We start from the raw sequence: 144,179 nt of genomic DNA on the forward strand, positions 1-144,179 counted from the left end.
GCCTGGCTGGAGCAACGTTTATCAGTCATAATGAGTGATTACTATAAATGTTCTCCGCGGTACCAATTCATCTGCTCCTAACCGTCATTCTATAAACACAACCTGTAACTTGGCAGTTAAGCCAGATACACACTAGACAATTTGCACCATCAGTGATATTGTCAACACTTTCCCCTGAACTGAGCAAACGATATACTACATACACGCTGAATGATATCGTTCAGTGACGTCACTCCCTCCGAACATGCAGTCATTCACGATGAACGTTCACATGACAGGGGGGGTGTTAATGTCCCGCAGGAGCGCGCATCGTTAATAATTCTCTAAGCTTCAAAAGTGATAAAATGGAGAGTGATAAACCACCAGCCAATCAGCTCCTGCCTGACATTTTTCACTCATGGCAGGCAGGAGCTGATTGGCTGGCTGTTTATCACTCTCCATTTTATCACTTTTGAAGCTTAGAGAATCTGGCCCTTAGTGAGTTATTCAGACCTGGTCACATGGCTGTGAATTCGCAGGCGATTATCAATAGACATCGCAGTATCACAGTTCGCATATGCAATGTTGTCCTGCGATAAAATACTGCTACTATATTCGCTGGGCGTACGGCGCAAGTTGATTGACAGGAAGCCGGCGTTTGTGGGCGAGTAACCATCCATAATCGTGTAGTGTGTATGGGGATTTAGGAGATGATTGGCTGGTACTTTATCTCTCTCCACTGTTTTTCTCTCTGAGGGTTAGTACATACAGGCTTACCAGAATTAAGATACTAGATCCCAGCTGCTCAGCCTGTGTAACCCCCCCCCCCCCCCCCCCCCCCCCCATACTCTGCACTGTACGGCCTGGTGGGAATGGCTATACGATACACAAAGCAGATGTTACTCCTGGCTCTCTCCTCCATCCCGGGATTTCTGCCCATTAGAAAATGAAAGTGAAAATAAGAAGACTCTGGACTCCATTTTCCAGGCTGCACCCTGCCCTTCCTCACAATGGCGAGGCTTGGACGTCTCCTGCTGCTGCTGCTGCTGTACCTGACATGTAAGCAGGGGAATCACAGGGGGAATGGGGTATCTGTGAGGAGACAGGGAGCTGGGGGAGGCAGGGGGAGAGGCAGGGGGTGAGGGAGGGGGGGTCTCATGTCTGCAGTCTCATTATGTCCTGTGTTCTCGCTCAGGATGGCTGTACATTGTACTTTGTATTATTAACCCTAGTGTGCTGCAGGTACTGTACCTCAGGTGTGCTGTACCTGTGTGCAGGTGCTGGCGTCTGTCTCAGGTGTTTGTTACAAACACTGCTCTGCGTGACGGACAATAAATCATTTCCCTGCTCCCTCAGGCTACAGTGATTTGTCAGTCAGAGAAAGGCAGGCAAAACTGAGGGGTAGATTTATTAAGCTCGGTGAAGTGATAAAGTGTCTGGTTTTTATCACCGGCCAATCAGCTCCTACCTGTCATTTTTGTCAAACCAAGCCAGTAACTTCACAGTTAGGAGCTGATTGGCCGGTGATAAAAACCAGACACTTTATCACTTCACCGAGCTTAATAAATCTGCCCCTGAATCCCTGTACACATGGGGGACCCGTCTTTTAGGCTGAGCGGCGTGCTGCAGCACACACACGCGGGTGTCCCCCGAAGCACACTACAATGCTTTGTGCTGATTTACAGGCAAAGCACCTTCAGTGCAAGCATTGGCTTTCACTGCGGGCGATAGCAACGCGCGGGACCGCGCATCGCCATCGCTGTAGGGCATACACACAGAGCAATCAGTGCGCCATTTCTAAGTCTAGTCAGATCTCTCAGAAAAGGGGCTAATAACGCATGTGTGTGTATGTGTGCCCCTTTTAAGGGGCCCACACACGGGGAGATTTTGCTGAGACAGATCAGTGAGATCAGTGCATGGTTCTGTCAAACTCTCCAGCCTGGAATTTTTTTTTTTTTGCGATTTTTTGGATATTTTTACAGTGCAATTTTGAAAAATGTCCCCCTATTACATTTGTGATTTTGATGGTTTCTATGAGAAAACACCTGGATGAGATTTTGAATGTGTAATTTTTTGGTCACGGCAAAACATGCGTACCTGTTTTTCAGTAAACGTATGATTTTGGCTGTTTTTGAGCAAACAATTGCACATTACTACAAATTGCACATTATTACATTTCACGGCAGGTGTCAGTGTGCCGTTGTTCTGCAATGCCAGGTGTCAGTGTGTCATTGTTCTGCCACGCCAGGTGTCAGTGTGTCATTGTTCTGCGATGCCAGGTGTCAGTGTGCCGTTGTTCTGCAATGCCAGGTGTCAGTGTGTCATTGTTCTGCCACGCCAGGTGTCAGTGTGTCATTGTTCTGCGATGCCAGGTGTCAGTGTGCCGTTGTTCTGCGATGCCAGGTGTCAGTGTGTAATTGTTCTGCAACGCCAGGTGTCAGTGTGTCATTGTTCTGCAACGCCAGGTGTCAGTTTGTCATTGTTCTGCAACGCCAGGTGTCAGTGTGTAATTGTTCTGCAACGCCAGGTGTCAGTGTGTCATTGTTCTGCCATGCCAGGTGTCAGTGTGTCATTGTTCTGCAACGCCAGGTGTCAGTGTGTCATTGTTCTGCAACGCCAGGTGTCAGTGTGTCATTGTTCTGCAACGCCAGGTGTCAGTGTGTCATTGTTCTGCAACGCCAGGTGTCAGTGTGTCATTGTTCTGCAACGCCAGGTGTCAGTGTGTCATTGTTCTGCAACGCCAGGTGTCAGTGTGTCATTGTTCTGCAACGCCAGGTGTCAGTGTGTCATTGTTCTGCAACGCCAGGTGTCAGTGTGTCATTGTTCTGCCACGCCAGGTGTCAGTGTACCATTGTTCTGCCACGCCAGGTGTCAGTGTACCATTGTTCTGTGGGCATACGGTCGTATTGTCGACCACACTTAGGTTGACAGTCATTAGGTCAACACCATTGGGTCGACAGGGTTCTAGGTCGACATGGGTCAAGGTCGACAGGTGTTTAGGTCGAAATGGGTTAGGTCGACAGGTCGTTAGGTCGACATGGGTTTTTTCACTGTTTTTTGAGCCAACATGTGCCGACAGGCGGTATTTCATGCCCTACCATCCACTAGGGCGCGGTGGGAGAATAACATAGTGTGCCGAGCACAGCGAGGGGCTGTGGTTCACCTCCAACTGTGTCCATGTCGACTGTGTCGACATTCGGGTAAAAAACACAGTGAAAAACCCATGTCGACCTAATGACTGTCGACCTTAGTATTGTTGACAAAACGATCCACACCCGTTCTGTGACCCCAGGTGTCAGTGTGTCATTGTTCTGTGACCCCAGGTGTCAGTGTGTCATTGTTCTGGGACCCCAGGTGTCAGTGTGTCATTGTTCTGTGACCTCAGTGTGTCATTGTTCTGTGACCCCAGGTGTCAGTGTGTCATTGTTCTGTGACCCCAGGTGTCAGTGTGTCATTGTTCTGTGACCTCAGTGTGTCATTGTTCTGTGACCCCAGGTGTCAGTGTGTCATTGTTCTGTGACCTCAGTGTGTCATTGTTCTGTGACCCCAGGTGTCAGTGTGTCATTGTTCTGTGACCTCAGTGTGTCATTGTTCTGGGACCCCAGGTGTCAGTGTGTCATTGTTCTGTGACCTCAGTGTGTCATTGTTCTGTGACCCCAGGTGTCAGTGTGTCATTGTTCTGTGACCTCAGTGTGTCATTGTTCTGTGACCCCAGGTGTCAGTGTGTCATTGTTCTGTGACCTCAGTGTGTCATTGTTCTGTGACCCCTGGTGTCAGTGTGTCATTGTTCTGTGACCTCAGTGTGTCATTGTTCTGTGACCCCAGGTGTCAGTGTGTCATTGTTCTGTGACCTCAGTGTGTCATTGTTCTGTGACCTCAGTGTGTCATTGTTCTGGGACCCCAGGTGTCAGTGTGTCATTGTTCTGTGACCTCAGTGTGTCATTGTTCTGTGACCCCAGGTGTCAGTGTGTCATTGTTCTGTGACCTCAGTGTGTCATTGTTCTGGGACCCCAGGTGTCAGTGTGTCATTGTTCTGGGACCCCAGGTGTCAGTGTGCCGTTGTTCTGCAACGCCAGGTGTCAGTGTGTCATTGTTCTGCAACGCCAGGTGTCAGTGTGTAATTGTTCTGCAACGCCAGGTGTCAGTGTGTCATTGTTCTGCCATGCCAGGTGTCAGTGTGTCATTGTTCTGCCACGCCAGGTGTCAGTGTGTCATTGTTCTGCAACCCCAGGTGTCAGTGTGTCATTGTTCTGCCACGCCAGGTGTCAGTGTGTCATTGTTCTGTGACCTCAGTGTGTCATTGTTCTGGGACCCCAGGTGTCAGTGTGTCATTGTTCTGTGACCTCAGTGTGTCATTGTTCTGTGACCCCAGGTGTCAGTGTGTCATTGTTCTGTGACCCCAGGTGTCAGTGTGTCATTGTTCTGCCACGCCAGGTGTCAGTGTGTCATTGTTCTGCCACGCCAGGTGTCAGTGTACCATTGTTCTGCCACGCCAGGTGTCAGTGTGTCATTGTTCTGCAACGCCAGGTGTCAGTGTGTCATTGTTCTGCAACGCCAGGTGTCAGTGTGTCATTGTTCTGCAACGCCAGGTGTCAGTGTGTCATTGTTCTGCAACGCCAGGTGTCAGTGTGTCATTGTTCTGCCATGCCAGGTGTCAGTGTGTCATTGTTCTGCCACGCCAGGTGTCAGTGTACCATTGTTCTGTGGGCATACGGTCGTATTGTCGACCACACTTAGGTTGACAGTCATTAGGTCAACACCATTGGGTCGACAGGGTTCTAGGTCGACATGGGTCAAGGTCGACAGGTTTTTAGGTCGAAATGGGTTAGGTCGACAGGTCGTTAGGTCGACATGGGTTTTTTCACTGTTTTTTGAGCCAACATGTGCCGACAGGCGGTATTTCATGCCCTACCATCCTCTAGGGCGTGGTGGGAGAATAACATAGTGTGCCGAGCGCAGCGAGGGGCTGTGGTTCACCTCCAACTGTGTCCATGTCGACTGTGTCGACATTCGGGTAAAAAAAAACAGTGAAAAACCCATGTCGACCTAATGACTGTCGACCTTAGTATTGTTGACAAAACGATCCACACCCGTTCTGTGACCCCAGGTGTCAGTGTGTCATTGTTCTGTGACCCCAGGTGTCAGTGTGTCATTGTTCTGGGACCCCAGGTGTCAGTGTGTCATTGTTCTGTGACCCCAGGTGTCAGTGTGTCATTGTTCTGTGACCCCAGGTGTCAGTGTGTCATTGTTCTGTGACCTCAGTGTGTCATTGTTCTGTGACCCCAGGTGTCAGTGTGTCATTGTTCTGTGACCCCAGGTGTCAGTGTGTCATTGTTCTGTGACCTCAGTGTGTCATTGTTCTGTGACCCCTGGTGTCAGTGTGTCATTGTTCTGTGACCCCAGGTGTCAGTGTGTCATTGTTCTGTGACCCCAGGTGTCAGTGTGTCATTGTTCTGTGACCTCAGTGTGTCATTGTTCTGTGACCCCTGGTGTCAGTGTGTCATTGTTCTGTGACCTCAGTGTGTCATTGTTCTGGGACCCCAGGTGTCAGTGTGTCATTGTTCTGGGACCTCAGTGTGTCATTGTTCTGGGACCCCAGGTGTCAGTGTGTCATTGTTCTGTGACCTCAGTGTGTCATTGTTCTGTGACCCCAGGTGTCAGTGTGTCATTGTTCTGTGACCTCAGTGTGTCATTGTTCTGGGACCCCAGGTGTCAGTGTGTCATTGTTCTGTGACCTCAGTGTGTCATTGTTCTGGGACCCCAGGTGTCAGTGTGTCATTGTTCTGGGACCCCAGGTGTCAGTGTGTCATTGTTCTGTGACCTCAGTGTGTCATTGTTCTGGGACCCCAGGTGTCAGTGTGTCATTGTTCTGTGACCTCAGTGTGTCATTGTTCTGTGACCCCAGGTGTCAGTGTGTCATTGTTCTGTGACCCCAGGTGTCAGTGTGTCAATGTTCTGTGACCCCAGGTGTCAGTGTGTCATTGTTCTGTGACCTCAGTGTGTCATTGTTCTGTAAACCCAGGTGTCAGTGTGTCATTGTTCTGTGACCCCAGGTGTCAGTGTGTCATTGTTCTGTGACCTCAGTGTGTCATTGTTCTGTGACCCCAGGTGTCAGTGTGTCATTGTTCTATGACCTCAGTGTGTCATTGTTCTGTGACCCCAGGTGTCAGTGTGTCATTGTTCTATGACCTCAGTGTGTCATTGTTCTGTGACCCCAGGTGTCAGTGTGTCATTGTTCTGTGACCCCAGGTGTCAGTGTGTCATTGTTCTGTGACCCCAGGTGTCAGCGTGTCATTGTTCTGTGACCTCAGTGTGTCATTGTTCTGTGACCCCTGGTGTCAGTGTGTCATTGTTCTGTGACCTCAGTGTGTCATTGTTCTGGGACCCCAGGTGTCAGTGTGTCATTGTTCTGTGACCTCAGTGTGTCATTGTTCTGGGACCCCAGGTGTCAGTGTGTCATTGTTCTGTGACCTCAGTGTATCATTGTTCTGTGACCCCAGGTGTCAGTGTGTCATTGTTCTGTGACCCCAGGTGTCAGTGTGTCATTGTTCTGGGACCCCAGGTGTCAGTGTGTCATTGTTCTGTGACCTCAGTGTGTCATTGTTCTGTGACCCCAGGTGTCAGTGTGTCATTGTTCTGTGACCCCAGGTGTCAGTGTGTCATTGTTCTGTGACCTCAGTGTGTCATTGTTCTGGGACCCCAGGTGTCAGTGTGTCATTGTTCTGTGACCTCAGTGTGTCATTGTTCTGTGACCCCAGGTGTCAGTGTGTCATTGTTCTGTGACCCCAGGTGTCAGTGTGTCATTGTTCTGTGACCTCAGTGTGTCATTGTTCTGCAACGCCAGGTGTCAGTGTGTCATTGTTCTGCAACGCCAGGTGTCAGTGTGTCATTGTTCTGCGATGCCAGGTGTCAGTGTGCCGTTGTTCTGCGACGCCAGGTGTCAGTGTGTAATTGTTCTGCAACGCCAGGTGTCAGTGTGTCATTGTTCTGCAACGCCAGGTGTCAGTGTGTCATTGTTCTGCAATGCCAGGTGTCAGTGTGTCATTGTTCTGCAACGCCAGGTGTCAGTGTGTCATTGTTCTGCAACGCCAGGTGTCAGTGTGTCATTGTTCTGCAACGCCAGGTGTCAGTGTGTCATTGTTCTGCAACGCCAGGTGTCAGTGTGTCATTGTTCTGCAACGCCAGGTGTCAGTGTGTCATTGTTCTGCAACGCCAGGTGTCAGTGTGTCATTGTTCTGCAACGCCAGGTGTCAGTGTGTCATTGTTCTGCCATGCCAGGTGTCAGTGTACCATTGTTCTGTGGGCATACGGTCGTATTGTCGACCACACTTAGGTTGACAGTCATTAGGTCAACACCATTGGGTCGACAGGGTTCTAGGTCGACATGGGTCAAGGTCGACAGGTGTTTAGGTCGAAATGGGTTAGGTCGACAGGTCGTTAGGTCAACATGGGTTTTTTCACTGTTTTTTAGCCAACATGTGCCGACAGGCGGTATTTCATGCCCTACCATCCACTAGGGCGCGGCGGGAGAATAACATAGTGTGCCGAGCGCAGCGAGGGGCTGTGGTTCACCTCCAACTGTGTCCATGTCGACTGTGTCGACATTCGGGTAAAAAAAAACAGTGAAAAACCCATGTCGACCTAATGACTGTCGACCTTAGTATTGTTGACAAAACGATCCACACCCGTTCTGTGACCCCAGGTGTCAGTGTGTCATTGTTCTGTGACCCCAGGTGTCAGTGTGTCATTGTTCTGTGACCTCAGTGTGTCATTGTTCTGTGACCCCTGGTGTCAGTGTGTCATTGTTCTGTGACCCCAGGTGTCAGTGTGTCATTGTTCTGTGACCTCAGTGTGTCATTGTTCTGGGACCCCAGGTGTCAGTGTGTCATTGTTCTGTGACTTCAGTGTGTCATTGTTCTGTGACCCCAGGTGTCAGTGTGTCATTGTTCTGTGACCTCAGTGTGTCATTGTTCTGGGACCCCTGGTGTCAGTGTGTCATTGTTCTGTGACCTCAGTGTGTCATTGTTCTGTGACCCCAGGTGTCAGTGTGTCATTGTTCTGTGACCTCAGTGTGTCATTGTTCTGGGACCCCAGGTGTCAGTGTGTCATTGTTCTGGGACCCCAGGTGTCAGTGTGTCATTGTTCTGGGACCCCAGGTGTCAGTGTGTCATTGTTCTGGGACCTCAGTGTGTCATTGTTCTGTGACCCCAGGTGTCAGTATGCCATTGTTCTGCGATGCCAGGTGTCAGTATGCCATTGTTCTGCGATGCCAGGTGTCAGTATGCCATTGTTCTGCAATGCCAGGTGTCAGTGTGCAATGGTTCTGTGACCTTTCTCACACTCTACAGTGGTTCTCAACCTTGGTCCTCAAGGACCCCACACAGTGCATGTTTTCCAGGTCTCCACACAGAATCACAGGTGAAATAATTAGCTCCACCTGAGGATCTTTTAGAATGTGTCAGTGAGTAATGAGTGCACCCGTGCACCTGCCAGGTGACCTGGAAAACATGCACTGTTGGGGGTCCTTGAGGACCGAGGTTGAGAACCACTGCCTTATTATGTTTGGCCCCAGGTGTCAGTGTGTCGTTGCCCAGGTGTCAGTGTTATATTGGGCCTGATTCAGCTCTGATGTCTAATTAAAGAATTTTCAAATTGAGCCATTACCGAACAACTGCGCATTGTGTACCTTGTGCATCTCCATGTCCGTGGGAAATTAGCAAAAGAAAATGTATTTGGTTTGTAAACACATTGTGGTCGGACTTTCACTGACAGGAAGCCAGTGTACAGGAAGCCGTTTTCGGGGAGTGTCACAAAAAAAAGCAGGTGCACCCAGGTGTTGGCACTTCTCAAACCACCTGGATGGTTTGGGAATCACGTATGGATTTGCGAGTCAATGCTGGTTCGCGATCCATTCGCAGATTTACACGGGGCCGGTTGTCTTTCTGTCTCGGTGGGTACTATCTACTTGCAGTCATCTGCGTATTCTCACATGAGCGATCCAAGCTGAATTATCCCCGTTGTCAGCGCCTGGCTGTCCTAGCTGTGTGCAGGCTCTGCGCTGTGTTCTTTACACATAATGCTGCAGCTCACAGTGATTTAATTCACCCAGTGTAAAATGATCTATCTAACACCCTTTTCAGGCAGAAAAATCCCCAAAACCCAGGTATTTCCCGGATACAAAAACCCGGGTAGAACTAGGCAGCAAGGGGCTGACCCCCTTTCACACAAGAGCAAAAATCCGGGTATTTCCCATGTCAACCCCTTTCACACAGAAGCCGGATTTTTCCTACAAAACTCTGTGTGTCATAAGAAAAGGACAGTTTTAAAGGCTCACAGAGATGAGGTCATCAAAAGTGGGTGGTGACTGCTCACTGCATTGCATTAAACATTAAACATTGCATTAAACGGATCTCCTCATCTTTGCAATGTGCCATGGCCATTTAGTGCTGCGCTGCATGCCACTGCCACGCCCGCTCAGCCAATCAGGGAAGCTGTAAAGATCAGCCAATCACGCAGCGCCATGCTGCACAGCCAATCAGCATGATTTTTCAGTATTCGGGAGAAAAACACGGGTCGGACCCTTTCACACAGCCGCAAACACGTGTCTGACACGGGAAAAAAACAGGTAAATACCTGTGTCGAAGTCCCGGAACTTTAGACCCGTGTTGACCCTTTCAGACAGAAGAAAAACCTGGGTCGACATGGCAAGAGCAGGGAAATTCCCGGGTCTTTTTTTCTGTCTGAAAGGGGTATAAGTAAGAGATGATCACATGACTGCATCGCTGCATGCTGATTGGAGGATCAGGGAGCGCAGGTAAGTCATGTTTTATTTTACTGACGGTATCTCACGGTATCTCACCCTTACTGTTTCTTCCAGGTGGAGCAGCCTTAGATGTATCAGCCCCAGCCTCGCACAGAGCACAGCTGGGGTCCAGCGCCATACTGCCCTGTACGTTCACTGTGCCGAACCCTCCAATAAAATTCAATTTCCTCGCTATTATGTGGCATTTCGAGGGGAACCTGATTGTCAATTTTGACACAAAAGGGATGACCCCGGACACTGGGAGGTATATAAATAGAGAGGACATCGGCAAAGGCATTGCGAGTCTACATATCAGGAATGTCACGGTTTTCATTAGCGGGACTTATAAGTGTACGGTCATTTACAGCCCAAACACCAAGCATAAGGAGGTACAATTCGCAGTCTATGGTAAGTGGTGTATGTAAGTAACACAAGTTTGGTAATATAGTATCTAAATGTACCAGAATGTGCGCCTGTCATGCATTCGTGTATTAAACTTCTTGATAGGCTTTTTTGGAACTTTCTTGAAGTATCCGGATACATTGTGTAATGTGTTTGGAAACTCCTTGGTATAGTCACAAGCCCACCCCTGTATCTTCTCAGAGTACCGGGTTCTGAATCCCATGTGGCCTTAAGAATCCTTCCCACAATTATAGATACAGAAACTGCATTGTGAGAAGTATGCTGACGCGTTTCATTATAATACGAGGGGGTACCCAAAAGAAACAGGAATTTGTTTATTAAAAAAAAGTGAATTTATTTGTACAATTTGAAACGTCCGTCACCTTCAAAGTTCTCTTGACTTTAATCCATACATTTATCCAAAATATTTTTCCATTGATAAAAAATATTTTTTAAACCCATCATCCTCGATGCCTTTTAGTATTTTTGTTTCACCTCCTCAATATCAGCAAAACATTTTTCTTTTTATGGTCTCTTTTCAGCTGTCGAAATTAAAATTTGAATGGGTGAGACCAGGTGAATATGGTGGGCGAGGCAAGGGTGTTATGTTGTGTTTGGTTAAAAAATGGTTACCACTGAGCGATGTGTGGGCTGGTGCGTTGTCAGGATGGAAGAACCAGTCACCTGTTTTCCACAAATTGGGATTTTTTTTTTCTCAACCTTTTTTAGAAACTTCCAAAAAGAAACAGTTTTACTCTGGGATACAAGTTCTGAGCGCACAATGACCTGACGGAAATCTTTCAGAGTGGTCTGAGAAATCTCAGCAGGTGTTCCGGTGGTCGAAGGACGTCTGGAACGAGGTTGATCGTCAATTGACCTTTCACCTCATTTGAAATGGGAGAACCTTTCTAAAATGTGTGTTTTGCTCATGGTAGCTTCCTCGTGAGCTGTCTGACATTTTCTTTCCTTTTGGGAAAATTTGCTACAAAGTGGCGTTTTGTTCATGCAAATCAGCCATCACAAAAATAGGCGAAAGATTGATTTAAAAATCACTGGAGTCAAGAGCTACCTTCCCCCTGCAACATCGGCGGGCATACTGAGGGTTCCACAAACATTCACCTAGCGGCAGAAGCCTATACTACAAGTGACTCACCTTCTAGAACACAATTATGGTTTCTTTTGGGTACCTCCTCATGTTTCTTTAGAGTTTGGTCCAATTGTGATAGGAATATTCCGAGCACTGCCACCAAACTCGGGCGGCATTACATTCTGCCCATAGTATGTAAGTGTCCTCGGTACTCTTTACCTAGAAGGGCGCCCACGATTTTGATCATGGGCATCGCAAGTAAAAAAATCGTGTGCGATGCGATCGACGCGATTACCGCGATTTTACATAGGGAACAATGTTAAATGGGTCAATTGACCCGATTTAACATTGGGAACAATGTTAAATGGCCCACAGACCCCAAATAGCCACCCTGTGCCCCCCCAATTGTTAACGGCACCCCACGATCAACGTGAACCCGAAGCGTGGCGAGCGGCGGCGGTACACGTCCTACGACCTTTTCATACCCCCACTATCCACGTCGGCGTGGAGTTGAGAATAGATAGTGTGGCGAGCGCAGCGAGCCACCGAGCCCGAAGCGTGGCGAGCGCAGCGGATACCTGTGAAGCCCGCGAAGGGACGCGTATACCTGTGAAGGTATCCGCGTCCCCTTGCGGGGCTCGCTGCGCTCGCCAAGCTTCGGGCTCGGTGGCTCGCTGCGCTCACCACACTATTCTATTCTCAACTCCACGCCGACGTGGATAGTGGGGGTATGTAAAGGTCGGAGGACGCGTACCGCCGCCCCTCGCGGGCTCGCTGCGCTCGCCACGCTTCGGGTTCACGTTGATCGTGGGGTGGCGTTAACAATTGGGGGGGCCCAGGGTGGCTATTTGGGGTCTGTGGGCCATTTAACATTGTTCCCAATGTTAAATCGGGTCAATTGACCCATTTAACATTGTTCCCTATGTAAAATCGCAGTAATCGCGTCGGTCGCATCGCATGCGATTTTTTTGGCCGCATGCGATGTGACCGACGCGTTTTACATTTTAACATGGTTTTCTATGTAAAATCGCGGGCATCGGTCGCATTGCATGCCATTATAATGGCATGCGATGTACATACGATGCCTGCGATGGGCGCCCTTCTAGGTAAAGAGTACCGTGTCCTCATTACCAATATACCTGTTGGAGAGACCACCAGTGCAGAACAATACTACAAATACAGTAATGGTGGCGGAATGGTGAGAAGGCTCCAGCGCCGTCCCAATGAATCCACACTTTTTTCCAGCCCCTTCTCTCCAAGGCCTGGTACACCTCCCCTTGTATGTGATACAGTAATTTGCCTCGGAGACCGTTATTTAGACCTCTGATGCTTGCTTGAGCAGCTGTTCTATGGTACTTTTCCCTACGCTGTTTATTCTTCCCTCGCAGCTCCACCATCGATCACACATCTGGAGAAGGTCAGCGGAGAGAACGAGGAGAACGGGTATTTGTGCTCCGTGTCCGGATTCTACCCCAGAGATATAACCGTGGAAATGCTGATGGACGGGAAAGTGATAAAGGGGTCTGTTCTGTCCAATCTTGAGGAGAACGCAGATGGCACGTTCTCCGTTGATAGCAAAGTGATAATTCCATCCGGGGAGAAGCCGAGGGACCTGTCCTGCAAAGTCCGCCATGGATCTCTCTCCAACGGTGACCTGGAGCAGAAGTTCCTGCTGGTGTATAATGGTGAGCTCAGCTGGGGCGACGGCCTAGTTCTGTCAGCGGACTGTGGGGCAGGTGGATTAAACACGATGAAGTGGAAAGTGATAAAGCAGCAGCCAATCAGCTCCCAACTGTCATATTTCAAACCCAGCATGTAACATGGCAGCTGGGAGCTGATTGGCTGCTGCATTTTCACCTTCCACTTTATCACTTCACCAGACTTAATAAATCTGCCCGTGTATTATTAGCGCCCCTCTCTTTCTTGAGGACTTTGCAGGGGGAGGGATATATTAAGTTGCCCTTGTAGAAGTTCAAAAAGCAAATGATCTATGTGGTACAGGGTAAAAAAAAAAAAAAAAAGTTTGTTGGAAGTTTGAGACTTTGGGGGAAACTTACTAAGATGGGACTTCTATTTCACATGTGATGTTGCTGAGGGCAACCAATCAGATACTGTCTATTATCTTCTAGAAGGTGCTAAATATATAAGTAGATTCTGATTGGTTGCCCAGAGCAACATCCCATGTGACATAGATGTTAGTAAATTTCCGCATTCCTGACATATCGCACAGAAGTTCCCAGCCCGTCAAAATGACAGGCTAACATGTCAGCCCTGGGGCGGTGCGCAGCCAAACAGAGCTACACTTCAATTGTTATGTTGGGCGCCGTCTAGTGGCCGCTGGCTCACACAGCACTTGAATTCCCCCCACAGAGATGAGGAGCATTGTTTATCCGTATATTATATAGGATTAGTACATAGGTTGTGTGAAGGAGAATAGCATTTACTGTCTGCCATCACCGGCAATGGAGTGTTACACAGGGTACAGTACACTCAAATGGATGATATATTAATGTACATCTCCAGTGGCTCTACTGATGGAGCGGAGATGTGTGCAGCAAATGTTGCACCGTATGCCCGAGGATTACATTGAGGACCTAATACGCCCTGATATAGTCCCTAGCGCCAAAGACATTTTCTCTTTGTCTTAAATCCCATATATCATATACACGTATTGTGCATATTGTATTCAGTACATGGGTGAATGGGGCATATTACCAGGCTTATTGGCGGGACCACACATACAAGCATTGGATTCTCCCTTATCATCCCTGAAAATAGTAATATATTGCAGGTTTGCAATTGTATGTAATATGATGTGCCTTAAAAACTGTGGGCGAAATTTAATAGGGTGAGTTTATTTTTGCGATATTTTTCACAAAATCAGCCGTTTTCGGACATTTTCCAAAAATCGCATATTATAGGATTCGGAAAAAAAAATCTCATTTTTTCCCAATATTTCGCACATTTTAAAGGTGCGATTTTTAGTTAAACTAAAAATCGCATCCAGATGTTTTCCCATTAAAAAGTATGAAAATCGGCTTTTTAATGGGATGTGCGATTTTTAGTAAAGGTTACTAAAAAATCACAAAATAAATAGACCAGGTTCTGACTGGCGAATTTGTCAGAAACATGCACAGATCATTGAGATCTGTGCATGGTTCTGGTGTAAAAAAAAGAGATAAAACAAAAAAGTGAAAAAATAAATGGAGAGGGGTCCCCCTTCCTGAGCATAACCAGCCCCGGTCTCAAAGAGCCGGTCCTGGTTTCATAAAATCACAGGGCAGAACAAATAAGGGTCCCTTGGATTTTACAAAACCAGCACCAGGCTCAAGGGCCGGTCCTGATTCCCAAAATACGGGGGACAAAATGAGTAGGGGTCCCCCGTATTTCAAGAACCAGCACCAGGCTCAAGGACCGGTCCTGGTTCCCAAAATACGGGGGACAAAATAAGTAGGGGTCCCCCGTATTTAAAGAACCAGCACCGGGCCCAACCAGCCAGCAGGGTAATGTCACAGCCGGGGGGAGACATTTTATACAAGTCTGCCCGGCCAAAGCATTCATCACCCTGACCGGTCAGCATGGGCAGAGGTCCTGGGGAAGTGGGGACACCCCCAAAGAAGGGTGTCCCCCCCCTCCAGAACTTACCTGCCCATGCTGAAGCCCGGGGCTGTCCTCGATGCCCCTGGGCTGTGGGCATCGAGCTGATTCTGTGTAAAAAATAGATGAAAAACTATTATCTTATACCGTGGAACTATGAGTCCCAGCAAGCCTCCCCCGCATACTGAGACTTGGAGAACCACAAGTCCCAGCATGCGGGGCATTAAAGGGCCCACTGGCACTTGTAGTTCCACAGTAAAAGAAATAGTTAAATAAACACACTGACACCCATTAAAAATAAAACTTTAATACATACAAAGCCCACACATACTGATACTTACCTATCTTGAGCCCGTAGGTCCCTGGGTCCGGTGCTCCTGGGTCCGAGGCTCCAGGGCTGTAGAGTCCGGGGTTGGTCCGGGGTCCTGGGCTCCAGGGATGAAGAGTCCGGGGTCCAGGATTGGAAGAAATCCATAGGGGTACCTGTGGAAGAAAATCCTACTCACCAAGATCCTCAGGAGAAGATCTGTCCTGTTGATCCGACGTAGTCCGGGTCTTCTTTAAAAAAAAAATTGCTTCTACTCCCGCTGGTACCAGTCTGACGAACTATTTGGAGAGACGCTGATGCTCCATCTTCAGCATCTCTCCTCCGAATGATTCTATTCTATTGGCCGCCCAGTGGCCAATCAGGAGCTGAGTTTGGCGGCCAATAGAATCATTGCGCTATTTTGCCGCAAATTTGCATCTCATTAAATATGCGAAAATCGGCCAAATAATGCGATATTAAAAAGTGCAATTTTGTGCGATTTTTAAACATGCCTAAAAATCGCCCCCTATTAAATTTCACCCCAAAGTGTCTGTGTCGTGTGCGCCGGCGGCACAGAGAGTCTAAGATGACGTGCGTTTCGCCTCAGCAGAGGCATGATCACATGTGTCCCACAACTGCGCTGGGAACACAGTATCCTCACATCCTCAGGTAACTGGCGGCTCTCTCATCAGCGGGCGGCACCCAGCACTCCTGCAATACACTTGTGTAACACTACAATGAGTACCTCCATAAACTGAAAGTAGAACCCGCCTACTCCTTTCTTCTGCCCGATAGCACTTACCGATACCCCTCTTATCCCGAGTCCGCTGCCTTGTGTCATGACTTATGGACAGCAGAAGGCTGAGTACAGTTGCTTCAGGCACACTTTATTTTCAATGTATCTGTCTGTGCGCAACACTGAGTAGATGGCTCAACCCTTTAAACCACTTACACCTTACAACCTTGTGCGGAATTCCAATCTCTGTTTATCTTAATATTGGGAGGTATAATGGAGAATATGGATACCTGTGCTGCGGCGCACTGCTCACTGCACTATACCCTACTCCATCTGCATGCATTCTTTAGCTTATAGGGGGCTATACATGTTATATACACCCCACAAGTGTTTTCCCCTAATTATTCTCCATCTCTTATTATTTCCAGAAGACAATAATAGCAACGTTGGGCTGGTGGTCGGCATTGTCGTGGCAGGTATTGTGGGGATACTGCTGGTCACTGCTGCGGTTCTGTATAAGAAGAGGAAATTCGGTAAGTTGTGGACTTCTTACATTCGTTCTCCAATGAAAGTGACTCTGGAACGAGATTCCCTTGTGTTGTAGCCAGGGAGGGACAGTTCAGTCTTACGCTGCCTTCAGCCTGGATTACTAAGGAACTGGTTTCCTCTGCCCATATACCTGATCACTGAGTTACAGAGGGTGAGAGATGGGAACACACAGGTAGCGTGCACCAGGCAACCAAGCCTTTACTTGCATGTTTAGGAGTGGTACACACAGACACGGGACATTTATTTCTATTCCCAATGTCTTTTAGTTTGCTTTACTAGAAAAGCTTGTACAGTCCATTATCTATATGCCTGGTTAGCGCCCATGCCAGTTATTTTGACACCCTAGGCAAAACTGCAGCTTACTGCTCCACCACCCACACACCAATACCCTCAGGGGAACGAATGGAGGTGGTATCTTAGAAGTTAAACTGCAGCTTGCACTAAGTTCAACAAGGATGTCTCTATTTATTTATTATTTAGTTACAGTTTCTTATATAGCGCAGCAGATTACGTTACAGTGTCTTATATAGCGCAGCAGATTCCGTTACAGCGTCTTATATAGCGCAGCAGATTCCATAACAGCGTCTTATATAGCACAGCCGATTCCGTTACAGCGTCTTATATAGCGCAGCCGATTCCGTTACAGCGTCTTATGTAGCGCAGCAGAGTCCGTTGCAGCGTCTTATATAGCGCAGCAGATTCCGTAAGTGTCTTATATAGCGCAGCAGATTCCGTTACAGTGTCTTATATAGCGCAGCAGATTCCGTTTCAGTGTCTTATATAGCGCATCAGATTCCGTTACAGTGTCTTATATAGCGCAGCAGATTCCGTTACAGTGTCTTATATAGCGCAGCAGATTCCGTTAGTGTCTTATATAGAGCAGCAGATTCCGTTACAGTGTCTTATATAGCGCAGAAGATTCCGTTACAGTGTCTTATATAGCGCAGCAGATTCCGTTACTGTGTCTTATATAGCGCAGCAGATTCCGTTAGTGTCTTATATAGAGCAGCAGATTCCGTTATAGTGTCTTATATAGCGCAGCAGATTCCGTTACAGTGTCTTATATAGCGCAGCAGATTCCGTTACAGTTTCTTATATAGAGCAGCAGATTCCGTTACAGCGTCTTATATAGCGCAGCAGATTCCGTTACAGCGTCTTATATAGCGCAGCAGATTCAGTTACAGGGTCTTATATAGCAGCAGATTCCGTTACAGTGTCTTATATAGTGCAGCAGATTCCGTTACAGTGTTATATAGCGCAGCAGATTCCGTTACAGTGTCTTATATAGCGCAGCAGATTCCGTTACAGTGTCTTATATAGAGCAGCAGATTCCATTACTGTGTCTTATATAGCGCAGCAGATTCCGTTAGTGTCTTATATAGCGCAGCAGATTCCGTTAGTGTCTTATATAGTGCAGCAGATTCCGTTACAGTGTCTTATATAGCGCAGCAGATTCCGTTACAGTGTCTTATATAGCGTAGCAGATTCCGTTAGTTTCTCATATAGCGCAGCAGATTCCGTTACAGCTTCTTATATAGCGCATCAGATTCTGTTACAGCTTCTTATATAGCGCATCAGATTCTGTTACAGCTTCTTATATAGCGCAGCAGATTCCGTTACAGTTACTGATATAGCGCAGCAGATTCCGTTACAGCGTCTTCTATAGTGCAGCAGATTCCGTTACAGTTACTGATACAGCGCAGCAGATTCCGTTACAGTGTCTTATATAGCGCAGCAGATTCCGTTACAGTTTCTTATATAGCGCAGCAGATTCCGTTACAGTTTCTTATATAGCGCAGCAGATTCCGTTGCGCTTTACAATAGTAGACAGTGATAAAACAAACTGGATAACAGACAGACTTGTAGGTAAGAGGGCCCTGCTGCAAGCTTAGAATCTATAGGGATATAGGAGGGAAACACAAGGACAGGCACCAGTAATAGCATAGCAGTCCCACCAAGTTACAAGTCCAGAAGGAAAGCTATATAATACATAAGTGCCTCAGAGGGTTATGCGTGTTGTATATAAATATGATAGGCTGCCTGAAGAGGTGAGTTTTCAGGGAACGCTTTAAAGGTTGGAGGCTAGTGGAGAGTCTTATTGTGCGTGGAAGGACATTCCATAGTGCATACGGTCGTTTTGTAGACCACACGTTGGGTCGACAGGGGGGAAGGTCGACAGGGTTTTAGGTTGACATGGGTCAAGGTCGACAGGTGTTTAGGTCGACATGGGACAAGGTCGACATGGGTTAGGTTGACAGGTTTTAGGTCGACATGGGTTTTTCACTGTTTTTTGAGCCGACATGTGCTGACAGGGGGTATTTCATGCCCTAGGATAGATGTGAATGAGTCCGCACACAAACGATGCTCGTAAGCGTTTTATTTTTATCCGTCAAAAAACCAACATATGTTTCATGAGGGCTATCGAATGCCTAGTCACAGGGTTGGTGGTGCTCCCAGTATAAGTTCAGGAAAACTTAGTCACAGGGGATGTAGGGGCCTTGCAGCAAGACTGCAAGAAAAGACTGATTTAATCTTTTTGGGGCACTTTTTTATTATCAAATTTGTGTATATGTTTTAATTAAGAATTGAAGAACATGTAATCTATTATAGATATGACTCAGTATGAACTGGGTAAACATGGTTTTATGTATTTGTATCGTTTAAAACAAAGATTGATCTTTGTGTTCCTTTTGTACTAATTAAAACAAAGAATAGTCTTATGTTAAAAAGCACGTTATATTTTAAGGTATACCAAATAAAAGTTAATTCTTAATTATAACATATACACAAATTTGATAATAAAAGAGTGCCCCAAAAAGATTAAATCAGTCTTTTCTTGCAGTCTAGCTGCAAGGCCCCCACATCCCCTGTGACTAGGTATTTCATGCCCTACCATCCACTAGGGCGTGGTGGGAGAATAAAATAGTGTGCCGAGCGCAGCGAGGCATCGTGCCCGAAGCACTGCGAGCGAAGCGAGCGATGAAAGGGTCTGCGGTTCACCTCCAACTGTGTCCATGTCGACATTCGGGTAAAAAAACAGTGAAAAACCCATGTCGACCTAACACATGTCAACCTTGTCCCATGTCGACCTAAACACCTGTCGACCTTGACCCATGTCGACCTAGAACCCTGTCGACCTTCCCCCCTGTCGACCCAAAGTGGTTGACCTAATGACTGTCGACCTAAGTGTGGTCTACAAAACGATCCACACCCTTCCATAGGGTGGGAGCAGACCGATGAAAGTCCTGTTATAGTGAATGGGGGCTGGTGATCCGCGCAGAAGAGAGACGCAGATCTTGTGCAGAGCGGAGTGGTCGAGATGGGAGATATTTGTGATAAGTAGAGAGATATATGCTGGTGCAATATGGTTAATAGCTTTATATGCTAGTAGAAGTGTTTTATATTGAATACAGTAAGATACAGGTAACCAATGGAGGGACTGGCGGAGCGTATCAACAGACGATGAGCGTCTTGCTAGGAAGATCAGCCTCGCAGCAGCATTTACATTGTATTGTAGTGGCGAGAGTCTGTTCTTGGGAAGACCGGTTAGGAGACTATTGCAATAGTGATAGTCAGAGGGTCAGGCACGGCATAAGGACTCAGCAGAGAATATATACCGAACCACCTAGGTGGGGCGGTATATACAGGCGCTTTGGGGTGAGTTGTTTGGCAAGCTGCTCACACCGTGGGGAGGTCAACCCCCAAAAAATAGGGAACAAGAAAACAAACAGATGGTGGAGCGCTAACACAAAATTGCATATGACCAATTGGGTATCACAAATATTTTATTTAATACTAGCTAAAAGATTGATACGTTTTGGTATAAAAAAGCAATTGCAATTTACAAATAAAAAGTGTACAGCCTATTGAGGGATATATGGATGTGACAATGATAACAATGGGGGGTATCTCACTTGTTCCTAGAAATGCTCTCCAGAAATAGAGTTGGATAATCTCCCACAAATGATTGGGAAACTGGGATGGCGGGTGTCCATATACCTGCTGGAGTGTTCTTGGGACTTGATCCTGATTTTTATGGGACCATAGAATTCAGTCCTTGATATAATGTCTCCAGGTATATTAGCAGGTGATGGTTTCCCTTGAATTTTCCAGTAGGTGTCCAACAGTGGGAAAAGATGGAAGTATGGAGGGCTGGTTCAAGTGAGAGTCCTTTTGTAATCCCAGGTAGATAGGCTGTAAGCACTAGACCTGACACGTTTCGTCGTCCACAGACAACTTTTTCAAAGGTATACTGATGTGTCTCTGGTCAGGGTTTATATACCTGTATACAGGAAGTGAAACCTTTCACCCTATGGTTCATTACCCAATTGGTCAGAACATAAAATGTAAAAAATACACATATAAAACATAATTTTGCTATTGCACAGTTTCCTATACATTGTTCCTCAATAGAGGGCAGTCAATGGAACATAAATAATCAAATAAACACAGTAAAAAAGCTTAAAAAAGCCTTCTAAAGCTATTAACATTGTTACTTCCGGCAGTTGGAACGCACGCTGCGTCCAACTTCCGGTTCTGGTGGAACGCACATCGTAATGTGCATTTAGTGCTATGTAATAGCTTTTTGGTGCTTGATGGCAAATTCATAATACATCGTGTGGCTTTGCGCTAATCGGCGCTATCGTTCAGCCACTTTGTTGGTTCAGGGGGCTTTAATACCTTCTCCGGTATTTTAAATGTAACTACCGGGACTTCCGGTTTCGGGCTGAACAATGCGTGCAACTTTGAAATGGGGGCTTCCGGCTATGTCGAGTCTTGTCATAGCGGGCATGTTTTCAGAGCCCGCTTAGTGCTTCCTGTTGTTGGAACGCAACTTGTATATCATCTGTATCCGGGTATCGTCGGGTTACATTATATATACAGTACAAACAATTATTAACTATGTGTAAAAAAAACTCTTATACATGATTTTAAGTTAGGATCATAGAGGTTAATTTCAATAAGTACCATTTCTTTTTATTTATTTAATTAAAAGCACAATGCCGGTTGTCATGGTAACGCTAGACTCAGTGTTTTAGTTTCAGTGAAAATAGAGCGTTGTGTGGCTGTTACTTTTTGTTTTCTGGTCAGAAAAACGTATATGTCTGACTCTAATATATAATATATTGTTGGTACAATAGTCGGTTGCCATAGTAACACCGAATTTTGACTAATGAAGGCAAGGAGAGAGGACAGGAATATATTGCTGTTTTTTTCTTTATATATATCAGAAATAAACCCATGGAAAGGGACCATAATGCAGAGCTGTGGGGTTCATAAAGGATTGGAGATAGTACAATGCAAAAAAATCAAAAAATAAATTAAAAAATATATAGTATTAAATAATAAAAAATATACAATATAAAAATAATCAAAAAATAATAATAGAAAATAATAAATTAATGTTCAGATGAAACAAATAAGATTATTATGTCTAATCATGGATTTATAGGATTTAATACCAATTATAACTATCTATTGGACAATTGAAGTATGGGGATTGTCTATATACAGATGGCGCCGGCCTTATTATTGCCGCCTGGACGCCATGGCGGAGGTTCTGGCGCATCGATATTTTTATGGCGCTGGCGTCCGCCAAGCGACATGGTTGCTCGCCATGTAATACAATCTGCCACCACTGGGTGGCTAATGCTCCATCAAGATACAGTCGGAGTGATTCCTCCATTCGCCGTATTACTATACTGTATGAGAAGCTCGTGCGCGATTAGACGCTCATGCACGATGAGGTGCTCGTGGGAAATGATAAAGTACAGTACAGTACAGTAAAGTAAATTAAAATGAGACACTAGTGAACGTACAATACAGTACAAGTGAGCAAATGGAGGAGGCGCTGAAGTCAAAGTGCCTCCTGCCTTTCCAGAGTTGGACGGTATCGACTTGCGCTAAAATAAAGTACAGTACTACAGTACATGACAGCACTAATCTATGAAAGGACAAACTCAGACAATCCATGAAAGAACTACAGGTATCAGACGCTGGCGGGCCGTCCTCGGGGTTCTCGCAAGGGGGGCGTCTCAGAGGCTGCAGGGGTACTGGTTTTGCCATCACATCCTGCCACGGATTACATGACAGTACAGTAGTCTAGTGGTTAGCTGCGCGGCAAACCAAGCAGGAGGCCCGAGTTCGATTACGGAGGGGAGGGGGTTGTAAGATAATTTTGATGTTTATTTATTTATTTATTCATTTATTCATTCATTTATTTATTTATTTATTTATTTATTTATTTATTTATAAATGCACAGTAATCAATAAAGCTAGCGTAGACCACTAAATGTGTACTGAAGGATTCACAAGCCGAGTCCTGACAGACCAGACTTCACGGAGGTTCAGGCGCATCTGCGGCCGAATCTAGATAGTACACTCGGGAGATTTAGCCGCTAATGCGACTGAACCTCCGCGAGGACCAAGAGTTACAGTATGAGTTGAAGCGTCCAGTGCGAGGTTTGCCGGGGGTGACTGGTTTAAGAAAGCCCTATTTCACACGCTGCAATACTGTATTGTCTCTTGCAAGGAGTAATGAAGTCAAGCGCCTCCTCCCCTCCCCCCAGGGGTGGAGGGGGTCGGCTAATACAGGTCATTACACTTCAACATCTCCTGCAGAGCAAAGAATCCACGAAGGGGCGGGCCGTGCCGTCCTCGGGGTTCTCGCCAGGGGGGCGTCTCAGAGGCTGCAGGGGTACTGGTTTTGCCATCACAACTGCTGCTCCTCCTCCTCCTGCCACGGTTTACATGACCGTGCAGTAGTCTAGTGGTTAGCTGCGCGGCAATCCAAGCAGGAGGCCCGAGTTCGATTACGGAGGGGAGGGGGTTGTAAGATAATTTTGATGTTTATTTATTTATTCATTCATTCATTTATTTATTTATAAATGCACAGTAATCAATAAAGCTAGCGTAGACCACTAAATGTGTACTGAAGGATTCACAAGCCGAGTCCTGACAGACCAGACTTCACGGAGGTTCAGGCGCATCTTCGGCCGAATCTAGATAGTACACTCGGGAGATTTAGCCGCTAATGCGACTGAACCTCCGCGAGGACCAAGAGTTACAGTATGAGTTGAAGCGTCCAGTGCGAGGTTTGCCGGGGGTGACTGGTTTAAGAAAGCCCTATTTCACACGCTGCAATACTGTATTGTCTCTTGCAAGGAGTAATGAAGTCAAGCGCCTCCTCCCCTCCCCCCAGGGGTGGAGGGGGTCGGCTAATACAGGTCATTACACTTCAACATCTCCTGCAGAGCAAAGAATCCACGAAGGGGCGGGCCGTGCCGTCCTCGGGGTTCTCGCCAGGGGGGCGTCTCAGAGGCTGCAGGGGTACTGGTTTTGCCATCACAACTGCTGCTCCTCCTCCTCCTGCCACGGTTTACATGACCGTGCAGTAGTCTAGTGGTTAGCTGCGCGGCAATCCAAGCAGGAGGCCCGAGTTCGATTACGGAGGGGAGGGGGTTGTAAGATAATTTTGATGTTTATTTATTTATTCATTCATTCATTTATTTATTTATAAATGCACAGTAATCAATAAAGCTAGCGTAGACCACTAAATGTGTACTGAAGGATTCACAAGCCGAGTCCTGACAGACCAGACTTCACGGAGGTTCAGGCGCATCTGCGGCCGAATCTAGATAGTACACTCGGGAGATTTAGCCGCTAATGCGACTGAACCTCCGCGAGGACCAAGAGTTACAGTATGAGTTGAAGCGTCCAGTGCGAGGTTTGCCGGGGGTGACTGGTTTAAGAAAGCCCTATTTCACACGCTGCAATACTGTATTGTCTCTTGCAAGGAGTAATGAAGTCAAGCGCTCCTCCCCTCCCCCCAGGGGTGGAGGGGGTCGGCTAATACAGGTCATTACACTTCAACATCTCCTGCAGAGCAAAGAATCCACGAAGGGGCGGGCCGTGCCGTCCTCGGGGTTCTCGCCAGGGGGGCGTCTCAGAGGCTGCAGGGGTACTGGTTTTGCCATCACAACTGCTGCTCCTCCTCCTCCTGCCACGGTTTACATGACCGTGCAGTAGTCTAGTGGTTAGCTGCGCGGCAATCCAAGCAGGAGGCCCGAGTTCGATTACGGAGGGGAGGGGGTTGTAAGATAATTTTGATGTTTATTTATTTATTCATTCATTCATTTATTTATTTATAAATGCACAGTAATCAATAAAGCTAGCGTAGACCACTAAATGTGTACTGAAGGATTCACAAGCCGAGTCCTGACAGACCAGACTTCACGGAGGTTCAGGCGCATCTGCGGCCGAATCTAGATAGTACACTCGGGAGATTTAGCCGCTAATGCGACTGAACCTCCGCGAGGACCAAGAGTTACAGTATGAGTTGAAGCGTCCAGTGCGAGGTTTGCCGGGGGTGACTGGTTTAAGAAAGCCCTATTTCACACGCTGCAATACTGTATTGTCTCTTGCAAGGAGTAATGAAGTCAAGCGCCTCCTCCCCTCCCCCCAGGGGTGGAGGGGGTCGGCTAATACAGGTCATTACACTTCAACATCTCCTGCAGAGCAAAGAATCCACGAAGGGGCGGGCCGTGCCAGACGTGCTTCCAGAGCTGGCGGGCCATCCTCAGGGTTTTTTCTATTGGAATACAGTGTGTACAGTATTTTGTAGAATGATATTTAATAAAACTATACAGTACAGTATGTCCTAGCGATTTAGTATCTCCAAACTCTTTTAAATAAAGTTTTGGGCGCATGATGAAAGTCATGTGTCTAGGACCCCCGCGCCGAAATTTTGCGTCACCTGTGCTTTATTGTACTGTATGCTGTGCACCACTGCATTGTACAGTACAATGGCGGAGCGCAGAGAGGGCCCGTACAGCACCCGGGAGCTGAGGATTTTGTCAGAGAGTGAAGAAGAACAAGGGCCTCAGTACATGCTGGAGCCTGTTCAAAAATACTTTTCCGGTACAGATGGTGAGAGCCCTGGTGTTATACTGTACAATACTTACCAACCGCGCTCAGAGAATCCTCCTCGAGCTGGGTGGGGGCAGAGGTGGCCCTCTCCTCCTGGGTGGCGGCAGGGAGGCTTTCTGGAGCTGCAAATGTCAAAAAAAAAAGGACAAAATAAAGAGGGTGTATCGTGCAAGCAGGGGTATTTTTGAACAGGCTCCAGCAGGAACTGATGCCCTTACTCTGCTTCACTCTCTGACAAAATCCTCCCCACAGTAGATGGACAAACCCATGTGCACAGCAGGCGAGGCAGTGCAAAATGACACACCCAAATCTACTGTACAGTAGATACTGTAATTCTCTCTGCGCAAGTCCAGTAACACCTGCCTCACCTGCAGTGCACATGGGTTTGTCCATCCAAGAAGGATTTTGTCAGAGAGTGAAGAAGAACAAGGGCCTCAGTACATGCTGGAGCCTGTTCAAAAATACTTTTCCGGTACAGATGGTGAGAGCCCTGGTGTTATACTGTACAATACTTACCAACCGCGCTCAGAGAATCCTCCTCGAGCTGGGTGGGGGCAGAGGTGGCCCTCTCCTCCTGGGTGGCGGCAGGGAGGCTTTCTGGAGCTGCGACATCCACTGGGACTGCGGAAAAGCACACAAAAAAACGACTGTGCTGTACAGTACTGTATATTCTCTAACACGAACATACTGTACTATAAAGTACAATGTGTTAAGGTACTGTATCAACACTACAGTACATACTGTACTGTGCAGTACATAACAGTACAGTACAGTACAGTACCTGCCAAAATGACCCATTCCAGGAGGGATGAAATGCTGTGGTCCTGTACAGTATCCCACATGTTTGAAAGTCAATATGCAATGTTCCGCTCTGTACTGTATACAGTATACTGTACTGTACTTACAGTGGCGGTGCTGTCTCTCCCGCAGCGTCATCCTGCTGATACCTGGAAAAATAAGAAATACAGTGCGTAAGGCATACTGTAATTACTGCAGATACAGTATTTGTAGGCCCCATATCAAAAGTTTGTAAGGGCCCACAATTTACTGTACAGTACTGTACAGTATGTCATGAAAACCAATGCTGTAGGAAATCACCCATGGCAACAAGCATGTACTGTACAGCATACAGTAGTTGCCTTCCCTCTTCAGCAGGAGACTCCCTGAAATACTGCACAGTACTGTAGCAGCAATCTCCATCTCTCTCTCATTAGTCCTACACATTATGCCATACTGTACACCAAAATACTGTACAGTACCTACTGTATTACAGTACAGTATGTACAGTATTTTACCACATTCCATAATGTCCATTACCCATTACTACACACACTATAATGCTCATTGCATATTAGGGGGTTAACATGCTCGTTGCCATGGGATGAACCTGGTCTTCCAGGTGTTGCACACTCTGGAAGGGATTAACATGCTCATTGCAAAGAATTTACTGTACAGTACATGATCTGCCATGGATTCCGGGGGTTAACATGTTGACATCACCCCAACCATGGGCTGGAAACCAGGTCTGGTGGCTGCAGGAATGGGAATGTAAGAAGTGGGGTCCAGGCCCTGGAGTTGGAGAGCGGAACAATGCTCAGAAGGACCTGTCTAATACTGCTCCCCCCAAATCTGTATCAATACCACTGCTGAACAGCTGACTCTGGCGCTCTCAGACCCGGTCCAAAAAACCTCTCTGTCCAGGTCAGCGCCCCCCCCCCCCACACACAATACAGTATCTCCATGTACAGTACAGTAGTGTACTGTATGGAAGTACTGTAGACACACCCTTCAGGTGGAGAATGACACACCCCCTAATTCTAAATTCTAATTCTAATAGCAAGTTCTGTAAAATCTACCTGAACAGTTGTACAGCAATCAGCACATTAAAAAAAAATACAGGTACAGTATACTGTAAAATCCCCCATGGCAACAAGTAAAAAAATACTGTATACAATAGCACTCAACATTGTACAGGTACAGTATGTACAGTACTTACTTTGCCTGAGGGAGTCCAGCAGTTGAGGGTCCCGACGGACCAGGTCGGACCATCTCCTCTGGAGGCTCCTAACTGGCCTGTCTCTATGGAACCTCACCCTGATGGCTTGACGGGCCCCCTGGTAGGCCTCCACAATCTCCTGATTAGAGACCAGGAGCCTGTCCCGCCAAGCCACCAGGGTGAGGAGCTCCCCTCTGCCAAAGGGCCTTGCCCTCCTGACTCTGCCAGTGTCCGACATACTGAACAGGTCCAGGTACAGTACTAGCGATACTGATAATGGCGCCTACAGTATACTGCATTAGCGTGTGCGCCGTGCGTCCTATGCGCCGTGCGTGCTATGCGCCGTGCGTCCTATGCGCCGTGCGTCCTGTGCGGAACAACGTCCCATTCTGTGCGCCCGCCGCTGAGTAGTGGGTACAGTAGTTTATCAGTAGTTTATCAGTAGTTTTTATATACTGTAATAAATTACTTATACAATATACTGTAAAATGTAATACTATACTGTAAATATAAATAATTATATTTTAATCACACAGTATATTGTCAATAATCATATCTTAGTTAAAACTGTAAAATTTGATACTATAATATTAAAGGTTTAACGCCGTAATCGAACACGGGTCTCCGGCGTGAAACACCATGCAGATAACCACTACACTACAGCCAAGAACTGTACAGTGTAATGACTACTATACTACCATGACTGATTCTACACCCAGCCTGTAGCTTAACAGTCAGGAGCTGACGGGGAAAGCAGGGCCTAGCGACGGGGAGCGGATACCGTCGTTGCTGCTCGAGCGTCTCATTAGCTCGAGCGTCCCGTTAGCTCGAGCGTCTCATTAGCTCGAGCGTCCCGTTAGCTCGAGCGTCATGCGTAATGCTGCAAAACCATATTGTGACCAAGTTTCCAATATTGTGACCGCCTTTAGAACAATACTGTACTGTATACTGAGACGCATAGCGTCCGTGTCGTACAACCTTTAGAACTACAGTACGGTGTTTGATGTTACGGTGTTTGATGTTACGCATTAGCGTCTGTGCGGCTACATCTCCTAACTGTCACTGCGTCTATAGACGCAGTGACAGTTAGAAGCCATGACGTACATGTACGTCATGTGTCGGGAAGTACCTCCCGGCCATGACGTACATGTACGACACTCTCTGTCCGCATCAGCATGATGCACTCTCGGCTGAAGAGACTGGATCACGCTCGTGCCAGCGGCATTAGAGAGGTGCTCATCGTATAATAAAGTTCATGTAATTCCTGCGCATCATGCACGCGCTGAAGCACAAATCTTACGCATGCGCAAATGAGGTTTTTAAAAGTGACATCTGGTGGTTGGTCTGTGATATTGCACTCGTCGTGAAGCGCCACGGCGATTCGCTACATGTATGCGCCATGGCGTGTGTCGGAAACATCGCCATAGGCGGCAATAATAAGGCCGGCGCCATCTGTAGATTTTGTAGGAAATTCCATGAAGGTATCAGCTTCTGCATAGGTCCTAGTGTAAAAGCGGCGGATAGGGTTCCAGATGATTCTTTGTTTTTCGACAGGATAATATATAGAAAGATTTATAACACAGTTCTTAGTTCGTATATAAGTGTACAGAGTTAGGGGGAAGGGTTAAATATAAGGGATAAATTCTTGGAACATCAGCAGTAGTAGTAGGTTGTTTTCGGTTACAGACATACATTAAGTTCCACCTGATCATTCAATCCTTCCGGATGAATGGAATTCATTTTGTGCATCCAATATATTTCTTGGCTGCATAAGGTGGTGAAGCGATCTCCCCCTCGTTTGGTGTTAGGTATATGCTCCAACCCTACGATTTTTAGACATTTAGGGTCACTGTTATGATGAATGAGGTAGTGCTTAGAGACACTATGATTTATTTTTTTGTTTATGATATTTCGTCTGTGTTCTAGAAATCTAGGGCCTTATTTTGGTTCATTCTTTCTGACAAAATCCTTCTTAGATGGGCAAAACCATGTGCACTGCAGGTGGGACAGATGTAACTTGTGCAGAGAGAATTAGATTTGGGTGGGGTTTTACTTCAAAGTGAGATCTATATTGCAGTGTAAAAATAAAGCAGTCGGTATTTTCCCTGCACAGAAACAAAATTACTCACCCAAATCTAATTCTCTCTGCACATGTTACATCTGCCCCCCTGCAGTGCACATAGGCCCTTATTCTGGTCGGTGCGGAAATATCCGCGTGCGTTCGGGCCGGCGATGTTTTGTGTCTGCGCATGTGCGAGCGGGGCGTACGGCCAAATCCCGCATGATATGTGAACACTCCGAACAGGGGGTGGAGAGGGGCGTGAAGGGCTATTTGGGCTCATTACCATATGCATACACCCCGCGTTTCATGGGCGTTCCCATGCAAACGCTGGGCGTACGTATGGTAATGCGGCCGTGACGCGCGTGTAGGGGGAGGACATATGACATCGCCGGATGTCAGTTGGCCGCCCAGATCTCTGCTTTTGCACGGAAAAATGTCCGTGTGGTCTGAGGTTGCGGGAGCTGGTGGAGCACTCGGTCCTGCATTCGATGGTCTGCGACCATCGAATGATGGGGGAGGTTCCCTTAGATGGAGGAGGCGTATTCCGTGTAAACTACACTTGCGGTCCGTTCGGCCAGCTTCTTACCGCGTACGGACGGAGTTGGCGATCCGTATGGAAGGCGGGGTTTCGCACGGTCCTGGCCGCATATTCGGATCCGGCCGCACCGATCAGAATAAGGGCCATAGTTTTGTCCATCTAAGAAGGATTTTGTCAGAAAGAATGAACCAAAATAAGGCCCCTAGTATTTAGGGCCCTAGTGGTCCGTCCTATGTAATTTACCTCGCAGGAACATGTTAATATATAAATAACGAATATTGTTTCACAGTTGATGAATGATTTGATTCTGTATGATTTTTTATCCGCCATAATTATGCACTGCTGCTTGTTTTGAATATGTTGACAGGTTATGCACCTAGTCTTGTTACACCTAAAACAACCCTGAATTGATTTAGATAAGGTGTTTAACCAATTTGTGCCTGTATTTTCTTCACCTTTAAAGAAACTTGGTGCTAGCATATTTTTTATTGTTTTGTTTTTCTTGAAAATGAATTTGGGGCCTTTAGGGAGTTGATCTCTCAGTATAGGGTCACACTTAAGTAAATTATAGTTTTTGTTAATAATATGTTGGATTTGAATTGATTCCCTATTGAACGTTGAGATAAAGGAAATCTCATTGTTCTCCTGTTTGTCTCTTGTGCAATTTGAGACGGCATAAGGACTCTTTAAAGTGCTACACACATCATAGACTCCCATCCACTTCATCAGGGGGGAAGCCTCTTGTTATACTGTACAGGAGAAGGGACAGAAACACTGTATACAGTACCAGAGCAGTGTCTGTGTAGTATATATATGTCTCCTGTGCCTGCTACTGGGCACCTGGGAATTCAGCCGCTTGCAGTGACACGCCCCCGTCACTCCCATAACACGCCTACTGATTGGGATATATTTGCATGCGCTACTAGCCACCTCCCAGTCACATCAATTTTCTGCGTTGTTTCTGATACCGTCTATTCCGATTGCAACATCGGAGTGATGCACAAAAACGCTAAAATCTTCATGCATTAATAATGGCCGATATTCATATGTGGGGGATACATTGTGCGCAAAATGCGATGCTTGATGCATCCCTCCCTTTTTTTCTGTCCACTATATCTCTCTCCAAGATTTAGGGGGTGATTCAGGTTGGCTCATAAAGAGCCAAATTCGGTCCAGGGAATATACGTGCAGGGCGACTGACAGTGCCCACCCCCTGTTCAGCCATCTTCAGCGCTGATAAATGTTAGTTCACACTGGGAATGTGCAAACAATTTATGGAGCAGGGAAGTAGGCCTTTCTGTAGCATGGAAGTAGGCCTTTCTGGAGGGGGGAAGTAGGCCTTTCTGGAGCGGGGAAGTAGGCCTTTCTGGAGCGGGGAAGTAGGCCTTTCTGGAGCGGGGAAGTAGGCACTTCTAGAGCGGAGAAGTAGGCACTTTCTGGAGCGTGGAAGTAGGCCTTTCTGGAGCGGGGAAGTAGGCCTTTCTGGAGCGGAGAGGTAGGCCTTTCTGGAGCGGGGAAGTAGGCCTTTCTGGAGCAGGGAAGTAGGCCTTTTTGGAGCGGGGAAGTAGGCCTTTCTGGAGCGGGGAAGTAGGCCTTTCTGGAGCGGAGAAGTAGGCACTTCTGGAGCGGGGAAGTAGGCCATTATCGAGCGGAGAGGTAGGCCTTTCTGGAGGGGGGAAGTAGGCCTTCTGGAGCGGGGAAGTAGGCCTTTCTGGAGCGGGGAAGTAGGCCTTTCTGGAGCGGGGAAGTAGGCCTTTCTGGAGCGGAGAAGTAGGCACTTCTGGAGCGGGGAAGTAGGCCTTTCTGGAGCGGAGAAGTAGGCACTTCTGGAGCGGGGAAGTAGGCCTTTCTGGAGCGGAGAAGTAGGCCTTTCTGGAGCGGAGAAGTAGGCCTTTCTGGAGCGTGGAAGTAGGCCTTTCTGGAGGAGAAGTAGGCCTTTCTGGAGCGTGGAAGTAGGCCTTTCTGGAGCGGGGAAGTAGGCCTTTCTGGAGCGGAGAAGTAGGCACTTCTGGAACGGAGAAGTAGGCACTTCTGGAGCGGAGAAGTAGGCACTTCTGGAGCGGAGAAGTAGGCACTTCTGGAGCGGGGAAGTAGGCATTTCTGGATGTCAGCAGGGCTGTAAGTATTAAGACCCATGGAATGCAGACTTGCCTACTTTTAAAGAAGCCCGGACAGGCAACACGTCAGGGGGGCGGGAGCAAGTCTGACATCAGTTGGCCCCGCCCCCACATGGCGGAAAACTCTGTGATTTGCCGGCCGCGGAGAGGGGGTGGGGCTTAAATGCAGCGATTGCGTCATTTTAGCCCTGCGATTTCTGGTAATTACACCAGCGGGCAAGGGGGGAGCGGGGGCAATTGGCAGAATGCGGGAGACTTGCCCACCTTCCCGGGGGGGCCGGGAGAAGGACCCGAATTTCCGGGAGGCTCCCGGCCATTCCGGGAGGGTAGGCAAGCCCGATGGAATGTGATTGTTCTAGGAGTGCGCTGGGAATGTAGCCCAACTTCCATGCTAGTATTAGGTCTTCAGTTGGGGTGGCAGCTTCAGATGAATCTTTTACAGCCAGCATGGGGCGGGATCAAGTCCAGACACTAATGATGACCACTACAGCACGGACACAATGGGTGGTTCAATCAGGATGCATGAAACCCTAAAAATGAGCACATAGTTTTACAGATAGATTATCTCTTATATATTTAGTCAGATCTGTCACTCATCCCGTGTGTATATATAACGCTGGGCGGGGTTACAAGAGTGATTGATAGCATTATGCACACATAGTTTCTGCCTTAGGACCCCCCCAGCCCAGCGTTTTACACAAACCCGCCCCCCCTAGGGATAGACCAGCGTTATACACACCCCCTTGAAAAACACTGCCCCCCGCCCAGCCAGGGCTACAGCACCACCCACCATTATACACCACAGCCAACAGGTGAGCAGCGGATCTCCCCGAAGACCCCCCCCTCCCCCCGCACGGGTCTGAGCGCACAACCCCCCACCCAGATCAGCGGGTCTGCCCGCACCCCCCCGGATCAGCGGGTCTTCCCGCAACCCCCGCCCCTATCAGCATGTATGCACCCCCCACATCGGCAGGTCTGCACCGCCCCAGCCCCAGGATCAGCGGGTCTGCTCGCACAACTCCCCCTCCACGGGAACAGTGGGTCTGAGCGCACAACCCCCCGCCACGGGAACAGCGGGTCTGAGCGCACAACCCTCCCACCCCCGCCCAGATCAGCGGGTCTGCCCGCGCCCACCCGGATCAGTGGGTCTGCCCGCACAACCCCCCGCCACGGGAACAGCGGGTCTGAGTGCACAACATCCCGCGAGCAGCGGGTCTGAGCGCACAACCCACCCGGATCAGCGGGACTGCCCGCAAACCCCCCCTATCAGCGGGTCTGCACCCCTCCATCGGCGGGTCTGCATGCACCCCTCCCCAGCAATGTTCCCTCTAATTTTACGAAGGCTGTGTGTGGCAAAAGATATTGGCTGTGCAACTTTTGAAGGAAATTAAAATTTTTGTGCGTCACATAACATATAAAGGCCTAGGTTTCGAGTTCTGTTGAGTTAATAAAGCAATTTGAATGTTTACAGACTTTACACACCACACATATACGCTATAGCAGTGATTTTTACCTTATTAAACTCGTGGCACACTAAACAAGATTTTAACCTTTGTGCGCTCAGTTGTAATGTCTTTGCGTGGGCTTGGCGAGTTGTGTGCGCGCGCACACGCGCACAGCTTAGAGGGAACACTGCTCCCCAGGCAGTGGGTCTGCATGCACACACACACACACACACACACCCCCCCCCCACCCGATCAGCAGGTCTGCACCGGCCCAACCCCAGGATCAGCGGGTCTGCCCGCACCCCCCCCCCCAAGATAAGGGGGTATGCATGCACCACCCCCCCCCCCCAAGGATCAGCTGGGGTCTGAGCCCAACCCCCCCGCGCGAGCAGCAGGTTTGCCTGCACCGCCCCCCCCCCTGGATTGGCGGGTCTGCCTGCACCCCCCCCCACCAGAGCCGCAGGTCTGCCAACAACGCTGCCAGCCTCCCTTCCCTCCCCCAGGGCAGCGGGTCTGCGAGCACTCCTTCCCCCCCTCCCCCCCCACCCACTGCATCAGTGGGTATGCCCGCCAGGAGTGGCGGGTCAGAACGCACCCCCCCTTCTTGCTGGAGCAGCGGATATGCACGCACCCCCCTTCTCGCTGGAGCAGTCTGCCGACGCTGCCGATCCAGCGGAGGGGGGGTGCGGGCATACCCGCTGCTCCGGGGAGTTGCAGGCATACCGGCTGCTCCAGCGAGGGGGGGGGGTGCGTGCAGACCCGCCGCTCTGGGGGAGGGCGGGCATACCAGCTGCTCCGGGGGGGTGTGTGTTGTGGGCAGACCCGCTACTCCAGGGGGGGGGGGGTGCAGGCATAGCCCCTTACAACAGTGTGAAGAACGCAGAGGGCGCGATGAATCACCTAGTTTAGAATATATATGTGCATGCCCATACACTTGTGAGATATTGTATACACCTCTTCGATTTCGACCACATTGGAGCGATAAATCTCATTATTGTATGCACATCAAATGTGTCATGCGATGCGCGACCACGTAGGTCAAATCTCGCATCTCAAGATATTGGGCCTTATTTTGGTTCATTCTTTCTGACAAAATCCTTCTTAGATGGCCAAAACCATGTGCACTGCAGGTGGGGCAGATGTAACATGTGCAGAGAGAATTAGATTTGGGTGGGGTTTTACTTCAAAGTGAGATCTATATTGCAGTGTAGATATAAAGCAGTCAGTATTTTCCCTGCACAGAAACAAAATTACTCACCCAAATCTAATTCTCTCTGCACATGTTACATCTGCCCCCCTGCAGTGCACATGGTTTTGTCCATCTAAGAAGGATTTTGACAGAAAGAATGAACCAAAATAAGGCCCATTATGTGCTGTTTTTAATATTTATCGCAGCGGCCGTATGATCGCATGCTGTTTTTAATACATTTGATTTATCGCACTGCAATGTGCGATCTGAGTTGTTTTGAGCTCACTTCCGAGTCACTCCTCCTCCACCCGCTGTGCACGTGATACAGCAAGAGAGGAAGCATGCTGCTCTGCTCTGTGGATCCAAACAAGGTACGCAGGCGACACCACTGGCCATCAACATTATGCTGCCCCACTGTCCACCATTATGCTGGCCCACTGTCCACCTTTATGAGGTGCCCACTGCTCACCATTATGCTGACGCACTGACCACCTAATGCTGCCCCACTGTCCACCATTATGCTGGCCCACTGTCCACCTTTATGAGGTGCCCACTGCTCACCATTATGCTGACGCACTGACCACCTAATGCTGCCCCACTGCCCACCTTTATGCTGGCCCACTGCCCACCATTATGCTGGCCCACTGCCCACCTTTATGAGGCACCCACTGCCCACCATTATGCTGATGCGCTGCCCATCTATAAAGAGGACAGGTGGCTTGGAGAAATTGCCCATAGCGACCAATTACCTAGATTTTTATAGACTGTACCTGTACTAGATAAATGATGGCTAGAAGCTGGTTGGTTGTAATTGGCACCCTCTCTGCTTTTCCTCTTGAGATCTTTGGACACATCTCTTCCAATGTTCCCAATCAATCCGGTCACTCCCACCAACCAGGCGATGACTTCCGTTTCCTTTTGCACAAAAGATTGTGTTCTTCTGAGTGAATGATGTGATAATGTAGTACCATTTCTGTTCACCATTGTATTACACATGTCATCATGTTTCCCTTGTCTTGTACAGGTTTGCCAGATATAGCAGTGGGTAACATTCAGGGTGCCACGTTGGTCAATGGTGAGAAAACCACCTTGTACTGTACGGCTTCTACCTGTGCTCAGGACGTCCTGGTGACCTGGGTCATCAGAAATAAAGATGGGACAACATGTGAGGTCTCAGAGGCACCAGCAGGAGATAAAGAGGAGGAACAGCCCCTAATGTCCAGGGAGTACAAGGTGACAACGGAGAAGATGTCCAACCAGAAAAGAAAGGGGCTGTATGATATTAACACAAAGCTGATCTTCATTCCAACAATCTCCAGACATCTTGGGGCCAATGTGTCCTGCAAGATTGTTTCGAATAAGAAAGAGGAGGAGAAAACTTATGAGTTAAAAACCATTCATGGTAAGACACCATTGAGTCTATGTTTTGGATCTTAGACATTAGGGTGAAGTCTTTATCCTCTTCCTTTCCACCTACTCTCCTACCTGTCCACTCCACCCCATCCCCTCACACATCACTCATTTGCTGTCTCCAGTGCTCTTCTCAGGCTTAACGACCACCCGTGATCTTAAAAAGGTATTTGATATGGTCTTTAAGGTTCTGGTCCCCTTTCAGATTTCTTTAAGAGAAAACGGTCACCTCTCCCCAAAATGAAGGACAGTTAACCTATTGATCAGTTACAATGCATGCATGGTTGTGGACCATTGATGGTCACGCCCTCCACCCCAATGGACTGAAACCAATGGCCATCCATGGTTGAAAACTCCATGGAGGACGAAACACATGGCTACTCTCCACTACTTTTACTCTGCATTATTCTCCGCTCAAAATGACGCAGTATAACACCTTTTGGGTGCTGATATTTTACATTATGACATGTGGCTGATATATTCACTCTCATTCTGCAGCTAAACCAACATTCCTTGAGCCAGTCCAGTTCTCCCTTTGTAACCAAGACGATGTACAGCTCTCCGCCACGGTACAGAGATTCTATCCCCAAATACTGCAGATCTCCTGGGTGTGTACGGACGCTAAATACCAGGAGAAAATCCCATCTCAGGAACAGTTATTAAACAACACAGACGCAACGTATACTATGAAGAGTCAGTGTACGGTGCCCGGAGCTCTCTTCAATGACCCCACGAGTAAAGTCATTGTGACGTGGAAACATGAGTCGATGGACGTCAGTCAGTCCAAGGAACTGTCTGCGAGAGGTACAGTCTCAGGAGTGTAACAGTAACATCTCAGGGTGACAATATTAATGACCTACAGGTTAGATGGGACTTATTAAGAATTACTTGTCTCTGTGTGCTGAATGCAGGTGTATACAATGTAGTGCTCTCCCTGCCCGCTGCATATTCTGGTACACTGTTAGGGAACAATGCTTAGTGAAGACATAAACGCCCCATACACACTTGGAGACCCAGCGGGGAGGGTTACCGCCATCAGCAAGTGCCATGGGCAGCAACGGCAGTGAGGAGAGTGACGGCCGTGCTGCCGTTGCAGCATTGCCGCCCTTAACAAGGACCTCCCTCGTTCTTACATGCTGGATGAGGAAGGGGGTCATTAACGACGCGCGGGGGCGCACATTGTTAACGACCTCAAGCGTAGAAACTAGAAGACAAAGTCAAATATATTTTTTAGAATGGGCTTTCTGAAAAATATCTTGGTACTTGTTTCCTAGCACGGCGCCCACGATTTCCATTAAATTTGAGCGCATCGCATGGCATGCGATATAGCCGCATGCGATGCGATTCGATTTTTTTATTGTATAACAAGCATATACGATTTTTAACAGTCCCTTATGGGTACTTAAAATGTAAAATGACCCACCAATATCAACGTAACCCCCAATATGAACGTCAACCTAAAGCGTAGTGAGCCCGCGAGGGGCAGCGGTACGCGCCCTTTGAGCTTTTCATACCTCCACTATCCACGTCGGAACGGAGTAGATTTTATATAGTATAGCGAGCCACCGAGCCCGAAGCGTGGCGAGGGGACGTGGAGAAGAGGTTAAGTAATATAAGTCCGCTCGCCACGCTTTGGACTCGGACTATATAGAGTCAACTCCACGCCGACGTGGATAGTGGGGGTATGAAAAGGTAGGAGGACGCGTACCGCCGCCCCTCGCCGTGCTAGGAAACAAGTACCTATATCTTTCACTTTATCTTTTAGTATGTATGGGGCTTTAGATGTGGTGGTGTTTGGGGGAAGGGGGTGTCCTATCTCAAATCTAAACTGCACTGTTAAAATAAGCAATAAACCTGTCCAGATTGTGTTGGCTACATGCAAAAGCAGCCGGGTCATTCCATGGCAACAAACGTTACATTTTGACCACTTTAAGTATGTGAAATATATATTTTCTCAGAATACGTTTCTTTATATTTTGTGCAAAGTAAATGTTGTTTGCTTGGTACATGATATGCTTTAATTTTGATGCAAAGCTTGTCATGAAACAGGTAACAAACGTTACATAAAAAAATAACTTTTCATGGAATGACCCACCCAGTATTTACCCTACATGCAAATGTAAATGGGTAACCTTTGCATTACACCATTATTTTTCCGGATATAAAATGTATATTCTTTTTTAATGCAATATTAGCGCCCAAAACCACAATGAAATATTCCAGTGGCATGTATCAAAGAGCACCTGCAGGGACAGGTTCCCTGAAAGGAACCCTTCCCTGCAATATGCTGGGTGCGGAAGTGGGGCTTTTGTGCATGTACGGTCTGCCGCCCAAACATTTACGGTGGCCATCCTAAGGGGGCTCCCAGAGGAACCTTCTGATGGCTTATTATTGCTAGTGTAGGGGACAGCCAGCTAGCAGCATCCCCCGATGGCGTTAGCTGCTGGGGCAGAGCTTGGGATGCTTTCTCATTCTGGATCTTACTTGATCTGGCAGCATTGCATCCTCCAAAGAAATCTGTGGGTGTTGTGGCTGCAGGCAGGTATCAGAGATCCACGCTGTGGTCCCTCAGTCATTCACTTGTGTAATACTTAATATTTGAGGTCCCCCCCAAATAGGTGTTTTTGTGGAATAAGCTACAAATATTTAATAATACATGGGCCCTTTAACCCTTGTTACCAAATACCTGGCTTAAGTTGTATGCACCTGCCAGCCAGCCTGAACTATTGGCAGATCTCCTGAGCTGGCACAGGCCGGTGTACAGGCGCTCCACCTGACGGGGGTGCGAGAGTGTCTCACACACTCGCGCGTTCCCATCAGCACGGCGGCGGGGAGCGGATTCCATGCCCATCTCCGCTTCAGGAAGACGGGCAGGGTGACTAGGGGGCGTGGGCAGCTACGGGCGAGGATGGGGGAGTAGCAGGGAGCCGGCGGAGGGTTTCGGTGGGCTCCGTCAGAATGGAGAGTGCGATCGTCTTGTGCGCGCGACCCCTTGTGGTGGCAGCTGGCGATAGAATGTGATCAATGTGAACTGCTCCATCTGTATTCTATTCTTTACTAAGATATATTTTACTGTAACACGGTTCTACTATCTGCCTTGGACACAGTTGTATCTGTAGGCCAGATCTGTGTTCTTGTAATAAGTGCGAATAGAAGAAAATTAGGATTTTGGTACTAAGGGCCTGATTCAATATACACTGCCTAGTGAGCAGGTACCGCCACCCGCCCGCCCGCCCCCCCCCCCCCCCCCCCGATGAACATCTGATCATCACGCCGACCATCAAATGATTTCTCTCCCCTTCAGAAATAAAAGTCAGTGAAAACTGACTTTTATTCCAGTCGGATATGGACAAAAACAGGGCGGGGAGCTGGCATCATGTGACTTCAGCCGCCGGCCATCGGCCCACCTGCGTACCCAAGGAATTGACAAGCGTTTTGATGGGGATGCCCATATAAAGCTGGGTGTACTCCTGCGCCAGCCCAGTGTCCGCCCCCGCCCATAACCTCCGGGATCTGCACATGCGCAAATACAACGGCAATCAGTATGTCGGCAAATTGTGGGGGTTTTTTGTGTTCAAGCTGTAACATAACCTAAACCATAACCTAAACTACATCACATCAAACACTCCGAAACAACCTTTGTGTCTCTTTAATACATTCTCAGATGTATGCCCGTACGCACTGAAACAAAGTCTGCTCCATCTGTATTTCCAAATTGCAGCAAACTTGATTACAGCTCAGCTGACAATGAATTTGACCCGTTGTCTCTGTCGGCAACATGTACTAAGCTTTGAAAAGTGGTAAAATGGAGAATGATAAACCACCAAGAAACCAGCCCCTAACTGTCATTTTTTTTTTTCAAATATCCTGTGATATAGCTTTTAGGAAATGATTGACTGGTGGTTTATCACTCTCCATTTTATCACTTTTCAAGCTTAGCACATCTCGATACCACAACATGATCACCATTTTCCACAAATGTCTTTGTTCCCACTTATGTAATCCATTACTTAGATCTGCCTTGGCAGCCGAAGATGCAAGACTGTCCAATAGAGTGCGTTCACCAGGGTAATGAGATCCATTTGAGGTGCACGGTGTCAAATTATTTCCCCGACGCATTGACTGTGAAGTGGTTTGAGAAGAAGAAAGGGAGCCAGGATATAGCCGATGTTTCACAATCTGGGAAATACACGATTCCAAAGATCACATCAAAGAGGACGGACAACAAAACCTTCACCTCTACAGCGGTTCTTTCTCTCAGGAAATCCCAGGAGTTGGAGAAAGACGTAGAGCTTTTCTGCAGAGTGGAACATCCCAGCCTGGAGACACCAATCCAGTCCAATACACTGAACCCTTGGGAGACAGGTAAATAATTGTAATATTCATCGTATTATTTATGCGTACATTCACTGTATTTTGCTTTATAAATTCAAATAGAAGTTCTGCATAGAAAACCTTAATGATGAAGAAATCGGTCATAATTGTACTACTTTCCCTCCACTGTTCAATTTTTTTTTAACCTTTTGTGTAACTATTTCATAGGTTAACCTAAGGTTCAAATTGTTTACATTGAGGAGGTAAAGTCCACAAACTTAGCCTTGGGCCATCCCAACGTATGATAAGGTCATTTCATGCAAACTAGAATATGTTGGTTTTATCTTTATTGATCTCATGAAATATTATGGTCTCTTCCCACTACCAGAAACACATTTTAGTCTAGGTTGGGGCACAAGTCGCACCCATTGCTGTGCCGCTAATTTGCAGAATTTGCAGATGAACTGTCATTAAAGAAAAAGATATTTTTGGTCATCTTCTAAAGGGAATATCCTTCTGATTTAAAAATGACTGTATGTTATGTTTAGTGCTCGTGATTAGTACAACTACTGATATTGGTATATCACCTCTACTCCCCTGACATTATGGTGTTCCCGCACATCTTGTGTATGTGGCTATACCTTAGTGTCTGTCTATAGTAGACCAGATATCAGTGAGTCTTTAGACTGAGCTGCAGTATACTAATGGTTTTTTTTCTTTCTTTCGCAAATCATAACTATTGTACAGATGTGCAGGATTTCCTTGTTAACAACATTCATGGACCCCAGATGTGGCATAATGGGGAAAAGGTCACTTTGTACTGTGCAGCCTTGTACTGTACTGAGGACTCCAGGGTGGTGTGGACTGTGAGGAAGAAAGATGGAAGTGTTCGGGAAATATCTGAGAGCCCAACGGGAGAGGACTTGACAAGAGATGGTCCTCAGTCATCCGGATATCAGGCTATCAGAGAGAGGACTGATGTGTCAGACAAAGAGGGTCTCCTGGACCTCACCTCCTCCCTGAGCTTCATAACTTCTATTTCGAAACACAAGAAAATAACCATAGGCTGCAAAGTTATCACCAAGGGGAGATCCAAAGAAAAAACATTTCAGCCTAAGAATCTTTTTGGTGAGAAAACTTTTTTTTTTTAAAATAAGTCATTGTTGATGTTGTATAAATGATGCAAACTACTGTCAAACAAAAAAAGGTCACATTATCAACCAAAACTATATATATATATATATATATATATATATATATATATATATATATATATATACATATATATATATATATATATATTACACAAATTTGGGTACTTGTGTAATATCTGGGTGCCCGGTTATGTGATTGTATGCCTTAACTTAAGGCATACAATTGGATGCGATGCGACACGATTTTTGGCAAAATCGCATCGAATCGCATCACGCCCAAATCGCATGCGATGCGATCGACGCGATTTTCCATAGGATTCAATGTTAAAAGGGTCCTGTTCATTTCCCCACTATCCAAGTGGGCATAGAGTTGATTTTATGAAGCGTGGCAAGCGCAGCGAGCCACTGAGCCCGAAGCGTGGCAAGCGGATGCGGATTACTTAAAATGTGTTCCGTGTCCGCTCACCACACTTCGGCCTCGGTGGCTCGCTGCGCTCGCCACGCTATATAAAATCAACTCTATGCCCACTTGGATAGTGGGGAAATGAACAGAACCCTTTTAACATTGAATCCTATGGAAAATTGCGTCCATCGCATCGCATGCGATTTGATTGCGATGCGATTTTTCTGACCCAATCTCAAAATGGGGCGCCCAGTTATTACACAAGTACCAACTGTTTGCACAATCGGGGACAGAGAGAGGTGGTAAATGGCATACATTCCAGCTGGAGTAAGGTCCAAAGTGGAGTCCTGTAAGGTTCAATATAGGGACCCACCTTGTTTAATAGTTGCAATATTGGTGGACGACACGAAATTAAGTAATTAAATTTACTCAGGAGAGGATGTGGAAACACTACAAAGTGACTTAATTAAACTGGAAAGGTGGTCGGAAAGGTGGAAAATGCAGTTTAACATTGAGAAAAGTAAAGTAATTCATTATGGGAACAAAAATGAACAAGCTACTTATAGGCTAAATGGAGTTATTATAGGGAATGCTGCTGTAGAGAAGGACTTGGGGGTCATCATAGATGAGAAATTGGGTAATAGTGCACACTGCTCAAGTGCAGCAGCAAAAGCAGGCTGAATATGTTATCACTGGAGAAACGGAGGTTGAGAGGTGATATTATTGGTATGTTCAAATACAGGATTGGGAATCATATGGAACTGGGAGATGATTGGTCACTAACAGGCCTATACTTAGGACACGCGGGCATGTACTGAGGCTCCAGGAAAATAAATTCCGTACTGAATTAAGAAGAGGATTCTTCACCATTAGAGCAGTAACATTCTGGAACTCATTGCCGGTGGGGTGGTTACAGCAACTGCTGTTAATGAATTTAAATCAAAACTGGATAATTTTTTCAGCCTTAATTACTATGTTACTATGTAACCCCCAAGGTTTATGTTCCCACCTTCTGACATATGGAACATACACACTTCTCACTTCTGCATTTATGTCTGCTAAACCTATCCTCACTGTCTCCTCCAGCAAAGCCCAAAGTGGGGAACCCTATAAGACTGTCTCTGACTGATTTGGGAGAGGTGCTCTGTTCATTGGACATAGAGGGATTTTACCCTAAAGACATCCAGATCAGGTGGAACAACGCTGATACACCGATTCAGTACAAAGTCCTAAAAAACAGCGACAGCATGTACAGCGTCCACAGCGAGTATAGAATACCCGGACGTTTCTTCAAAGATTCCAAGTCGGCCGCGACCGTCTCTTGGAAACACGAGTCTACGGAGGGCTGGGAATCCAGATGTGTGTCTATGCTGGATAAAGGTACAAGGCTCTAACCTCTGCTGACTGTAACTTTTTACAAACTGTTTTTTTTTTCAGGCTTTCACCTAAATTCTAACAAAAGGAAAAAACCACTAGGTGCCGTATGTACACACAAAAATACGATTTAATAACAACTTAATAATAAATCACAATAAAATAAATTAATTGCATTCATGCAAGCTAAAACTGGAGGTACATTTGTTACCAATCAATATCCGTTTGAATTTAAATGTTCATAATTACCAGTACTGGTCCCAGGAATGCAAAAAATTCAAAAAGTTGTTTTGCATATAGCACAGCAACTTGCTGTCAATCCCTGCTGTGGGATAAATGTCCCATCAATTAGCGGGGAGATGGTTTGAAACTCACAGTGAGATTTATTGAGTGTAAATTTTATATTTACACCTGTGCGCCCCTATGGAAACTGGTGGGGCAACTGTGGCACTCCGTTTGTAAGTGGGGTCCAGAATATGGGGGGTTAGAGGTGTGCACAAATGCAGTACTCACTGATTGTCCGCAGGTAGTGTCAGTCTGTCACCATTGGTAATGTCCAGCGGGGCGACCTCTGCGTGTACACAGTCTCCTGGCACCTCACAGCTCCTGTCTGTCTCACGCTAGATCACTAGTCAGCGGGAGGGATGCGAGCTGGAGTACGCTGGTCACAGCGGCTGCGTCCTCTCCAATCTCAGGGATGATTGCGGGGCTGAGCTGTGTTGGCACTCCGCCTGTGCTGTAGGAACCGTGATAGCTGACAGGTTGAAAAGTTGAAATTTCAAAGTCAGAATGCGGCTTGCATATCTCTCCGGTCCTCAGCTTCAGGTGGTACAGGGTCCTAAAAAACGCGTTTCGCCGCGCTCAGGGCAGCTTTTTAAATTCTGTCTGTACAAACATGTGCAGAGGGAAGACACAGAAATGGTCAACATGAAAATGTGACATGAAGTTTTCTTTTTTTTTTTGGGTGTCAGTTTGTAGACTTGGCCTTAAAGAGACAGGGTTCATACTGACAGTTCCGGTCTCCATCATAAAACACAGAACTAATGTGCCCCAAGGAATCATTGATACAAAACATTTGTTTTTTGAATGGTCCAAACAATTCACGAGGGAAACAAATGATGTCATAGTTACTGTAAATGTATATTTTAATTTTTCTTTGTCCTGATTGAATTATATTTACCTTTCAGAGTTTCCCTGGAAGCCGGAAGTTCAGGACATTCTGGTCCCCAATCTTCTCAATGGCAGCACAGCTACACTGAGGTGCGAGGTGTCCAATGTGTTCCCCGATGTGCTGAACGTCAGGTGGCTGAAGAAGGAGAGGCACAGCCAGGAATTATTCCCGCTGGGTCCTAGTGATAGATACAGCATTTCAGAGATCAAGCTGGAAAAGCAGAAGGATAACACATTTACGTGCAAGACGATTATAAAGCTTAAACCGTCCATCGTCTCAGAGGAGGGAGCAGAGTTTATCTGCAGAGTGGAGCATCCCAGTTTAGAGAGGCCTACAGAGAAAACCACCAGAGTGCTCTGTATAAAAGGTGATTGTTACAGAACGGGGAACATGTTCTCCTGTGTACTGGATGGGTCGTACTCACTGCTAATGTCTTGTGTTTCTATATAACCAGGGACGGTGCAAGGATTTTAGGCACTATAGGTAAAACTTAAGCTTACTGCTCCCACCACAACCCACCGACCAATACTCCCTTTCCAGTACCTCATGCGAAAGTCTGAGATAGTCAGAGGTGCCCCCAATTGTAGACCTGGCCCTGTATATAACACCACAATAAATTATTCAGAACGAGAGAAATGTATTGACCAGACTTGCAAATTTTACCTTCTGGTACAAGTTATTATATATAACCACCGTCATACAACCAGTGCTTGAATTAATACAGATTGGCCAATTTCCATGACTGTTGCCATTTTCAGGGGACATGTCTCAGCTACCCCTGTTTAGAGACATTGTGGATTCCCAGAAGAGTATGTTGGAGGGTGTTGAAGGACAGGTATCATTATTTGCCTGGGGTTCAGTTCTACTTCAGACACATTGGATGAGAGAAACTGTACATTCATTATAAACCAAAAATCTCCTAAAGTCACCACCAGGATTGTTTTTCTCCATTGACCTTCCTCGAGAGAAGACAGAACTTTCTACACTTTCCATTAAGTCTTCGGTTTCTCAGTAGTACTCTCTCCAATCCAGTCCAAGTAGTGCATTTCAGTGGTGGTCAATAGAGTACAGTCCAAGATGTTCATCTCAGTGGTGGTCACTACAGTACAGTCCAAAAAGGCATATCAGTGGTGGTCACTCCAATATAGTCCAAGAAGTGCATATCAGTGGTGGTCACTCCAATATAGTCAGCGGTAGTCACTCCAATCCAGTCCAAGAAGTGAATCTCAGTGGTGGTCACTACAGTACAGTCCAAGAAGTACATCTTAGTGGTGGTCACTCCAGTACAGTCCAAGAAGAGCACATCAGTGGTGGTCACTCGACGTGCATCTCAGTGGTAGATACTCCAATCCAATAAGTACATCTCAGTGGTGGTCACTCCAGTACAGTCCAAGAAGTATATCTGTCACGATCCGAGCTGTCAGACAGACTTTCTTACCAGCTAAGTGCCTCCGCAGGTTCAGCTTGCGGTCCAGACGTCACTTCTGCCGGCGTCCTGTCTGCCGTGCGCCATCATTGCTGCCACCTTCCAGTCCCCTCAGCGCTGCTGAGTCCGCGGCTGTGCGGCGCACCGCTCTCCTGTCTCCCAGTGACAGTGCTCAGTGCACGGCAATCCATCCGTCCGCCGCCATTGCTCCCAGTATCCAGCATGGCGCGCACAAACATACTTTCCCGCCATAGCAGACATGGGGGCTGCCATGTTCTTCCCAGTCACATGTCTGTACTGTCCAATCCCAATGGTTCTGATCTCCCTGTCATACCTGCCCGGACAATCCTGGCCACCCAGTGGGTATAAGTATGCAGGGAGCTCTCAGAACCATTGCTAGTGCTTCAGTTGTCTCCAGTGTATGGTCAGCTGTCCTTGTCTCCGTGCAAGTGTATTTCTCTGCTGGTGTTGTCTTCCATGCTGCAGTGTATTCCAGGTTATTCCATCTCCTGTTGAAGTCCAGGTTATTCCATCACCTGTGAGCCTGCCTCTTCAGCCCAGCGACCAAGCCTAGCTCCGGGACTCTGGTCCTCCGATGCTCCAGCATTATCCGCCTCCGATGTTTCATCGATAGTCCGATATTCCGGATTCCCAAGTCAAGCTTCCGTCCGTCATTCCGGACCCACAGTCAAGCTCCTACCTTCCGTCCGTCATTCCACAGTCTCCATATCCGATATCCATCCGATGTTCCACCATCGATACCATATCCATCACATCTGTAAAGTATTGCAATCTGCATGAACTGTCATTATTCCTGCATACTTTACTGCCTGTACCGTTACAACCTTCTGCATAATAAATCTGGTTGTACTTTTACCTCTGACTGCTTATTGGCTCTGGGTGCACTGTCGCGCAGTCCATGCGCAAGGGTCCTTTCCAACCTCCCCGGTTCAGGTACCGGTCCAGGTCCCCACCAGAGGTCTCAGTCTTGCCGACTAAGCCCCCTGGTGTGACAGTAAGCACTAGCCAAATGGATCCAGCCGCAAGCCAAGCATCATCATCCAGCCCTGTACAGCAACTGGCTGTTCGCTTGGATCAGCAAGAGGCTGCGCAGAGCCAAGTGATTCATTGTCTGCAAGATCTGTCTTCCCGGCTGGATAAGCTACAGACCACTCTCAGTGGCCCTGAGCCTGTCAGAGAACTTCCAAGTCCAGTTCATCCTCCTGTAATGGCTGCTGCACCTCGCCTTCATCTGTCTGTCCCCACCAAGTATGATGGGAACCCCAAGACCTGCCGAGGTTTTCTCAATCAGTGTGAGATTCACTTTGAGCTGCAACCCAGCAATTTCCCTACTGAAAGGGTCAAGATCGCCTACATCATCTCCCTCCTGTGTGGAGCAGCGTTAGAATGGGCGTCTCCCTTATGGGAAAGATCTGATGCCATCCTGTCCAACTACAAGGACTTCGTGTCAACATTCCGGCGTATCTTCGATGAGCCTGGGCGATCAGCATCTGCCTCCACTGAACTCCTCCGTCTCAGACAGGGATCCCGCTCCGTCGGGCAATATCTGGTCCAGTTCCAGATTCTGGCGTCTGAACTCTCCTGGTGTGATGGGGCCTTATACGCAGCTTTCTGGCATGGCCTATCCGACCATATTAAGGATGAACTCGCTACCAGAGACTTACCTTCAGGTCTAAGTGACCTTATCTCCTTATGTATCAAAGTAGACCTACGCTTTCGAGAAAGGGCTGTAAAACGTCACAAGAGCGCTCCAGTTAAAGTGCCAACTCCTCCGCCTTCTTTACCCACTGCTCCTGCGGTCCATTCCAAAGAAGAACCAATGGAGATAAACCGCTTCCGTTTGTCTCCTGGAGAATGTCGACGTCGTCGGTTGGCACAGCTCTGTCTGTATTGTGCCGATCCTGCACATCAAATTTCTGCATGCCCAAAGCGTCAGGAAAACTCCTCCTCCTAGCCCGTCAAGGAGAGGGTAGGCTAGGAGTAATTAAGTCCTCTCCATCAGCAACCGATTGCATCCTTCCAGTTTCCCTACAAGTTGGTCAGCATTTCAAGACTGTCTCCGCACTTCTTGATTCCGGTGCCGCTGGCAACTTTGTTACTGCAGAACTGGTCCGCAAGTGGGGGTTGCCCACTGAAAGTCTTCCCAAGACTGTCTTCCTTACTGCTGTGGATGGCAGTAGGATTCCTGATGCGACAGTCTCCCGCAGAACTTTGCCACTTACAGTGAAAGTGGGAGTCCTGCACACTGAACTTTTGTCCTTCCTGGTTTTACCCCGAGCCACTCATGCTCTGGTTCTGGGTTTACCCTGGCTCCGTCTTCACAATCCTCGCCTTGATTGGAAGACATCTGAAATCCTTTCCTGGGATCCTTCCTGCTCCGGTACCTGTCTCCAAAAGGTACTCCCAGCTCGTCATTCTTCAGCCGATGCAGCAGACCTTCCACCTCTTCCCTACCAAGAGTACTCAGATGTATTCAGCAAGTCTGGCGCTGATGTCCTACCTCCTCACAGACCGTGGGATTGCCCTATCGACCTTATCCCAGGCAAAGAACCACCCAGAGGTAGAACCTATCCTCTCTCTCTTCCAGAGACTCAAGCCATGACCGATTACATCAAGGAAAATCTGGCAAAGGGATTCATCCGTCCTTCGACTTCTCCTGCTGGCGCAGGATTCTTCTTCGTAAAGAAGAAGGATGGAGGCCTACGTCCCTGCATTGATTATCGCGGCCTCAATGACATCACAGTAAAGAACCGATATCCGTTGCCCCTCATCACCGAGCTGTTTGACCGTGTCAGCGGTGCAACCATCTTCACGAAATTCGACCTGAGGGGTGCATATAATCTCATCCGCATACGAGAGGGTGACGAGTGGAAGACGGCGTTTAATACCAGAGACGGCCACTATGAGTACCTAGTCATGCCCTTCGGGCTCAGCAATGCCCCAGCCGTGTTCCAGCACTATGTCAATAAGATTTTTCGGGACATTCTGTATCGACATGTAGTTGTATATCTCGATGACATTTTAATCTACGCAGAACATCGTTATTGGGTCAAAGAGGTTCTGTCCCGGCTGCGAGCAAATCATCTCTACTGTAAACTGGAAAAGTGTGTCTTCGAGGTGAAGTCTATACCCTTCCTAGGGTACATTGTCTCCGGTTCTGGTCTTCAAATGGACCCAGGAAAACTGCAGGCCATCCAAGATTGGCCAATTCCCTCTTCGCTGAAAGGTATTCAACGTTTCCTGGGTTTTGCCAATTATTACAGAAAATTCATTCGTAACTTCTCTTCTATTGTGGCTCCCATCACTGCCTTAACGAAAAAGGGGTCTAATCCAGCGAAGTGGCCGGCGGAAGCCATCGAAGCCTTCCATCTGTTGAAGCAGAGGTTCACTTCAGCTCCTGTTTTAAGACAACCTGATACCACCTTGCCCTTTATTCTCGAGGTTGACGCCTCCTCCGTGGGTGTTGGGGCAGTCCTCTCGCAGAAAGCGCCCGATGGACGTCTTCATCCCTGTGGGTTCTACTCCCGTAAGTTCCTGCCTGCAGAGCGTAACTATGCCATCGGTGACCAAGAGCTTCTCGCCATCAAGTTGGCATTAGAAGAATGGAGATATCTTCTAGAGGGCGCTGTCCATGAGATCACAATTATCACAGACCACAAGAATCTTCTGTATCTCAAGTCTGCTCAATGTTTAAACCCCCGTCAAGCCAGATGGACACTTTTCTTTTCCAGGTTTCGTTTCAAGCTGTCATTCTGTCCAGGGACACAAAACCGAAAAGCTGATGCCCTTTCCCGCTCATGGGAGCAAGATAGTGAGTCTAAGTCCACACATCAACACTTCATTATTGATCCAGTGGCCTTCTCCGCAACGGGAGTTTCTAATCTCACGCCCCCTACAGGGAAAAGATTTGTAAAGCCAGCTCTAAGAAAGAAGTTGCTCTGTTGGGTGCATTCTTCAAAATTCGCTGGCCATTCAGGCATTCAGAAAACTTACGAGTTTATCACCAGGTCCTACTGGTGGCCGTCCCTCAAACAGGATGTACAGGACTTTGTATCCTCTTGTGCTAAATGTGCCCAGCACAAGACCATTCGTCAGTCTCCTCCTAGGCAATTGATGCCACTGTCAGTGCCACATCGTCCTTGGACGCATATTTCTATGGACTTTGTAACTGATCTTCCAGAGTCTGACAAGTTCACCACCATCTGGGTGATTGTTGACCGGTTCACCAAGATGGCTCACTTCGTTCCCCTCACCGGTCTTCCATCAGCTTCCAAGCTTTCCCAGCTCTTCATCAAAGAGATATTCAAGCTTCATGGGCTGCCTCTTGAAATTATCTCCGATAGAGGAGTCCAATTCGTAGTCAAATTCTGGCGAAGCCTGTGCTCCCTGCTTCAAATCAAGCTAAAGTTTTCCACAGCCTATCACCCTCAAACAAATGGCCAAATGGAGAGGGTGAATCAGGACCTTGAAGCATTTCTCCGCACATATGTCTCTTCTTCCCAAGATGACTGGGCTCAACTCCTTCCATGGGCAGAGTTCTGCCATAATAACCAATATCATTCTTCATCAAATGTCACTCCATTTCTTGCCAACTATGGGTTTCATCCTCGAGTTCCTGACTTCACTCTGCAACCTGTGTCCTCTGTTCCAGCGGTCGACACGACCATCCGGCAATTCGTCAAATCCTGGAAGCTCATTCGTTCTTCACTCCTGAAGGCTTCAAGCAGGTACAAAAAATTTGCCGACAGAAAACGCAGAGCTGTGCCAGCCCTCCGTCCAGGAGATCGTGTCTGGTTGTCAACCAAGAATCTTCGATTGAGGGTGCCATCGATGAAGTTCGCTCCCCGATATATTGGTCCTTTTCCAGTTGAGCGAGTCGTCAATCCTGTAGCTTACAAGCTCAAGTTGCCGCCCTATTTGAAAGTGCCAGCTACATTCCACATTTCGCTGCTCAAGCCGCTGGTTCTGAATCGCTTTCATTCCAAGCTCCCCAAGGCTCCTAAAGTTTGCACCCAGCGTGGAACAGAATATGAGGTCAGTAAAATCTTGGACTCTCGCATCCGATATGGTCGTCTGCAATATTTGATCGATTGGAAGGGCTACGGCCCCGAAGAGCGATCATGGACCAATGCCATCGATGTCCATGCTCCCAGACTCATCCGGGCGTTCCACTCCAAGTTTCCCCGCAAGCCTAAAATTATTTGCCTGGGGTTCAGTTCTACTTCAGACACATTGGATGAGAGAAACTGTACATTCATTATAAACCAAAAATCTCCTAAAGTCACCACCAGGATTGTTTTTCTCCATTGACCTTCCTCGAGAGAAGACAGAACTTTCTACACTTTCCATTAAGTCTTCGGTTTCTCAGTAGTACTCTCTCCAATCCAGTCCAAGTAGTGCATTTCAGTGGTGGTCAATAGAGTACAGTCCAAGATGTTCATCTCAGTGGTGGTCACTCCTATAGTGTCCAAGAAGTGCATCTCAGTGGTGGTCACTACAGTACAGTCCAAAAAGGCATATCAGTGGTGGTCACTCCAATATAGTCCAAGAAGTGCATATCAGTGGTGGTCACTCCAATATAGTCAGCGGTAGTCACTCCAATCTAGTCCAAGAAGTGAATCTCAGTGGTGGTCACTACAGTACAGTCCAAGAAGTACATCTTAGTGGTGGTCACTCCAGTACAGTCCAAGAAGAGCACATCAGTGGTGGTCACTCGACGTGCATCTCAGTGGTAGATACTCCAATCCAATAAGTACATCTCAGTGGTGGTCACTCCAGTACAGTCCAAGAAGTATATCTGTCACGATCCGAGCTGTCAGACAGACTTTCTTACCAGCTAAGTGCCTCCGCAGGTTCAGCTTGCGGTCCAGACGTCACTTCTGCCGGCGTCCTGTCTGCCGTGCGCCATCATTGCTGCCACCTTCCAGTCCCCTCAGCGCTGCTGAGTCCGCGGCTGCGCGGCGCACCGCTCTCCTGTCTCCCAGTGACAGTGCTCAGTGCACGGCAATCCATCCGTCCGCCGTTATTGCTCCCAGTATCCAGCATGGCGCGCACAAACATACTTTCCCGCCATAGCAGACATGGGGGCTGCCATGTTCTTCCCAGTCACATGTCTGTACTGTCCAATCCCAATGGTTCTGATCTCCCTGTCATACCTGCCCGGCCAATCCTGGCCACCCAGTGGGTATAAGTATGCAGGGAGCTCTCAGAACCATTGCTAGTGCTTCAGTTGTCTCCAGTGTATGGTCAGCTGTCCTTGTCTCCGTGCAAGTGTATTTCTCTGCTGGTGTTGTCTTCCATGCTGCGGTGTATTCCAGGTTATTCCATCTCCTGTTGAAGTCCAGGTTATTCCATCACCTGTGAGCCTGCCTCTTCAGCCCAGCGACCAAGCCTAGCTCCGGGACTCTGGTCCTCCGATGCTCCAGCATCATCCGCCTCCGATGTTTCATCAATAGTCCGATATTCCGGATTCCCAAGTCAAGCTTCCGTCCGTCATTCCAGACCCACAGTCAAGCTCCTACCTTCCGTCCGTCATTCCGGGCCCACAGTCTCCATATCCGATATCCATCCGATGTTCCACCATCGATACCATATCCATCACATCCATCACCACATAAAGTATTGCAATCTGCATGAACTGTCATTATTCCTGCATACTTTACTGCCTGTACCGTTACAACCTTCTGCATAATAAATCTGGTTGTACTTTTACCTCTGACTGCTTATTGGCTCTGGGTGCACTGTCGCACAGTCCATGCGCAAGGGTCCTCTCCAACCTCCCCGGTTCAGGTACCGGTCCAGGTCCCCACCAGAGGTCTCAGTCTTGCCGACTAAGCCCCCTGGTGTGACAATATCTCAGTGATGTTCACTCCAGTACAGTCTAAGAAGTGCATCTCAGTACTCCAAGCTAGTCCAATAACTGCATATTGGTGGTGGTCACTCCAGGACAGTCCAAAATGTGCATCTCAATGGTGGTAACTGGAGTACAGTCCAAGAGGTGCATCTTGGTGGAGGACACTTCAGTACAGTCCAAGAAGTGCATCTCAGTGGTGGTTATTCCAATCTACTGTAGTCCAAGATGTGCATCTCAGTGGTAGACACCCCAGTCCAGTCCAAGAAGTACATCTCAGTGATGGTCACTCAAGTACAGTCCAAGAAGTGCATCTCAGTAGTGGTCACTCCAAGCTAGTCCAATAACTGCATATTGGTGGTGGTCACTCCAGTACAGTTCAAAATGTGAATCTCAGTGGTGGTAACTGGAGTACAGTCCAAGAGGTGCATCTTGGTGGTGGACACTTCAGTACAGTCCAAGAAGTGCAGTTCAGTGGTGGTCACTCCAATGTAGTCCAAGAAGTGCATCTCATTGGTGGTCGCTCCAATTTAGTCCAAGAAGTGCATCTCAGTGGTGGTCACTACAGTACAGTCCAAGAAGTACATCTTAGTGTTAGTCACTCTAATCCAGTCCAAGAAGTGCATCTCAGGGGTGGTCACTCCAATCTAGTCCAAGAAGTACATATCCGTGGTGATCACTCCAATACAGTGTGCGAAGGGCATCTCCGTGATGGTCACTCCATTACAGTCCAAGAAGTGCAGAAAATCTTGGTTTTACTGTATTCACTTCTCGGGCAAAAAAAAAATATTTCATATTTTTGGCCAATTTTAAAGCCAAAAACACTAAACACTCAGCTTTGGGTGGAAAATTCCAATATAGGTTTTTTTTTTGTAATTTGGGCTGCTGTTTATTGGCCAACAATACTGTGGTACATGGACATTCTGAACATGGCATCAGGCTTGTTGCAGCATCTTTCTCTCAGAAAAGAGATCTGAGGATCAGGGTCACTAAAGATTAGTGTGGCTGAAGTTAATACTGTCTATTTGTTTTATATATATTAACCACTAGCTTCAATGGACTTAAAGTTCCTTATTTTGAAAGCAAACTATTTAGCTGGCATCTCTGTTCTCTACGTCTGCATATTGGGATTTAAAATAAGGTTGTTCTTCAAGCTACAGTACATCTTCCATTCAGCCCATAGTAGCCTAACATGATTTCAATCTTAGGCCTCATGAAGAAGAGAACTCTTCTTTAGTCTCTAACTGCTTTGAGGGCTGGTAGAATCATGTTAATGTTATGGATCTTGGAATGTGAGCAGGACAAGGGCTCTTTGGTCCTCTTTGACGCCCTCAAGCATCCAAGTAGACCATTGATGAGTGGATTACTGTACATCTGTACTATGCTGAACTTATGTAGAAGAAGGGCAGCTTGTACCAGAAAATTTGAGGGCACATTCTACCAGATTGTTGAGTGCCTCCTGGCCATTGTCACGCAGAGCTTCAGTTGGGCAACCTGAACGTACGATAAACCAGAACAAAGCAATAGGATTATTAGCTGCAGTCCACTTTTTACTTTTGATCCTGAAAGTGCATATAAAGAAGTGACAATCCATGATATGCAAACAACCTAAGAATGGAACACAAAAGATCTAAAAAACATGATTGAGAAAACACACTGTTATAGAGAATTGTATCAACTCTTGGAGAGAGATAACGTACCAGCCAATCGGCTCTTAGTTTTATGGTTAGCAATGTGAAATTCTATTATAGTTTTTTGGTAGTTTTAGAATTGCATATCTATTGTTTAACATTTTTTTCAGGATTGCCCGCAGTGAAGGATATCGTCTGCACTGGGGACACCACCTACTCTCTGGCTGTGGACGGCATCTACCCCCAACATATTACCGTGTTATGGAAACTGTCAGTTCAGTCACCTACAGAAGAGAGTGATGCTCTGACCTCATCCATCACTAGTGAATGTAACGAGGATGGAAGCTACCAGGTGACGAGCGTCTGTGACCTGAGGACCTCCAGAACCGATCTAGACAAGTGTAGCTTTCTACAGGCCATAGTGGAGCATGAGACCTTGGATTACCCAGTTTCCAAAAGAATTGGTAAGAAAAGGATGGTCCTAGTAATGTGATCACGCAGCATTCAGGATACAGAAACACAATATGCATTGCTTAATTCCACTGTTACCAGCGTAAGCTTATAACTTGTAAATGGGTGTATTGGACAGCTATAAAGAACACGTCTCAAGAACAGATCCAGACCGATTCCTCTCCCGAGACAGCAGAAGATGTGACCACTTACAGGACAGCTTCAATCCCTAAGGAAGGTGAGTTCGATCTGACGATAAAGGGTTATCATCCAATGTAACATGACACAAGAATAGATTACTTACAGCAGACACGTACAGTAAATGCCCGTATTTGGTCATTATTTAAAATAAGTGTAAAACGTCAAACTTTCCTATAAATGTGATTAGTTATCATACCGATATCGCTCATCTCTATATCGCGCTAATTAGGAAACTGCTTGGGTCAGACCTCTCTTCCCCTTTGGAACCATGCGTAGATTTTATTCTACGTATATTGAATATATCTGTTCATAGCAAAGTCTGGAGCACCATTTATCATAAGCAACACGTTTTATCATCCACCATGAGTTTTATCGTTGATAAATGAGCCCCTAAGTCTGCAAAATATATCACTATTTGCGGTGACTACCTTGTTACAGATGATCCACAGATATTCATCGTTGGTGACATTATTGGACCCAAGCGGTGGACCCTCGGGGAAAAAGTCACTCTTTATTGCTCAGCATCGAATTGCTCGGAGGATGTTAATGTGACATGGACGGTGACAGAGGGAGATGGCAAACAAATCGTAATATCCAACACAGGGGAAAAGGCTGCTGGGTATTTCCTTTCTACAGAGACGGACAAGTCAGACAGAGAAGGCCTACTGAATATCACCAGCCTGATGTCACTTATACCAACCATCTCACAGCATGTAGGGGTGGAGCTTACCTGCACAGTAATCACCAACGGGAAGACCACGAGAAGGACCTTCAAGCCTAAATCCATATGTGGTAAGGCCAGGGTTGCCGACTTTTTCAGTCTCCTCTCTGGGAGAAGCCCGGAGAGGAGACTTCCAGCTGCAGTTCGGGGGCCGGAGCTTGAGCGTGACGTTATTAAGCCCCACCCCCAGGATGTAAAATAACACAATTCACGGATCTCCGTGGAGGGGACGGGGCTAAAATGACACGATTGTGACATTTTAGCTCCACCCCCTCCTCTGAGACCCGCGGATTGTGGCATTTAAATGCAGAGGTCAGGGGGAAAACGCCATAATGGTGGGGAAGAGGTGTGGCGTGGGGGTCCCCCAGAATCCGGGAGGGTAGCCCACCTTTTTCGGCAACCCTGGTAAGGCTGCTATTAAACTCCAGTATATAATATGTCTATAATCACAGGCATTCAGGACATGCCCACCCACATATATGAATAAATAGCAGTTATCCCTGTGTACTCTACCCAGTGGTGTAGCCACATTCTGACATGAAGGGGAATAATTACATTAAGAAACACATTATATTTGTTACCCCCCCTCCCCCACCCACACACACACATGCATGAATAAACAGTATAAAGCAATATACCCAGAATAAGTGAGTGCCATATAGTAACCAAAGCATCCAAGTGATCGCCATCCAGTAACCAGAGCCTCTAGTGACCACTACACACAGTATCATAGTGATCATCGTATACTACATACAGCAATATAGTGACCTCCATACACTACACACCAGTGGCATGCGGTGGGGTGAGGCAGAGCCTTTCCTGTCATACTAACCTATACACCGGAGTTTTTAGTTTATAAAGTATGTAAAATAATACAAAGAATATATTTAAAAAATCTTAATTTTTTTATTGTAATCATTTTATAGTCAAAACTATGGAGTAACAAGTCTATGGCAGGTGAGGCAGTGCCTCACCTAGCTACCTTTTCTGCACATCTCTTATCAAAACTCATCGAATCTCCAGCAGTGTATACTGCTGCACATACATAATACTGGAATGTACCCCTGAGCTCATACATTGTGTGTGAAGCTGGCTCTGGTACTTGCCAGGAACTCCTCAGCCATTTATCTCGCCGCACGTCCCTGTATCATAGTGACCACTATACACTACAAATAGCATCAAAGTGCCAACCGTACTGTACATGCACCATCATAGTGACCACCATACACTACACATAGCATCATAGTGACTAACGTACACTACACAAAGCGGTACTTATTTCCTAGCGCCCACAATTTTTATCTTATGGCATCTTATGGATCTTATGGATGCATAAGATCCATGAGATCCATAAGATGCGATATTGTACATACAATTAAAAATCTTTTCAATTGTATGTGATCGCATAAGATTGTATGCCTCAATTAAGGCATACAATCTTATGCGATGGGCGCCGTGCTAGGAAACAAGTACCGATTTTTAATTGTAAAAGTACCCTTATGGGTACTTAGAAAGTAAAATGAGCCCCCAATAACCATGTAGAAAAAGGAGAGAAAAGAATGTCCTTTTTGTTAGGTGCACCTGAAAGAGTTAAACTCTTAAAATATAACTTTTAATTATTTATTCATAAAAGGCTGCGAAAATTTAAAACTATATAACCATCGTAGTACTCTTTACCTAGAACGGCGCCCACAATTTTGATTATAGGCATCGCAAGGTAAAAAATCGCGTCGGTCGCATCGCATGCGGCCAAAAAATCGCATGTGATGCGACCGACGCGATTACCGCGATTTTACATAGGGAACAATGTTAAATGGCCCAATTGACCCGATTTTACATAGGGAACAATGTTAAATGGCCCACAGACCCCAAATAGCCACCCTGGGCCCCCCCAATTGTTAACGCCACCCCACGATCAACGTCAACCCGAAGCGTGGCGAGCGCAGCGAGCCCGCGAGGGGCGGCAGTACGCGTCCTCCGACCTTTTCATACCCCCACTATCCACGTCGGCATGGAGTTGAGAATAGAAAGTGTGGCGAGCGCATCGAGCCACCGAGCCCGAAGCGCAGCGAGCCCCGCGAGGGGACGCGGATACCTGTGAAGGTATCCGCGTCCCCTCGCGGGGCTCGCTGCGCTCGCCACACTTTCTATTCTCAACTCCACGCCGACGTGGATAGTGGGGGTATGAAAAGGTCGGAGGATGCGTACCGCCACCCCTCGCCGGCTCGCTGCGCTCGCCACGCTTCGGGTTAACGTTGATCGTGGGGTGGCGTTAACAATTGGGGGGGCCCCAGGGTGGCTATTTGGGGTCTGTGGGCCATTTAACATTGTTCCCTATGTAAAATCGCGGTAATCGCGTCGGTCGCATCGCATGCGATTTTTTGGCCGCATGCGATGCGACCGACGCAATTTTTTACCTTGCGATGCCTATGATCAAAATCCTGGGCGCCGTTCTAGGTAAAGAGTACTACGATGGTTATTGGGGGCTCATTTTACTTTTTAAGTACCCATAAGGGTACTTTTACAATTAAAAATTGGTACTTGTTTCCTAGCACGGCGCCCATCGCATAAGATTGTATGCCTTAATTAAGGCATACAATCTTATGCGATCACATACAATTGAAAATTCATGCGATGCGACCGACGCGATTTACATTTTAACATGCATTTCTATGTAAAATCGCGGGCATCGCATCGGTCGCATCGCATGACATTATAATGGCATGCGATGTACATGCGATGCCCGTGATGGGCGCCGTTCTAGGTAAAGAGTACCACCATCGTTAACGCCACCGGCACTATCAATGCCAACCCGAAGCGAGCCCGCGAGGGGCGGCGGTACGCGTCCTCCGACCTTTTCATACCCCCACTATCCACGTCAGCGGGGAGTTGATTTTATATAGTGTGGCGAGCCTTCGAGCCTGAAGCGCGGCGAGCGGATGCGGAATACTTGTGAAGTAGTCCGCGTACGCTCGCCATGCTTCGGGCTCGGTGGCTCGATGCGCTCGCCACACTATATAAAATCAACTCCACGCCGACGTAGATAGTGGGGGTATGAAAAGGTCGGAGGACGCGTACCGCCGCCCCTCGCGGACTCGCTGCACTCGCCATGCTTTGGGTTGGTGGTGATAGTGCCGGTGGCGTTAACAATGGTTATTGGGGGCTCACGATTTTTATCTTATGGCATCTTATGGATCTCATGGATCTTTTATCTTATGACATCTTATGGATCTCATGGATCTTATGCATCTTATGGATGCATAAGATCCATGAGATCCATAAGATGAGATCCATAAGATGCGATTTTGTACATACAATTAAAAATCTTTTCAATTGTATGTGATCGCATAAGATTGTATGCCTTAATTAAGGTATCGGTGGTATCGGTGGTATCGGTGCGGCTTCCAACATTTCTCCAGCAACGTCTATATACAGTAACTGACCCTTCACCTATCACAATATGTGTGTTCTTAATATCAAGCATTTTTTATATTTTCTTCTAGCAAAACCCACCGTGGATGACGTAAAGACAACTATAAGTGACTCCGGAGATGTGCTGTGCTCTCTGGTCCTACAAAACCTCTATCCCAAACACCTTAAACTCACATGGACCACAGGGAAGGATCAGCCGCCATCCAAATCCACAGAGGACTGGAAGAAGAATGCTGATAACACATATAATGTCTGCAGCAAGTGCACAGTCCCCGGACGTCTCCTCATGGTTCCCAGTGCGGAGGTGTCTGTGACCTGGAAACACCAATCTCTCAACCAACCAAAATCCAGAGTCTTGTCTGGGAAAGACATCGGTAAGAGCAAGAAATGTCCTTATGTAAGGGACATTGGTCTATCTCCAAACACAGCCTACAACCTGGTAGCTAGGAGCTGATTGTTTGGTACTTTATCTCTCTTCACACTTTGATAAATCTCCCCCTAAGCACCAATAGTTAGCGCCCAAGAAGACTTTCTATAATAAAACACATACTGTATTTCACATATACAATATTATAGTAATGAAATAGACAAAATAATTCAAGATTAAAAGAGTGTAAATTCCTAATGGTGATAGAATTAAAAGAGGAGAAAATATAGTGGGAAGTGGCTAGGATACCGGAGATAGGGATGCTGGTGATCGGGAAGCCAGCGGTTGAAATATCACCAGCGGAATCCAAAATGGCGGCCACAACACTAGAATCCCGACATCAGGGGAGATGCTGACACTGGTATCCCGCTGCAGGGGGAGGGTTAGGCTGCAGGGGGGGGAGGGTTTGGCTGCAGGGGGGAAGGGTTTGGCTGCAAGGGGGAGGGTTTGGCTGCAGGGGGAGGGTTTGGCTGCAGGGGGAGGGTTTGGCTGCAGGGGGAGGGTTAGGTTGCAAGGGGAGGGTTAGACTGCGGGGGGAGGGTTAGGCTGTGGGGGGAGGGTTAGGCTGCAGGGGGGGTAAGGCTGCAGGGGGGAGGGTTAGGCTGTGGGGGGAGGGTTAGGCTGTGGGGGGAGGGTTAAGCTGTGTGGGGGGGTTAGGTTGCAGGGGGAGGGTTAGGTTGCAAGGGGAGGGTTAGACTGCGAGGGGAGGGTTAGGCTGTGGGGGGAGGGTTAGGCTGCGGGGGGAGTTAGGCTGCAGGGGGGAGGGTTAGGCTGTGGGGGGAGGGTTAGGCTGTGGGGGGAGGGTTAAGCTGTGTGGAGGGTTAGGCTGCGGGGGGGAGGGTTAGGCTATGGGAGGGAGGAGGGGTTAGGCTGCCGGGGGTGGTGGGTTAGGCTGCGTGGTGGAGGGTTAGGCTGCGTGGTGGAGGGTAAGGCTGTGCGGTGGGGGGGGGGGGGTTAGGCTGCAGGGGGAGGGTTAGGCTGTGTGGGGGGGGTTAGGCTGCGGGTGGAGGGTAAGGCTGTGCGGTGGGGGGGGATAGTTAAGCTGCACTGGGAGGGTTAGTGTTAGACTGCTGGTAATGTGGATTAGGAGATAGGGGGAGAGAGTATCTGTACTTACTCAGGATATTGTTTACCAGGATGCCGCTGTTGGGCTTGGGCCCGTAGCCGTCATGCATACTGATCCCTGTATAATAGCATCCCTCATTTACATGGCATTCTGATTAATGGCACATACCAGGCCTATGGACATCTTCCATATTCTATATGTATAACTGATGCATGGGATAAGAACAGCTACATGAGCTACAATACTGGGAAGTGACCATAGTGTAAGGTGGATCATAAAGTGGCGTACAGCAAAGTCTTACATTCTTACAACACTTCAGAAATGAATAGTTATAATCTTTATTTTGTGAAGGTCGCGGATGGTGCCCAGAAGTTCAGGCGGTTCCTGTACCGCATGTATTAGTGGAGAGGCCGACAACGTTCCAGTACAACATCTCCAGGTACTTACCGGATGCTCTGACTGTGAGCTGGTACAAGAAGAAGAACGGAGACCAGACACTTCACGCTTTATCTGCTGGTGATCAGTATAAGATGTCACTCACCCCGTCCCAGAGACAGCCGGATAACACCTACTCCTGTACAGCCAGCCTGGTGCTCACCCTAACACCAGGAGACCGAGGGTCAGAAATCCTCTGCAGAGTGGAACATCCCTGGCTGGACCAGCCAATAGAGAGAAGCTCAGGAGCTCTGCAGGTGGTGGGTGAGTGGAGCAGGACTGTACATGATGTGCGGTTGGCTTCTGTATAACACTCAGCAGTCGCCCATTGTTATACTCATCATATGAATGTATTAATGTTGTCTTTTTTCCCATTTTCTCTCCAGCTAAACCCAATAAGAAGAAGTCGGTAAAACAAACTTTGGGCAAAGAAGAGATAAAACTTACTCTGTTTCTGGAGAACTTCTTTCCCCAAGATGTCCACATTCAGTGGTGTTACGGGTCAGGAGAGCAGGTGACACAGACCTGTCCTTCAAAGGAAAAATATAACACTAATTTAAATAAAACATTTAGTGTCACAAGTGAGTGTGTCCTGCCTGAGACGGCCATGAACGTCCCGGACCCCAGAGTACGCGTGACCTGGAACCATGAGTCCTTGGATGAGGCTGAGTGCAGCGAGTTCTCTATAACAGATCCAGGTGAGCATTATGTGACTATGTATTGTGGCAGTGATGTAAGTACCCTACTACAGTCCGCTTACTCTGTCCCAGTGACTGTACTCCATGGAGAACCAGGGAAGTCAGGGAAGCGTTGCTGGGTCCCCTCAAGGTCAAAGCTCTGTGCACATGTGGCCAGCCCTGAGCATCTGACGCAGTAAGTGATGGGGAACGGGGTCGAACTGAGTTCCACCACCTCTAATAGTAGAGGGAACTAGTTTTCTGGCCCGGCGTATGTGATGTCATGCTGTCACAAGGTACTATTGCTGTGTACAAAATGGGGGTTATTCTGATTGACACGCTGACATGCAAATTCACATGTGAGCGCAATGTTTGTGAAGTGCACATGCCCATTTTTGCCATGGCAAACAGAGTGGTCACCGGGTGCACGCACCCAAGACAGGGGTGTGGGGTGGCGGGCCGGGGGATTCGCCCATGGGAACGCTGGGCGTTTCCATTGAAATCACACGGTGGTGCAGGAAGCTGAAATCACCAGATGTCAGCTGCCCACCCAGTTCCTGTCCAGTGTGCACGCAAATCTAAGTGACCTGAGAGTCATCATTCAAATTTGCAGCCTTGCGCGTCAACCAGAATTTCCCCCAATGTGTAAGGGGCACTACTACTGTGGTCATTATGTATAACTACGGTGTTGCATACATGTATAAGGAGTACTACTGTGTGCGACTGAGTGATGTCATGTGAATAAGGGGCACTACTGTATATCATAAAGTGAGTAAGGGCCACTACTATGGGGTGTAATATGAATTGGGAACTGCATGCACTGCAGTGCGAGTGAGATTGTGCTACTGTGTGGAGTAATTAAATTAGGGGCACTGGCCTGGGCTCACCTAATTGGGGGGTGGGGGTCTGTGGCATGGGAAATATATTCCACCACCTCTCCAGGACCACTCTATGCCCTAGTCTGATGTCACACCAGGAGCCGTGGCCACCAGCAGGATTCAGTCTAGCAGCAGCGTTTGTGGCATTGTCCTGAATAGTGACTGTCCCTTAAATATCAGGTATCAGCCACAATAAAGTATCATTCTTTCATCTGAGGGACATAGCCAGAATCTGTCTCCAATCATACATGCATCTGTATCATCACGCCTAGACTACTGCGGTGCCCTCTACCTAGCATTGTGCCGCTTACAGATGGTACAAAATGCAGCTGCCAGGCTATTAACCAACCAGCCCTGCTCCAGCCACATAACACCCATTCTCTACTAACTGGATGTAAGATGGTGAGTTACTTTCAAGATTGACTTAATGATGTTCAAAGCCCTTCATGACCAGAGCCCAAGGTACCTGAAGCCGCTTCTGATTCCATACTGTCCGTCTCGCTTACTGCACATGATGGACTATTAACCTAGAATCTCCTGGAACTCATCTGGGGGTCGAGCTTTCAGCTTTGTGGCTCTGACTCTGTGGAACTTGCTGCTCTGCACCGTTCTAGAGGCCTCAACTCTAGAGTCCTTCAAAAACAGAATCAAGACTTCCAGCATATCGCTCCTGTTGCTGTAGATCCTGAAACACACAACCTAAATTACTAGTTTTCTCCTGTTAAACTTATTTAGTATTTTGCGCTGTAAAGGGAAATTTAAAGCCCTTTGAGTCCTATTGGGATTGTGTAGGCTTGGCATGACATCATTCCCTGAAGGTGACAATGACCACACTCAGGAGGTTATTCTGGTTGGTGTGCTCCCATGCGAATTCGCACGGGAGCACAATGTTCTTGGTCTGTGCATACAAATGTGCATTTCTGCGCATGTGCGAGTGGCCACGGTGAATAGATTGTTTGCTGGGCGCTTGCACACTACAGTACGGACAGGGAGCATGGGGAGGCGGGACGGGGAATGCGCCCATGGGAACACACCCAGTGTTTCATGGGCGTTCCCTTGGAAACACTGGGGGTTCCCATGACAAAGGCCCGATGATGCGTGTGTCGACGCCCATCGAATATTGTAGATGGATGGGGCAGACAAGCCTGCAGGCTTAAAAAGGCAGATAGTTATGATCTATGAATCCTTTCCCAGTAGGATTTATTGACCACTGTCCCATGACTGCACCTTCTCCATGTGTTCTATTAATATGGGATGGGATGTAGGACTGTCACAGGGGCAGGAGTGATCACCTCTGGGGGGAGTTTCATCTACCAGTTTGGGCACTGAAGGAGAAATACAAGTGAGAGTTTTATCCTCTTCGTGTTCTAATGATTATTCCGATGTTTGCTCTGCAGCATTGATTATACATCTTCATTACTTTCCTGTAGATTATCCCTGGCGCCCACAAATGGAGATTTCGGTTCCAACTCTAAGGATAAATGAAGAGACCTCTCTGCGATGTATCATCTCCAAATACTTCCCAAATGCTGTGACTGTGACCTGGCTGAGAAAGGACCCAATATCTGGGGACATGAGCTGTGTATCTCCCAGCGAGCTGTACAGAGTGTCCATAGATCCGTTAGGCAGACAGAACAATAACACGTACTCATGCCAGTCACGTCTGACCCTCGTGCCCAGGACAGCAGATCATGGCGTGGAATTCATATGCCGAGTGCAGCATCCCAGCCTGGTGCAGCCACTGGAGAGGAGCACAGGAGCACTGCAGGTCACTGGTGAGTATACAGTAGCTTTATATACACAATGATGCACATCCCAGCCTGGTGCAGCCACTGGAGAGAAGCTCAGGAGCTCTGCAGGTGGTGGGTGAGTGGGACAGGACTGTACATGATATGCAGTTGGCTTCTGTATAACACTCAGCAGTCGCCCATTGTTATACTCATCATATGACTGTATTAACGTTGTCTTTTTTCACGTTTTCTCTGCAGCTAAACCCAATAAGAAGAAGTCGGTAAAACAAAGTTTGGGCAAAGAAGAGATAAAACTTACTCTGTTTCTGGAGAACTTCTTTCCCCAAGATGTCCACATTCAGTGGTGTTACGGGCCAGGAGAGCAGGTGACACAGACCTGTCCTTCAAAGGAAAAATATAACACTAATTTAAATAAAACATTTAGTGTCACAAGTGAGTGTGTCCTGCCTGAGACGGCCATGAACGTCCCGGACCCCAGAGTACGAGTGACCTGGAACCACGAGTCCTTGGATGAGGCTGAGTGCAGCGAGTTCTCTATAACAGATCCAGGTGAGCATTATGTGACTATGTATTGTGGCGGTGATGTAAGTACCCTACTACAGTCCGCTTACTCTGTCCCGGTGACTGTACTCCATGGAGAACCAGGGAAGTCAGGGAAGCGTTGCTGGGTCCCCTCAAGGTAAAATATCTGTGCACATGTGGCCAGCCCTGAACATCTGACGCAGTAAGTGATGGGGAACGGGGTCGAACTGAGTTCCACCACCTCTAATAGTAGAGGGAACTAGTTTTCTGGCCCGGCGTATGTGATGTCATGCTGTCACAAGGTACTATTGCTGTGTACAAAATGGGGGTTATTCTGATTGACACGCTGACATGCAAATTCACCTGTGAGCGCAATGTTTGTGAAGTGCACATGCCCATTTTTGCCATGGCAAACAGAGTGGTCACCGGGCGCACGCACCCAAGACAGGGGTGTGGGGTGGCGGGCCGGGGGATTCGCCCATGGGAACGCTGGGCGTTTCCATGGAAATCACACGGTGGTGCAGGAAGCTGAAATCACCAGATGTCAGCTGCCCACCCAGTTCCTGTCCAGTGTGCACGCAAATCTAAGTGACCTGAGAGTCATCATTCAAATTTGCAGCCTTGCGCGTCAATCAGAATTACCCCCAATGTGTAAGGGGCACTACTACTGTGGTCATTATGTATAACTACTGTGTATAAGGAGTACTACTGTGTGCGACTGAGTGATGTCATGTGAATAAGGGGCACTACTGTATATCATAAAGTGAGTAAGGGCCACTACTATGGGGTGTAATATGAATATGGAACTGCATGCATTGCAGTGCGAGTGAGATTGTGCTACTGTGTGGAGTAATTAAATTAGGGGCACTGGCCTGGGCTCACCTAATTGGGGGGGGGGGGTCTGTAACATTGAAAATATATTCCACCACCTCTCCAGGACCACTCTATGCCCTAGTCTGATGTCACACCAGGAGCCGTGGCCACCAGCAGGATTCAGTCTAGCAGCAGCGTTTGTGGCATTGTCCTGAATAGTGACTGTCCCTTAGATATCAGGTATCAGCCACAATATAATTATCATTCTTTCATCTGAGGAACATAGCCAGAATTAAGCTATTATTTCACTGAAAAGATCTGCCTCCATTCCTACATGCATCTGTATCATCTTGCCCTCTACCTAGCATTGTGCCACTTGCAGATGGTACAAAATGCAGCTGCCAGGCTATTAACCAACCAGCCCTGCTCCAGCCACATAACACCCATTCTCTACTAACTGGATGTAAGATGGTGAGTTACTTTCAAGATTGACTTAATGACGTTCAAAGCCCTTCATGACCAGAGCCCAAGGTACCTGAAGCCGCTTCTGATTCCATACTGTCCGTCTCGCTTACTGCACATGATGGACTATTAACCTAGAATCTCCTGGAACTCATCTGGGGGTCGAGCTTTCAGCTTTGTGGCTCTGACTCTGTGGAACTTGCTGCTCTGCACCGTTCTAGAGGCCTCAACTCTAGAGTCCTTCAAAAACAGAATCAAGACTTCCAGCATATCGCTCCTGTTGCTGTAGATCCTGAAACACACAACCTAAATTACTAGTTTTCTCCTGTTAAACTTATTTAGTATTTTGCGCTGTAAAGGGAAATGTAAAGCCCTTTGAGTCCTATTGGGATTGTGTAGGCTTGGCATGACATCATTCCCTGAAGGTGACAATGACCACACTCAGGAGGTTATTCTGGTTGGTGTGCTCCCATGCGAACTTGCACAGGAGCACAATGTTCTTGGTCTGTGCATACAAATGTGCATTTCTGCGCATGTGCGAGTGGCCACGGTGAATAGATTGTTTGCTGGGCGCTTGCACACAACAGTACGGACAGGGAGCATGGGGAGGCGGGACGGGGAATGCGCCCATGGGAACACACCCAGTGTTTCATGGGCGTTCCCTTGGAAACACTGGGGGTTCCCATGACAAACGCCCGATGATGCGTGTGTCGACGCCCATCGAATAATGTGGGTGGATGGGGCAGACAAGCCTGCAGGCTTAAAAAGGCAGATAGTTATGATCTATGAATCCTTTCCCAGTAGGATTTATTGACCACTGTCCCATGACTGCACCTTCTCCATGTATTCTATTAATATGGGATGGGATGTAGGACTGTCACAGGGGCAGGAGTGATCACCTCTGGGGGGAGATTCATCTACCAGTTTGGGCACTGAAGGAGAAATACAAGTGAGAGTTTTATCCTCTTCGTGTTCTATTGATTATTCCGATGTTTGCTCTGCAGCATTGATTATACATCTTCATTACTTTCCTGTAGATTATCCCTGGCGCCCACAAATGGAGATTTCGGTTCCAACTCTAAGGATAAATGAAGAGACCTCTCTGCGATGTATCATCTCCAGATACTTCCCAAGTGCTGTGTCTGTGACGTGGCTGAGAAAGGACCCAATATCTGGGGACACGAGCTGTGTATCTCCCAGCGAGCTGTACAGAGAGTCCATAGATCCGTTAGGCAGACAGAACGATAACACGTACTCATGCCAGTCACATCTGACCCTCGTGCCCAGGACAGCAGATCATGGCGTGGAATTCATATGCCGAGTGCAGCATCCCAGCCTGGTGCAGCCACTGGAGAGGAGCACAGGAGCACTGCAGGTCACTGGTGAGTATACTACACAGTAGCTTTGTATACACAATGAAGCGCATCCCAGGGTATCAGCCTGTAATGGGGTCACCTCTGCCCAATCATATGTTTGTAGACCAGCTGGATAGCACCTGCTTGTAGGGAGCAGGTTCTCCTGACCTCCTCATTTCTCTAGGACACCGGTTCTCAAACTTGGTCCTCAGGACCCCACACAGTGCATGGTTTGCAGGTCTCCACACAAAATCACAAGTGAAATAATTAGCTCCACCTGTGGATCTTTTAAAAATGTGTCCATGAGTAATGACTACACCTGTTTGCCTCTTGGAAAACATTGACTGTTTGTGTTTCTGACCAGGGGCCTGATTTAGGGCCTTATTCTGGTTCACTCTCAGGGCAGGATGTATTAATATACTTCGCCGCCCGGCATATGCGGCTAGCATCGCATTGCGGTGACTGAGCCCCCCGCGATACCTGTGATGTGGTGTGCGGGGTGGTCTCCATCACCTCCCAGGGCGCCTCCTCCTCCCCTCACACGGGGAAGCCTAAGCAGGCTGTCCCCAGCGCCACCTCCTCCCCCCTGCAGCCGGAAGGACATCTGGCTGCAGGTGGACCTGCAGGATGGCAAGCGGCGGCCGGGTATTTGTACATTAGAAAATGTGGTAAAACCCCCGCAAATGGGGGTTTTACCGCATTTTTAGCTTAGTACATCCCGCCCTCAGAGGCAAATTCCTTCTCAAATGGACAAAACCATGTGCACTGCAGGGGGGCAGATGTAACCAGTGCAGAGAGAGTTAGATTTGGGCGAGTTACTTTGTTTCAGTGCAGGGAAAATACTGACTGCTTTATTTCTACACTGCAATATAGTTCTCACTTTGCGACGTAGGCGCCATGTTTCTCTGTGTACATCTTTGCCACTCACACCATATAATATATACCTTGGAAACTGCCATGGCACGCCCATCTTTTGCTGCCACCTCTAAACCATCACTTCATCACTTTGCGATTTCATGATACAATAAAAGGGATGATTTAAATTAATATTGACACACACACACACACACACACATACATACACGCATACAGAGATGCACACACACACATACAGAGACGCACACACACACAGAGACGCATACAGAGACGCACTGACACACACATACAGAGACGCACGCACACACACACATACAGAGACGGACACACACACAGAGACGCACACACACACACACATACAGAGACACGCACACACACACATACAGAGACGCACGCACACACACACATACAGAGACGGACACACACACACACACATACAGAGACACGCACACACACACATACAGAGACGCACGCACACACACACATACAGAGACGGACACACACACAGAGACGCACACACACATACAGAGACACGCACACACACACATACAGAGACGCACGCACACACACACATACAGAGACGCACACACATACAGAGACGCACACACTCACATACAGAGACACACACACACACATACAGAGACGCACACACTCACATACAGAGACACACACACATACAGACGCACACATACACATACAGAGACATACAGAGACGCATACACACAGCTACAGAGACGCACACACACACCTACAGAGATGCACACACACATACAGAGACGCATGCAAACACACACACATACAGAGACGCACACACACACACACACATACAGAGACACACACTCACATACAGAGACACACACACACATACAGAGACACACACACATACAGAGACGCACACACTCACATACAGAGACACACACATACACACATACAGAGACGCACACACACACATACAGAGACGCACACACTCACATACAGAGACACACACATACAGACGCACACACACACCTACAGAGACGCACACACACACCTACAGAGACGCACACACACACCTACAGAGACGCACACACACACATACAGAGACGCACACACACACACAAACATACACAAAGATAACAGGTTGCCACATTTAAGTGGCTAGTAGCAGGCCTGCACACTATTTAAATAAATTTTCTCATATACTTTTTAAGAGAAAATTAATAATTTTTAGAGAGAACCCCTATATTTCGTTTGAGATCTGGGGGGTGCTGTACCCAACAGTCATGGGCTGAACATTTTATACAAAGAAAAAGAAAAGAGACTGTTTTGTGGGACGCACACTAATACAATTAAAGTAAAACTTAGCTTTTAATAAATTTATTTTCAAATTCCCTTTAAATAGTTTGAGGGAAATAGTAGTGAAATAAAGAAGTTAAAATCACGGACACACACAAAACCACATAGAACATACACACATGTATAGTGCTCGAAAAGTAAAAGGGTGTATTTAAAACCACAGCGATATGTTACTGGAAAATATTGTATTTATTATAGCACACCCTTGTAGGGATACAGTTTATCACTTATAGCCTTAATTGGCTTGAATGTCTAGTGATATTCAGATTGGGGAGATTTCAACTCCTGAACATATAGTGATTATTAATGTGAATTTGTTTTTATTGGGATCAGATATTATTCAACAGTGCTCAGCTGCCACCTGGTGGTGGTTTAACTAGTTGGAAAAATTCACATCACTATAATAAATCTTGTTCAGGTTACTATAACAATCATTTGTTTGGCAGGCTGTTTTAAACAGATAACCTGACTTTATAGGTGCAGCTTGTTTTCTATAATGCTGCTACCTATCCATCTCCCCAAATCTGCCTGCACCCTTAATAGGTATGCAGTACTGCCATTTCAACTGATCACTACAATGGGTTAAATAATGCTAATACATATTTCCAGTAAACAATCTTCCTACACGTGTTTCACTAAACAGCTTTCTCAAGGCCAACCTGAGTGTACCTATTGAGAGACTTTTATGCATTTGTGGTCCACCAATGAAAATCGTGTTTTAACGTCATGTGGTATCATTGGACCAATCAGCATGCTTCCACGCTGGTCCTGGGGAAGCTTGTTCAATTACAGTTATGACATCAGACGCCTAGGCCACCTGATAACATCACGTGACCGGCGCTTTCTAAATGACGTTACTTTTCCTGCATAGGGAGCCTATTATCAGGCTGTTCCTTCTCCCACCAATGCGCTCGGTAGCGCTTGTTTATTATTCGTTCTGTTGCCATATGAACAGCCTTCACCCGGCGTCACATAACCGGCCATGGCCACGTTATCTTCAGCGTCATCCGCCCTCGTCATGTGATCCGTCTGACCGGCCAATCGTCAGTCAGACCGGACTGATGTCCCGCCTCCTGCCTGTGTTCTCCATTCTCTCAATGAGACATCTTCCGTCCGATCACGTGTTCCGCAATAGCCTATCCTCGATCTATCTCAAATTCAGGAAGTATTTACTATCCTGTTTTTGCCGATGCCCCAGCCCTGCCTCCGGCATAGAGCATAATCAAGTATATAATACAGGATAATAGGTATATTTTCCATCCATAGAACCGCTGCATTAAATTATATGGTGCCAGATATCAAATGACATGTTTAATCCTTGATCATTTTTTATTTTTGTATGGTATTTAATTCTTATCTCATATTATTACAGATGACAAAAATAAATTTATTCCAATAATTCTAAGGAATAGGGATTGGATCAAATGAAAGGATGACATTATATCAATTATATACAGTAGCAATCAAGCTTAATTGATCCAATCAATAAAACAGGTGACACTATTGTCTTAATATCAGTTTGATATCCTGATATTCCTATTTTATTTGCTTTATATTATTAACCCTTGCATGGATTTATTCATCATTTATTAATATAATTTCCATTATTTTATAAGAAGTGTAAAGAAAAAACTTATTAAAAAATATCAAAAGGAACATAAAAACCGGTGATAACCTAAGTGAAAAAAGATTTTTTTAAAACAAAAAGATGTGAAAAGTGACGAAAAATTTATTATGTTACCCTTGAGTATATCTTAGAAGTGATGAAATAATTGATGTATAATAGGTGATGAATTGATTTGTGTAGAGCAGAATGATCTTAGATCACTCCTTTTTATGAAAACAGAATAAGATATATGAACAGAGTATGCTGTTCATGTGCTTAAAAAAAAAAAAAGTTTTTTCTTTACACTTCTTATAAAATAATGGAAATTATATTAATAAATTATGAATAAATTCATGCAAGGGTTAATAATATAAAGCAAATAAAATAGGAATATCAGGATATCAAACTGATATTAAGACAATAGTGTCACCTGTTTTATTGATTGGATCAATTAAGCTTGATTGCTACTGTATATAATTAATATAATGTCATCCTTTCATTTGATCCAATCCCTATTCCCTAGAATTATTGGAATAAATTTATTTTTGTCATCTGTAATAATATGAGATAAGAATTAAATACCATACAAAAATAAAAAACGATCAAGGATTAAACATGTCATTTGATATCTGGCACCATATAATTTAATGCAGCGGTTCTATGGATGGAAAATATACCTATTATCCTGTATTATATACTTGATTATGCTCTATGCCGGAGGCAGGGCTGGGGCATCGGCAAAAACAGGATAGTAAATACTTCCTGAATTTGAGATAGATCGAGGATAGGCTATTGCGGAACACGTGATCGGACGGAAGATGTTTCATTGAGAGAATGGAGAACACAGGCAGGAGGCGGGACATCAGTCCGGTCTGACTGACGATTGGCCGGTCAGACGGATCACATGACGAGGGCGGATGACGCTGAAGATAACGTGGCCATGGCCGGTTATGTGACGCCGGGTGAAGGCTGTTCACATGGCAACAGAACGAATAATAAACAAGCGCTACCGAGCGCATTGCTGGGAGAAGGAACAGCCTGATAATAGGCTCCCTATGCAGGAAAAGTAACGTCATTTAGAAAGCGCCGGTCACGTGATGTTATCAGGTGGCCTAGGCGTCTAAAGTCATAACTGTAATTGAACAAGCTTCCCCAGGACCAGCGTGGAAGCATGCTGATTGGTCCAATGATACCACATGATGTTAAAACACGATTTTCATTGGTGGACCACAAATGAATAAAAGTCTCTCAATAGGTACACTCAGGTTGGCCTTGAGAAAGCTGTTTAGTGAAACACGTGTAGGAAGATTGTTTACTGGAAATATGTATTAGCATTATTTAACCCATTGTAGTGATCAGTTGAAATGGCAGTACTGCATACCTATTAAGGGTGCAGGCAGATTTGGGGAGATGGATAGGTAGCAGCATTATAGAAAACAAGCTGCACCTATAAAGTCAGGTTATCTGTTTAAAACAGCCTGCCAAACAAATGATTGTTATAGTAACCTGAACAAGATTTATTATAGTGATGTGAATTTTTCCAACTAGTTAAACCACCACCAGGTGGCAGCTGAGCACTGTTGAATTATATCTGATCCCAATAAAAACAAATTCACATTAATAATCACTATATGTTCAGGAGTTGAAATCTCCCCAATCTGAATATCACTAGACATTCAAGCCAATTAAGGCTATAAGTGATAAACTGTATCCCTACAAGGGTGTGCTATAATAAATACAATATTTTCCAGTAACATATCGCTGTGGTTTTAAATACACCCTTTTACTTTTCGAGCACTATACATGTGTGTATGTTCTATGTGGTTTTGTGTGTGTCCGTGATTTTAACTTCTTTATTTCACTACTATTTCCCTCAAACTATTAAAAGGGAATTTGAAAATAAATTTATTAAAAGCTAAGTTTTACTTTAATTGTATTAGTGTGCGTCCCACAAAACAGTCTCTTTTCTTTTTCTTTGTATAAAATACACAAAGATAAACAAGGAATACAGCACAACTACACAATTATATCCCATGAGTGCGCTATAGGAGAACACGGTTGTGCGTTGGCTGCAGTTTAACTCATTATATAATATACGGCTCCTGCAACATACTTCACTTTGATCTGTGACAGTTTTACTTTCACTTTGAGCTGTGACCGTTTTAAACCCATAAATTCTCCACCCCACCAACAGTCCCTATCTTACATCCACTCTCACAGCTCCCTCTCTCCATATCCAGCAAATTTGAAACAGATCAGTGTCCCTGCAAAAATTGCGATCACTTTCTGTTATGGCATCTTTTAGCACACAAATGAGTAATTTGGTATATCAGTGGCCTCTAGTGGTCAGTGGTGGTAGTAATTAGCTTTTTATATCTATCTGTATTCAGGGGACTGGTGTTAATGTCCTGCTTGTACACTGAGATGAGGTAAGTCCGTACAGTTCCATTATCTTATCTCCGGCCTGGTTTCCTCCTCACAGACACACACCAGGAATATCCGCCTCAGCATCATGAACACAATGTGAACCACTATGGGAGTCCTCCGTCACATTACATGGCTGCAGATTATAGTGATACACCGACAGACACTGGTAAGTGCTGCAGCTCTGTACAAATGAAGATGAATAAAATCAGGGTCATTTATGAAGATTTGACGGCTTGCAGCCTAAACTCCCTGCGTTCGGTCATCTTCACTTGTTATGTTGCTGTTCGCTCTGACTGATGGGGAATAACGCGGCTGAGAGGGTAATGGCTGGGAGCAATGACCACCGGGGAGATGCTGACTGGGTGATAATTATGGACTAGATCTGGTCAGGGAGGACATAGTGACTGCAACTAATATAGATGTGCTGAGGTACATTTGGGTCTAGCTCGCCTTCAGGACTCTTTTAGGACACGGGAGGAAATCAAATTGGGAGCTAGGACGTTCACTAGGGTGCGATATGCCACACACATACAGAGACGCACACACACACACACACATACAGAGACGCACACACACACACACATGCAGAGACGCACACACTCACATACAGAGACACACACACACACACATACAGACGCACACACTCACATACAGAGACACACACAGAGACACACACACACTCACATACAGAGACGCACACACTCACATACAGAGACACACACACAGACACACACACACTCACATACAGAGACGCACACAGAGACACACACACACTCACATACAGAGACGCACACACTCACATACAGAGACACACACACAGACACACACACACTCACATACAGAGACGCACACATACAGAGACGTGCACACACACACATACAGAGACGCGCACACACACACATATAGAGACGCACACACACACACACACACACATACAGAGACGCACACACTCACATACAGAGACACACACACACACATACAGAGACGCACACACTCACATACAGAGACACACACACATACAGAGACACACATACAGAGACACACACACACACATACAGAGACGCACACACTCACATACAGAGACACACACACACACACACACATACATACATACAGAGACAAACACACACACACATACAGAGACACACACATACAGACGCACACACACACATACAGAGACACACACACACACATACAGAGACGCACACACACACATACAGAGACGCACACACTCACATACAGAGACACACACATACAGACGCACACACACACATATAGAGACGCACACACACAGAGACACACACACACATACAGAGACGCACACACTCACATACAGAGACACACACACATACAGAGACGCACACACACACATACAGAGACGCACATACTCACATACAGAGACACACATACAGACGCACACACACACATACAGAGACGCACACCCACACACATACAGAGACGCACACACACACATACACACATACAGAGATGCACACACTCACATACAGAGACACACATACAGAGACGCACACACTCACATACAGAGACACACACATACAGAGACACACACACACATACATACAGAGACGCACACACACATACAGAGACGCACACACACATACAGAGACACACACACTCACATACAGAGACACACACACACACATACATACAGAGACGCACACACTCACATACAGAGACGCACACACTCACATACAGAGACACACACACACTCACATACAGAGACACACACATACAGACGCACACACACACACACATATAGAGACGCACACACACACATACAGAGACACACACACTCACATACAGAGACACACACATACAGACGCACACACACACATACAGAGACGCACACACACATACAGAGACGCACACACACATACAGAGACGCACACACTCACATACAGAGACACACACACACACACATACAGAGACGCACACACTCACATACAGAGACACACACATACAGACGCACACACACACACACATATAGAGACGCACACACACACATACAGAGACACACACACATACAGAGACGCACACACTCACATACAGAGACACACACATACAGACGCACACACACACATACAGACGCACACACACACATACAGAGACGCACACCCACACACATACAGAGACGCACACACACACATACAGAGACACACATACAGAGACGCACACACTCACATACAGAGACACACACATACAGACGCGCACACACACATATAGAGACGCACACACACACACATACAGAGACACACACACACATATAGAGACGCACACACTCACATACAGAGACACACAAACACACACACATACAGAGACGCACACACTCACATACAGAGACACACACATACAGACACACACACACACATACAGAGACGCACACACACACACCTACAGAGACGCACACACGCACACACACACACATACAGAGACGCACACACAAACACAAAGATAAACAAGGAATACAGCACAACTACACAATTATATCCCATGAGTGCGCTATTGGAGAACACGGTTGTGCGTTGGCTGCAGTTTTGCTCATTATATAATATACGGCTCCTGCAACATACCTCACTTTGATCTGTGACAGTTTTACTTTCACTTTGAGCTGTGACCGTTTTAAACCCATAAATTCTCCACCCCACCAACAGTCCCTATCTTACATCCACTATCACAGCTCCCTCTCTCCATATCCAGCAAATTTGAAACAGATCAGTGTCCCTGCAAAAATTGCGATCACTTTCTGTTATGGCATCTTTTAGCACACAAATGAGTAATTTGGTATATCAGTGGCCTCTAGTGGTCAGTGGTGGTAGTAGTTAGCTTGTTATATCTATCTGTATTCAGGGGACTGGTGTTAATGTCCTGCTTGTACTCTGAGATGAGGTAAGTCCGTACAGTTCCATTATCTTATCTCCGGCCTGGTTTCCTCCTCACAGACACACACCAGGAATATCCGCCTCAGCATCATGAACACAATGTGAACCACTATGGGAGTCCTCCGTCACATTACATGGCTGCAGATTATAGTAATACACCGACAGACACTGGTAAGTGCTGCAGCTCTGTACAAATGAAGATGAATAAAATCAGGGTCATTTATGAAGATTTGACGGCTTGCAGCCTAAACTCCCTGCGTTCGGTCATCTTCACTTGTTATGTTGCTGTTCGCTCTGACTGATGGGGAATGACGCGGCTGAGAGGGTAATGGCTGGGAGCAATGACCACCGGGGAGATGCTGACTGGGTGATAATTATGGACTAGATCTGGTCAGGGAGGACACAGTGACTGCAACTAATATTTGTTCGTCGGGAGGCTTGCCACCTAGCAACAGCTGGTGGGTTATGGTGTAAGCCTCCCGATATACGCTGGAATGGTATAGTGAAATAAAATTTTCACTTACCTTGCCACAGCCAGGGGAGTAGGGAGCTTAGCTGCTGATGCATGACATGTGCACAGGCAGTGCACATTTACTGCAGGTCATGCAGGTGCACTCTAGTCACATGCACCTGCTGTATATAAGGCTAAGCCCCGCCCCCTGAGGTCAGATTTTACCTCAGCGCTGAAGGAAGGAGGAAGCTGTGTCTGTGTCTGCTACAGACAGACTAATAAAATCCCCATCCTTCAGCAAAACAGACGGCCCTCCAAACATTACATGGCTGTGGCTGCTTATACCTCCTCATCCTCTCAGAATGAGGTATTATTTAAGAGGAGAAAGTTATTTAACCCTGTCAGGTCGGAAGACAGCAGGGAAATTTCTGTGGAGAAAGGAGAGCCCAGTCAGGCAGAGCCTCCTCCTCCCCCTGCCTATTCTCACAGTGTTGTGGAAAGGCACAAAAAGAAACAAACAAACAGTTCATGTTTCTTCAAGAGATGTCTGTTCAGGCAATAACATCTCTTTACCAGGTATTTCCTGCAGTAGGAATACCTGAGAGGTCTGTAAAAGGAGAAAGGAGAGCCCAGTCAGGCAGAGGGCGGTATTCAATGAGGCTGATTCGCCAGGTTTTTATGGCGATTTTGTGCTGTAAGGCGAATTTCTGACAAAAACGGTGAATCACCCTATTCAATGACCAGATGGCGAATACATTTCAAGGTTTTTTTCGCCATGTATCACCGAGTAGCAATCGCTATCTTTTTATGGAGAAGTGGAATGTGAACTTCTAAAATAAAGTGTTTTGTTTTTTACATTTGGTGTAAAAAAATCTGGAATTTTATTCTGAGGAGGGGCATGCTATTTTTATTCATGTGCTGTAAGCACATGAATATATATTTAATTAAAAAAAAAATTCTTTTTTTTACACTGACCAGCCAGCAGGGGGCGCCGGAGCCGAGCCGCTCATTAGATATTCATATATTCACTGCACCCGATCGTTACATATGCACGATCGGGTGTAGTGAATATACCTGGTCCCCTGCTGGCACCCCCGGGGGGCAGCCTGTGCTGCCTGGCACCCGGGGAGCCCACCTCCCCCCCCCCCCCCACATACGCTCTGGGGCAGGCAGGGAGACTTCCATCTAAACAGGATTCGCTGCACGTCGCCGGTATTCACATTGAATACCGCCCAGAGTCTCCTCCTCCGTCTGCCTATTCTGACAGTGTGTTGTGGAAAGGCACAAAAAGAAACAAACAACAGTTCATGTTTCTTCAAGAGATGCCTGTTCAGGCAATAACATCTCTTTACCAGGTATTGCCTGCAGTAGGAATACCTGAGAGGTCTGTAACAGACCACCCTCTCTTGCCCATGGCAGGCACATTTTCCTGCCTGTGACTGGCAGTATGCTCAACAACAAGCTCATAACAGGGACTAGTGCTCAGAAAAGGGACTAGTCACCACAGTACACAGTCGTCCCCAGCTAACTCATACAGGGAGTGGCTTGGGAGTTGGAGGATGTAACAAGATCCAGTGAATCCTCTCACAGGGGTGAATATAGTGATTTGCAAATGACCTGAGTGGCATTGGCAAGTAAAATGCCCCATTTACAGTATGCTATACACAGCACACTCTGCCCTGAACGAGTGCTTGAGGTGTATTAATTCACCCAGCTGGCTTTTGCAGCCCCTCATTAAGGAGGACAGATTGTTCTCTGTAACACATGGGCATTCCTGAAATCCCTGCCCTGTTTGCCCTAGAGATTGACTCTGCTTTCTCAGCACAAGTGGGGAAAAAGTACAAAAAAAAAAAAATCAAGTTCAAAGTAACTGACACTGCGGGCCAGTATTATTTGCCCTGGATAAGGCAGAGTAAGAAGGGTTCCAGTGGACTCCCTAGATTCCCTGCTTCCAAATGGCCCTATTGAAAGCTGTTAATAGAGCTTCCCTGATGATTGGCCAGGCCTTTAATTCTATTTCAAATGCCCGCAGAACTGCCAGCAAGCAAGTGCAGATCTCATCAGTGGATGTCCCAAACCTAATTCTGATCTTTCAGTCCTGACTTCATACACAAGGTTAAGTTCTGCTAAAGTCCCCAGCCCTTCAAGGGGCCTGTTTGCTAGGAGGGTCATTCTGTTAGAGCCAGCAGTTTGAACCTATAGCAATGTGACAGCCACAGAGTGCGCAGAGGAGGCTTCTCCCAGACACAGGTCACGAGAGGTGAAGTGAATATCATCCTAATAAAGACAGAGGATTCCTCCCTGTCTTTCCAGAGCATTGGCCTCCTGTAGGCGGACTACCATGTACAGGTGGGAGGAGGGGCATATTCCCCTTGTTCCTTTTCCTAACCAGATATGCTCCCATCCAGGGAACACTAGTTCTGGATGCTGGATAAATAATGTCCCTGGCCCTTTATCAGGGCTAGATCGAGTCGGCAGACAATTGCAAATAGGTTGGGTCAGCTACCATTTCCCTGTAAGGAAACAGGACCTTTCATATAGGCCAGTACTGAATATATATGAAACCTTGGTCTTTCCATATGGAGGGTTTAGCAGATATACCCTTTAGGCTGGCCCAAGCTGACCATTGTATCTAAACAGACCAGATGGAGGCCTTTAACATGAAACTGGAACATCCAAATCATAGGGAGATTGTTAAGTTCCCTGTGGAGAGACGTTCCATACAACTGGACTGTTATGGATTTCGGACTGTCCAATGCCCCTTACATACTCATATGCATCATGAAGGCAGCAATTACACACCTCAGACAGTAAAGGGTTCGCTGTTATTATCTACCTAGGTAATCTCCTGGTAGTGCATGCAGAACAATAGCCCCCTTTTCTCCCAGGTATCTTATCCTGTCGCTCCTCTGGCATCTAGGTTTTCATAAGAACCTTGAGAAATTTGTATTAATACCTTCCCAATCTGTTGTCTTTCTGGGGTCTTTGATAGATTCCTCTTCTTTATCAATAGCGGTTCCCTCAGACAAGTGGAACGCCATACAAGTCTGTTTCTCAGGTGCTCAGTTTTCACTGAGAGACTTGGCTAGGCTGATAAGGAAAATGAGAGCCTTGGATCCTGGGTTTTCTCCACGTTCCTCTCATATGCAGACAATTCCAGAACCTCCTATCATCCCTTATTTGACAGGATTAGGACAGACAAAATGATACTATCTCCCATAGTCCACAGGGAGATTCACAGTTGGATAACATTTCCTCTTCCAGATCTCCCCTACCTCCTACTCCAGACATAGTCATCACATCAGATGCATCCCTCATGGGCTGGGGGGCATTCACCCAGTGCAATACAGTAGGAGGGAAGTGGACCGCTTGAGATTCTAAAGCCCATATCAATCTCTTAGAGCTAAGAGCTGCCAGATTGGCTATATCCTCTGTATTTCCCTCAGACCCACGGGATAATTCAGTTCAGCTCTGTCTGGACAACAAAACCACTGTTTATCTACCTCAAAAGAATGAGAGGCACTTCATCTTGCATTCTCTGTCAGCAGGCAATAAATGCCTGGAAGTGGGCAGTACAGCGGTCCATTCTCCTGCTTGCTACATGCATACAAGAAGAGTTAAACAAGATAGCCATTTCCTTATACATAACTAGTCATACTGTGGATTGAGCGACTCTCCAGTTCCTTCGGAGGTGTAGGTTTAGATCCCACTGCTGCCATAACACACCAGAGATCTTTCTCAGAATTGCAAAGACCTTGGGTCACCGACAGGTGGATTAGTTTGCAACACCATCAAACGTACAAGTTCTGACATTCATATCCAAAATTCAGACTCAAGGGACTCTCCACATGGACGCTATGTCCTTTTTCTTGGCCTGACATTCCACTGCCATATGCCTTTTTCCCTCTGGCTCTGCGGTTGTGGGTCCTCCACAAAATCAAAACAGACGTGTCCAAAATACCCAAATATTTTTGGCATACTCTGTCTGGCCCCCCAGAGTTTTGTTCCCTTTATCAACCTTTTTCACAAGGTTCCGGGTTTCCTCTAGGTTCATCTACAGACTGCTACCAGGGCAGCACAGACCTACTGAAACATCTTCCACATTGCATGTGGATTGCAACATTACTAGGTTGCAGACCATTACCAACCTCTCTGCCTTTTCCATGCCTTGCCTGTTTTAGGCCTAGAATAAGATCCAGACATCAATCCATAGCTGATGAATTTCTGGCCTTACAGTCCACTAACCTTCCTTATTCAGGCCCCTTTTCCGAGCCTAGCTTAACTCTGGACTTCCTTGCCACCACGTTCGAAACAGGTTTGGCTTATGCCAAGATATGCTCATATGGCTTGACTGTAGCTCTCCTTATCCCAGGCCTCAGAGAATAAGATTACTTAAAGGATTCTTTCTAGCTAGACCACCATGCTATGGCATTCTACCTTGTGGGACATTAATCCTTTTTGTACTTCTTGGCCACTATACCACCATCTGCAGATATCTTAGGCCTTTCGAAGAAGTTAGCTTCACTGTTAGCCCTTGCCTTTGCAGCCAGAGGGGCTGAGTTTTCGTCAAACCACATATCTGAACCTTGGATAACCCCTACCCCAATGGGTTTCCTTATTATTCTACGGGGACACACAAAAACAAGTTCCATGCACACACCTCTGGTGGAATGTGATCTGGTCAGAGACCAGTCAGATTCAGATCTTGGTATAGTTGATTGCCAATCCACTTGCTTACCCCTCACGGTACCTTTAAGGAGAGATATCAAACAAACTTCTCTCTCACATGCCAGAATATTTTTCATCCTGCCAGACCTTTTTATGACCAGGGAGTGTATAGTTTCCACCATACAGAGTTCTGGAATAGACACTCCACTTCAGAGGCCATCCCCTTCACTGTGACGCAGTTACTTCAATGGCTGCTAGAGGCTTACCATTACAGCCTGTATTGCAAGCTGCACATTGGTCATCCGCTTGGACTTTCTTTAGACATTACTGGAGGCCTTCTAATACTCAAAGAATAGCGTTCCTTAGAGCAACCACCAGGTGTGTGGTAGTCTACCCACCAGCTGTTGCTAGGTGGCAAGCCTCCCGACGAAAAACACTAGTTTGCAGGAATCTATGATCTGCAAACTCTCTTTGTTCTAGGGAATAGGATTGCCACCTAGCAACAGCTCCCACCCTTCCCACCCAGTACCTTGCTAGGTCTGCTGCTTGTACTCTCTAAGGTTCGGTTATATACCTAATACCTATACCTTGATTCAAGGCACTCCAAAGGCCTAGAAGAAGCAACAAGTGCAGCCACCTAAAGATCGGAAATTAATTATTTCCTCTTCTCTGCTTTACTCACAAGTTGGCCTGAGTTTATAACATGCCTGGCTACAGTACAGCATGGCAGTTATTTCAGTTGTTGGTTGCTAGTCCAACCCAGTTTCATTCTTACTCCTTCCAGTAGAGTTTCTCAGATCTGATTTATGTTTGTTATGAATGTTCTAGTTAACATTTCTTTTTGCATACAATGGTCTTTGCATGCAATGGTATTTCTCTCTTGTTCCATTTTAGGATTGCCATCTGTAAGCTTCTGTAAAATCTGACCTCAGGGGGCGGGGCTTAGCCTTATATACAGCAGGTGCATGTGACTAGAGTGCACCTGCATGACCTGCAGTATATGTGCACTGCCTGTGCACATGTCATGCATCAGCAGCTAAGCTCCCTACTCCCCTGGCTGTGGTAAGGTAAGTGAAAATTTTATTTCACTATACCATTCCAGCGTATGTCGGGAGGCTTACACCATAACCCACCAGCTGTTGCTAGGTGGCAATCCTATTCCCTAGAACAAAGAGAGTTTGCAGATCATAGATTCCTGCAAACTAGTGTAGATGCGACAGTGGCTGAGGTACATTTGGGTCTAGCTCGCCTTCAGGACTCTTTTAGGACACGGGAGGAAATCAAATTGGGAGCTAGGACGTTCACTAGGGTGCGATATGCCATGTGATTCGTGGTGAGGCTGGCGGTCTGCAGGCGACGGCTGGGAGAAGCTCTCCTAAAATGTGAGGACACAGTGCTATTGTTGTCTGCAGAGGGATACATAGGGATGACCAGCAGATGGGATAACGGCAGTCAGAATACCAACGCCAGCATCCTGAAGAAGAGAATCCCCACCTGTGCCCCCCCAACCCTAAACTCCGCCCCCTGCAGCCTGATCCTAACTCTCCCCTTCACGCAGCCTGAACTTCACCCTCCCACCTCTGCTGCCTGACCCTCATCCTCCCACCTCTGCAGCCTAACCCTCACCCTCCCACCTCCACAGCCTGACCCTCACCCTCCCACCTCTGCAGCCTGACCCTATCTCTCCCACATCTGCAGCCTTACCCTATCCCTCCCACCTCCGCAGCCTGACCCTAACCCTCCCACCTCTGCAGCCTGACCCTATCCCTCCCACCTCTGCAGCCTGACCCTATCCCTCCCACCTCCGCAGCTTGACCCTCACCCTCCCACCTCTGCAGCCTGACCCTATCCCTCCCACCTCTGCAGCCTGACCCTATCCCTCCCACCTCTGCAGCCTGACCCTAACCTTCCCTACTCTGCAGCCTGACCCTCCCACCTCTGCAGCCTGACCCTATCCCTCCTACCTCTGCAGCCTGACCCTATCCCTCCCACCTCTGCAACCTGACCCTAACCTTCCCAACTCTGCAGCCTAACCCTCACCCTCCCACCTCTGCAGCCTGACCCTATCCCTCCTACCTCTGCTGCCTGACCCTAACCCTCCCACCTCTACAGCCTGACCATATCCCTCCCACCTCTGCAGCCTGACCCTATCCCTCCCACCTCTGCAGCCTGACCCTATCCCTCCCACCTCTGCAGCCTGATCCTAACCTTCCCAACTCTGCAGCCTGACCCGCCCACCTCTGCAGCCTGACCCTCCCACCTCTACAGGCTGACTCTAACCCTCCCACCTCTGCAACCTGACCCTAACCTTCCCAACTCTGCAGCCTGACCCTTTTACCTCTGCAGCCTGACCCTCCCACCTCTACAGCCTGACCCTATCCCTCCTACCTCTGCAGCCTGACCCTATCCCTCCCACCACTGCATCCTGACCCTAACCCTCCCACCTCTGCAGCCTGACCCTAACCTTCTCAACTCTGCAGCCTGACCCTCCCACCTCTGCAGCCTGATCCTCACCCTCCCACCTCTGCAGTCTAACTCTGGCCTTCCCACCTCTGCTGCCTGACCCTAACCCTCCCACCTCTGCAGCCTGACCCTATCCCTCCCACCTCTGCAGCCTGACCCTAACCTTCCCAACTCTGCAGCCTGACCCTATCCCTCCCACCTCTGCAGCCTGACCCTACTGTATCTCTCCCACCTCTGCAGCCTGATCCTCACCCTTCCACCTCTGCAGCATGACCCTGACCCTCCCACCTCTGCAGCCTGACCCTATCCCTCCCACCTCTGCAGCCTGACCCTATCCCTCCCACCTCTGTAACCTGACCCTCCCACCTCTGCAGGCTGACCCTCTCACCTCTACAGGCTGACTCTCACCCCCCCACCTCTGCAGCCTGACCCTAACCTTCCCAACTCTGCAGCCTGACCCTGACCCTCCCACCTCTGTAGCCTGAACCATTCCCTCCCACCTCTGCTGCCTGACCCTATCCCTCCCACCTCTGCAGCCTAACCCAATCCCTCCCACCTCTGCTGCCTGACCCTATCCCTCCCACCTCTGCTGCCTGACCCTCCCACCTCTGCTGCCTGACCGTATCCCTCCCACCTCTGCTGCCTGACCCTCCCACCTCTTCAGCCTGACCCTAACCCTCCCACTTCTGCAGCCTGACCCTGACTCTCCCACCTCTGCAGCCTGACCCTCCCACCTCTGTAGCCTGACCCTGACCCTCCCACTTCTGCAGCCTTACCCTCACCCTCCCACCTCTACAGCCTGACCCTAACCCACCCACCTCTGCAGCCTGACCCTCCCACTTCTGCAGCCTGACCCTCCCACCTCTGCATCCTAACCCTCCCACTTCAGCAGCCTGACCCTGACTCTCCCACCTCTTCAGGAAGAACAATTTGGTGAAAAGTGTTTATGTATAACCTCTGATCGGAGCCGTAATCGCCATGGCTGCTGAAAGATTAACAGGGCCCTTTACTCTCTTCTTTCTCTGTTTCTTCTCGCAGGCCAGGAAAATATCATGGTCGCCCACATGGATCTAGAACAAGGTGAGTTTATGTGATGGATATACATACAGTATATATGACACTACTTTATTCCTAACGAGTACAGTGCCCCTTGTTTATTACATAACGTGTATAATAGTTCCCGTCTGCCTGATAACTAGTCTTCCACATTACTAATACTTTCTGCGCCACATAAATGGTCACTATTCAGTGTAATACGGTGCCCTATTCTACACTCGGACAGGTTACTGTTGCCATGACTACAGTGCCATATTATATACATTGATACATAAACCTGTTTCTAATTGTATAATAGACATTGCTCACAGGTGAAGGCGGCCGATCTCTGTCATTCCAATGGATTAAAGTGACAACATTCAATAGGCGTCATTATATCAGAACCCTGGCCAGTCTGGGGTGGTCTGGGCCCAATCCGGCCCTAACCGACCACCTAGCCGCACTTCGGTCACCCGCTACTCATCTGCTCTTTTCCCCCAATAGATTGTAAGCTCTCCTTCCCATCGCTACATTCATTTGACAATCATGTAAATGCAGGTTAAAAGGCTCATACAAGGAAATCAGGGCTGATGTACTATCCGTTGTCTGCAGGATGATGTTACAGGAGCACACTGGGCCTGACAGCGCTTCTCTGGCCCCCCTCCCATTAATATGCATTCCTCCTGACAGGCATGTCTGCGCCCACTTTATATGGAGCAATAATAATGGAAACACGCCCTTACTACCAGGGCCGCCGAGAGCAAGTATGGGACCAGGTACTGCGGGGGCGGGGCCTAATTAGCCATGCACAGTCACACCCTCTCATTGAGAATCGGGTAAAGCCACGCCCAGAGGTGCTCCAATATTGTTCACTGTAAATGCTTCTCAAGCAGCCCATACACATCCCGATGAGGGCGTGCGTGGTGGGCTTCAATAGCACGGATCACATTGCATTGCATTGCATGTGCATCCGTTGTGCATGCAATGCGATGCAATTTGATGAAACCTAAGTACAAAAAGTATGTGCAAGCACATACTTTTTGTACTGTGCGATGAGGTGCCGCGGAGGCGCGCACCTCAAAGCATAGAACAGACAGCCCGGCATCGCAGCATATATGGGCTGCTTCAGTAGTAGCCGGGGCCAAGTCTTCTGTAAGGTTAGAAGGTGACCGGATAATCCAGCACCACGTTGTTACTCTCTCCCCGTCACCTCTGTCTCTGTCTCTTCTAACAGGCCAGGAAAATATGATAACAGATGAGGCCCACACAGCTATAGGACACGGTGAGTTTATATGATGATTGACACTACTTTATACATAATGAGTTACAGTATCATTATACAGTGCTCCTTGTAGTCACCAGCTAGGGAGCAGCGATGTAGCAATACCTTACCTAGAAGAGATACGCTTCGATGATAACCGCACCAATGGCCATCCCCATCACATTCTACTCTGAACATCAGTGCCGAAAAAACAGGGAAGCTCAATGCTTCACTGCTCATTGTACGGCACCCAGCGCTTGCTCCGCCCCCTTGATAACCAGGCAGCTGCCTTCCCTGACCTCCAGCCGCCAACAGATGTGCAGAACACACCTGACTGCCACCTCTATGCTTGTCGGAGGTGGCAGCCAATATATTATTAGCCAATATTTAGTCATATATTTATGTATTACTAAAAATGTGTATAATGTTTTCTGCCTGTCTGATACATAGATTATAGTGTTGTTGATCAGTGCAGCCAGCTGTTGAGTGTCAACCAGGCAGAGACTGGCCCCAGGCAGCATCTCAAACACAGAGCCGGTCGTAAGCTAATCAGAACTCGTGAACTGGCAGCCAATCAGGAGCCGCTACAGCAGGCCGGTTATTATGAAAGTCTGAGAATATTAAGTACATTATGCGTTTCATCCATAGGGTCAGTTACGTGTGGTGGGCAGAGTTGTGCTACATATGTTAACAGGTTACTAAGACATTTGTTTGGGGTAAGGCGCTAGAATCACTATGTGTGTGGGAGCTGCTCAACTCGAGTGGTCTAGGCTCGTACAAGTGCAGTACAGAAGAAGGATAGTTAAGCGCTCACCTATTGAATCAGAATACAATATAAATGGGGTGTGGGTGCCTTGGGCACAGCAACATCCAGATTGACACAACAACGGCCAAGTCTCCTCCCCTCTGAGTTGAGCGCACGGACACCTGGCAACGTCATTCCGGCACAAGCGGCGTACAGCCAATCACCGCCACCCGGAAGTGACGCGCCAGCCGCACAGTCCGTGGAGCCGGGCAGACGGGCAGCGGTGGACAGCACGTCCATCCGCAGCCGCACCATCTGTTGGATCCAGCACCCACCGGGCTGGAACTTATAAGAACGAGGGACGCTTTACACGGAGCGGCACACCTAGCTCCGTCACGCACATCTGCCGCCGGCTGACTGGGTAAGTGGTAAGTGAGTGGGACGCCGCTCACTGCCATCACACCCCCTCACCGAATAACATTAATTCTTACTGCACCTCAGTCTCCCGGAGGCTTTCACCACGTAACCCGCAGTGCATGGGACATAAACCTAGGAGGTTTATGGTAACAAAGGGATCCGCTGATTCCCTCATTCCCCACAGGGGCCCAGCACACCTTCCCACTACACCATCAACTTTGAGACATAAACTGCAGGAGGTTTATGGTAAAAAGGGGTCTGCTGACACCCTCATTCCCAACCCGGGCTCATTGTCATTGTTATTGACTTATTACCACCAACTCTATTACAGAGTGAACATTTGTGCCCAAGGCAGCCACACCCCATTTATATTGTATTCTTATTTTTTATTTTTACCCCCACTCACTGTAGAGATATATTGTTACTACAATAAACAACTTTTCTTTACTTTCTGCCTTTGCATCTCTTATATATACTACTACCAACACACAATAGTTGAGCACTTAACTATCCTTCTTCTGTAGGTTACTAACACAGGAGTTCTGTTGAAAATTAGATGTTGCTATGGGCAACCAACCTGATTATATCTATTATCTGCTAGAGGGTGCTAAATAAATAAAGTAAAATCTTATTGGTTGCTATTTGCAACATCCCATCTGCTATAGAACTTTATAAACCCATAAATTCTCCACCCCACCACTCTCACAGCTCCCCCTCTCCATATCCAGCAAATTTGAAACAGATCAGTGTCCCTGCAAAAATTGCGATCACTTTCTGTTATGGCATCTTTTAGCACACAAAGGAGTAATTTGGTATATCAGTGGCCTCTAGTGGTCAGTGGTGGTAGTAGTTAGCTTTTTATATCTATCTGTATTCAGGGGACTGGTGTTAATGTCCAGCTTGTACACTGAGATGAGGTAAGTCCGTACAGTTCCATTATCTTATCTCCGGCCTGGTTTCCTCCTCACAGACACACACCAGGAATATCCGCCTCAGCATCATGAACACAATGTGAACCACTATGGGAGTCCTCCGTCACATTACATGGCTGCAGATTATAGTAAGACACCGACAGACACTGGTAAGTGCTGCAGCTCTGTACAAATGAAGATGAATAAAATCAGGGTCATTTATGAAGATTTGACGGCTTGCAGCCTAAACTCCCTGCGTTCGGTCATCTTCACTTGTTATGTTGCTGTTCGCTCTGACTGATGGGGAATAACGCGGCTGAGAGGGTAATGGCTGGGAGCAATGACCACCGGGGAGATGCTGACTAGGTGATAATTATGGACTAGATCTGGTCAGGGAGGACACAGTGACTGCAACCAATATAGATGCGACAGTGGCTGAGGTACATTTGGGTCTAGCTCGCCTTCAGGACTCTTTTAGGACATGGGAGGAAATCAAATTGGGAGCTAGGACGTTCACTAGGGTGCGATATGCCATGTGATTCGTGGTGAGGCCGGCGGTCTGCAGGCCACGGCTGGGAGAAGCTCTCCTAAAATGTTAGGACACAGTGCTATTGTTGTCTGCAGAGGGATACATAGGGATGACCAGCAGATGGGATGACGGCAGTCAGAATACCAACGCCAGCATCCTGAAGAAGAGAATCCCCAGCTGTGCCCCCCCAACCCTAAACTCCGCCCCCTGCAGCCTGGTCCTAACACTCCCCTTCACGCAGCCTGAACTTCACCCTCCCACCTCTGCTGCCTGACCCTCATCCTCCCACCTCTGCAGCCTAACCCTCACCCTCCCACCTCCGCAGCCTGACCCTATCCCTCCCACCTCTGCAGCCTGACCCTATCCCTCCCACCTCTGCAGCCTGACCCTATCCCTCCCACCTCTACAGCCTGACCCTAACCTTCCCAACTCTGCAGCCTGACCCGCCCACCTCTGCAGCCTGACCCCCACACCTCTACAGGCTGACTCTCACCCTCCCACCTCTGCAACCTGACCCTAACCTGCCCAACTCTGCAGCCTGACCCTGACCCTCCCACCTCTGCAGCCTGACCCTCACCCTCCCACCTCTGCAGCCTTACCCTCCCACCTCTACAGCCTGACCCTATCCCTCCTACCTCTGCAGCCTGACCCTAACCCTCCCACCACTGCATCCTGACCCTAACCCTCCCAACTCTGCTGCCTGACCCTATCCCTCCAACCTCTGCAGCCTAACTCTGGCCTTCCCACCTCTGTTGCCTGACCCTAACCCTCCCACCTCTGCAGCCTGACCCTATCCCTCCCACCTCTGCAGACTGACCCTAACCTTCCCAACTCTGCAGCCTGACCCTATCCCTCCCACCTCTGCAGCCTGACCCTATTCCTCCCACCTCTGCAGCCTGACCCTAACCTTCCCAACTCTGCAGCCTGACCCTATCCCTCCCACCACTGCAGCCTGACCCTATCCCTCCCACCTCTGCAACCTGACCCTCCCACCTCTGCAGGCTGACCCTCCCACCTCTACAGGCTGACTCTCACCCTCCCACCTCTGCAGCCTGACTCTAACCTTCCCAACTCTGCAGTCTGACCCTATCCCTCCCACCTCTGCAGCCTGACCCTATTCCTCCCACCTCTGCAGCCTGACCCTAACCTTCCCAACTCTGCAGCCTGACCCTATCCCTCCCACCACTGCAGCCTGACCCTATCCCTCCCACCTCTGCAACCTGACCCTCCCACCTCTGCAGGCTGACCCTCCCACCTCTACAGGCTGACTCTCACCCTCCCACCTCTGCAGCCTGACCCTAACCTTCCCAACTCTGCAGCCTGACCCTCCCACCTCTGTAGCCTGAACCATTCCCTCCCACCTCTGCTGCCTGACCCTGACCCTCCCACATCTGCAGCCTGACCCTAACCCTCCCACTTCTGCAGCCTTACCCTGACTCTCCCACCTCTGCAGCCTGACCCTGACCCTCCCACCTCTGTAGCCTGACCCTCCCACTTCTGCAGCCTTACCCTCACCCTCCCACCTCTACAGCCTGACCCTAACCCACCCACCTCTGCAGCCTGATCAGGGCTGATGTACTATCCGCAGTCTGCAGGATGATGTTACAGGAGCACACTGGGCCTGACAGCGCTTCTCTGGCCCCCCTCCCATTAATATGCATTCCTCCTGACAGGCATGTCTGCGCCCACTTTATATGGAGCAATAATAAGTTAAATTTCGCTGGGCGCTTGATCCCGTGATCAAGCGCCCAGCGAAACGTACGTCGGGACTTGCCGATCACGTGGTGCACACACGTGACCGGCGCACAGCTGACAGACGGGGACAGACCAGGAAACGAGCAACACGGCGGCTACTTGCGGCTCTCAGCGCACAAGATCCCAGGGACTAAGGTAACAGCTGGACGTGTCCAGCGGACCCCCACCCCTCATTACTACTTGTGCTGACAGCAAACCATGCTACATGCTATTCTACAGCTCCATTTGCCTGAACCAACTTCAGCAATTATAACTTATATCGCTGCCTGAGCACCTATCTGCTCACATACTGGTCTTTCCCATCGCAGTGAAGCAAAACACCCTTTTGTGTATCATCTATTTTTATTTTAATTTTTTGTATGTGACCAATGATTAAAACTCCCACAATCATTACCTATTCATTGGTAGTAACCTTGGGAAATATGAGGATCACACTGGGTCCATACTAAAATAATAAAAGCAGCGACTCTGTCTGCAGCTACCAGGTACTAACCTGATTGATACCAACCATAATTTTGCACATCGTTGAGACAAGATAAGGAATATCCAGTATGGTTGTAAACGTATATATTTTTTAATGATGTTCAAAATAAAGATCATGTTTTAAACAGGTGCAACAATAACCTTAAACCGCAGTCTGTAAGATAAGAGTGCCCCCACCCAGAGTATATCTTTCTTCTCCCTTCCTCCCTTGGAAACAGTATTTACATAATACTACCCATACTTAGGGGGCACCACTGGTGGTCCGATAGACAGACATCTCTAATTTATTAGATGTCTAGGACCAATGTATCCAATATAGGATCTTTCACCAGTTTTCTTGCAGACAACATAGATTAAATACCCACCAAAATTAACCACAGTGGGGTGTGACCACTGACCAGTGCGGAGACAACTCTCAATATCCCCCTTTCCCCTTCCCTTTTCCACTAGGTGTTTGATAAATGACAGGGGTTGGTTGGTACTTTATCTCTCTCTATCTAGTGTGGCAGAGTCAGCATTCCCCACATGAAGGTAATGTGGAGGATCCAGACCAGGTTTTGTTAGCAGTAGTAGAAGCCCAGGTGTAATCAGTAGCACCCAGGCTGTCCTGATTTAAGGCTTCCCATGGCATTGTCTGATGGCTCTCGATGGTGGACTATCTGCCCAAGTGATGGGGGTGTGGGTTAGACTAGGGACCATGGGAGCCTGTAAGGAATCTGATATGCCTGTATGCTACTGCCTGTGATACCAGCTGTATATGAACATCACCTGCTATGCTGCTAGATTATCATTATTATGTCCCTCTGTGAGTGGGCAGGTGGCGGGCATCAGGTGTTGCCCTGTACTTACTAATGAGAGGTCTATGGGTGGTAAAATGCCCCTACTGTATAGGCCATCAGATACCAGTTTAAGGAAAGTAGTACCCTTGGCTCTACCAATTTCCCCCCCCCCCCCCCCCCACCTCTGCTGTTCTGACCTCCTCGCTCTGTCTAGAAGTCATGACCATAATACAGGGTTGAAGCAGCCATATTGGGTCATAAATTACAAGGCATAGTTATCCTAGCACAAAATGACCATGTGAGGCGGCCATCTTGACGCAGATCATAGGTTATAATGTGTGAGGTAATGTGTGACGTAAGTAATATATGGCCACATTAAAGGTGGCTAATGTAATACGCAATGCGTAAGTGGATCCATGTGTTGTTCACCGGTTTGGCTGCCCGGCCACCTAGCTGCCATTGGTTACTCAGCCGTACAGATCAGACAGTGGGCCTGATTCATTCCTGATCGCTGCTGGCCAAATTTGCAGCGCAGCGTGATCACCGGATGAATGGTCACCAAGCTTGCGAATGGGTAGCTACTGACGCACCCTAGCGAAAAGCTGCAGATCCATTCGCAGCTCACTCACATGTAATGATTCCCCAGTGTGTGCAGCCTGCGCGTAGCCCAGGACTTACTCAGCGGCTGCGATAGAATCAGGCTGATCGGGGGCGGAGCTAATGTCACATGACTTCCCCTCACACACCTGGCCACGCCTGCGTATTACCTGACACTCCCAGATAACAGCCGCTCACCATGTAATGATTCCCCAGTGTGTGCAGTCTGTGCGTAGCCCAGGACTTACTCAGCGGCTGTGAGTGAATCAGGCTGATCGTTACCGGAGCTGACGTCACATACTCTCCCCTAAAACGCCTGGGCGCTCCCGCATTTTCCCTCACACTCCCAGAAATAGGGGTTTCCTGTTAAAGAAGTAGCAGGATTTCATTGTATGGTGGCCTTTTGTATGCGTATTACATGTGGTACGCTTGCGTGGTCATTGGACAATCGGCCGATGAGCTCAACGCTCTGACCCAACAATGCTAACCACTGTGCTACTACATTGCCCCATGACCAAGCTCATTATAAACCAGAACCTCTTAGTTATCTCTAAGGTCTAGCTCTGACCTGCATGTTACCCTCAGTCCTGCCTAATTGTGCCCCTACACAGCTGCTGCTTGGAGATCCCCACCAGTCCTTGTTAGAACCCTCCTCTGGTCCTTACATGTACATACCTGCTGTAGGAACCCCCCTCTGTGATAGTAACCATGCCCTTACTACCAGGGCCACCGAGAGTAAGCATGGGACCAGGTACTGAGGGAGGAGTTGTCCAAGACAGCCAATCATTGTCGTTCTTTCTAAATGACAGCTAGAAGCTTATTGGTTGCTTTTTGATACATCCCCCTTTAGTATGTTGCTGCTAGTTCTGTGATTGTCACTGTATAGACCTGACCTGTAATCCTGTCTTCTGTACCTATAGGGCTACCAGAACCCAGAGAAGAAGAAGATGATATGGACATCGACAGCAGCAGTGACCTTGTTATGTCACCTGTCCCTGTGACCTGTCCTGTACATCTGTGGGACCCTGTGTGTGAAACTGTCCCTTTAGAATCTTCCCCAATATCTTTTACACTCAATCATTAATAAATGCCCTAATCCCAGTCTCCACAATTCAGGTGGCATTTACGTTATTTCACCCTGATTTTCACATTAATCCTCTATTACCCACTAATACTGTAAGTTCATTCTTATTGATTTCAAATGATAGTCATAAAATGACATAAAGCCTTGATGATCTAGAACAGGGTTTCTCAAACTCGGTCACGCAGTTCATGTTTTCCAGGTAACCCGACAGACTCATTACTGACTGACACACTTTAAAAGATCCACAGGTGGAGCTAATTATGTCACTTGTGATTCTGTGAGGAGACCTGCAAAACATGCACTGTGTGGGGTCCTGAGGACCGACTTTGAGAACCTGTGTTCTAGAATAATTTGCTTGACTTATGTCCAACAGCAGAGAAACAATTCCAGCCAGACTATGGGTCCTGCGATGGACTCATCTGAGCCTCAGGCTCCCATAGGCTGTAATCTGGCCAACAGCACCCTCTAACCATGCTCTGTGTAAATGCTCCGCCTTGCTTATTACTGGGTGTCCGCCATTGTAGATTGTTTATAATGGCAGTGATAAGCAGACATTGTGTGTAATGTAAAGTATCTGCTTGTTTAGGGGGTTTGGTCATTAATAACGGACACTCGGCAAAGCTGACTTACAGTAATATCCAACTCCCTGCAAGGAGCGGAGGTAGATACCAAAACGGGAGCAATGCAACATTGCTTGGGGGATGGGCAACAGATCAGATAATCAGTAAATGCAGGGGTGTTTTTAGAGAAGAGGGGGGCAGTATGCAGCCCCCTCCTCTCTGCCAGAAGTGCTGTAGGGTCAGAGAGCTCTGCAAAAATGGTGCAGCGCCATTTTCTCTGATTTTTACAGCGCTACTGCCTCAGTGTGGGGCTCCGGAGGGGTAATTATTCAAGAAATGGGTGTGCTGTGGGCCCCCCTGGAACTTGGGGGCTTGTGTGTTCGGCGCACACTGCACTTATTGTAATTACAGCGGTGAGTGAACGATACAACTGTGAAGTCTGACAAGTGTTGGTGCACTTGTGGAAACTGGGGTCTTGCATGCGTTTGTAGGAACTGGCATCCGCAAGGGAATCTGAAAACGGGGAGGGGGATGCGGGAACCAACATCGTCTTGGGGTGGTAAAGGTTCCCAGTGTCAAGTTAGGGCCCCATACTGCTGTATGGGGGCAGGATGTCCAATCCGCACTGAAAGGTAACCAGGAGATATCCACCATATGTTACCTTTCTAATGATTGGCCAGTTACTTAATTTTTCCCAAAAAAAATTAAAAAAAGAAAGCGAATATGTTATTTTTCACCTCACTATATACAAATATATCTAGATATCTCATTTTCTCTCTCTCTATTACATGTTGAAATATAGATATTGTTATATTCTAACGAACGGTCTATAGAGTTCAGTGTTATTTCACAGACTACCTTGTTATTTGCTGCCTATGCCAATTGTTTTATAATAAAACCTTTATTAACTGCACTATAGACCGTATGTCTCAGTTGTACGTATTGGTACATGTATCGCTTCCTGTTACATACCGGTACTATGTAACGCTGACCAGGAGGAGTGTTACGCAGCTGACCGGGGCACACAGACTTAGGGCCTTATTTTGGTTTGATCGCTCCCCCGCGTTCGCACGGGGGAGCGATGTTTTGTGTCTCCGCATGTGCAGATGCCAGGTGCGGAAGGGTGCAGCAAACTGCAAGTTCGCCATCCCATTCGCACCCAACCGTGCGGGCGGAGGCGGGAGGACACGTCCATGGGAACGGCCAGCATTTCATGGTGGTAGTTCCCATGGAAGAGGCAGTGACGCGGCTGTCCGCCCTGTTCTTGCACAGGACACATACAAAGCTAAGGCACCGGAGAGTGTCTTAGTTTTACGTGTACGCTCCAAATCATGCGATGGTCAGCAACCAGCAAATTATTTGGTTCACCCACACAAGGCTGCGAATGGATATTTATGCAAAACAAAATTTCACAGTCATGTGGGTGAATTCGACGTGCGAGGGGCGGGGGCGACTGGACGAGCGGCGTTAAAATCACACGCAGCTATGCAAACTTTGCAGCGCTGTATGTGAACCAGAATAAGGTCCTATGTCTCAGTTGTACTTATTGGTTTATGTTACATACAGTGAGCCAGATTCTCTAAGCTTCAAATGTGATAAAATGGAGAGTGATAAACAGCCAGCCAATCAGCTCCTGATATTTTTCAAACACAGTCTGTGGCATGGCAGGTAGGAGCTGATTGGCTGGCGGTTTATCACTCTTCATTTTATCACTTTTGAAGCTTAGAGAATCTGGCCCTCTAGCTGTAATATCTAATAATGACCAGGGGAAATGTTAGGCAGAATAGGCAGCTGCCTTGGACACCCCTGACTTAAGACGTGAGATTTGGTCCAATTTGACCCGATTACGACGGATCGGGATGATAAATCGGACCAAATCTCATGTATTTGACATCCCGTTTGCCGTCCTAATTTGATGAATCTTATGTGCAGCCCTGAGCCGGGCAGGGAGACGCATAAAGGGACCAGAGAGGCGGGCAGGGGACCAGAGAGGTGGGCAAGGGAAGCCGGGCACACTTAAAAAAACAAAGAGAAAAACATTTGAATGGGCAACCAGTGATTGGCTGAGAGCTCTCTCAGCCAGATGCTGATTTCCTGAGAGCTCTTAGCCAATCAGTGGCTTCCCATTCATTTGTATGGTTTTTTTTATATGCAGCTTGGCTGGCTCTCGGCTCCTGACTGACCCTGCCCGGCTCTACGTGAACCTCCACCTGGCTCCCGGCTCCCTCCGCCTGCAGTTCCCCGGGAGTTCCATGTGATAAATCACATGCAAAACTTGGCACAAATCATGTGTGATCCCTCCGGGGACAAGCCAGCCTTATGTACAGTATGTAATTCACGCTGGCTCGGTAAGCGGTGAAGATCGCTGCTTACCGTCACCCCGACGAGACCGCTGTATATGTGCCAACATGTGCACTCCATCAGTGCTGATAGATCTACGCTGCCTACATACACAGTCAATACGTCTAGCTCAAAAAGGTCAACATGCAGGTCAAAAGGTTGACACATGACAAGACCATTGTGTGTTTTACATTTTTTTCTCAAACCGGCTTGTTCTTACGTTACCATTCATGTCGGCATAGAGGGAGAATATAACAACGTGCCGAATGTAGCGAGCCATGTGAGGGGACACATTATACCAGGCGTGTCAAAACTGTGGCCCCCCAGCTGTTGTGAAACTACAAGTCCCATCATGCCTTGCCACAGAGTTGCTATTAGGGAATGCTAAAACTATGGCAAAGCATGCTGGGATGTGTAGTTTCACAACAGCTGGGGGGCCATCGTTTTGACATGCCTGCATTACACTAATCAGGGGGCCGTTTTGACAGTTGTTGACATTGACACAAAAAAACCACCACCCTATACACTGGCGTAACTACCAAGGGCGCAGCTGCTATGGGGCCCAAGCTGTGCCTGTGTCTGGGGCCCACAGCTCCCCTGCACTCTGTCCGGCCTTCCCCAAAAGCCTACTGGCTCCCTCTTCCCCACTTCCCACCGGAGAGCCGCCACTGACAGTTTTGGCACTGTATGCTAGATGAGGTGGGGGGGATCCCCCACCTCATCTAGCATACAGTGCCAAAACTGTCATGGCGCCAGAGGCGTAACTAGATGTCTGTGGGCCCCATAGAAAAATTTTTGGAAGGGCCCCCCGCCACAAACACACACAATTATCACAAGAGAGAGACCAAGAGAGAGACAGGGAGGGAGGGTGTGAGAGAGACAGAAATGTAGGGAGGGTATGAGGGAAAGACAGTGAGGGAGAGACAGGGAGTGAGAGAGGGTTCAAACAAAAGACGGAGTACAAGAGGGTGCAAACGAGTTAGAGGTAGTGTTAGAGGGTGAGTAAAATTCAGTAAGAGAAAAGGTGTTAGGGAGAGGCAGGGAGTGAGTGTGTGTGTGTGTGAGGGAGAGAGGGTGTTGGGAAGAGACAGGGAGTGAAAGAGGGTGTGAGGGAGAGGCAGAGAGCAAGAGGTGTCAGGTGAAGAGAGACATAGGAAAGAGTGGGAAAAGAGGAGTGGAGGCTAGAGATAGAGGAGAAAAAGAGACTAGGTGCAGAGCAAAATAAAGAGGTAAGATGGAGAGGGAGAGAGAGATGGAAGGTTTGCAAGGAGAGGGTTAGTTAGTGGAGAGGATGGAGGGCAGGTGTTTGAAAAGGAGAACTTTTTCCCTCATAACCCCCCTTCCCCCAGTATGTGGCCTGGATGCTTTTGTACATCTGGCAGTGTTAGGGCCGGGTCTCACACTCACCATCAGCGGCCAGGGTGTCCTGGGCAGCTTCAGCGCCGGGTCTCCCTCTCACCAGCAGTGGCCCGGTTCCCCAACTCATCAGCGGCGACCAGGGTCTTCCTCGCATAGGTGGCAGCCCAGGTCCCCCAATCATCAGCGGCTGCCGCGGGTCCCCTGATCATCAGCGGCGGTCCAGGTCCCCCTCTCACTAGTGGCTGCCGCAGGTCTCCCTGTCACTAGCAGCTGCCGCGGGTCTCCTTGTCACAAGCGGCTGCCGCGGGTCTCCCTCTGGACAGCGGCGCTGTGTTTCTTGGCATCCACTGCACAGGCAGTGGTGTCTTGTGCGGCGCCTGGTGCCCTGCTCCCACTGAAGGGGGACTCAAAACACGGGCACAGCCAGTGCATGCAGCAACCTGCACTGGAGTATTTAAAAACAAAAGCTGTAAAACAAAATTAAAAGGGTGCAGGGGATATCCTGCTGGTCCCCCGGGCCCCATAGCAGTTGCATCCCCTGCACCCTCTGTAGTTACGCCACTGCATGGCGCTATCTCCCATTCCCGCCGGCCAGATTCCATGCAGCTCTCCCATCCCAAACAATGAATTGATAATGAAAGGGGGAGGATTTAATATTTTGCTATGGGGCCCACAAGGTCCTAGTTACGCCCCTACCCCTATATGAGTTATTTCTGCTTCTGGACAGAATATGAGGGTAACATGGATTAAGGATCACAGTGTATGGCTGAATCATGGAGCACTGATTGCAGCCAGATGGCAGCATACAGTACATGGTTCGAAAACAATATCCAAGAGGGATATCAAGAAATCTCCCGGGTGGGGCTTCTAGTTCAGAGTGGTATCTCTGTTAAAACTCGATTTTAATGTTTAAAAGGGGGTCTGTTTAATCAGACCTGAATGACATTGGACAAAGACACAACAACATTAAATATACATAAAGTTCCCACTTATATCTGAATTGATTGTGCGGGAAATAATTACATCACGAGTAGTGAGAAAGCAGTGACATATCAGCTTTCCTTTCTGTCTGAGAATCTGAGTACAACGAGAGATATTTGATCAGACCTGTTAAGGTTAATAGACAAACTTCATACTGATAGTACAGACAACTTGCCTCAAATTGCTACAAGGTAATGTCATGTAACAGTGTAATCATTTACTAACATCCAGTCAGTACATTGTAGCTGCTGTAAGGGTTTTGCAGTAAAGTAAGGGAGGATAGAAAAAGTGAAAAATTATACTTGAGATGGATTTTACTCAAAAGAGTTGTTACCATATAGGCAATTGGCTTGCATAGAAATATAGATGTTGTTTTATACCATCATTAATGTAATGTGATTTTAACCATAGTATATATTATATATGGGTATATAAGATAAATGTTTACAGAATGGAGCAATATTTGTATTTATGTAGTCTGTGCTGGAAGGCAAAATTGTGGGCCAATGTATATTAGACAGGCTGTATTGTAGACAGGAGACACTTGCAAGTAATCAGAATAATCCCCATGTAATAATTCAATCTGATTGATCTCTCTCTCTCTCTCAACACAATCTAGGTTTCCTGTAGCCCCAAGGGAAACCAAATGTCAAGGACAGCTTGTTAGTAGATAGAGGTGTTGCTTCCCCAGTTATACACACCATTGTTAACTAAGTTAAGCATAAACCATTTGATGTACACCACTTCCCAGGATATAAATTGAATAGAACAAAACCCACCCAGGGCCGGTGCAAGGCACCGGAGCGCCCCAGGCGAGTCGGGTGGGGGCGCCCCGGTGCCGGGGGGGGGGTACCTGTCCTGCGGCGCTGTGTATTTAAATCTGGCGACGGAGGCAGCGGGGGTCCCTGCAGTCCATTAGAAATCACGAGCGCTATCCGCCGGGCTATGCGGAAGCGCTTCTAGTGTGAAAACACTGGCAGCACGCTGATTGGCTGAGATCAGCGTGCGCCGTGCTGCCAGAGTTTTCACACTAGAAGCGCTTCCGCATAGCCCGGCGGATAGCGCTCATGATTTTTAATGGACTGCAGGGACCCCCGCTGCCTCCGCCGCCAGATTTAAATACACAGCGCCGTAGGACAGGTAACCGGGCGGCACAAAATGCCGCCCTCCAGTGGCCGGCGCCCTAGGCAAATGCCTAGATTTGCCTAGTGGTGGCGCCGGCCCTGAACCCACCTGATATGCGAACAGATGCTGTGTAGGCATGAGAGTCGATTAACCCCAGTCGAACCTGTAGTATACATATAACAAATGCAAGCGAACTATTGTCTAGTTATATTACAGGACAAGATACAACTGTTTATACGATAGAAAAAAGAAGAAAATAAATCAGTTTGTTGAGACGCACTCCTCATTCACATAGTCTCGTATGACTAAAAACAACTTTATATTGTACCTTAATGTGTAGTTTTATGCAAATAACTCTATAACTAACAGGCCATTATTTTTATTTGTTTTTTATTGCGTAATTTTATTAATTATATGACCTGATAGTCTAGTTCCCTGTGACAGGGATTAGTGTGGCGAACAATGTTTAAAAAAAGTTTGATAGATATAGAGAAAAAGAAGTTGAAAGATTAAAATTAGTCTTTGTAATCCGTTTACAAATATATTCAAAAGAGGCTTTAATGATGCCTTATAGGATATGATGTGCCAAATGTAGTTGTTTTTTATCTTTTATATATATCTAGGCGCTATATTGCCTTGCCCAGTTTTTTCAAGGTCTCTCCGTGCGATAATACTCTAATATAGTTGGTGTGTGCTGTTTCTAGTTGCAACAAAGATATTACTGTTCTTATTTCAACAGAAAGTTTTGCAACTGTTGCATAAAGGTATCCACTGGATACTTCTATCCTGTGCTGTTAAGTGACCGTTCTCTCTGTCAGATTGGTATTTCTTATAACAGATTCACTTCTATTTCATGATCATTTGTTTTAATCGAGCCTATATAATGCACCCCTGTACTGTAATTAGCTTAGGGTATAACCATATTAGTTTGTATTAAATTGCCTTTTGGTTATCTAGCATGTACCTTAGAAATATATATTGTGGACATGCGATTGCATTGTCCCAGATTGGTGCGTTATTCGTATACACTTCCTCAGAACTTAGATTGGAGTTGTGACTGCCGCTTGAGCGTGTCACCCCTCTATCCCTGTCTGATATGTCACCCTTATATCCGCATTGTGCGATCTACAAGTTGTATCACATATATGTGTATGCACTATGCCGGATTGGGTCAGATAGTGTCCCCACTGGGCAATTTTCTAGTGCAGGTATATTTATATATCAAGGTATGATTTTTATATCCCTCACCTACACTGACCTGTATGTTAGTGCAGTGGTAGATAATAATAGGCAAGTACAAGTTTGTTGTGCATATCGAGTGATAAGATCTTTAATAGTTAGATCACTATTTCTTTCATCACAGTCATTGGGCAATTTTCATAACTCAGTTATTGTTATTTATTTATGTACACACCAAGCGATATTTAATATACCTTTTTATCAATATAGTCTTAGTAGGCAGTCGGTGCTTTATTCGCATACACTTCCTCAGAACTTAGATTAGAGTTGTGACAGTCGCTTGAGCCTAATAATGTTTCATATTTTAATAAACCAGGGGGATGATGACGTAGTTATACCGTATGCAAATTACCTTGTACACCAACCGACGGTTGCCCTTAGAAACCGTTGCTATGTGCGATATATTTTAAACAGAGCCCCTATTGTTTATACCCTGGGCTACTCAGACACATGTGCGTATGAGATTCTCTATAAGCTGATTTAAAATATATATATAAATATATATTTGTTGCACTCAAAACCTGGCACTCCGTTACCCTTAGCAACAGCAAGTTGCAACCTCTCCATTCACTGACAATGTCCTTGGCTGTAAAACACATTAGCATATGAATAGATGTTCTTGGATCCATTGTAAAGTGACCACCACAAGCATAACCTGTTTTAACCCTTTTACTGCTGTATAAGGAATTAAAGCTATACCCTTCATAATGTCTAATGCAGCTATACCAATCAATATACAAACTGCTTATGGTTAGACCTGATGTTGCATCTAAAACACTGATACCATGATGAAGAAATAATACACTCAGACATTGGTTATGTGGAGATCACGGATCTGACCCCGTGCATTATATTATTGATGTCCATAGTGAACACAAAGGGGGTTACAGAGTAAAACACAATACATATATGTATAATCTATAGAATAGTACAGTACAGCTTTTACATGGAATAGAAACATTACTACAATAGATATAAATGCAGATACCGCTAACACACATACAGACTGACACAGCTAAGGAACAGATATTACCGTCAAGGGGAGCAAACAGGTTTCCCGAATTGTGCTCTGAAATAGATCACAACTTCTCTCAGATCTAACACCACATTTTATACCAAAAAGGGGAGTGGGGACAGGCTGGGATATTATTGGATGCAGAAAGTTGACTGGGCATCTCTTCATTGGACTCCACATCATGGGTACGATTTCAGGTATTTGGACAGAGCCTAGGAAACCAGTTTGAAGTAGATGTTTGGTCATTGGTTTCACTACACACAAAGGTTCATCTGATTACATTGATTTAGGTATCTGGGAGGGCAGGTATAGTGAATTCTTTCACCCCCCCCTCCTCCCTGCAGCTGTTTGACGACAATTGTAACAAGTTAAATAATACAACATTGGGGGTGTAATCAGTGAGCTTCGCACAGACAGAGAAAACAAAAGGGAACATATCTTGCAGAATTTACCATTAATGTTTAACATCCGACCTTGGTAGTTACATTTAAGCTAATAAGACGCAAATGGCGTAATGAAATTGCGCAGAGGACGGTCGTAATAAATTACTGGCGTAGAGATGCAATTTCGTTTTCCACAGTCCACCCTTTGACAGTCAAATAAAACTGTCACATTTCACAATTAATAATTCATAATTTCTCATTAATTTCCATATTTCATAAAAATTTCAATTTTTCATAAAAAAATTTTATTGACAGAGATTCATGAAAAGTGGATCGGGTGTGTATGTGCAGTAAGAGGGGATGTATCATTTTTGCGCTATGGCTAATCCAAGATTAATAATAAATGGGGGGAGTACATTTACTTACTGCCGGCATGTCCAAACCTTGGCCCTGCAACAGTTGGAGGGTCACACCCCAGACATGCCTGACTTAATGATACATTTGGGGATGTATGTGTGTATATGTAAATGTGGTGCTCCTGCATTGGTCGTGTGCTGTATAACCTGCCGCAGGGTGTAATAGGGTGAACCATCTTCATATGACCTATAAAGGATGCTGGGGAAAACATTGATGGACAACATAACAAAACATTTTTACAGGATAATGTAAACTTGTAAGAGTGGAGAGCAGTCATTTTTTTTTTTTCTTGTTCGATAGGGGGATTAAAAAGGAGGAGGCATGTGGTAACTGGGGAATGGGAACAGAAACAGGCATACATTTCTAGATATGGTATCCTTTACTACATAACGGTTTCTATCTGTGGGTTATATTGAAGTCCTGGGTCTTCCGTGGGACCACTTGTCCTTATACTCATTGTTTCAATGTGTTTCTTTCTATCCCGGGTTACCCACTGCATACATTTAAATAACACGCCGAATAATATGATGACACCACTGATACAGAGCAACAGTTTCTCCATGTTGTCTATGATCTCCTGGGACCATTCTTAACCCAATGCATTGGGCTCTATCAGGAGGTGCCTAGGCTAATTTTGTTCATAACCTCCTGTGCAGAACCAATTCTTTTCTAGGCTTGTAGCTCTTTTCCGGCATATCGGAATGTGTCATCATATGTCCTCATTATGTCGTCCATTCTGTATGTCAATACGTATTTAGAGTTAATTATTAATTATTCTCCTGGCAGTATGGGTGATATCTAATGCGAGGGGAATTTGACACCCGAAGGTCTCATGGACTAGATCTGAGACTGGGGGTTCTTTCTGACACTCAGATCTCTTCTATGCAATTGTATGAAGTGTGTATGAGTATAAGGAGAAGTTATACATTTGTGGATCTTTACCACTGAGTCATGTGTAAGGGTCATCTTTCCACCTAAACAACACCGTCCAATATGATCGATAGTGCACATTTAGTTGCTCGCCTGTCACAAATAAAATAGACATCATCTGGAAGGGAGTGAGGTACAGAGAATTTCATAACCTTGTTATATATCCACAGGAACATTCCCATTCCCTCCTTCCCAACCTGACTAGTGCATGTGTCTGGCAGCAGAACTTTGCCACAGTATTCCGTAGGTACTCTACCAGCCATAACCTTCTTTTGTTTTACAGTAAAGATAAGTTTATACTGCCTTTCACTTGTGCAGATTTCTATCAATCCTTTGTAATCTATCGACTCTCCATCTGGCTGCTGCGAGTAGGTTATCGTCCGATTATACCATGTCGCTTCCCATGTCCCTTGTACCTTTGAACTAACAAAGTTCCAACATATAAAGGACTTGTCTACCTGATATGGTTGTAATCTAAGTGCAGAAGATCTAGTGCATGCGTAATTCATATGCAAGGGTCTTCCTTTGCTTAGATTATGTATCTCAGCCAAAGTTAGAGGGTACGGGATTAGACCCATACTACTCAGTCTCTGGGGTACCTGCAAACATAACCATCATTCTGTCTGATCCAAAACTCTTCCTACAAGCGAGTGATACCCGCCCAAAGGAAGTTGCCTTACATCAGCTGTCAAGTCATGTTGACATGTGTGGATACAAATTTCCTCCATATCAGGGTTACACCTCCTGCAAATACAATATTCATCAGACGACAACCCATCACGTTACCTTTGCACTACATGTTCTTCAGACTCCTTACCAACTCCAGGGTTAAGCAAAGTATCAGGACTACTTAGGGATCCTAACATTGCTTGATTATGATCCGCCAACCTACTTTCAGAACTCCGCCTTTACTTATCCACCCTTTGGTAGCGACGCAAAACCTTGGGGAGAAAAGAGATGGGGAAAACAAGAACAAAGTAAGGTTTTCATCTTCTGCCTGCTGCTTCTTTCTTCGTCTGGCCAGGGGATAGTCAGAGTAGTCTTTCCTTTGCCTTTTCCTTTTTGGATATGTCGGTTTTAGTCGTCTCTTAGTCTTCCCGGAACAAGAGCTTCTAGCGATACTTTTTTTTTCGTCGTTTCTAGCATCAACCACTTCCGGGACATTGACCTTTTTACAACGGGATGGATGGATCCAAGCTTCCTTTTCTGCAACCTTTACTGCTGTGGTGCCGAAAAATAGTACTTGATTTGGTCCTTCTCACCGATCTATCAAACAACTTGGGCAAAACAAATTTTAGATCACAACAAAAGTCCCCTGGCTCAAGACAATGTCAGTCCTTTACAGGCAATTCAGAGGTCAACACTGTCGATTTCCTCTGCTGCATTCTCAACTTTTTTTATAAAATATTGAACAGTCACTTTATTATTATACTTTCGTCATCATAATGTGGATGTCTTCTGAGCAATATTTCGAAGGGAGGAGGGGGAAGACAAGTTAAGTGGAGTTCTGAGAGTGGTTCTGATACTATACAGCCCTATAGGCAATGCCTCAGGCCATAGCAAACCCTTGTTTCAGCCATAACTTTGCTCAATTGGTTCTTGATAGTAACTTCCATTCTCTATGCCTTTGCGCTTCCCTGTGATCCGTAAGGAGCATGGAGTTTACTATCAATCCCTAGGAGTTTACACATGACTTGGATAACTTCTTATTTATGGTTGTACTTTTGGGATACCATATCTATAGACAAATACATCAACATCTACCAGTAATATACAAAAAGAAATTCCTAAACAGTTCTAGAGTGGACTGTACAAAGTCAATTTGTATTACCTGCAGAGGATCCTGCTGGAGGAGGGATGTGGAGATGGCTCTGTGGGAACAGCCTTTCCAGTATCTTTCCTCAGACAGTAAAGGCATGACCTTGCCGTCTTACCTGCCTGTGGAGTGAACTCTGGGGCACACCAGAAAATTTTGACCAATTTCCACATACCTTCCCTGCCAAGGCAAGTCAGGCCATAGGCTATCTCTGCCATGACAGTGTGGCATGCTCTGGGAGTCACTGGTTTTCCTTGTCCATCTTTCCATTTCTGTCCACATCCCTTCGGCTTCCAGACTGCTTTCTCCTGCAGGGGACACAAATCTTGCACCTCTATGTGAACACACTGACATTTACAGGGGAACAAAAACATTATATGCAGAGCGCGTGGCTCACCCAGCTGCCTCGCCAGCACGGCTATTACCAAGTGACACTGGATCCTTATGAAAGGTGTGGGCTTTACACTTGATAACAGCCACTCTGTCCAGCAGCTGTGCGGTTGTCATGAATCTTTGAACTTACAACGCTTGCGCCACTGGAGTGCCAGCTACTGTCACAAAATTTCTGAGGCGCCATAGGGCCCCAAAACTTCTGCATTACCCCAACAAACGTACTTAGAGTCGGTATAAATATTGACTGCTTTTCCCTCAGCCAGTAGCACTACTAATCAGGCTACTGTTGCTGAGTGAGATGGTCCAAGGGGTCCAGCCTCTACTATACCTTCTCCATCTATCACGGTATAGCCAGTGCACAATTTTCCCATCTCGGTGTCTCTGTGGCAGCTGCCATCAGTGAAAAGAGAGAGAGAAAAAAAATTAATTGCCTCTTCCAATGGGTTGTTACCACCCTTTGGGGATATGCTGCAAAGGTCTGATTCAAACATGTTATGCAATCATGTTCGTCTAGGCTCTCACTAACTTCCACCATTCCAGCAACCTCAGCACCAACTCCCACCCTTTGTGCCTTGCAGGGCACACCTGGTAAGAGTGTTGCTGGGTTTACAATATTACACATTTTACTGGTAATATTTATACAATTCATCAATTCAAGTTCTAATTCAGTGATCTTGGCTGATGTTTAGGCAGAATTTTGGGAGTGTCCAGACTGTATGAGGAGCATAAATAGTTAAAACACACCCCAACACCACATCCTCAGTCTTGTTTACCGGTAGTGCTATGGCAACTACACTGTGTAGACAAGTAGGAAGTGCTCGAGCAACTGGGTTGAATTGTACACTGCAGCACGCCATTGGTCAGCTGGCAGTACCAGGTTACTAAGTCACTACTCTGGTCGCCCACCCAGCAAGTTATTTGCAGTGCAAATCACAACACCAGGTTCCTGTCAATATGAGAAACCTGTCTTGGCTTGTCTGACTCAATTAATTCCCGCATTGACAATGCAAAACCAGAGAAACCTAGGATTTATTCTTCTCAATATCCCCAGCTGTCTAATGAGACATGGGTTGGTTGCTGGGTCTGCGACCGTTTTGTGGTTGTTTGGTGTAAGACCATCCTTATATCTTACACTCACTTATGGTGATGTCCTACTATTTACATTTGAAGCATACTGGGGTCGTCGTATTTTGTTGTCCAGTATGCTAGGGTCTGGTTGGTCCACTACTGTAACTACGGATGGCAAGGGCCATTAATTTATCGGTCTGTTTTTCTTTACGTTTACGTATCCTATCGCCATGGTCAGTGGCAGACTCTCTAAGGACGTCTATTGTCATGTCTCTCCACTCAGGAAAAGAGGATTGCACTCTAGTCCTAAGTGGTTCTTTTAGTCCTTCTATAACCACAGAAACAACCATTTATCTATTGGGTTCACTAGTCAATGTCAGGGATGCCTGTAATTCTCGAAATGTCTGTCAATGCCCTGTCAAAATATTCATCAGGAAATTCAGTGATCTTTTGCCGAATGCTCAAGATTTTGTTGTACTCAGTAGTACAAGGGAAATACTTGCTCAATTGAAGATTAATTAAGCATGTTTTTTTTTTTGTTTTTTTTTTTTCTGATTGTCATCATCATTTAAAATCCTGTTTTCCCCCACCTGGCCAATGAATGGGAGAGGACAGGCTCTCAATATGATACTCCAATCCTTATCTGTAAGTCTATGTGAATTTCCTTAATCTCTGATAAACTTTTGACAGGCCATTAGGTTTTGTCTTGGGTCAGGGAACTCTCGGATTACAGATATTAGGTCTGTCCTTGTCAGGGGGCAATGCATACCCACCTGCCTTACTGGAATCACCCTATACCTGTCTGGCTTTCCATAAGGGGCAGGAAGGGTGCAGAGTGGACATAAACACGTGATTTCTCTGTCTGCTAAAATGGTTGTCTCTGTGGGGTCAGGTGTGTCATACTTACCTGCCCCTCCTTGTAGATTACTGGCGTCAGTCGTCTCCTCTACCTGGCGACCATCATGATTCCTCCTTAACTGGGCTTGCCTGCAGCACATATTTGTCGGGCAGGAGGCGACTGACGTCAGTAATACCCCATCCTTGGATTCCTGGTCTGTAAAAGAAGTCATTAATGGGAACAAATTTGCATAGTTATTAATAATTGCATTTGGCTGTGGGCTCCCCTTGACGGTAATTGGTCCCTCTGTAACATAAAGAGGGGGAGGTGCAGTTGCATTTGTTATATTAACCGTACCTGCATTTCTTAATCAATTTATAATTCCTTTTGTCTGTGCTTCCGCTAGCCACAAGTTGAAACAATTATGGTGTTTTAATCTTTTCTTATTTGATGAAATTTTACAAATCTGATTTCTTATGGCATCTAGAATTTCAGGATTAAAACTACCAATACCAGGAAATTTCACCTCACATTCCTTGGTCAGCTTGACCCATTCATTCAGGTATGACACTGATGTGTCATATTTCTTTTTCATAATGTATCCCGGAGATTCCTTGGGGATGACACTCACGCCCCTCTTAACAGCCTCCTTCTGAGAACTTCTGTTCCCCATTAGCTGTCACTTATTCCTGGATACCTTATGTTTACTATAGACGGCCCCTCTGTTCAAAAAAAAGCTACCTCTTCTGTCAAGCGACCGATGGAGTTCTGAGTTCCTCCACCAAACTATTACCCCGAAGAGCGGGTAATGGACCCTCCGCACTGCCTGAGGGAACCACTAGAGCACCTCAGCCTAGTTACTGCCTTCCTGGCAAATTCTGAACTACCTAATAGCTGAGGTGATAGTGCATACGCAACAGTAGCACGGTTAATTACAGAAATCAATACTGATTCTTGTAACCTCTGGTGACTCTCTGTTTAAACAGAACCGACAACTAGATCTGGATTTCCGCAACCAACACCTGTTCTTGTGAATCTTTGGTCACCTTCAGTCAATGCCTACTGTGACAAATCTTTGACTGGTACTCACTCACTGCACTCTCTGACTCACACAGGCAGACTTTCTTTTCTGTACAGAAAATTTAATTCCCTGGATGGTAGCTCAGCCCCCAAAATTCTATGCCTACAATTATACTTTACAATTTAGGTTTAAAGTACTAGCAATGCTTGAATTGTTTTAAAATAATAACAATAAATTATATATACTGGATAAAAGTGTGGCAGTATTGTTCCGATTCACATACACAATGTATTCCTGTTACAGGAAATGCATCACTAATGTATTCGTGCAAAGGCCTCAGGACCAGACGCACGTGCCGATACAGGCGGATGTGCGCTTGTAACAAGCGCGTTCACGCAACCGGGAGTTGCGTCTGAGACACGCATGCAACCGGGAGCGAACACGGCAGTGCAAACGCAAAAGCGTCTGAGACAAACGTTTGCACAACGCACGCATTTCCTGTGATGACGCCTGTTACTTACTGTGTATGTGTAATGGCGTCCAACACATGCTCTGCCTGTTCACTCTCACACTATATACTTGGTCAAAATAACCTTGTTAGTATACTGTTTGAGCGTGTCCCTACCAGACCACGTGTATTTCGTCAGAAATTCAACTGTGTTTCAGTCGATTCTGCGCTCTGTGTTCTTCAGCCCGGTTGTCACGTGACAAGAGCTTTAGAACACAGCCTACAATGCTATAACAATACAACCACACTTTATACCTTCATATGCTAGCATATATTTTAACAATACTTTGTACAATTTGGACACAATTTGTTTCCAATCGGCTATCTATTTAACACATATCCGTTAACAAGCCTCACGAAATCAATCTATACCATTCAAGCATTAAATGTTAACAAGACAAAAACACCCTTCTCTCTCTGTGGCAAGCGGAAGTTCAGTATTTATACTCAATACACAGCAGCTTATAATACTAACGAAAACAGACAAAAATTAATTACGGTATAACCACTTCACTGTCCTCGGGTTTCTTTCCTAGCATCTCCAAAACCATGCATCAGCACAGATTAGACTCGAGCAACACTAAAGCTGGACTTCTGCGCGCATTAAGAGCTCCACCCTTTGATGCTCGAGACGCAATCTGTGTCGCTGTGCTAGTTATGAAGCAAGTAGGAATCCACGTTGGGCGTCAACTAATAATGTTTCATATTTTAATAAACCAGAGGGATGATGACGTAGTTATACCGTATGCAAATTACCTTGTACACCAACTGACGGTTGCCCTTAGCAACCGTTGCTATGTGCGATATATTTTAAACAGAGCCCCTATTGTTTATACCCTGGGCTACTCAGACACATGTGCGTATGAGATTCTCTATAAGCTGATTTAAAATATATATATAAATATATATTTGTTGCACTCAAAACCTTGCACTCCGTTACCCTTAGCAACAGCAAGTTGCAACCTCTCCATTCACTGACAATGTCCTTGGCTGTAAAACACATTAGCATATGAATAGATGTTCTTGGATCCATTGTAAAGTGACCACCACAAGCATAACCTGTTTTAACCCTTTTACTGCTGTATAAGGAATTAAAGCTATACCCTTCATAATGTCTAATGCAGCTATACCAATCAATATACAAACTGCTTATGGTTAGACCTGATGTTGCATCTAAAACACTGATACCATGATGAAGAAATAATACACTCAGACATTGGTTATGTGGAGATCACGGATCTGACCCCGTGCATTATATTATTGATGTCCATAGTGAACACAAAGGGGGTTACAGAGTAAAACACAATACATATATGTATAATCTATAGAATAGTACAGTACAGCTTTTACATGGAATAGAAACATTACTACAATAGATATAAATGCAGATACCGCTAACACACATACAGACTGACACAGCTAAGGAACAGATATTACCGTCAAGGGGAGCAAACAGGTTTCCCGAATTGTGCTCTGAAATAGATCACAACTTCTCTCAGATCTAACACCACATTTTATACCAAAAAGGGGAGTGGGGACAGGCTGGGATATTATTGGATGCAGAAAGTTGACTGGGCATCTCTTCATTGGACTCCACATCATGGGTACGATTTCAGGTATTTGGACAGAGCCTAGGAAACCAGTTTGAAGTAGATGTTTGGTCATTGGTTTCACTACACACAAAGGTTCATCTGATTACATTGATTTAGGTATCTGGGAGGGCAGGTATAGTGAATTCTTTCACCCCCCCCTCCTCCCTGCAGCTGTTTGACGACAATTGTAACAAGTTAAATAATACAACATTGGGGGTGTAATCAGTGAGCTTCGCACAGACAGAGAAAACAAAAGGGAACATATCTTGCAGAATTTACCATTAATGTTTAACATCCGACCTTGGTAGTTACATTTAAGCTAATAAGACGCAAATGGCGTAATGAAATTGCGCAGAGGACGGTCGTAATAAATTACTGGCGTAGAGATGCAATTTCGTTTTCCACAGCCTGTCACACCTCTCTCTCTATGGGCCTTATTTTGGTTCATTCTTTCTGACAAAATCCTTCTTAGATGGGCAAAACCATGTGCACTGCAGGTGGGGCAGATGTAACTTGTGCACAGAGAATTAGATTTGGGTGGGGTTTTACTTCAAAGTGAGATCTATATTGCAGTGTAAAAATAAAGCAGTCAGTATTTTTCCTGCACAGAAACAAAATTACTCACCCAAATCTAATTCTCTCTGCACATGTTACATCTGCCACCCCTGCAGTGCACATGGTTTTGTCCATCTAAGAAGGATTTTGACAGAAAGAATGAACCAAAATAAGGCCCTATGTCTGATATGTCACCCTTATATCCGCATTGTGCGATCTACAGGTTGTGTCATATATATGTGTATGCACTGTGCCGGATTGGGTCAGATAGTGTCCACACTGGGCAATTTTCTAGTGCAGGTATATTTATATATCAAGGTATGATTTTTATATCCCTCACCAGGGCCGTTTCTAGAGGCGGACAAGCCGTGCAGCAGCCCGGGGCGCCGCACGGCTTGTCCGCCTCTGTTAACAGCCGGGGCGCCCGTCAGCTCCCCCCAACGCTGCTGCCTCCCTTCTTCCCCCTGTCCCCGGCCGCCACAAGCGCCACTCAAGCGCCCAGCTGATTTCCCAGGGAAGGGGAGCGCATCGCGCGCCTCTCCTTCCCCTCGCTCACTGGGCTGTCAGCCAATCAGTGAGCTCGCGGGCCGGCAGCCAATCAGGAGCCAGCCCGCGAGCTATGAATGGCTGACGGCTCAGCTACACACAGTGAAGGAGAGGCGTGCGATGCGCTCCGCTCCCCTCCCCTCCCCAGGAAAGCAAAGCAGCAGCAGCAACAACAACGATGGCAGCGGAGGGGGAGACCCAGTCAGTGAGTTGTGCTGCTTCTAGCACTTTGGGGCATATGTGTGACACTGTGGGGGCATATGTGTGGCACTTTGGGGGAATATGTGGCACTGTGGGGGCATATGTGTGGCACTGTGGGGGCGTATCCGTGGCACCGTGGGGGCATATCCGTGGCACCGTGGGGGCATATCTGTGGCACCGTGGGGGCATATGTGTGCCACTGTGGGGGCATATGTGTGCCACTGTGGGGGCATATTTGGCACTGTGGGGCATATATGTGTGGCACTGTGGGGGCATGTGTATGGCACTGTGGGGGCATATATGTATGGCACTGTGTGGGCATATATGTATGGCACTGTGGGGGCATATCTGGCACTTGGGGCATATTAGTAAACGGCATCTGTTGTGCGGCAGCGGCGCGTGGGTCAGAATGTGTAATAGGCATTACGGTGTGGGGAGTAATTGTTTAATTGCCATCACAGTGTGGGGTCTAATGGGCATCATGGTGTGCGACATAATGTGTAATTGTCATCACGGTGTGTGTGACATAAAGTGTAATTGTCATCATGGTGTGCGACATAATTTGTAATTGTCATCACGGTGTGCGACATAATGTGTAATTGTCAACACGGTATGCGGCGTCATGTGTAATTGGCATCATGGATAAATAGTGTATAATGATTTAAGTAGCCTGTCATTGTTTGGCCTTGATCTGTGAAGCGTACTAGGGCCGGGATGTACTAATGGGAAAATGCGGTAAAACACCCGTTTTACCGTATTTTCCCATGTATCAATACCCGTCCGCCCCGTTTTCGCTAGGCACGGTATCGCCACATTGGTGTCTTTCGCCGCCCGCCGTCTGCCGTCCGCGCGCCCCCCCCCCCCTCCCGTCCTCCTTTGATCTCCTCCCCCAGGTGTCACAGCCGGCAGGACATCCGGCTGCAGGAGGGAGGAGGAGACGCAGGGGGACACTGGCAGCCGCCGGGATGTGACGGAGACCCCCGCAGACCACATCACAGGTATCGCGGGGGTCTCTGTCACCGCAACCCGATGTTAGCCGCATATGTGTACCTATGCGGCAGCATCGCGGCGGCTGCCAGGCGAAGGGCGGCGATGTATATTAATACATCCCGCCCTACGTCACTGTATGGGCCTTTATATTTTTATGTCACTGTGTGGCCTTCAGCCCGCCAACTTAAGTGCGGGAGGACAATGACAATTCCTGCGGTAACCAATGTCGGGACATGCAGGTTGCAAAAGTGAGATGTAAGGTAATAGTTTTCCTGCTAGACCACGACCCTTATATTAAACCACACCCCTTTTAAAATAAACCACACCCCCTACTTCGATGCGCGCGCCGTAGGCGCGTGCAATTTCTTCTATGTCATGTTATGTATTTGGGGGGGGGGGGGCGCATTTTTCTTTCTTTGCCCTGGGAGCTAAATTGTCTAGAAACGGCCCTGTCCCTCACATACACTGACCTGTATGTTAGTGCAGTGGTAGATAATAATAGGCAAGTACACATTTATTCCGCATATCGAGTGATAAGATCTTTAATAGTTAGATCACTATTTATTTCAGCACAGTCATTGGGAAATTTTCATAACTCAGTTATTGTTATTTATTTAAGTACACACAGAGCGGTTCCATTTAAGCTGTTTATTCACCCAGTGACTTTATTGTACACACTGAGCGATTTTTTCACAAATCAATCCTTGTTGTCCAGTCATTATATTTAGTGTGCCTTTTTGTCAAAATAGTATTAGTAGGCAGGGATGTGTATTCTTCCACAGTTAAATTAACACATACACTGTTATAGTGATAGAGTTTGAGGCTAAGATCTGAGCATATATATGCCGATATCAGATTTATGCTGGCCTGCTGCTGACCGTCTGTTTTATTTGTACACAGCGTGTGCTAAATTCCTTTCCTTAACTCTCATCTATGATTACATGCTACTGCACCTATTTATTATCTCTGGGCAGTGCATGTGTCGATTAGGCTTAATCGTGGTGTGCTGTGTCGATTAACCCCAGTCGAACTTGTACTATACATCTAACAAATGCAAGCAAACTATTGTCTAGTTATATTACAGGACAAGATACAACTGTTTATAGTCACACCCTAGAGGTGGAATAAACCAGGCGCGCTTCAAAGAGAACAAACAATGTCAAAATGCCATCAAACACAAGGTCCCACCATGCCCACCTCCTAGAACATCTGAACAAACAGGAAAACCATAAAACTTGGCATCTGGGAATATCCATAATGCCCTGAGAACAGGCAAACCCAATGGGGAAGTTTGTAATATAAGGGAGGTATGGATAGTTAGTAGCAGAGGCGTAGCAAGGGCGGTGCCACCGGAGCACACGCTCCAGGCGCCGGAAGACAGCAAGGCGCCAGAGCTGTGCTGGCACCGCCAGCTTGCACGCTTTCCCGCCCGCTCCTTCGCCCGCTCCGCTGTGTCCGGGAGAAGTGTTACTATGTAAATTCATATCTCCCGCTGGACCGCGCTAGCCAATAGGCGCTTGCGGTCCAGCAGCCAATCAACTGGTGCCTGCAGGACCGCGAGCGCCTATTAGCTAGCGCGGTCCAGCGGGAGATATGAATTTTACATAGTAACACTTCTCCCGGACACAGCGGGCGGGGAGCTGGGAGCGGGCAGGCCCGGCGACAGGGGAGGGGGCGCACGCATTCTGCATCTGTCAGCCCCCTGACGGCTCGTGCATTGGGGGGGGGGCTGAGTAAGATGTACTGTACTCCGTCCTGCACACTACTGCTCCCACCCTCCCTCCCTCCTGCACAATACTGCTTCCACCCTCCCTCCTGCACAATACAGTTCCCTCCCTCCTGCACACTACTGCTCCCACCCTCCTGCACACTACTGCTCCCACCCTCCTACACACTACTGCTCCCACCCTCCTACACACTACTGCTCCCTCCCTCCTGCATACTACTGCTCCCACCCTCCCTCCTGCACACTACTGCTCCCTCCTTCCCTGCTGCACACTACTACTGGCGGTGCATTGAAAATAGCAGCCGGTAGCAGGCTGCTGCACAGTTCTGTCCCCCTTGGTCAACGAGCAAATCCAGTCCCCCTTGGCAATGAGCAAATTCAGTCCCCCTTGGCATCGAGCATGAAGCCCCTGGCATTGAACATGTAGGTAAGTGGCACTTATATGTCAAATGTGCAATGGGCATTGCGGAGTGTTATATAGTATGTAATGGGCATTGAGGAGTGTTATATAGTATGTCATGGGAATTGCGGAGTGTTATATAGTATGTCATGGGCATTGCGGAGTGTTATATAGTATGTCATGGGCATTGCGGAGTGTTATATAGTATGTCATGGGCATTGTGGAGTGTTATATAGTATGTCATGGGCATTGCGGAGTGTTATATAGTATGTCATGGGCATTGCGTAGTGTTATATAGTATGTCATGGGCATTGCGGAGTGTTATATAGTATGTCATGGGCATTGCGGAGTGTTATATAGTATGCAATGGGCATTGCGGAGTGTTATATAGTATGTAATGGGCATTACGGTGTGTTATATAGTATGTCATGGGCATTGCGGTGTGTTATATAGTATGTCATGGACATTGCGGAGTGTTATGTAGTATGTCATGGGCATTGCGGTGTGTTATATAGTATGTCATGGGCATTGCGGAGTGTTATGTAGTATGTCATGGGCATTGCGGTGTGTTATATTGTATGTAATGGGCATTGCGGTGTGTTATATAGTATGTCATGGGCATTGCGGAGTGTTATATAGTATGTCATGGGCATTGCGGTGTGTTATATTGTATGTCATGGGCATTGCGGTGTGTTATATAGTATGTCATGGGCATTGCGGAGTGTTATATAGTATGTCATGGGCATTGCGGAGTGTTATATAGTATGTCATGGGCATTGCGGAGTGTTATATAGTATGTCATGGGCATTGTGGAGTGTTATATAGTATGTCATGGGCATTGCGGAGTGTTATATAGTATGTCATGGGCATTGCGGAGTGTTATATAGTATGTCATGGGCATTGAGGAGTGTTATATAGTATGTCATGGGCATTGCGGAGTGTTATCTAGTATGTCATGGGCATTGCGGTGTGTTATATAGTATGTCATGGGCATTGCGGAGTGTTATATAGTATGTCATGGGCATTGCGGAGTGTTATATAGTATGTCATGGGCATTGCGGAGTGTTATATAGTATGTAATGGGCATTGCAGAGTGTTATATAGTATGTCATGGGCATTACGGTGTGTTATATAGTATGTCATGGGCATTGCGGTGTGTTATATAGTATGTCATGGGCATTGCGTAGTGTTATATAGTATGTAATGGGCATTGCGGAGTGTTATATAGTATGTAATGGGCACTACGGTGTGTTCTATAGTATGTCATGGGCATTGCGGTGTGTTATATAGTATGTCATGGGCATTGCGGAGTGTTATATAGTATGTAATGGGCATTGCGGAGTGTTATCTAGTATGTCATGGGCATTGCGGTGTGTTATATAGTATGTCATGGGCATTGCGGAGTGTTATATAGTATGTCATGGGCATTGCGGAGTGTTATATAGTATGTCATGGGCATTGCGGTGTGTTACATTGTATGTCATGGGCATTGCGGAGTGTTATACAGTATGTCATGGGCATTGCGGAGTGTTATATAGTATGTAATGGGCATTGCGTAGTGTTATATTGTATGTCATGGGCATTGCGGAGTGTTATATAGTATGTCATGGGCATTGCGGTGTGTTATATAGTATGCAATGGGCATCATGTGTGGGCGTATGTTTAATTGGAATTACAAAGTTCACTAAAATGTGCAATGGGCATTACGGTGTGTGTGGTATAATGTTGGCCGTGCCTGCTTTTCACTGCGCAGGAGCCTCACCTACTACAAATTAGGGGGGGCGCGAAACATGCCCTTGCTCCGGGCGCCGTGGCACCTAGCTACACCACTGGTTAGTAGGGAGTTCAGATCAGAGGGACGGCTGAGAAGGAATGGGCTGGAGTGTTGGTCACAGGTAGCTATTGGTATTCACTGGTCACTATGCCCATGTAACTTGTAAGTATGTCATTTATGTCAGTATTGTAGCAGTCTAAGTCTGTCAATTGTTTTAATGTTGTTTTATGTAATATAGGCAAGGAGGCGTATATAAATATATATATAATAGCATATACATAAATTACTGTGTTAATGTATTCTGTAATGGTTTGTTTTGCCTGTAAATAAATATCAGACTTTCTGAGCTAAAATTACAAGTCTTGAACTCTTATATTTTGGGAATCAGGTTATGATTAGTACTCTGCATATTGTATTGTAAAGTCTATTAGAATATAATTGCAGATGTCAAATATATATGTTATATCAATACAAGATATAATAAATATATTTTATATAATATTTTACTCTGAATAATTATTATTGGGATAAGAGAGATATATGATTCCTAAAACTCAACAATGGCGACCACAAAGGGACTTGTACATTTTGGTATCTGATTGTATGATTATAATATTTATAAGGAGTAGCAGATGCGTGAAGCTGGCTACCTAACCTACAGAATCACAATGAGGATGTATCTAGGAAAACATAATACTATTGTGTATTTTTATCTTGCATTGTTTGTAGACCTAGAATAGCGTATTGGTGAAACAGAACTGATATTACATTGTTACCATTATCTGGGAGTGCACGCTTAGATATTGATATATGGCATCATTCAGCAACATTTTTAACTAATACTATATTTACTAGGCTCAGCACAAGGGTTGGTTAGCCTGCTGACACATTGCAAGATCACAGTGGGGTATGTTACTAATAGGCACTTCATAATTGTAAAGGCCTAGAATAAATAAACAGTGGAAATGAGCATTTCCAAATAAATGATAATTAGTACCAGATATTAGAGTTAACTTTGAGAATCCGGACACTCTCATTGGGAGGATATCTTGTGTACAAAATATAAATATAGCATTGCAAAACGTGTGCAATGCTGAATTTACATAAAGTTGCAGTAGCATTCAGGAAAATGCCCAAAACTGTTACTTTAGGAGCTAAAGAGAAATCAGGTTCACGCCTTAAGAGCGCATGCCTGAAAATGAATGCAAAAATGCATTAATTGTTAAAGTCCCTTAAAGGGAAGAAAACCAAACCGGAAAATATAGGAACAAACGCAAGAAGCCTGGCAGTTTGTAATCAAACTGGCAAGATCTCTCGTGAAGAGATAATAGAAACACCCAACACTACACAGAGAAATAGTGTTGCTGTATGTGAGACTCTGTACACAGGGCCTACAGAAGTCAGGAATGACTTTATCAGACAAAAACTTGAAATGGAGAATGAAAAAGACATGTTGCAGGATTGCATCAATGTGCAGCCTACAGAGGCTGTTATGGTCACACATACCATAAACAAACCAGCCTCTTTGCTAGAGGAAGAAAGTAATACTGTGCACGATGTACCTATCCTCAAAGCGCACATTACTGCAAATAAGGCAGGAGCAATGAGAGATATCCCCTGCACCGTTTTGATTAAGGGGGAGATCAGTACAATGAGAAGGAGAATGATCCTGCAGAATCCACTCTCATAGCCCCCATTGTGACAAAGAAACTTGTGTTGCCCTCAGGGAAAGGGGAACAGACAATAGCCTTGAATACACACACACCAGTTGTAGGTAAAGTTGTCACAGAGTTAAAAGAGCAAATGTATTTAGCCACAAATATGTTTGTATTGAGCAATGGCATATGTTTAGGAGTGCATGTTAACTCCCAAAGTAACAATACCTTTGCCTCCCCCACACTGCACCCAGCGACATCTAGTGATGTCCACAATCTCTTAGAGAGACCACATGCAGAGTGCCAATCTGTGAACACCACACATAAGGACAGTAATGCTAAAAAGCATCATCAGGATGAGAATGTTTATGTGTCCTGGGGTCCTAATCATGTTATTTCAGGTTTGGTCAAAAATGAAGCCCGGAATCCTACCAAGCATATATGGCACAGCCTAACCAGCTTTTCACCCCACAAGTGTAATTTTCAGAAGCTCCAAGTTTCCAGAATGAAGAGACTCGCAGGACCGCCAAAAGCAAATCAAGAAAGGCTACATCCCGGCAAGGACAACAGGGAGTATCGTTCTTTTACTTTTAGATTAAATCTAGTCCTTGGGTGGTGTAAGCTACTGCCACATGTTTAGAATGGATACACGATCCAGATTAAATGTAACCTGCATCTAACCTGCAGCAAAGTTTATGTCAGCAGTGACACATACTATTAGATAGAGGAGGAAAATGGCACAGACCAGAAAACCTGGCCAGCAATGTTGGACCAGTAGATAGCACAAAAGATATAGCTAGCAATGCCACAACAGTATGTAAATAGCAATAATGGTAATTGTATTTCTTTTTGTTTCAATTTTAGGTTACAAGTTCTACACAGCAGCTAATGTGTAGAACTACTGTTCTACTACTGTTCTACTAATGGAAGCAAAACCCCAAACAAAGCTCCAATTCACACCAAAGAACAACTTCTATTAACCCTTTTATTGCTGCAATTATGCAAACAGCCAGTCTCCTGCACAGCCAGTTTCTGTGGCCTAAGGAGAATCCCAAAACTGTCACATGGACAAAATCAAAGGACTTTTTTTTTTTATTATTTTATTTTTCTTTCTTCAGTCCTTCAGAGAAGGAAAAGGTTTAACTACAGCAACTATTATTTGTTTTCTGGACACATGCACACACCTCTTACCATGTGCATCCCACTGCAAGCATGCAGAATCCTTTTCTACATACATTTTTAATCGCCAATCAACCCATGCATATGATCTTAATTTGTTTTATGTCATTGTATACAGTGGCGGATTCAGGGGGGGGCACCCGGGCACGTGCCCCCCCTGTCATTTATTTTGTAGCTGAGGACCAGGGCTTTCCAACGAGCCCAGCCCCGTGTCTCTAGCCCCCCGGGAACCGGAGATATCGCCTGGCAAACCTGTAACGTTTTTTCCCCATACGATAATATGGGACCCGTCAATTCCGACCCCCACCCGATTCCGATGGCTGCCAGTTCCCGCCCTGGCATCACAGAAGCTTGTGGTTGATTTCATTCAATTCCAAATCGCTGGGCCTTCAATATGATACCAGGCTAGTACAAATCGGTCAATCAGTTCCAGAGATATTCCGTGTAAACCGAATTTTTTATTTTTAAAATGTAATTTCATGGCTTTTCATGTTCTTTGAGGGCAGATTACTCTGTAACCAAACGTTCCAGTTTCACTGGACCAAAATCATTCAAAGCCCACTCAAAAGTTCTTCAATATAATACTTGTCTCATGTAAATGGGTCAGTTGGTTCCGAAGATATAGCCGGTTAAATGAGATAACTGGTTAAAGGGGGGAGGGGTGGTTTTCTCTCCCCTTCACACCAGAAAATGCAGGGACTAGGCTGGTGTAAAAGGGGCCAACCTGGGAATGCATTTTCTGGTGTGAAAGGGGTATTATTTCAAATAGCCGGGACCTGCAGTGCTCTGAATACAGCCAGGCTCCGCCACTGTCAGTGGCTATCACTTCTGCCTGGCGGCTGCTGTCCCCCATTTACCACGAGCATGTATTCCCCCTTGGCAATGAGCATGTAATCCCACATGGCAATGAGCATGGAACCTCTGGCAATGAGCATGGAACCCTTGGCAATGAGCATGTAGAGAAGCAGCACTTATGTAGCATAATTTTTAATAGGCATTATGGTGTTTGGCATAACACATAATGGACATAATGGCGTGTAACTTAACGTGTAATGGACATTATGGTGTAAATGTTTTATGCGAGCCTTTGGTGGACAATGTCCCTGTTTATGAAGTGTATTGAGAATTTTGGCTTAATCTGTGTGGCATTATGTGAATTCTGGCTCAATCCATGTGGCATTATGTGAATTTTTTCCAAATCTATGTGGCATTATGTGAATTTAGGCTCAATCCATGTGGCATTATGTGAATTTTGGCTCAATCCATGTGGCATCATGTGAATTTTGGCTCAATCCGTATGGCATTTTATGCATTTGGCGCAATCCGTGTGGCATTATGTGAATTTTGACACAATCCATTTGGCATCATGTGAATTTTGGCTTAATCCGTGTGTGTTATTATGTAAATTTTGGCTCAATCCATGTGGCATTATGTGAATTTTGACACAATCCATGTGGCATTATTTGAATTTTGTCTCAATCCATGTGGCATTATGTCAATTTTGGCTCATTCCATTTGGCATCATGTGTAAGGGGCAAGTATAATGGGGTCTAGTATTTTGTTGCATAATGTGTAGAAGTTGTATATGGTGTTGACACCCCCCTGTTGATCGGCCACACACCCTTTTCCGGAGTGCGCCTTTGGCGCGCGCACAACTACATCCTTCACTTTTGTCGCCATGGTGGGCCTGCGTACTTTAAATGCCAGGGCCTATTTTTTATTCCATTCCCACCCTCTCCTGCCGCTCTCTTAGCATGTACACTGGCACCACTAACACCGCCCCTCCCCCACCCAAACCCTTTTTTATCATGGTGCCCCCCCTGTCATTTTATCCTGGATCCGCCCCTGATTGTATATACCTTGTAAATATTTTTCTTCTTCTTCTTATGAGTATATGCTGATTATATATACGCTTCCTTCTTAAAAAGCTTCAAACTAATTTAAATATCAGACAAAGAATGGTATGCCTTACATCAAATTGGAAAAGAAAAATGTTTTGTTAGTTGTTGAGATGGACCATTCTCTTACTACAGACTTAACCAAGTCTAAGAGAATGAATAATAGCATAGATGGAATATTGTAGTTATTGTATATGCACATGGCTGCATATCACACAACACTGGATGGAATGCCGTATAGCCAAACCCATTCTTAACAGATATCTAATATTTGTTTGAAGCAAAATCATGGTCATTTTTTGTATTGATAGGATGTTTTCATAGATATGTCAAATCAAAATATTATTGTTAGTTATTGGATTTAGCTGGTGTATGGTTATTTTAGTTTAAGATAAGATAGCATGTAGGAAGGTAGGTAAGAGACCAGAGACTGAATGGTAAATTATTATTCAGTGAGGAAATTTAGTATAAATGGAGGTGATCCTTTAGAATCTACCCCAGACATTTACCTGCCAATGCCTGAAGATAAATGTTCTTATCAACAACTAAAGGAAAAATACTAGGTTAAAGTTTCAACTGTTGTATTCAACGTCACAAACTGTTTTGTTCAACACAACGAGGTTGGGGTTAAAGAGAGACATGGACACTTATCTTGATTTCAGCGTGATAATCTTAAAGGACGCACAAGGACACTTGTCACGATCACAGCGATAATCGTAAAGGACATACAAAGCAAACTCGCTAAGGACTGCATTAATGAGGCTTATCAATGGCCCCGTGTTTTTGCAAAACTGTGGTGAAGAAATTTATCAAGACCACAGCACTCCAAGGGCCACACATTCCCTCTATACTCGTAAAGCAACATTGCAAGCAAGTCAACAGCCTCTATGAAGAATTCTACCTCTACGTCCACCATACTGCAAATGTAAAGTGTCTCCAAGAACTGCAACCCACACAGGTGACAGCCCTCAGCCAGGAAATCACTGTGAGCAACAGTACAAGGAAAGTGTCCTCACTCATCGACCAAACAAGATCGACAAGGCAAGCTGTGGCGTGGCATATAACTGTCTGTAGCAATGAAAATATTTTCCTCATGAATACTGAATATAAATAACCTCTGTCCCTGGTCAAATTTAGTTATTATAGTATAAATTAGGTTAATTAAGTAAGGATATTTAATTCCAATGGTTAATGTATGGTTAGGAGAGTTCGGAAAAGAAATGTTTGGAAATATATATGAAACAAGTATGGTAATTTACTGTGTGACCAATCAAAATAATTTCTCATGGTCACAAGCGGGGGACTGTTACCATATAGGCAATTGGCTTGCATAGAAAGATAGATATTGTTTTATACCATCATTAATGTAATGTGATTTTAACCATAGTATATATTATGTACGTGTATATAAAAATAGGAATAGCTTAATTATTAGGATATCAGAGTTTAATGTTTAGACATTGTAGTATAGCTTGTGTTTTACTAAATAATATGAATGACCACTTTGTAACATATCAAATGCAATTGAATTCATTTAGGAGACAAAATGTCTAAGGCATGCTAATGAGCAGATAGAGATATATTGGTTTCCCCAGTTCCATACATCAAGTATAAACAAAGTAATGTACTTCACACCCCAGGATGCAAATAACAGAACAATAATACAAAAGGGTATTTAAGCATATGCTATTTAGCACAGACTGTACATGTCTAGCAAATGCAAACTAGCTATTGTCCAGTTATATTGCAGGACAGGACACAACTGTGTAAGTTGACACAGTAGGAAGAATAGACTGGGTACACAGGAAAAGCCCATTAACAGAAATGCGGAATAAGCAGGAAACCCCGGCCCCATTGGCATTGGGAAATTCAATATTCTCATGGGAACAGACTACTTCAATCCATGTATTTGTGATATAAGGAGAGAGATAGAGTAGACATTCACTCACAGATACACACGGACAGTCAGCAAGAAACCCATTCAGTGAGTCAGGAGGAGAGATGTGAGACACGAGCAGGAGAGAGAACGGAACCGAAGCAATGGGCTGGAGTGAGAGACTAACAGTAAATATGGTAGTTATGAATGTTCGTTTATGGGTATAGGTATAATTTATGTCAGTATCGTAGCAGTCTAAGTCTGTCAATTGTTTAATGTAATTTTATGTAATATAAGCAAGGAGGCGTATATAAATATATATATATATATAATAGCATATACATCAATTACTGTGTTAAAATTATTCTGTATGGTTTGTTTTGCCTATAAATAAAATCCTCCAATTGGAGCTAAAATTACAAGTCTTGAACTCTCATATTTGGGGAATCAAATTATGACAAGTACTCTGCATATTGTATTGTAAAGTCTATTAGAATATAATTGCAGATGTCAAATATATATGTTATTATATCAATACCAGATATAATAAATACATTTTATATAATATTTCAATCTCAATAACCATTATTGGGATAAGAGAGATATATGATTCCTAAAACTCTACATTCTGGACTATGTTCTTAATTTGCTTCCATTTTTGACAGTATGTACCAACTATCCTGATTGTCTGTGCTTCGTCCTTTGCTTTGATTTTGAAGAGTATTTCATCTCTTGTAGTGGTTTGTACTGATTTCTTGGCTTTCTTTATCAATCTTTTAGAGTACCCTCTCTCCTGTAGTCTGATTGTGAGTTCCTCACACTTGGTGGAAAATACCTTATCATCCGAGCAATTTCGGCGCAACCTCAGAAATTCTCCCTTGGGTAGATTGGTGACTGTGGGAGGAAAATGGCTTGTGCTATGCAGGAGACTATTAGTGGATGTTGACTTCCTGTATAATGCTGTACTGAGTTTCTCTTCTTCGTTGCGGTATAGACGTAAGTCAAGGAAGGTAATGCTTGTAGGGCTGAACTCAAAATTAAATTTGAGGTTCAGGTCATTGATGTTAAGTCTTGAGATAAAATCGGTCAATTGGTCCTGAGACCCCTTCCAGATGATGAAGATATCATCGATGTAGCGCATCCAACTGTGCATGCACTCTACATCGATGTCATTCTGGAAGACTATCTCCCTTTCCCACCACCCAAGGAAGAGGTTAGCATAGGTTGGGGCGCATGCTGCCCCCATTGCTGTCCCCCTCCCTTGGATGTAGTAATGTTGGTCGAAGATAAAGTAGTTCCTGCGAAGGACAAACTCCAGTAATTCGAGTAAAAACTCGTGGAATGGAGTTAGACCCTCCATTTCCATAAAACTTTTTCGAGTACTTCAGTGGTGTCTTTGGTATAAGAGGGAAGGCTGGTTACGTGATGATGTAGGTGTATATCTAGAAAGGTGCAGGCATTCTCAATGAAAGATCCATTCCCCGATACAATCGGCCTCCCGGGGGATTCTTGTAGAGACTTGTGGATCTTCGGAAGAAGATAAAAGGTAGCTATCCTTGGATTGGGAGTCTCTAAATATTGCAGTTCTGATTTAGTGATGATCCCACTGTTGAATGCTCATCCTGTGGAAATTGTTGGAAGGGTCAAATAGGGTTTTCGCGTAGCAGTTCTCATCATTCAGCTGTCTATGCACTTCTTTCAGGTATAGTACAGAAGGCCAGATCACAATGTTGCCCCCCTTGTCCGAAGGCTTGATGACAACATCGTCCCATTTTTTTATTTCATTGAGCGCTTTGGCTTCTTGCTTGCTAAGATTTCCACCCATTTTCTTGCATTTTCTGTCCCGATGGAGTATGTCAAAGTCCCTAGAGACGAGGTTAGTAAAGACTTTAACTTCTGGGCATATTGCCTCATTGGGGAAGAATGCAGATCGTTTCTTGTAAATAACTCGCCCTTTGTGTGGCTTCTCAGAATCTTGTAGGTCTTCCAGATCTCGGATTGCTTGTAATTCTTGTGAGGACCAATTGGTTGGCAATTCCATTTCTTCTCCTGTACGATGCATGGAGTGGAATTTTATTAGTAATAATTTACGGGCAAACAAATGTAGGCTGGTTTTCCACTTAAATCTGTCAAAATAATTGGTGGGGGAGAAAGGCAACCCCTTCTCCAATACCTTACTCTGGTTAGTGGTCAGATTATGATCTGACAAGTTCAAGATCTGGAGTCCGGACGTGATGTTGTTTATGATGGTCTTGTCCTCTGCGACTGGCGAATTGGTTGTCGGGGCTCCCACCTTGACCAGTCGCGTCTTCGACTTCTTGGCGCTTCTCCTTGTCTTCCTCTTCCCCTTCCTTGTCAGGAGCCACTACCCCTCCCAAACTCTAAAATTAGACACAACCATCTGGTCCTGGAGGAGTGCACCCAGAATATCGACTCCCTGGGCAAGAAATTGGAAAAGTGGGAACAAAATGCACATTTTCAGAGCAACTTTGATAAAAATAAAAAGGACAACTACTGTATGAATCAATGGTTATTGAAAAAAGAAGGCAAAATTCCTGCGCAATCAACCAGAATTTGGAACGGGAAGAATTTTTAATTGGACGAGGACCCAACAACTACATAGAGATCGGGATAGAAGAGTCCAGAGAGACAATACCACCCCCTCGGAATCCGAATATTCTAGCACCGATGACAACAGTGACAACATCTACTCCAATAGAAGTGATTTTTTAGAGTTTGGGAGGGGTAGTGGCCCCTGACAAGGAAGGGGAAGAGGAAGACAACGAGAAGCGCCAAGAAGTCGAAGACGCGACTGGTCAAGGTGGGAGCCCCGACAACCAATTCGCCAGTCGCAGAGGACGAGACCATCTTAAACAACATCACGTCCGGACTCCAGATCTTGAATTTGTCAGATCATAATCTGACCACTAACCAGTGTAAGGTATTGGAGAAGGGGTTGTCTTTGTCCCCCCACCAATTATTTTGACAGATTTAAGTGGAAAACCAGCCTACATTTGTTTGCCCGTAAATTATTACTAATAAAATTCCACTCCATGCATCGTACAGGAGAAGAAATGGAATTGCCAACCAATTGGTCCTCACAAGAATTACAAGCAATCCGAGATCTGGAAGACCTACAAGATTCTGAGAAGCCACACAAAGGGTGAGTTATTTGCAAGAAACGATCTGCATTTACTAACCTCGTCTCTAGGGACTTTGACATACTCCATCGGGACAGAAAATGCAAGAAAATGGGTGGAAATCTTAACAAGCAAGAAGCCAAAGCGTTCAATGAAATAAAAAAATGGGACGATGCTGTCATCAAGCCTTCAGACAAGGGGGGCAACATTGTGATCTGGCCTTCTGTACTATACCTGAAAGAAGTGCATAGACAGCTGAATGATGAGAACTGCTACGCGAAAACCCTATTTGACCCTTCCAACAATTTCCACAGGACGAGCATTCAACAGTGGAATCATCACTAAATCAGAACTGCAATATTTAGAGACTCCCAATCCAAGGATAGCTACCTTTTATCTTCTTCCGAAGATCCACAAGTCTCTACAAGAATCCCCCGGGAGGCCGATTGTATCGGGGAATGGATCTCTCATTGAGAATGCCTGCACCTTTCTAGATATACACCTACATCATCACGTAACCAGCCTTCCCTCTTATACCAAAGACACCACTGAAGTACTCAAAAAAGTTTTATGGAAATGGAGGGTCTAACTCCATTCCATGAGTTTTTACTCGAATTACTGGAGTTTGTCCTTCGCAGGAACTACTTTATCTTCGACCAACATTACTACATCCAAGGGAGGAGGACAGCAATGGGGGCAGCATGTGCCCCAACCTATGCTAACCTCTTCCTTGGGTGGTGGGAAAGGGAGATAGTCTTCCAGAATGACATCGATGTAGAGTGCATCCACAGTTGGATGCGCTACATCGATGATATCTTCATCATCTGGAAGGGGTCTCAGGACCAATTGACCGATTTTATCTCAAGACTTAACATCAATGACCTGAACCTCAAATTTAATTTTGAGTTCAGCCCTACAAGCATTACCTTCCTTGACTTACGTCTATACCGCAACGAAGAAGAGAAACTCAGTACAGCATTATACAGAAAGTCAACATCCACTAATAGTCTCCTGCATAGCACAAGCCATTTTCCTCCCACAGTCACCAATCTACCCAAGGGAGAATTTCTGAGGTTGCGCCGAAATTGCTCGGATGATAAGGTATTTTCCACCAAGTGTGAGGAACTCACAATCAGACTACAGGAGAGAGGGTACTCTAAAAGATTGATAAAGAAAGCCAAGAAATCAGTACAAACCACTACAAGAGATGAAATACTCTTCAAAATCAAAGCAAAGGACGAAGCACAGACAATCAGGATAGTTGGTACGTACTGTCAAAAATGGAAGCAAATTAAGAACATAGTCCAGAAGCACTGGCATGTACTACTCACGGACAAAGACCTAGCTGCCAACTTGAAATCAGGGGTAGATCTGAGCTGGCGGAGGGCCCCCAACCTTAAAGATAATTTGGTACGTAGCCACTTTGTCAGAAACCAACCACGACAAGCGGTAGCGAATGGCAGCTACTCGTGTGGCAATTGTAAGGCTTGTAATCACTTTAAAAAATAACTACATTACAGAATAAATTTGGGGAGTCACTGACGATTCGGGGACATTTCAATTGTAAAAGTCCCAATATGATTTATTGTCTACTCTGCCCATGTAACATGCCATTGTGGGTATGACCTCCCGACCCCTCAAACAAAGGATTCTCGAACATATTGGAACAATCAGAAATGCCGCAAAGGAAAAGGCTAGGATGAAACAACTTACATCAGATGCAAGACACTTTCTAAGATGCCACTCAGCAGATCCCTCCAAATTAAGCTTCTTTGGACTTGGACAGATGCATCTGGGATGGAGAGGAGGAGATATCAATCAGACACTCCTCAAAAAGGAAAGTTGGTGGATATTCCAGTTGGGTACATTATCCCCCGGAGGCCTTAATGAAGGGAATAGTTTCAGTGCCTTTCTGTGAATGCTTTACTTCACCTACTATCTACCCAAACAGGACAATATGGGGATGTTATATGAAGAAGAAAAGAAATTGCGCTGTGGATGCACACCTAAGAAGATTATTTTTTAAAAGGATTTGGTACTTTATTGTTTAATTCGTTTTAAAAGATAAGGGGGAACTCAGTCCGTGTTCGTTTAATCTATAGGTTCACGGATAATACCCCACCTTATTGGTTGTGAAATTTTTAAAGAATTAAAAATTTAGGACACACATAAACAGACACACATATAATGTGACTTGCCGTAACGGCACTTTATAAAGAATGAAAAGGTGTGTGTAGAGATTGTAGAACTGTGTTTGTTATATTATTCATATATTTGGATACTTCTCCCTTTAAATTACTGTTATGCTGGGTACACACCAGGACGACTAGGGCCCGATCCCCTCAATCTAGATCCAATTCCGACCAATTGGATGTAGATTGTGTGGTGATTGGGCCCTTTTCTGTCCTGGTGTGGACCGATACCGATCCGATGCGCGGTCCTGCGGGTCGGTCGGTCGTTATTGAGATCCTTCCTGCTGCAGGTAGGATCTGAATAATGACCATACAGCCGGGTGCGGGTCGCCATCGGATCGGACCCGCTCACGGTGCACATCGTGAGCGGGTCGTGCCCCCCCGCGTCACCGTGAGCGGGTCGGACGAGACACTGAGACCCGCTCACGATGTGCATCGTGAGCGGGTCGTCGTGGTGTGTACCCTACATAACTCTTTGTTTTGTAACAGTTTATGCAGAAGGGTATTCAGTACCTATAACTGTACAATTATCATGCAGAGTCTTTTTTAATGATCTGCTGACCTCTTGTGGTCATTCGGCACAATTGCAATTACATATGTTATATCTCATATAATCTATTTCTACTGATGGAGAATTGTTTTCTCACCATTGGATTTCTAGCTATATGAGCCTTATAATTTGCCTCCTATTCCGCAGTTTACAATTAGTGCTGTTGATCTCACTACTGATCACTTTTTACACATTTTAAGAAGTTCAGCATGTAATCTTTGATGCTGCCTTTTGATGTGTAAAGCGATCACAGTTATTTCAGTGGTTTAATTAGTTAGAAAGAGCAGCATGTAATTTGAATGCTTTCTCACAGCATATGTAATTACAGTGCTGCTAGCTGTTTTACTGCTGATCACCACTTTCGGAGGGTTGGCATATAATTTCTATGCTGGCCTCCCAATATGTTTGTTAGTGATCTACTGATCTTTCAATAGTAGGTGAGCTGAATTACATCCACATATGTTTATTGTCTCATACAGCCTATCTCAATCAGTGATGGTGGTTGTATGAGAGTATCCCCTGCTTATGGGTAGTGACTATTCTCAGGGTACAGTTGCCTAGTACTCAATCAATTAGGAACCTGCACATAATTGGCATGCTATTTCACAGAGTATGATTTATTTGCACATTAGAAGATTACGCATATAATTTTCTATGCTGTCTTCCAGTGTGTATATCCTGTTAGTGTGTCATTGGCATGTTCTCTCACAATATATGCACTAGTGCTGCCAAGAAATTTGGCTGCTGAACACCCTTTTAGAGATTCAGTCTTAGATTTTAATACTGTCTTCCAATGTATAAGGGGAAACTGGTTCCTATTTTGTATTAGTGGTGATCTACTGACCTCTGGTGGTCGGTAGGCAATAATGTACCCACATATGTTTTTTATAGCCTTAATAACCTTTATCTATATTAGTGATAATTAATAATCTTCTAGGAAGGTTTACTGGCTAAATAAGGGTTTCTCCTTCCCTTGGAGGGGAGACCCTTTACTAGGCACTGTTGTCCCCAGAGCTTTTGCGTGTGTGCTAATACAGTTGATATTTTTCCACATTTGGTTATAATAACAGTATTGACATAGAAGACAATGGCCTATTGTGGCTATCTGTCGACACGTGTTTCACAACATGCTTTCTCAAGACACCTTTTAAAAAATAATCTTCTTAGGTGTGCATCCACAGCGCAATTTCTTTTCTTCTTCTTCATATACTGTACCCAGTTTGCCCAGATAGCACCCCCGCCACGATAAATCTACAAGCAGGCGGCCTTCCTAAACCCTCAAAATCAGAAGGGTTAAAACTATACAGTGTGCGAATTATCACCTCCTACTCCCCTTGTACCCCCTCTGACAATATGGGGATGTCCAATAGTAATTTTTGACATCACATAATATACCTGTATTACTTCCCTCTCAATATGCCCGAAAGCTCAATCCTTGCAACTTCTGACTCCTTAACTTGTGCGAATTAATCTATGCATTATTAGCCCCAAAAAACTACAATTATTATCCTTTACAATAGCACAATTACAGGTGCCACCCTGTCCTTCTAAGGCATTCACCCCTATATAGTGAAACAACCTTCACAATGTACTCCTTTGTATGCAGTACTCCCTCTAACCCGACATCTATGCCTAAGCTCTATTATAATGTATTCCCCAGTTTATACTATTTCCTCCAAAATCGGCATTTATCTCTATTCAGTACTACACTTCTACTATGTATACCCCATGATCACAGCATTACTATCATGATATCCCTGCATGCGTCCCTTAGTCTCAATTTATATAGATTGTCCCAATAAAAAGCATATATCATATGCAATATCCGTCATTTGTAACAATTTAACTCAACCTAGGTTATCTACCTTCCTAAACTCTTTTATAACCCAGTAGCTTTAATCATGATACAACGGCACACACTATTCCATCTCTTTACACTCGCTCCTGTCCTATTAGCCTGTCAGCTACACCCACCATCTCCCCATTGGTGGAGACATGTTTTTAAACTTGGATGGGAATCCCTGGCACTCACGTCACGGTGAACAAGCCTCTCTATGGCGAAACACGTGTCCAAGGACCGGGTCCACCCCCTCATATTGACCACCATGTCACTCGCCAGCTGATTGCGTCGGCGGGTCTCTCTGACTTCAAACTGCCACTTGCGGCAGCAACATCGAGGCTAGAACATCACGGCCATCAAAGGGGTCCTCTTTCCCTTGCTTCCCGCGCCACTCCGGGCACTCTACCTACCACCCCACGAAGCCGCTTCCCATCTCCATTAACGGCAATATTGAAAAAAAGATCAGGCGGCCGTCGGGCTAGTCCTGGTTGGGTGCAGGTATCTTTTGCCGGGTACGGAGCAGTCACCCTGCTCCCACACCCATAGTAATTCCACTTTGTTATATACATGCCAACTCTTAATCTAACTAGTTACCGCTGCACTCTGTTAAGACAGGTACTATTATTGAAATTTATTGCCTATCCTTTGAAATCATAAATTTTCTGCTACCTACAAGGATTTATTGTGTTACCTCATTTTCTGTATCAGCAATACCTACATTTCAATCTATTGGCTACTTTGTCAACAATATATGAATGCAATTCATTGGCTGTCTTTGATAGCAATCATCTTGTTCTTTAGTATATATCTTGTACAAACCCATTTTTTTCTGGTCACAAACGTGAAAATTTAGTGTGACAAGCACAAATTATAAAATCCAGTGTGTAATCCTCAAAACAAATTATTTATTTTGGAAGCAATTGTCATATCTGGATTTCAATGTCTGGCTGTTTTCCTAGCAGTACATGTATACAATTTTTTGGCTGCCTCTGATAGCAGCCACCTTGCCTTCACATAGATAATAGTGTTTATCCAGAAACCCTATTTACCTGTTTATTCGTACTCGTATGCCTAAAATCACTTCTCATCCGGGTACAATCCATTGGCTGCTCCTTTAGCAGTACATTGATACAATTTATTGGATGATTTGATACAAATTATATCCCCAGAAACATATCACAGTTTTTATGTTGAAATAATCTGTATATGTTTAAACACACTGTCTGTCTGAAATCCACTTATCGTGGTTCTAAAGGATATTGCTCCAGGAGTATCTCATTACTCTTCCATCAAGAGAGCAATTCAGCATCTTTTAACCCCCACGTCTCCAATAATGCACAGTACTAACTTACTGGTGTTAATGTGACTTGGTTAATCGCAAATAGGGGTACATATACTCTTCTTCCCCCGTTTTTTCACGCATATATCTCTTTTTTCTGTGGGGAGCGGTATCAGGCTATCACTCTCATCCCTCATCCAATACCGTATATATGATGCTGGATAGCAAAGGTTACCCTTGAAAAAGACTTAGACAGTTGAAACACGTGTAGGGAACGGGCTGGGCTGGGGAATATGTTTTACTACAAATGAATTTAATCATGTTATAAATATGCAGCCACTGTGGTAATAGAGAGAAGAGTTCTGGCACCAGAAGCCAAACAGATCTCCACCAAAGGCTAATAGAAAGATAGTACAAGTCACTCTCATTCTGATTGCTGATTCCAGCACTATATAAAAAATACTGCCAGATTAGGCAGATACTGCTTGCATGTATATAAAAAACTGGTCTGTTTTCTCAGAATAAACAGCAATACAGCACAAGCCAGTTCACTTTGAGTGCTGACTCTAGCACCATAAAAGAATACTGTCTAGTTAAGCAACAACCACTCTTATATACAAAAACTGGCTCTTGTGTTCTCTCAGAAAAATAATCTTATATAAACAATCTCTGTACACTTTACTGCCGGTCCAGGCAGAAACTGTACATACTGCAGGGGTTATAGCTATACAGGAATCATAGGAAAATATATACTAATCTACTGCTAATCTAAAAACTAAGCAGAAAGTGAAACAATATTATGTGAAACACTGTTGCAACATTGTATAATACTCTCTGAGAAGAGATGAAAAGCCGGGCTCTGTGCCAATAACTCAGAGCAAACAAAATGTAATAAAAGCAAATTAGCTATAAATAAAATTACATTGGCTTTCATCTCTCGTATAAAGTGTAACCCACTTTCGATTTAAACTGAGATTTAACACAAGACATATACAAATTTCCAGTGATCATCTGAAGTACACTCTCAGGGTCACTGTGAACCTATGTGAAGCAGACATAAAATAGAACCTACTGTGCAGAACATTACTATAAATTTCTATAAGCCATCCGAGAGGTGATAAAAAGCTGGGCTCTGTATCAACAACAGAGCAGTGATATTTAATATAGGCAACAAAAGCCATAAATAAAGAATAAATATACCAGCACTTATCCCAGACGGTTAAAACCACAAAGACTACATAAACAGCCCCAGCTCAGTACCTACTTTTAAAACTCTATTTTTCTCACTTCTAAATTTCCTTGTTGGTCATGTTGTCAATTGTATGTCATTTTTAACCTCTATAATTTCACATTGTCTAAGAGTCCATATGTCCTCCAGTTTCGCACAATAAAAGAAAAACTAGAAGGACATTTTTAATAAAAGATACTCCCAAAAATATCAAAAATTTCTCTCTATATATATATATATATATAAAAAAAAGGTGTGCGTCCCAATATACAACTCCTTTTTCCTCTTTTGTGTCTATATAAGTTCAATTAGTTGTAAGGACAGCACCCGCACCAAACCTAAGAACAGATTGGTGATAAGACCTATATTGACAGGTCAACAAATATTAGCGTGCAGACTTAAAACCTTCCCTTGCCTTGTGGATAGCAGAAGAGCCTGATTCACGCATTGACCATATCGTTCCAACTCCATTCTATCAAATTTCCTATCACTCTCTCATCCATGGAGGGTCGCACTTTCCCTGCAATGCCTAATGGTAACAGGGTCTGATGTGAATCCTTCCAGTGGAAAGCAGAAGTGACACTGGACCTCATCAACCAGTCCGTGCTCTCTCATCGGTACTGCTTTCCTAGCACGGCGCCCACGATGTAGATTGTATGTGTGGGGCTGATATCTCAAGCATCTCATGCATCTTATGTGTTTGCGCGGCATAAGATGCATGAGATGATGCAATCAACGAGATTTTTACATTGGAATCAATGTAAAAAGGCCCCAAAACCCCAATTTTAATTGCTAACCCCCCCTCATGGGTGAAATGGCCCCCCCATTGTTAACGCCACCCCACTATTGACGCCAACCCGAAGCGTGGCGAGCGCAGCGAGCCCGCGAGGGGTGGCGGTACGCGTCCTCCGACCTTTTCATACCCCCACTATCCACGTCGGTGTGGAGTTCATTCTATATAGTGTGGCGAGCGCAGTGAGCCACCGAGACCGAAGCGTGGCGAGCGCAGCAAGCCCCGCGAGGGGACGCGGAATATATGTAAAGTAGTCCACGTCCCCTCGCGGGGCTCGCTGCGCTCGCCATGCTTCGGGCTCGGTGGCTCGCTGCGCTCGCCACACTATGTAAAGTCAACTCCACGCCGACGTGAATAGTGTTGGTATGAAAAGGTTGGAGGACCCCCCCTGGAGTCTAAGGGCACTAGGCTGAAAGCTGAGGTTCCCCTCTTTCCATGGATAAAAGAATTTTGAAAATCGGCCCTTGGAAACCAGAGATATCTGACTTCAAAGCAGTGGTCCCCATCCAAGCCTGTTAATTGCTCTTCCCAGTCAGATATTTCAGGTTCTTTCTGACTTAGAGTTTTTCTGAGGGTATATTCCAAAAGCTGGGACTCTTCCCCTTTGATGGACACTAGTAGCTTGTCTCTACTGTGCCCAGAACCAGAGATATCAGCCTTCAAGCAGCTGGTTACTGCTCCAGCTCCACACACCTGGTATGTAGTTTTATATTCTCATTGGCAGATTGCTCTGCCTCCTGAACTCTGATCCCCTAGTCCCCAATACCATTTGGTAGGTGGGATTCTCTAGTTTTTAATTCCATTAAAATCTAAGAAATCTATTTCTGGGACCTGGAGATATATGCAGTCAAGCAAGCTGTCCTCCTACCAGAAAATTATGAATAATAAGCCCACTCCACTATACACCCCTCCTCTGCATATTAAACATCCTCTACCACCCAGGAAGTTAAGTATCAGGGCCCCTTCATTCAGCCCAATGCCCCCTTCTCCCACCTCATCTCCCACCATCTGTGCAGTAAAGGGGTAATTAGTGGAAATTACTGATCCAGGCCCTACATGCTGAGCGGTTGATAATACCCCCAACCACCCGGAGGACATCAAAGCTTCCCCCACCCCTACCGCTGGAGGATTGGTTGGTGCCCCAATACATTGCTATGCCCAGGGGTATACACTGCTGTTGACGCCCCTGTATGTATATATAATATATATATATATATATATATGTATGTGTGTATATAAATATATATATATATATATATATATATATATATGTGTGTGTGTGTGTGTGTGTGTGTAAATATATATATTTTTTATTATTATTATTATTATTATTTATATACATTTGGTCTATCTATAATACTTTAACTGACCCGGCATATACTGGGTCACCTAAGTGTCCATCTCCGTGCTTTGCTCCGCCCCTCTGGAAACCCCCTTCTGAAAATCCTGCGTTTGCCACTGCTCATGCATCTTATGGATGCATAAGTTCCATGAGATTAAAAAATCGGGTCCATCGTGTTGATTGTATGCCTTAAGTACCTTAAACTTAAGGCATACAATCAATGAGAAGGGCGCCGTGCTAGGAAAGCAGTACCCTCTCATCTTTCAGGTTATACGGCCATACATCACTGTGCCGCCTGATCCCTTTCTGCACTCAGCAGCTAAGCAGTGAAGGGCCGGATCAGTACCAGTTGGGAGACCGTCTGGGAATATTCGTGCCGTATTCATACCAAGACAGCAGAAGCATGGGGTGCCTTATGAGGGGTCTTCCCATGCTCTACCCTTTATTTTCTAAAACTATCTTTATCTTAAACAAGTGGAATTATTATTAAGTCATAATTAAGACTCATGAGTGGATACAAGAACAACACTTGAACATATCCTGTCGAATCACATGAGATTTGTCCCTATTGATCTATAAGACACAGGGTAGTCAAAGCCAAATTGGTGTAAATATATAGCGCTGAAGGTGGATTCCGTGTATAAATCATTTTCGCCTGTGATTTAATTAATAGACTATTTAAATTGTCTAGATAATTTACCTATGCACATATGTACTTAATTTGAGTGACGTCTCTCTATTTTAGAGTTGTGTAATAAAAGTTAATTTTAATTCTCTCTATATACCCATTACTTATATCTTTACAAGTGTGCCCCAAAAACCCTTACTGTTTTGCCCTTTTCTCCTCTCGGGACACCCCCCTGTTTATCTGTTAGCTTCATTGCTGAACTATTTTGGGAGCACCACCAACCAAGCACCCTAGCGGTACTAGTGCCTAATTAGGTCTTATCTTGGTTTCTTTGAAAATAACCGATACATTACTTTCATTAATTTAAGAACCTGTGACAATCCTTCCTCTCCTTAACTTATAAATATAGACTAATAGGGGTGATGCATTAATTGAACCCAGTCCCTATTTTCTAGATTCAGCTCTCCATGGCCCTTATTCTGATCGATGCGGATATTCCCGCTTGCGTACGGGCCGCCGATGTTTATCTTCTGCGCATGTGCAGAGGTCACTCTGCGCATGTGCAGGCGATTTCGCCGCAAGGATTCTCTATACGCCGCACAGGGGGCGTAGAGGGGCGTGAGGGGCTACTTATCCTCATTACCCTATGCATACGCCCCGCGTTTCATGGGCGTTCCCATGCAAACGCGGGGCGTATGCATGGTAATGAGGCCGTGACGCGTGGGTACGGGGCGGGTATCTGACATCGCCGGATGTCAGCTGCCCGCCCCCATACAAGATTTCACACGGACAAGTGTTCGTGTGGTCTTGTGTTGCGGGACCTGGTGGAGCGTGCGGCCCTGCATTCGATGTTCGGCGACCATCGAATGCAGGGGCTGCTCCCACCATGGAGGAGGCGTATCCCCGTCCAATTTCATGCGGATCGCCACATATCCGCGTACGGACGGCCGTGGCGATCCGTATGGAAGGCGGGGATTCGCCTGCACGGTCGGAGCCGCATATGCGGCTCCGGCCGCACCAACCAGAATAAGGGCCCATATTAGTGCATGCAAATAAAAAATGGGACTTGATAATATATTAATATGAATGGGTTTGTTGGAAATAATGGCTGACAAAGACCCTGAGGGCATCCTATTATTTTGGAACCCAACATTAGGATAATGAATAAACCCCAGGATTACGCTAATCAGCTGTTTGTTATGTCTGTAGGAACGATGAATCAGCCCCATCCACCCCTGTATCGGAGGACCTGACAGAAACGGGAGAAGAGGCCACTGAACAGCTCGGTGATGGCACATTGGGGTCTAATGGGGGAATTACTTTCAATGAATTTTAAAAATAAGACATAAAACTGATTCCACAAATGACGATTCATTGGAGATTGGTTCATCGAGGGGTCAACATTATCTGTGCCCAATTCCGGGACATGCGCTACGCCGATATGAGACTGGTCGGGCGATGTATTACGTACGGCATGTGTGGCTGAGTCACAGCATGTTACCGCACGGAGACGCGGAATGGATTTGGATGCAGGGTCTGTGGATTTCAGTGGGTGTCCCTAGGAGGTAACGGGGGGAGGCTAGGCAGTGCGCCATTCTCAGATGGGAACCTGCGCCTGGCTGGAGCTGGTGTAAATTACAATGGTGCATCTGATGGTATATATAAGATATAAGAGCGCAGCCAGATGGACGTGCGTCACTACAAGTGTGCGTCTCACTGATCATAGAATCGTCCGTAGCGTTACACGGGGCTGCGGCAATAGAATTTACTAAAGCTTCTAACAATGAATAGCGCAGGTGTTACCCTTAGGTGTTACCATTATGGGTGCCGGACGCTGTCCCGACTGTCAAAAATCCGACAGACAGGTTCCCGACGGCCACCGGCTATTCTCCCTCGTGGGGGTCCACGACCCCCATAGAGGGAGAATAGAATAGGTGGCGAGCGAAACGAGCGTGGAGAGCGCAGCGAGCCCGCAAGGGGCTTTGTTGTGCTCACCATGCTATCTGAATCCGGGCAGTCGGGATCCCAACGTCGGGCTAATGACTGTCGGGATCATATACCACACCCCCCATTATACCCTAGCTCTCATTTCTCTCATAACTGTATATATCTCGTTTGGATGGAGACTCGCGGAGCTGCATGGGGCAGGATTACTCCTCTTATTGGTTATTTGCATCTAATCATCGTTTTACAAACTTTGGAACTAATTACATTTCTGTGACTGTAACGTAGTTACATAATAGCCGACAAGTATTTTATTATAGGGTTTTTTTCCCAGTATTTATTCAATATATATGTGTACTTGTAATAAATGGCATTTTACTATTACACTCACGTTATAAGGATTTATCTGTGTTATATATTTAGCGTTTCTCTGAGTAACGGCTGCGGGAGAATAGCGCTGACACCCAGCACACAAAGGGTTATTTATGTGCTGATTGCTGGTACAGTTCTCCTGCTCCCTAGGCTATGACTACATGTATGTGCAGCACACATGCGGCCTGGTACTGACCACTCCCCCAGGGCCAGGATAACATATGGGCACACTTGGCAGCTGCAGGAGACTAGCGCTGATACCCAGCACACAAAGGGTTATTTATGTGCTGATTGCTGGTACAGTTCTCCTGCTCCCTAGGCTTTGGTTACATGTATGTGCAGCACACATGCGGCCTGGTACTGACCACTCCCCCAGGGCCAGGATAACATATGGGCACACTGGACAGCTGCGGGAGAATAGCGCGGACACCCAGCACACAAAGGGTTATTCATGTGATGATTGCTGGTACAGTTCTCCTGCTCCCTAGGCTATGGCTACATGTATGTGCAGCGCACATGCGGCCTGGTACTGACCACTCCTCCAGGGCCAGGATAACATATGGGCACACTGGGCAGCTGCGGGAGACTAGCGCTGATACCCAGCACACAAAGGGTTATTTATGTGCTGATTGCTGGTACAGTTCTCCTGCACCCTAGGCTATGACTACATGTATGTGCAGCGCACATGTGACCTGGTACTGACCACTCCTCCAGGGCCAGGATTACATATGGGCACACTGGGCAGCTGCAGGAGAATAGTGCTGATACCCAGCACACAAAGGGTTATTTATGTGCTGATTGCTGGTAGAGTTCTCCTGCTCCCTAGGCTATGGCTACATGTATGTGCAGCACACATGCGGCCTGGTACTGACCACTCCCCCAGGGCCAGGATTACATATGGGCACACTGGGCAGCTGCAGGAGAATAGTGCTGATACCCAGCACACAAAGGGTTATTTATGTGCTGATTGCTGGTAGAGTTCTCCTGCTCCCTAGGCTATGGCTACATGTATGTGCAGCACACATGCGGCCTGGTACTGACCACTCCCCCAGGGCCAGGATTACATATGGGCACACTGGGCAGCTGCAGGAGAATAGTGCTGATACCCAGCACACAAAGGGTTATTTATGTGCTGATTGCTGGTAGAGTTCTCCTGCTCCCTAGGCTATGGCTACATGTATGTGCAGCACACATGCGGCCTGGTACTGACCACTCCCCCAGGGCCAGGATAACATATGGGCACACTGGGCAGCTGCAGGAGAATAGCACTGATACCCAGCACACAAAGGGTTATTTATGTGCTGATTGCTGGTAGAGTTCTCCTGCTCCCTAGGCTATGGCTACATGTATGTGCAGCACACATGCGGCCTGGTACTGACCACTCCCCCAGGGCCAGGATTACATATGGGCAGACTGGGCAGCTGCAGGAGAATAGCACTGATACCCAGCACACAAAGGGTTATTTATGTGCTGATTGCTGGTACAGTTCTCCTGCCCCCTAGACTATGGCTACATGTTATTGCAGCGCACATGCGGCCTGGTACTGACCACTCCCCCAGGGCCAGGATTACATATGGGCACACTGGGCAGCTGCGGGAGAATAGCGCTGATACCCAGCACACAAAGGGTTATTTATGTGCTGATTGCTGGTACAGTTCTCCTGCTCCCTAGGCTATGGCTACATGTATGTGCAGCACGCATGCGGCCTGGTACTGACCACTCCCCCAGGGCCAGGATAACATATGGGCACACTGGGCCGCTGCGGGAGACTAGCGCTGATACCCAGCACACAAAGGGTTATTTATGTGCTGATTGCTGGTACAGTTCTCCTGCTCCCTAGGCTATGGCTACATGTATGTGCAGCACACATGCGGCCTGGTACTGACCACTCCTCCAGGGCCAGGATAACATATGGGCAGACTGGGCAGCTGCAGGAGAATAGCACTGATACCCAGCACACAAAGGGTTATGTATGTGATGATTGCTGGTACAGTTCTCCTGCTCCCTAGGCTATGACTACATGTATGTGCAGCGCACATGTGACCTGGTACTGACCACTCCCCCAGGGCCAGGATAACATATGGGCACACTGGGCAGCTGCGGGAGAATAGCGCTGATACCCAGCACACAAAGGGTTATTTATGTGCTGATTGCTGGTGCAGTTCTCCTGCTCCCTAGGCTATGACTACATGTATGTGCAGCGCACATGTGACCTGGTACTGACCACTCCCCCAGGGCCAGGATTACATATGGGCACACTGGGCAGCTGCGGGAGAATAGCGCTGATACCCAGCACACAAAGGGTTATTTATGTGCTGATTGCTGGTACAGTTCTCCTGCTCCCTAGGCTATGGCTACATGTATGTGCAGCGCACATGCGGCCTGGTACTGACCACTCCCCCAGGGACAGGATTACATATGGGCACACTGGGCAGCTGCGGGAGAATAGCGCTGATACCCAGCACACAAAGGGTTATTTATGTGCTGATTGCATGTACAGTTCTCCTGCTCCCTAGGCTATGGCTACATGTATGTGCAGCACACATGTGACCTGGTACTGACCACTCCCCCAGGGCCAGGATAACATATGGGCACACTGGGCAGCTGCAGGAGAATAGCGCTGATACCCAGCACACAAAGGGTTATTTATGTGCTGATTGCTGGTACAGTTCTCCTGCTCCCCAGGCTATGGCTACATGTATGTGCAGCACACATGCGGCCTGGTACTGACCACTCCTACAGGGCCAGGATAACATATGGGCACACTGGGCAGCTGCGGGAGAATAGCGCTGATACCCAGCACACAAAGGGTTATTTATGTGCTGATTGCTGGTACAGTTCTCCTGCTCCCTAGGCTATGGCTACATGTATGTGCAGCACACATGTGGCCTGGTACTGACCACTCCCCCAGGGCCAGTATAACATATGGGCACACTGGGCAGCTACAGGAGAATAGCGCTGATACCCAGCACACAAAGGGTTATTTATGTGCTGATTGCTGGTACAGTTCTCCTGCTCCCTAGGCTATGGCTACATGTATGTGCAGCGCACATGCGGCCTGGTACTGACCACTCCCTCAGGGCCAGGGTTACATATGGGCACACTGGGCAGCTGCGGGAGAATAGCGCTGATACCCAGCACACAAAGGGTTATTTATGTGCTGATTGCTGGTACAGTTCTCCTGCTCCCTAGGCTATGGCTACATGTATGTGCAGCACACATGCGGCCTGGTACTGACCACTCCCCCAGGGCCAGGATAACATATGGGCACACTGGGCAGCTGCAGGAGAATAGCGCTGATACCCAGCACACAAAGGTTTTTACTTCAGTGAGATGTATATTGCAGTGTAAAAATAAAGCTCCCGTTTTCAGCCCCATTGTAATCGCTGGTCGCAGGAGCTTGCTCCTGCGACCAGCTGATTCCCTCTGCGGCTCCCCCAGCACAGGTTCCTTCTCATCAGCGACCATCTCTGGTCGCTGATGAAAAGGAGACACTGAGCAATATATCTCCCCCATGTGTACGGGGCTTAAGATATAAAATTTACTCTCAAGGGTGCACCCCCCACATCATCAATTAAATAATGGGAAATATCTCATAATAATTGTGGGTCATATAACACTAAAGTATATAAAAAAGGTACTTGTGTATTATTACGGCGGGGCACGCTGCACTCGCCATGCTTCGGGCTCGCCACACTTTATAAAATCAACTCCACGCCGATGAGGATAGTGGGGGTATGAAAAGGTCGGATGACGTGTACCGCAGCCCCTCGCGGGCTCGCTGCGCTCGCCACGCTTCGGGTTGGCGTTCATAGTGCGGGCCGTTAACAATGTGGGGGCATTTAACATATTTATTACCCATCAGGGCGGGTATACAATTGAAATTGGGTCTGGGGGTGCCATTTAACATGGGACTCAATGGGAAATCGCATCGCATGCCATTGTAATGGCATGCGATACGACGCGATTTTAAAATTGTATACTCAGCCCGGGAGGAGGCTGAAATCGGGTCCATTGCATGCCATCGCATACCTTAATTAGTGGTATGCGATGCAATGGGCACCGTGATAATACACAAGTACCTAAAAAAAAAAAAAATACCTTGTACACTGGTTTCTCTCCCCTTCCCCTTTTCCTTCAACCCCTTCCCGACATTTGACGTATATATACGTCATGGCCGGGATGTACTTCCCGACACATGGCGTATATATACATCATGACTTCAAAGTGCCACTGCGTCTAGAGACGCAGTGACAGAGGGACGATGTCTGCGATGTCGGCGATCGCTGTGATTGGCTGTTCAATGTGAACAGCCATTCGCAGCGTTTTCCTGTGTTACCGGCGAATCAGACGCTCGGTAACACAGGTGTCAATCACCGCCGGGCGTGAGGGGGCATGAGGGGGTCATCGGTGACGACGACACCTCACCCCACCTGCCCCCAAGGCTGTGATTGGTTCGTCGGACCGACGGACCAATCACAGCCAA

At 46.3% G+C, this 144,179-nt stretch overlaps 1 protein-coding gene and 1 long non-coding RNA gene across 3 annotated transcripts; one reads left to right on the forward strand and one right to left on the reverse strand.

Moving 5' to 3' along the window:
* Positions 1-852: 852 nt before the first annotated feature.
* On the forward strand, positions 853-95,677 carry LOC146019889 (uncharacterized). Of its 2 annotated transcripts, XM_083152523.1 has the most exons (25): positions 853-1,038; positions 9,857-10,189; positions 12,659-12,955; positions 16,339-16,443; positions 35,759-36,136; positions 36,643-36,948; positions 40,159-40,509; positions 41,206-41,586; positions 43,102-43,395; positions 44,577-44,927; positions 54,659-54,952; positions 55,078-55,176; positions 55,578-55,931; positions 59,364-59,666; positions 61,137-61,484; positions 61,607-61,918; positions 64,206-64,550; positions 64,764-65,075; positions 67,361-67,705; positions 73,978-74,088; positions 76,883-76,993; positions 85,443-85,484; positions 86,674-86,721; positions 88,833-88,943; positions 93,837-95,677. In XM_083152523.1, exons 1-25 carry the CDS (start codon positions 990-992, stop codon positions 93,998-94,000), a joined length of 6,144 nt encoding a protein of 2,047 aa, XP_083008649.1. In that variant the 5' UTR covers positions 853-989; the 3' UTR covers positions 94,001-95,677. The 2 variants fall into 2 exon arrangements, with proteins under 2 accessions (XP_083008649.1, XP_083008650.1); XM_083152524.1 differs by lacking the exons at positions 85,443-85,484; positions 86,674-86,721.
* On the reverse strand, positions 25,423-26,395 carry LOC146021397 (uncharacterized). Its single transcript, XR_014450891.1, has 3 exons — positions 26,293-26,395; positions 25,904-26,008; positions 25,423-25,509 (listed from the first exon to the last, which is right to left on the reverse strand). It is a non-coding gene; the product is annotated as an uncharacterized LOC146021397 (long non-coding RNA).
* Positions 95,678-144,179: the final 48,502 nt, after the last annotated feature.

This window comes from Crinia signifera, chromosome 7 (genome assembly GCF_055691185.1).
Source record: "Crinia signifera chromosome 7, ASM5569118v1, whole genome shotgun sequence".
Classification (NCBI taxonomy): domain Eukaryota; kingdom Metazoa; phylum Chordata; class Amphibia; order Anura; family Myobatrachidae; genus Crinia; species Crinia signifera.

Excerpts from the sequence above, each read along its gene's own strand:
- LOC146019889 (XM_083152523.1), top strand. The coding sequence starts at position 990 with ATGGCGAGGCTTGGACGTCTCCTGCTGCTGCTGCTGCTGTACCTGACA. Across the intron at positions 44,928-54,658 it reads CAGAGTGCTCTGTATAAAAG|GATTGCCCGCAGTGAAGGAT; the intron begins GTGATTGTTACA and ends CATTTTTTTCAG. Across the intron at positions 61,919-64,205 it reads GTTCTCTATAACAGATCCAG|ATTATCCCTGGCGCCCACAA; the intron begins GTGAGCATTATG and ends ACTTTCCTGTAG.